Genomic DNA, 144,179 nt, shown 5'->3' with positions numbered 1-144,179 from the left:
CCAAATTTTCATGAATTAATTGTTTTTCGACTACCTAACATACCTAACCTAACCTAACTTTTTCGGCTACCTAACCTAACCTAACCTATAAAGATAGGTTAGGTTAGGTGTATATATATATATATATATATATATATATATATATATATATATATATATATATATATATATATATATATATATATATATGTATATATATATGTATATATATATATATATATATATATATATATATATATATATATATATATATATATATATATATATATATAACTGAAAACTCACACCCCAGAAGTGACTCGAACCCATACTCCCACAACTGGTATGTACAGGGACGCCTTAATCCGCTTGACCATCACGACCGGACATAAGGAAGTGATAGCCGAGGCTATATGAACCACTTCCCCGCCGGCACTCGGATGGTAATCTTGGGCATAGCATTTTATCAAATCACCTCATTCTTTGGGGCACACGTGAGGAACACAAATGCAAACAAGCCTGAATGGTCCCCAGGACTATATACAACTGAAAACTCACACCCCAGAAGTGACTCGAACCCATACTCCCACAACTGGTATGTACAGGGACGCCTTAATCCGCTTGACCATCACGACCGGACATAAGGAAGTGATAGCCGAGGCTATATGAACCACTTCCCCGCCGGCACTCGGATGGTAATCTTGGGCATAGCATTTTATCAAATCACCTCATTCTTTGGGGCACACGTGAGGAACACAAATGCAAACAAGCCTGAATGGTCCCCAGGACTATATACAACTGAAAACTCACACCCCAGAAGTGACTCGAACCCATACTCCCACAACTGGTATGTACAGGGACGCCTTAATCCGCTTGACCATCACGACCGGACATAAGGAAGTGATAGCCGAGGCTATATGAACCACTTCCCCGCCGGCACTCGGATGGTAATCTTGGGCATAGCATTTTATCAAATCACCTCATTCTTTGGGGCACACGTGAGGAACACAAATGCAAACAAGCCTGAATGGTCCCCAGGACTATATACAACTGAAAACTCACACCCCAGAAGTGACTCGAACCCATACTCCCACAACTGGTATGTACAGGGACGCCTTAATCCGCTTGACCATCACGACCGGACATAAGGAAGTGATAGCCGAGGCTATATGAACCACTTCCCCGCCGGCACTCGGATGGTAATCTTGGGCATAGCATTTTATCAAATCACCTCATTCTTTGGGGCACACGTGAGGAACACAAATGCAAACAAGCCTGAATGGTCCCCAGGACTATATACAACTGAAAACTCACACCCCAGAAGTGACTCGAACCCATACTCCCACAACTGGTATGTACAGGGACGCCTTAATCCGCTTGACCATCACGACCGGACATAAGGAAGTGATAGCCGAGGCTATATGAACCACTTCCCCGCCGGCACTCGGATGGTAATCTTGGGCATAGCATTTTATCAAATCACCTCATTCTTTGGGGCACACGTGAGGAACACAAATGCAAACAAGCCTGAATGGTCCCCAGGACTATATACAACTGAAAACTCACACCCCAGAAGTGACTCGAACCCATACTCCCACAACTGGTATGTACAGGGACGCCTTAATCCGCTTGACCATCACGACCGGACATAAGGAAGTGATAGCCGAGGCTATATGAACCACTTCCCCGCCGGCACTCGGATGGTAATCTTGGGCATAGCATTTTATCAAATCACCTCATTCTTTGGGGCACACGTGAGGAACACAAATGCAAACAAGCCTGAATGGTCCCCAGGACTATATACAACTGAAAACTCACACCCCAGAAGTGACTCGAACCCATACTCCCACAACTGGTATGTACAGGGACGCCTTAATCCGCTTGACCATCACGACCGGATATAAGGAAGTGATAGCCGAGGCTATATGAACCACTTCCCCGCCGGCACTCGGATGGTAATCTTGGGCATAGCATTTTATCAAATCACCTCATTCTTTGGGGCACACGTGAGGAACACAAATGCAAACAAGCCTGAATGGTCCCCAGGACTATATACAGGACTATATTTGCATTTGTGTTCCTCACGTGTGCCCCAAAGAATGAGGTGATTTGATAAAATGCTATGCCCAAGATTACCATCCGAGTGCCGGCGGGGAAGTGGTTCATATAGCCTCGGCTATCACTTCCTTATGTCCGGTCGTGATGGTCAAGCGGATTAAGGCGTCCCTGTACATACCAGTTGTGGGAGTATGGGTTCGAGTCACTTCTGGGGTGTGAGTTTTCAGTTGTATATAGTCCTGGGGACCATTCAGGCTTGTTTGCATTTGTCTTCCTCACGTGTGCCCCAAAGAATGAGGTGATTTGATAAAATGCTATGCCCAAGATTACCATCCGAGTGCCGGCGGGGAAGTGGTTCATATAGCCTCGGCTATCACTTCCTTATGTCCGGTCGTGATGGTCAAGCGGATTAAGGCGTCCCTGTACATACCAGTTGTGGGAGTATGGGTTCGAGTCACTTCTGGGGTGTGAGTTTTCAGTTGTATATAGTCCTGGGGACCATTCAGGCTTGTTTGCATTTGTGTTCCTCACGTGTGCCCCAAAGAATGAGGTGATTTGATAAAATGCTATGCCCAAGATTACCATCCGAGTGCCGGCGGGGAAGTGGTTCATATAGCCTCGGCTATCACTTCCTTATGTCCGGTCGTGATGGTCAAGCGGATTAAGGCGTCCCTGTACATACCAGTTGTGGGAGTATGGGTTCGAGTCACTTCTGGGGTGTGAGTTTTCAGTTGTATATAGTCCTGGGGACCATTCAGGCTTGTTTGCATTTGTGTTCCTCACGTGTGCCCCAAAGAATGAGGTGATTTGATAAAATGCTATGCCCAAGATTACCATCCGAGTGCCGGCGGGGAAGTGGTTCATATAGCCTCGGCTATCACTTCCTTATGTCCGGTCGTGATGGTCAAGCGGATTAAGGCGTCCCTGTACATACCAGTTGTGGGAGTATGGGTTCGAGTCACTTCTGGGGTGTGAGTTTTCAGTTGTATATAGTCCTGGGGACCATTCAGGCTTGTTTGCATTTGTGTTCCTCACGTGTGCCCCAAAGAATGAGGTGATTTGATAAAATGCTATGCCCAAGATTACCATCCGAGTGCCGGCGGGGAAGTGGTTCATATAGCCTCGGCTATCACTTCCTTATGTCCGGTCGTGATGGTCAAGCGGATTAAGGCGTCCCTGTACATACCAGTTGTGGGAGTATGGGTTCGAGTCACTTCTGGGGTGTGAGTTTTCAGTTGTATATAGTCCTGGGGACCATTCAGGCTTGTTTGCATTTGTGTTCCTCACGTGTGCCCCAAAGAATGAGGTGATTTGATAAAATGCTATGCCCAAGATTACCATCCGAGTGCCGGCGGGGAAGTGGTTCATATAGCCTCGGCTATCACTTCCTTATGTCCGGTCGTGATGGTCAAGCGGATTAAGGCGTCCCTGTACATACCAGTTGTGGGAGTATGGGTTCGAGTCATTTCTGGGGTGTGAGTTTTCAGTTGTATATAGTCCTGGGGACCATTCAGGCTTGTTTGCATTTGTGTTCCTCACGTGTGCCCCAAAGAATGAGGTGATTTGATAAAATGCTATGCCCAAGATTACCATCCGAGTGCCGGCGGGGAAGTGGTTCATATAGCCTCGGCTATCACTTCCTTATGTCCGGTCGTGATGGTCAAGCGGATTAAGGCGTCCCTGTACATACCAGTTGTGGGAGTATGGGTTCGAGTCACTTCTGGGGTGTGAGTTTTCAGTTGTATATAGTCCTGGGGACCATTCAGGCTTGTTTGCATTTGTGTTCCTCACGTGTGCCCCAAAGAATGAGGTGATTTGATAAAATGCTATGCCCAAGATTACCATCCGAGTGCCGGCGGGGAAGTGGTTCATATAGCCTCGGCTATCACTTCCTTATGTCCGGTCGTGATGGTCAAGCGGATTAAGGCGTCCCTGTACATACCAGTTGTGGGAGTATGGGTTCGAGTCACTTCTGGGGTGTGAGTTTTCAGTTGTATATAGTCCTGGGGACCATTCAGGCTTGTTTGCATTTGTGTTCCTCACGTGTGCCCCAAAGAATGAGGTGATTTGATAAAATGCTATGCCCAAGATTACCATCCGAGTGCCGGCGGGGAAGTGGTTCATATAGCCTCGGCTATCACTTCCTTATGTCCGGTCGTGATGGTCAAGCGGATTAAGGCGTCCCTGTACATACCAGTTGCGGGAGTATGGGTTCGAGTCACTTCTGGGGTGTGAGTTTTCAGTTGTATATAGTCCTGGGGACCATTCAGGCTTGTTTGCATTTGTGTTCCTCACGTGTGCCCCAAAGAATGAGGTGATTTGATAAAATGCTATGCCAAGATTACCATCCGAGTGCCGGCGGGGAAGTGGTTCATATAGCCTCGGCTATCACTTCCTTATGTCCGGTCGTGATGGTCAAGCGGATTAAGGCGTCCCTGTACATACCAGTTGTGGGAGTATGGGTTCGAGTCACTTCTGGGGTGTGAGTTTTCAGTTGTATATAGTCCTGGGGACCATTCAGGCTTGTTTGCATTTGTGTTCCTCACGTGTGCCCCAAAGAATGAGGTGATTTGATAAAATGCTATGCCCAAGATTACCATCCGAGTGCCGGCGGGGAAGTGGTTCATATAGCCTCGGCTATCACTTCCTTATGTCCGGTCGTGATGGTCAAGCGGATTAAGGCGTCCCTGTACATACCAGTTGTGGGAGTATGGGTTCGAGTCACTTCTGGGGTGTGAGTTTTCAGTTGTATATAGTCCTGGGGACCATTCAGGCTTGTTTGCATTTGTGTTCCTCACGAGTGCCCCAAAGAATGAGGTGATTTGATAAAATGCTATGCCCAAGATTACCATCCGAGTGCCGGCGGGGAAGTGGTTCATATAGCCTCGGCTATCACTTCCTTATGTCCGGTCGTGATGGTCAAGCGGATTAAGGCGTCCTTGTACATACCAGTTGTGGGAGTATGGGTTCGAGTCACTTCTGGGGTGTGAGTTTTCAGTTGTATATAGTCCTGGGGACCATTCAGGCTTGTTTGCATATATATATATATATATATATATATAAGGGATAAACATAGGGGCTGCAGAAGGCTTATTGGCCCATACGAGGCATCTCCTATCTAAACACAAAGATTAATCCAGTGTAATTGGCCTGTTATGTTGGACATTGTCTTCTGTGTTGGCATCGATATGTTCTTGTCTTGTCCTTACTCTCATGGTGGGTAGAGTAAATAGTTCCGTGATTTGGGTGTTCATGGTAGGTCGCTCTATTCTTATGTGAATTGCCTCAAGAATTTGTAATCTTCTTGAATCTTGGGTTTTGTCTATTATGCAAGTATTCTTGTTCAACATTTCTCTTGTTAGAGTAATGTCATGGGCTTGTCTCATGTGATTCCTAGGGGCACCAGATTGAAGATGGCATGTCAAACGCCTCGTCAGCTTGGTCGACGTCATACCTATGTACTTACATTGAAGGTTACATCCTTCGTGGGGGCAAGTGTACATGTATACAACGCTTGACTGCTGTAGAGGGTTCTCCGTCGGCTTCGGGCTGTTTTTGATAAGGAGTTCGGAAGTCTTCTTGGTTTTGTAGAATATTATCAGGTTTATGTTTTGGTTAGGAGTAGTGCTTTTTACTCCTTTACGGATTATTTCTTTCATTATTCTTTCCTCTTTTATATGTTCACTGTGCATGGTTGATTTGTAATATAATTTTATTGGGGGTGTTGTGGTTTCTGTTCTAGGTTCTGAATTATACCAACGGTCCAAGTGTCTTCTTATAGCAGCGTTTATTTCCGCGTTGCTATATCCGTTGTTCACCAATACCTGAGTTACTCTTTCAAACTCTCTACTCACGTTGCTCCATTCAGAGCAGTGGGTAAGCACTCGACGAATATAAGTATTGAGAACACTGGCTTTGTATCTTTGGGGGCACTCACTTCTACCGTTCAGGCATAATCCTATGTTGGTGGGCTTGGTATATACGTTGGTGCTTAAAGAGGTTCCTGTTTTTGTTATTAGTATATCCAAGAATGGCAGACTGTTATTTTCACTATTTTCATGTGTAAATCGGAGTACTGACTCTCTCTCTAGGTGTCTTTTTAGGTCAATTAGTTCATCTGAGTCTTTTACTATTACGAATATGTCATCTACATAACGGCAGTATACAGTTGGTTTTTGTCTGCTACTGAAGACCCTATCTTCGATGGTTCCCATATAAAAATTAGCAAATAAAACTCCTAAGGGGGAGCCCATTGCTACTCCGTCTATTTGTAAATACATGTCTCCTTGTGGACTGATGAAAGGGGCTTCCTTTGTACATGCTTCGAGAAGACTTTTCAAGTGTGGCTCAGGTATGTCTAATTTGGGGGTGCTCTCGTCTCTGTATACTCTGTCCAGTATCATTCCTATGGTTGTGTCGACTGGGACGTTGGTAAAAAGGGATTCAACGTCCAGGGAAGCGATGATTCCATCGGGCTGGGTGGATTTGATCAATTCTAGGAAATCTGCTGATGATTGTAGACTAAACTTACTTGGAGTGTATGGAATTAGGAGTTCATTGAGTTTCTTTGCCAGGTGATAAGTTGGGGTTGGTATTTGGCTGATTATAGGGCGTAGTGGGTTACCTGGTTTATGCGTCTTAACATTGCCGTAGGCATATCCTAAGCCATAGTCGCCTTGAAGTTTATTGAAATGCACACTACCTTTCTTTGCGTTGATTGCTGTAATTGTTTTGTTTACTTTCCGCTTAAGGTCTTCTACGGGGTTCCTCGTGATTCGTTGAAATTTGGAGTCGTCACTTAGGATGTCGCTAATTTTGTTCATGTATTCATGGGTAGGAATCAATACATATGCTGCTGTTTTGTCGGCTTTTCTTATTGTTACGTCTTTCAGATTTTTTAGTTGTTTCGCTGCTTCTTTGAGTCGTGGGGTTAAGATTGTAGATGAATATGTTCCTCGTTTTTTCCCTGCTTCTGCAAGTAGTTCAGCTTGAAGTGTGTCAGTGGTGATGACTTTTTTGTTGTCTTCTAGCTTATGGATATCGTCCAGAAGCATTTCGATTTCCAGGCGTTTTTGATGCATCTTTGGTTTAGATATGAATTGACAATTTAGACCAAGATTTAAGAGGTCTCGTTGGTCCTGGGTAAGATCATAAGAAGTCAGGTTAAAGTAGCCATCTTTAGGACGAGGGATTTTTAGCTGTCCACCGTTTAGGGATGTTAACTTACGGAGTGTCTTTGTTTCTACAAGAGTTTTATGTTGTTGTTTCAGGTTAAATAGTTCACTGTTGATGGTTTGCTTGAGTTGGATAGGGATGTCGTACTGGGTCCATTTGTTTAACAGATGCTCCGCCTGCTCTATAAAGGTTTGGAGGGCTTCCTTCTTCTTGTTTAGTTGATGCCGAATGAGCTCTTGCCTATACCTATAGGTAAACTCTGTATTGCGGACTGCTGGGACATGACCCAGCAGTCCGCAATACAGAGTTTACCTATAGGTATAGGCAAGAGCTCATTCGGCATCAACTAAACAAGAAGAAGGAAGCCCTCCAAACCTTTATAGAGCAGGCGGAGCATCTGTTAAACAAATGGACCCAGTACGACATCCCTATCCAACTCAAGCAAACCATCAACAGTGAACTATTTAACCTGAAACAACAACATAAAACTCTTGTAGAAACAAAGACACTCCGTAAGTTAACATCCCTAAACGGTGGACAGCTAAAAATCCCTCGTCCTAAAGATGGCTACTTTAACCTGACTTCTTATGATCTTACCCAGGACCAACGAGACCTCTTAAATCTTGGTCTAAATTGTCAATTCATATCTAAACCAAAGATGCATCAAAAACGCCTGGAAATCGAAATGCTTCTGGACGATATCCATAAGCTAGAAGACAACAAAAAAGTCATCACCACTGACACACTTCAAGCTGAACTACTTGCAGAAGCAGGGAAAAAACGAGGAACATATTCATCTACAATCTTAACCCCACGACTCAAAGAAGCAGCGAAACAACTAAAAAATCTGAAAGACGTAACAATAAGAAAAGCCGACAAAACAGCAGCATATGTATTGATTCCTACCCATGAATACATGAACAAAATTAGCGACATCCTAAGTGACGACTCCAAATTTCAACGAATCACGAGGAACCCCGTAGAAGACCTTAAGCGGAAAGTAAACAAAACAATTACAGCAATCAACGCAAAGAAAGGTAGTGTGCATTTCAATAAACTTCAAGGCGACTATGGCTTAGGATATGCCTACGGCAATGTTAAGACGCATAAACCAGGTAACCCACTACGCCCTATAATCAGCCAAATACCAACCCCAACTTATCACCTGGCAAAGAAACTCAATGAACTCCTAATTCCATACACTCCAAGTAAGTTTAGTCTACAATCATCAGCAGATTTCCTAGAATTGATCAAATCCACCCAGCCCGATGGAATCATCGCTTCCCTGGACGTTGAATCCCTTTTTACCAACGTCCCAGTCGACACAACCATAGGAATGATACTGGACAGAGTATACAGAGACGAGAGCACCCCCAAATTAGACATACCTGAGCCACACTTGAAAAGTCTTCTCGAAGCATGTACAAAGGAAGCCCCTTTCATCAGTCCACAAGGAGACATGTATTTACAAATAGACGGAGTAGCAATGGGCTCCCCCTTAGGAGTTTTATTTGCTAATTTTTATATGGGAACCATCGAAGATAGGGTCTTCAGTAGCAGACAAAAACCAACTGTATACTGCCGTTATGTAGATGACATATTCGTAATAGTAAAAGACTCAGATGAACTAATTGACCTAAAAAGACACCTAGAGAGAGAGTCAGTACTCCGATTTACACATGAAAATAGTGAAAATAACAGTCTGCCATTCTTGGATATACTAATAACAAAAACAGGAACCTCTTTAAGCACCAACGTATATACCAAGCCCACCAACATAGGATTATGCCTGAACGGTAGAAGTGAGTGCCCCCAAAGATACAAAGCCAGTGTTCTCAATACTTATATTCGTCGAGCGCTTACCCACTGCTCTGAATGGAGCAACGTGAGTAGAGAGTTTGAAAGAGTAACTCAGGTATTGGTGAACAACGGATATAGCAACGCGGAAATAAACGCTGCTATAAGAAGACACTTGGACCGTTGGTATAATTCAGAACCTAGAACAGAAACCACAACACCCCCAATAAAATTATATTACAAATCAACCATGCACAGTGAACATATAAAAGAGGAAAGAATAATGAAAGAAATAATCCGTAAAGGAGTAAAAAGCACTACTCCTAACCAAAACATAAACCTGATAATATTCTACAAAACCAAGAAGACTTCCGAACTCCTTATCAAAAACAGCCCGAAGCCGACGGAGAACCCTCTACAGCAGTCAAGCGTTGTATACATGTACACTTGCCCCCACGAAGGATGTAACCTTCAATGTAAGTACATAGGTATGACGTCGACCAAGCTGACGAGGCGTTTGACATGCCATCTTCAATCTGGTGCCCCTAGGAATCACATGAGACAAGCCCATGACATTACTCTAACAAGAGAAATGTTGAACAAGAATACTTGCATAATAGACAAAACCCAAGATTCAAGAAGATTACAAATTCTTGAGGCAATTCACATAAGAATAGAGCGACCTACCATGAACACCCAAATCACGGAACTATTTACTCTACCCACCATGAGAGTAAGGACAAGACAAGAACATATCGATGCCAACACAGAAGACAATGTCCAACATAACAGGCCAATTACACTGGATTAATCTTTGTGTTTAGATAGGAGATGCCTCGTATGGGCCAATAAGCCTTCTGCAGCCCCTATGTTTATCCCTTATATATATATATATATATATATATGCAAACAAGCCTGAATGGTCCCCAGGACTATATACAACTGAAAACTCACACCCCAGAAGTGACTCGAACCCATACTCCCACAACTGGTATGTACAAGGACGCCTTAATCCGCTTGACCATCACGACCGGACATAAGGAAGTGATAGCCGAGGCTATATGAACCACTTCCCCGCCGGCACTCGGATGGTAATCTTGGGCATAGCATTTTATCAAATCACCTCATTCTTTGGGGCACACGTGAGGAACACAAATGCAAACAAGCCTGAATGGTCCCCAGGACTATATACAACTGAAAACTCACACCCCAGAAGTGACTCGAACCCATACTCCCACAACTGGTATGTACAGGGACGCCTTAATCCGCTTGACCATCACGACCGGACATAAGGAAGTGATAGCCGAGGCTATATGAACCACTTCCCCGCCGGCACTCGGATGGTAATCTTGGGCATAGCATTTTATCAAATCACCTCATTCTTTGGGGCACACGTGAGGAACACAAATGCAAACAAGCCTGAATGGTCCCCAGGACTATATACAACTGAAAACTCACACCCCAGAAGTGACTCGAACCCATACTCCCACAACTGGTATGTACAGGGACGCCTTAATCCGCTTGACCATCACGACCGGACATAAGGAAGTGATAGCCGAGGCTATATGAACCACTTCCCCGCCGGCACTCGGATGGTAATCTTGGCATAGCATTTTATCAAATCACCTCATTCTTTGGGGCACACGTGAGGAACACAAATGCAAACAAGCCTGAATGGTCCCCAGGACTATATACAACTGAAAACTCACACCCCAGAAGTGACTCGAACCCATACTCCCACAACTGGTATGTACAGGGACGCCTTAATCCGCTTGACCATCACGACCGGACATAAGGAAGTGATAGCCGAGGCTATATGAACCACTTCCCCGCCGGCACTCGGATGGTAATCTTGGGCATAGCATTTTATCAAATCACCTCATTCTTTGGGGCACACGTGAGGAACACAAATGCAAACAAGCCTGAATGGTCCCCAGGACTATATACAACTGAAAACTCACACCCCAGAAGTGACTCGAACCCATACTCCCACAACTGGTATGTACAGGGACGCCTTAATCCGCTTGACCATCACGACCGGACATAAGGAAGTGATAGCCGAGGCTATATGAACCACTTCCCCGCCGGCACTCGGATGGTAATCTTGGGCATAGCATTTTATCAAATCACCTCATTCTTTGGGGCACACGTGAGGAACACAAATGCAAACAAGCCTGAATGGTCCCCAGGACTATATACAACTGAAAACTCACACCCCAGAAGTGACTCGAACCCATACTCCCACAACTGGTATGTACAGGGACGCCTTAATCCGCTTGACCATCACGACCGGACATAAGGAAGTGATAGCCGAGGCTATATGAACCACTTCCCCGCCGGCACTCGGATGGTAATCTTGGGCATAGCATTTTATCAAATCACCTCATTCTTTGGGGCACACGTGAGGAACACAAATGCAAACAAGCCTGAATGGTCCCCAGGACTATATACAACTGAAAACTCACACCCCAGAAATGACTCGAACCCATACTCCCACAACTGGTATGTACAGGGACGCCTTAATCCGCTTGACCATCACGACCGGACATAAGGAAGTGATAGCCGAGGCTATATGAACCACTTCCCCGCCGGCACTCGGATGGTAATCTTGGGCATAGCATTTTATCAAATCACCTCATTCTTTGGGGCACACGTGAGGAACACAAATGCAAACAAGCCTGAATGGTCCCCAGGACTATATACAACTGAAAACTCACACCCCAGAAGTGACTCGAACCCATACTCCCACAACTGGTATGTACAGGGACGCCTTAATCCGCTTGACCATCACGACCGGACATAAGGAAGTGATAGCCGAGGCTATATGAACCACTTCCCCGCCGGCACTCGGATGGTAATCTTGGGCATAGCATTTTATCAAATCACCTCATTCTTTGGGGCACACGTGAGGAACACAAATGCAAACAAGCCTGAATGGTCCCCAGGACTATATACAACTGAAAACTCACACCCCAGAAGTGACTCGAACCCATACTCCCACAACTGGTATGTACAGGGACGCCTTAATCCGCTTGACCATCACGACCGGACATAAGGAAGTGATAGCCGAGGCTATATGAACCACTTCCCCGCCGGCACTCGGATGGTAATCTTGGGCATAGCATTTTATCAAATCACCTCATTCTTTGGGGCACACGTGAGGAACACAAATGCAAACAAGCCTGAATGGTCCCCAGGACTATATACAACTGAAAACTCACACCCCAGAAGTGACTCGAACCCATACTCCCACAACTGGTATGTACAGGGACGCCTTAATCCGCTTGACCATCACGACCGGACATAAGGAAGTGATAGCCGAGGCTATATGAACCACTTCCCCGCCGGCACTCGGATGGTAATCTTGGGCATAGCATTTTATCAAATCACCTCATTCTTTGGGGCACACGTGAGGAACACAAATGCAAACAAGCCTGAATGGTCCCCAGGACTATATACAACTGAAAACTCACACCCCAGAAGTGACTCGAACCCATACTCCCACAACTGGTATGTACAGGGACGCCTTAATCCGCTTGACCATCACGACCGGACATAAGGAAGTGATAGCCGAGGCTATATGAACCACTTCCCCGCCGGCACTCGGATGGTAATCTTGGGCATAGCATTTTATCAAATCACCTCATTCTTTGGGCACACGTGAGGAACACAAATGCAAACAAGCCTGAATGGTCCCCAGGACTATATACAACTGAAAACTCACACCCCAGAAGTGACTCGAACCCATACTCCCACAACTGGTATGTACAGGGACGCCTTAATCCGCTTGACCATCACGACCGGACATAAGGAAGTGATAGCCGAGGCTATATGAACCACTTCCCCGCTGGCACTCGGATGGTAATCTTGGGCATAGCATTTTATCAAATCACCTCATTCTTTGGGGCACACGTGAGGAACACAAATGCAAACAAGCCTGAATGGTCCCCAGGACTATATACAACTGAAAACTCACACCCCAGAAGTGACTCGAACCCATACTCCCACAACTGGTATGTACAGGGACGCCTTAATCCGCTTGACCATCACGACCGGACATAAGGAAGTGATAGCCGAGGCTATATGAACCACTTCCCCGCCGGCACTCGGATGGTAATCTTGGGCATAGCATTTTATCAAATCACCTCATTCTTTGGGGCACACGTGAGGAAGACAAATGCAAACAAGCCTGAATGGTCCCCAGGACTATATACAACTGAAAACTCACACCCCAGAAGTGACTCGAACCCATACTCCCACAACTGGTATGTACAGGGACGCCTTAATCCGCTTGACCATCACGACCGGACATAAGGAAGTGATAGCCGAGGCTATATGAACCACTTCCCCGCCGGCACTCGGATGGTAATCTTGGGCATAGCATTTTATCAAATCACCTCATTCTTTGGGGCACACGTGAGGAACACAAATGCAAATATAGTCCTGTATATAGTCCTGGGGACCATTCAGGCTTGTTTGCATTTGTGTTCCTCACGTGTGCCCCAAAGAATGAGGTGATTTGATAAAATGCTATGCCCAAGATTACCATCCGAGTGCCGGCGGGGAAGTGGTTCATATAGCCTCGGCTATCACTTCCTTATGTCCGGTCGTGATGGTCAAGCGGATTAAGGCGTCCCTGTACATACCAGTTGTGGGAGTATGGGTTCGAGTCACTTCTGGGGTGTGAGTTTTCAGTTGTATATAGTCCTGGGGACCATTCAGGCTTGTTTGCATTTGTGTTCCTCACGTGTGCCCCAAAGAATGAGGTGATTTGATAAAATGCTATGCCCAAGATTACCATCCGAGTGCCGGCGGGGAAGTGGTTCATATAGCCTCGGCTATCACTTCCTTATGTCCGGTCGTGATGGTCAAGCGGATTAAGGCGTCCCTGTACATACCAGTTGTGGGAGTATGGGTTCGAGTCACTTCTGGGGTGTGAGTTTTCAGTTGTATATAGTCCTGGGGACCATTCAGGCTTGTTTGCATTTGTGTTCCTCACGTGTGCCCCAAAGAATGAGGTGATTTGATAAAATGCTATGCCCAAGATTACCATCCGAGTGCCGGCGGGGAAGTGGTTCATATAGCCTCGGCTATCACTTCCTTATGTCCGGTCGTGATGGTCAAGCGGATTAAGGCGTCCCTGTACATACCAGTTGTGGGAGTATGGGTTCGAGTCACTTCTGGGGTGTGAGTTTTCAGTTGTATATAGTCCTGGGGACCATTCAGGCTTGTTTGCATTTGTGTTCCTCACGTGTGCCCCAAAGAATGAGGTGATTTGATAAAATGCTATGCCCAAGATTACCATCCGAGTGCCGGCGGGGAAGTGGTTCATATAGCCTCGGCTATCACTTCCTTATGTCCGGTCGTGATGGTCAAGCGGATTAAGGCGTCCCTGTACATACCAGTTGTGGGAGTATGGGTTCGAGTCACTTCTGGGGTGTGAGTTTTCAGTTGTATATAGTCCTGGGGACCATTCAGGCTTGTTTGCATTTGTGTTCCTCACGTGTGCCCCAAAGAATGAGGTGATTTGATAAAATGCTATGCCCAAGATTACCATCCGAGTGCCGGCGGGGAAGTGGTTCATATAGCCTCGGCTATCACTTCCTTATGTCCGGTCGTGATGGTCAAGCGGATTAAGGCGTCCCTGTACATACCAGTTGTGGGAGTATGGGTTCGAGTCACTTCTGGGGTGTGAGTTTTCAGTTGTATATAGTCCTGGGGACCATTCAGGCTTGTTTGCATTTGTGTTCCTCACGTGTGCCCCAAAGAATGAGGTGATTTGATAAAATGCTATGCCCAAGATTACCATCCGAGTGCCGGCGGGGAAGTGGTTCATATAGCCTCGGCTATCACTTCCTTATGTCCGGTCGTGATGGTCAAGCGGATTAAGGCGTCCCTGTACATACCAGTTGTGGGAGTATGGGTTCGAGTCACTTCTGGGGTGTGAGTTTTCAGTTGTATATAGTCCTGGGGACCATTCAGGCTTGTTTGCATTTGTGTTCCTCACGTGTGCCCCAAAGAATGAGGTGATTTGATAAAATGCTATGCCCAAGATTACCATCCGAGTGCCGGCGGGGAAGTGGTTCATATAGCCTCGGCTATCACTTCCTTATGTCCGGTCGTGATGGTCAAGCGGATTAAGGCGTCCCTGTACATACCAGTTGTGGGAGTATGGGTTCGAGTCACTTCTGGGGTGTGAGTTTTCAGTTGTATATAGTCCTGGGGACCATTCAGGCTTGTTTGCATTTGTGTTCCTCACGTGTGCCCCAAAGAATGAGGTGATTTGATAAAATGCTATGCCCAAGATTACCATCCGAGTGCCGGCGGGGAAGTGGTTCATATAGCCTCGGCTATCACTTCCTTATGTCCGGTCGTGATGGTCAAGCGGATTAAGGCGTCCCTGTACATACCAGTTGTGGGAGTATGGGTTCGAGTCACTTCTGGGGTGTGAGTTTTCAGTTGTATATAGTCCTGGGGACCATTCAGGCTTGTTTGCATTTGTGTTCCTCACGTGTGCCCCAAAGAATGAGGTGATTTGATAAAATGCTATGCCCAAGATTACCATCCGAGTGCCGGCGGGGAAGTGGTTCATATAGCCTCGGCTATCACTTCCTTATGTCCGGTCGTGATGGTCAAGCGGATTAAGGCGTCCCTGTACATACCAGTTGTGGGAGTATGGGTTCGAGTCACTTCTGGGGTGTGAGTTTTCAGTTGTATATAGTCCTGGGGACCATTCAGGCTTGTTTGCATTTGTGTTCCTCACGTGTGCCCCAAAGAATGAGGTGATTTGATAAAATGCTATGCCCAAGATTACCATCCGAGTGCCGGCGGGGAAGTGGTTCATATAGCCTCGGCTATCACTTCCTTATGTCCGGTCGTGATGGTCAAGCGGATTAAGGCGTCCCTGTACATACCAGTTGTGGGAGTATGGGTTCGAGTCACTTCTGGGGTGTGAGTTTTCAGTTATATATATATATATATATATATATATATATATATATATATATATATATATATATATATATATATATATATATATATATATATATACATATATATATACATATATATATATATATATATATATATATATATATATATATATATATATATATATATATATATATATATATATATATATATATATACACCTAACCTAACCTATCTTTATAGGTTAGGTTAGGTTAGGTAGCCGAAAAAGTTAGGTTAGGTTAGGTATGTTAGGTAGTCGAAAAACAATTAATTCATGAAAATTTGGCTTATTAGGCAAATTGGGCCTTGCATAGTAGGCTTAGAAGTGCGTTCTGGCTACTAGGTACGACATATATATATATATATATATATATATATATATATATATATATATATATATATATATATATATATATATATATATATATATATATATATATATGTCGTACCTAGTAGCCAGAACGCACTTCTCAGCCTACTATGCAAGGCCCGATTTGCCTAATAAGCCAAGTTTTCATGAATTATTATATTTTCTCTATTTTTTTTCTTATGAAATGATAAAGATACCCATTTCATTGTGTATGAGGTCAATTTTTTATTATTGAAGTTAAAATTAACATAGATATATGACCGAACCTAACCAACCCTACCTAACCTAACCTAACCTATCTTTAGAGGTTAGGTTAGGTTAGGTAGCAGAAAAAGTTAGGTTAGGTTAGGTTAGGTAGGTTAGGTAGTCGAAAAAACATTAATTCATGAAAACTTGGCCTATTAGGCAAATTGGGCCTTGCATAGTAGGCTGAGAAGTGCGTTCTGGCTACTAGGTACGACATATATATATATATATATATATATATATATATGTCGTACCTAGTAGCCAGAACTCACTTGTCAGCCTACTATGCAATGCCCGATTTGCCTAATAAGCCAAGTTTTCATGAATTAATTGTTTTTCGACTACCTAACCTACCTAACCTAACCTAACCTAACTTTTTCGGCTACCTAACCTAACCTAACCTATAAAGATAGGTTAGGTTAGGTTAGGTAGGGTTGGTTAGGTTCGGTCATATATCTACGTTAATTTTAACTCCAATAAAAAAAATTGACCTCATACATAATGAAATGGGTAGCTTTATCATTTCATAAGAAAAAAATTTGAGAAAATATAATAATTCAGGAAAACTTGGCTTATTAGGCAAATCGGGCCTTGCATAGTAGGCTGAGAAGTGCGTTCTGGCTACTAGGTACGACATATATATATATATATATATATATATATATATATATATATATATATATATATATATATATATATATATATATATATATGTATATATATATATATATATATATATATATATATATATATATATATATATATATATATATTGTTACGGTGCCCTCTCCTATTTCTTTCGTTTCCCGGCTTAAAGAGTCATATCAGCTCTCCCTACTGATTCTCTGAGGTTCAGGGAGTCTATTGATATATGTGGCGACCAGACTGACTGCCAGTTAAAGGAGAAAGTTACATTATAAGTTGTAAGTAAAGGGAAATTGGCGCCCTGATATAAAATGAAAGAGTATCCCCTACTGCAGATATGACGTTTTGGAAGGGACATTAGCTGATCGCGGATTGGCCGACTTAGGTGGCGGGCGATCAATCAAGGCTTGCCGTGACGTCACCGAGTGCCCCGGGCTTCGCCAACGTCAGAGTTGACCTGACCTTGGAAGCGAGAGGACGCACCTCGGTCAGCTCTCAAGGATTAGAGGCTCTACAAGCCTTTCTTAGTGGATTAGTGCTGGCTATCGCAGCCCATTTGATGTATTGGAGACCCCGCACTTCTGGGAAGCAAAAAGGAACCAAGTTTATTGAGCAAAAGAGTGCCAAACTTGGAAAATATTCGGCGACGACGCTGGGCGGCGACGCTGGACGTTGAGGGCCTGGAAAGGTGTGGTGGGCAAGCCTAGCTGTGACCGGGTCACATCCACTGAGGGTTTTGGAAGGACGACACCGTTCCTAGAACAAGGAGCAACGCCTTGTGGAAGGGGCGAGTGTGGAAAAATAGTGATTAGCCCAGAGCCCATCGATGGACCAGGATTGGGGTAGCTGAATCTCAGGGATTGGAACGGCGGCGACGCGAAGGCTCCACGACATCTGAGGACCTGTGGAACGTTCCTGGATTGTCAAGGATCGACTCAGGATGCGTGGGAACCTCACACCATCGAGGGACAGGCGTCGTGAGCCAGGAATGTAAGGTAGATCATTTTCCCTCCCATTACCCCTTGTGTGAGTAGGTTAGTTAGGCCACAATATTTACTTATGTATGTGGCAATAGGACATTAATACTTTAGTAGTAGAATAGGCTGCAAGGCAGCTTGTGTCCAGGACTGTCAGAGAGGACAGTGTGTATGGATGGCAGGACAGTGAAGGAGAGGCGCCGACGTGGTGAAGAGGCCCTCCTGTGGGAGAGTGTGGGACTCCTGTCTTTCTGCCCAGTTGAAGGAATGTTGGAGGTCGTGGAGGAAGAGGCTGACGATCTCCAGACTTATTATCCTTATTTCCATATTCATGTATTACTTGTGATTGTATGTGTGTTCATGTAATTTGCGTCAGAATATTCACACATTATATCATTGTGTTTAAGTGTGCCTCCATTTATAATTTTTCTCTATGAGCATACACGAAGGTTATCGTAGTACCACCTAGAGAACACTACGTTCTCTATAGAAGTTCTTATTGCCTGGAGAGTGGTAAAGACAGCACGGACCTATATAAAAGTGTACCCTTAGCCATCCGATCAGTATCAGTGCCTGAATGGTGGCAACTAGTAACGTGGTGGCTAGAGAGAGGTAAAGCCACACAGACCTTCCTGGGAGAGTACCCTGGGCCGACAGTCTAGTAGCAGATCTATGGGAGTAGCAATCTTCTGGCTACAAACTATATATAATACACCCACTGAACTGCATTGCTGGGGTGCAGATATAATAACCCAGCTGGCGACCTTGTTAAGAAGATAGAGAAGACAGGCGGGAAAGGAGTTCCTGCAACCTTTTTGTCTGGCAGGCAAGACTCAGGGAGGTTATGGTTATAAGGTAAGCCTGAGTCTTCCTTCACTCCTCCATGGGTCTAGGCCGGAACTGTTAACAGCTGTTTCCCCGTGTTTGACTGAAGGGCTTCCAGGGTGAATCATTGGCACCCCCCTTTTGTGGTGGAAGCAAACACCTGCGGAGGTGGGCATTGTTGGTCGTCTTCTGTGTGACCAAAGGACTCCGGTGAATCCCGGAAGTCGGAGGGGCTGAGTATTCGGTTATTTGAGCCCCTAGCAGCTGAGTGCTAGCTGAGCCCCGGCCCACCCCCTACGTGACTATATATATATATATATATATATATATATATATATATATATATATATATATATATATATATATATATATATATATATATGCGAACAAGCCTGAATGGTCCCCAGGACAATATGCAACTGAAAACTCACACCCCAGACGTGACTCGAACCCATACTCCCAGGAGCAACGCAACTGGTATGTACAAGACGCCTTAATCCACTTGACCATCACGACCGGACAAAATGAGGTGATAGCCGAGGCTATTTGAACCACCCCACCGCCGGCACTCGGATAGTAATCTTGGGCATAGCATTTTACCAAATCACCTCATTCTTTGGGGCACACGTGAGGAACACAAATGCGAATAAGCCTGAATGGTCCCCAGGACAATATGCAACTGAAAACTCACCCCCCAGAAGTGACTCGAACCAATACTCCCAGGAGCAACGCAACTGGTATGTACAAGACGCATTAATCCACTTGACCATCACGACCGGACAAAATTAGGTGATAGCCGAGGCTATTTGAAACACCCCACCGCCGGCACTCGGATAGTAATCTTGGGCATAGCATTTTACCAAATCACCTCATTCTTTGGGGCACACGTGAGGAACACAAATGCGAACAAGCCTGAATGGTCCCCAGGACAATATGCAACTGAAAACTCACACCCCAGAAGTGACTCGAACCCATACTCCCAGGAGCAACGCAACTGGTATGTACAAGACGCCTTAATCCACTTGACCATCACGACCGGACAAAATGAGGTGATAGCCGAGGCTATTTGAACCACCCCACCGCCGGCACTCGGATAGTAATCTTGGGCATAGCATTTTACCAAATCACCTCATTCTTTGGGGCACACGTGAGGAACACAAATGCGAACAAGCCTGAATGGTCCCCAGGACAATATGCAACTGAAAACTCACACCCCAGAAGTGACTCGAACCCATACTCCCAGGAGCAACGCAACTGGTATGTACAAGACGCCTTAATCCACTTGACCATCACGACCGGACAAAATGAGGTGATAGCCGAGGCTATTTGAACCACCCCACCGCCGGTACTCGGTCAAGTGGATGGTCAAGTGGATTAAGGCGTCTTGTACATACCAGTTGCATTGCTCCTGGGAGTATGGGTTCGAGTCACTTCTGGGTTGTGAGTTTTCAGTTGCATATTGTCCTGGGGACCATTCAGGCTTGTTCGCATTTGTGTTCCTCACGTGTGCCCCAAAGAATGAGGTGATTTGGTAAAATGCTATGCCCAAGATTACTATCCGAATGCCGGCGGTGGGGTGGTTCAAATAGCCTCGGCTATCACCTCATTTTGTCCGGTCGTGATGGTCAAGTGGATTAAGGCGTCTTGTACATACCAGTTGCGTTGCTCCTGGGAGTATGGGTTCGAGTCACTTCTGGGGTGTGAGTTTTCAGTTGCATATTGTCCTGGGGACCATTCAGGCTTATTCGCATTTGTGTTCCTCACGTGTGCCCCAAAGAATGAGGTGATTTGGTAAAATGCTATGCCAAAGATTACTATCCGAGTGCCGGCGGTGGGGTGGTTCAAATAGCCTCGGCTATCACCTCATTTTGTCCGCTCGTGATGGTCAAGTGGATTAAGGCGTCTTGTACATACCAGTTGCGTTGCTCCTGGGAGTATGGGTTCGAGTCACTTCTGGGGTGTGAGTTTTCAGTTGCATATTGTCCTGGGGACCATTCAGGCTTGTTCGCATTTGTGTTCCTCACGTGTGCCCCAAAGAATGAGGTGATTTGGTAAAATGCTATGCCCAAGATTACTATCCGAGTGCCGGCGGTGGGGTGGTTCAAATAGCCTCGGCTATCACCTCATTTTGTCCGGTCGTGATGGTCAAGTGGATTAAGGCGTCTTGTACATACCAGTTGCGTTGCTCCTGGGAGTATGGGTTCGAGTCACTTCTGGGGTGTGAGTTTTCAGTTGCATATTGTCCTGGGGACCATTCAGGCTTGTTCGCATTTGTGTTCCTCACGTGTGCCCCAAAGAATGAGGTGATTTGGTAAAATGCTATGCCCAAGATTACTATCCGAGTGCCGGCGGTGGGGTGGTTCAAATAGTCTCGGCTATCACCTCATTTTGTCCGGTCGTGATGGTCAAGTGGATTAAGGCGTCTTGTACATACCAGTTGCGTTGCTCCTGGGAGTATGGGTTCGAGTCACTTCTGGGGTGTGAGTTTTCAGTTATATATATATATATATATATATATATATATATATATATATATATATATATATATATATATATATATATATATATATATATATATATATATATATATATATGTCGTACCTAGTAGCCAGAACGCACTTCTGAGCCTACTATGCAAGGCCCGATTTGCCTAATAAGCCAAGTTTTCCTGAATTAATATATTTTCTCTAATTTTTTTCTTATGAAATGATAAAGCTACCCACTTCATTATGTATGAGGTCAATTTTATTTTATTGTAGTTAAAATTAACGTAGATATATGACCGAACCTAACCAACCCTACCTAACCTAACCTAACCTATCTTTATAGGTTAGGTTAGGTTAGGTAGCCGCAAAAGTTAGGTTAGGTTAGGTTAGGTAGGTTAGGTAGTCAAAAAACAATTAATTCATGAAAACTTGGCTTATTAGGCAAATCGGGCCTTGAATAGTAGGCTGAGAAGTACGTTCTGGCTACTAGGTACGACATATATATATATATATATATATATATATATATATATGTATATATATATATATATATATATATATATATATATATATATATATATATATATATATATATATATATATATATATATATATATATATGTCGTACCTAGTAGCCAGAACGCACTTCTCGGCCTACTATGCAAGGCCCGATTTGCCTAATAGGTTGAGTGATTTTCTTTATTTTCAATAAATTGTTCTCAATTAGTTTATTTGAAATATTATTATTATATTATATTAAGAACATAATTTATTGACTTAATTTTGTTAGTTTAGGTTAGGTTAAGATAGGTTAGGTTAGGTTAGGTAGGGTTGGTTAGGTTCGGTCATATATCTACGTTAGTTTTAACTCAAATTTAAACAAAATTAATTCATACATAATGAAATGGATAGCTTTATCATTTCATAAGAAAAAAACATTGAGAAATATATAAACTAAGGATAACTTGGCTTAGTAGGCAAATCGAGCCTTGCATAGTAGGCCGAGTACGACGTTGTGGCTACTAGGTGCAACATATATATATATATATATATATATATATATATATATATATATATATATATATATATATATATATATATATATATATATATATATATATATATTAGTATATTTTGGTAGCAGTCTTTCCTGTAGACATATTTTATTAAATATGACCGAAAAAGTAAGATTAATAATTCTAACACGAATTTTCTCAATCTTTCGTACATTATGCTTCACTGTTGGAGGTAAATCAAAAATCACTTCTCCAAAATTCATTTTTATTTCTAGTCTGACGCGACACGGGCGCGTTTCGTAAAACTTATTACATTTTCAAAGACTTCACAAATACACAACTGATTAGAACTTGCGTTTCCCTGATTTTATATCTACATTTGAGTGAGGTGGGAAGGGTGATGTGGCATTACATTTGAGTAAGGTGGGAAGGATGATGTGGCATTAGAGGATATTAATAGGGTATTAAAAGTATCAACACAAGACAGAACACGAAACAATGGATATTGAATAGAAGTGTTTGTAGAAAGCCTATTGGTCCATATTTCTTGATGCTTCTATATTGGAGCGGAGTCTTGAGGTGGGTAGAATATAGTTGTGCAATAATTGGCTGTTGATTGCTGGTGTTGACTTCTTGATGTGTAGTGCCTCGCAAACGTCGAGCCGCCTGCTATCGCTGTATCTATCGATGATTTCTGTGTTGTTTACTAGGATTTCTCTGGCGATGGTTTGGTTATGGGAAGAGATTATATGTTCCTTAATGGAGCCCTGTTGTTTATGCATCGTTAAACGCCTAGAAAGAGATGTTGTTGTCTTGCCTATATACTGGGTTTTTTGGAGCTTACAGTCCCCAAGTGGGCATTTGAAGGCATAGACGACGTTAGTCTCTTTTAAAGCGTTCTGTTTCGTGTCTGGAGAGTTTCTCATGAGTAGGCTGGCCGTTTTTCTGGTTTTATAGTAAATCGTCAGTTGTATCCTCTGATTTTTGTCTGTAGGGATAACGTTTCTATTAACAATATCTTTCAGGACCCTTTCCTCTGTTTTATGAGCTGTGGAAAAGAAGTTCCTGTAAAATAGTCTAATAGGGGGTATAGGTGTTGTGTTAGTTGTCTCTTCGGAGGTTGCATGGCTTTTCACTTTCCTTCTTATGATGTCTTCGATGAAACCATTGGAGAAGCCGTTATTGACTAGAACCTGCCTTACCCTACAGAGTTCTTCGTCGACTTGCTTCCATTCTGAGCTGTGGCTGAGAGCACGGTCGACATATGCGTTAACAACACTCCTCTTGTACCTGTCAGGGCAGTCGCTGTTGGCATTTAGGCACATTCCTATGTTTGTTTCCTTTGTGTAGACTGCAGTGTGGAAACCTCCGCCCTTTTCCATGACTGTTACATCTAGAAAAGGCAGCTTCCCATCCTTTTCCGTCTCGTAAGTGAAACGCAGCACGGAACTCTGCTCAAATGCCTCCTTCAGCTCCTGCAGATGTCTGACATCAGGTACCTGTGTAAAAATGTCGTCAACATACCTGCAGTATATGGCCGGTTTCAAGTTCATGTCGACTAAGACTTTTTGCTCGATGGTACCCATGTAGAAGTTTGCAAACAGGACACCTAGGGGAGAACCCATAGCAACCCCATCTACTTGCTTATACATGTGCCCATCCGGGCTCAAGAAGGGTGCCTCTTTAGTACAAGCTTGGAGTAGTTTCCTCAGAATACTTTCTGGCATGTCAAGAGGAGTACAGGCTGGATCACGATACACTCTGTCGGCTATCATTCCGATTGTCTCGTCCACAGGTACGTTGGTAAACAGCGATTCTACGTCCAACGAGGCTCTTATCCCTGTGGCCCGTGCGCCCCGCAGTAAGTCCACAAATTCCTTTGGAGACTTCAGGCTGAAGGCGCAAGGAACATAAGGAGTCAGCAGGCCGTTGAGTCGCTTCGCCAATCTGTACGTGGGTGTGGGTATCTGGCTAATGATTGGCCGAAGTGGGTTTCCAGGCTTGTGCGTCTTGACATTTCCATACGCATATCCAGGTTTATATTCCCCAATGATCTTTGGCAGGTGGAGTCCGGATTTCTTGGCGTTCACAGTTTCGATCAGTTTGTTGACCTTTGCTTTTAATTCGGCTGTAGTGTCCTTCGTTACCCTTTGGAACTTAGTTTGGTCAGAGAGTATGATGTTCATTTTCGCCAGATATTCGTCTTTTTTAAGAATGACATATATTGGCGACTTGTCACCTCTCCTGACAACTATCTCCTTGTTCTCACGAAGGCTTTTAGCTGCCGCTCTAAGCTCGGGGGACAGTATGGTGCTTCTGTAGTTGCCTCGATTCTTTCCTCCTTCTGCAATAAGTTCTGCTTGTAAGGTATCTTTGGTAGTGACCTTCTTTTGTGTCTCGAGGTCGAATATGTCGTCCAACAGAATTTCCAACTCCACTTTCCGGGCCATTTCACTCGGTCTGGACATAACATGACAGTTTATGCCCAGATTTAGGAGAGTGACTTGGTCCTCAGTGAGGTTAATTCCTGCAAGGTTCAGGAAGCCATCTCTTGGTCGTGGAATTGCCATAGGTCCTCCATATAATGTTGTTAGTTTCTTGATAATCCTTGTTTCAGTGCTGAGGTGATGTTGGTCTGTGAGGATGTCGAGGTGTTGTTCAATGCGGGTACGGATACTATGGTCGATGTTGCTATTTCTCCACTCGTTTGTAGCATGAAGTAGTTGCGTTTTTTTGTCTTTGATTTCATTCTCTGCCTTGTATATCTGATCACGAATCAGATCCTGGCGATATTTTATCGTGAAGGCTTGATTCCTTGCTGCTGGGTCGTGCACTTTAACATTAGTATATTTTGGTAGCAGTCTTTCCTGTAGACATATTTTATTAAATATGACCGAAAAAGTAAGATTAATAATTCTAACACGAATTTTCTCAATCTTTCGTACATTATGCTGTACATGTATAAGCAAGTAGATGGGGTTGCTATGGGTTCTCCCCTAGGTGTCCTGTTTGCAAACTTCTACATGGGTACCATCGAGCAAAAAGTCTTAGTCGACATGAACTTGAAACCGGCCATATACTGCAGGTATGTTGACGACATTTTTACACAGGTACCTGATGTCAGACATCTGCAGGAGCTGAAGGAGGCATTTGAGCAGAGTTCCGTGCTGCGTTTCACTTACGAGACGGAAAAGGATGGGAAGCTGCCTTTTCTAGATGTAACAGTCATGGAAAAGGGCGGAGGTTTCCACACTGCAGTCTACACAAAGGAAACAAACATAGGAATGTGCCTAAATGCCAACAGCGACTGCCCTGACAGGTACAAGAGGAGTGTTGTTAACGCATATGTCGACCGTGCTCTCAGCCACAGCTCAGAATGGAAGCAAGTCGACGAAGAACTCTGTAGGGTAAGGCAGGTTCTAGTCAATAACGGCTTCTCCAATGGTTTCATCGAAGACATCATAAGAAGGAAAGTGAAAAGCCATGCAACCTTCGAAGAGACAACTAACACAACACCTATACCCCCTATTAGACTATTTTACAGGAACTTCTTTTCCACAGCTCATAAAACAGAGGAAAGTGTCCTGAAAGATATTGTTAATAGAAACGTTATCCCTACAGACAAAAATCAGAGGATACAACTGACGATTTACTATAAAACCAGAAAAACGGCCAGCCTACTCATGAGAAACTCTCCAGACACGAAACAGAACGCTTTAAAAGAGACTAACGTCGTCTATGCCTTCAAATGCCCACTTGGGGACTGTAAGCTCCAAAAAACCCAGTATATAGGCAAGACAACAACATCTCTTTCTAGGCGTTTAACGATGCATAAACAACAGGGCTCCATTAAGGAACATATAATCTCTTCCCATAACCAAACCATCGCCAGAGAAATCCTAGTAAACAACACAGAAATCATCGATAGATACAGCGATAGCAGGCGGCTCGACGTTTGCGAGGCACTACACATCAAGAAGTCAACACCAGCAATCAACAGCCAATTATTGCACAACTATATTCTACCCACCTCAAGACTCCGCTCCAATATAGAAGCATCAAGAAATATGGACCAATAGGCTTTCTACAAACACTTCTATTCAATATCCATTGTTTCGTGTTCTGTCTTGTGTTGATACTTTTAATACCCTATTAATATCCTCTAATGCCACATCATCCTTCCCACCTTACTCAAATGTAATGCCACATCACCCTTCCCACCTCACTCAAATGTAGATATAAAATCAGGGAAACGCAAGTTCTAATCAGTTGTGTATTTGTGAAGTCTTTGAAAATGTAATAAGTTTTACGAAACGCGCCCGTGTCGCGTCAGACTAGAAATAAAAATGAATTTTGGAGAAGTGATTTTTGATTTACCTCCAACAGTGAAGCATAATGTACGAAAGATTGAGAAAATTCGTGTTAGAATTATTAATCTTACTTTTTCGGTCATATTTAATAAAATATATATATATATATATATATATGTCGTACCTAGTAGCCAGAACGCACTTCTCAGCCTACTATGCAAGGCTCAATTTGCCTAATAAGCCAAGTATTCATGAATTAATTATTTTTCGACTACCTAACCTACCTAACCTAACCTAACCTAACTTTTTCGGCTACCTAACCTAACCTAACCTATAAAGATAGGTTAGGTTAGGTTAGGTAGGGTTGGTTAGGTTCGGTCATATATCTACGTTAATTTTAACTCCAATAAAAAAAAATTACCTAATGCATAATAAAATGGGTAGCTTTACCATTTCATTAGAAAAAAATTAGAGAAAATATATTAATTCAGGAAAACTTGGCTTATTAGGCAAATCGGGCCTTGCATAGTAGGCTGAGAAGCGCGTTCTGGCTACTAGGTACGACATATATATATATATATATATATATATATATATATATATATATATATATATATATATATATATGTCGTACCTAGTAGCCAGAACTCACTTCTCAGCCTACTATTCAAGGCCCGATTTGCCTAATAAGCCAAGTTTTCCTGAATTAATATATTTACTATATTTTTTTTCTCATGAAATGATAAAGCAACCCTTTTCTCTATGTATGAGGTCAATTTTTTTTATTGGAGTTAAAATTAACGTAGATATATGACCGAACCTAACCAACCCTACCTAACCTAACCTAACCTATATTTATCGGTAAGGTTAGGTTAGGTAGCCAAAAAAAGCTAGGTTAGGTTAGGTTAGGTAGGTTAGGTAGACGAAAAAACATTAATTCATGAAAACTTGGCTTATTAGGCAAATCGGGCCTTGAATAGTAGGCTGAGAAGTGCGTTCTGGCTATTAGGTACGACATATATATATATATATATATATATATATATATATATGTCGTACCTAGTTGCCAGAACGCACTTCTTAGCCTACTATTCAAGGCGTGATTTGCCTAATAAGCCAAATTTTCCTGAATTATTATATTTTCTCAATTTTTTTTCTCAGGAAATGATAAAGCTACCCATTTCATTATGTATGAGGTCATTTTTATTTTATTTTAGTTAAAATTAATGTAGATATATGACCGAACCTAACCAACCCTACCTAACCTAACCTAACCTATCTTTATAGGTTAGGTTATGTTAGGTAGCCGAAAAAGTTAGGTTAGGTTAGGTTAGGTAGGTTAGGTAGTCGAAAAGTAAATAATTCATGAAAACCTGGCTTATTAGTCAAATCGGGCCTTGCATAGTAGGCTGAGAAGTGCGTTCTGGCTACTAGGTACGACATATATATATATATACACACACACACAACTTGCCTAAACACGCAAGTGAAGTTTTACAACTTTAGAACACTTTCCCACAAGGAGACTCGAACCCTAGCCAGCACAGAAGCCTTCCAGCCACTGGCATAACAGGTACGCCTTTAACCTACTGTACCACAAGTCAGCCCCTTAAAAGTGGCAGTGGCTGCAAGGCTTCTGTGCTGGCTAGGGTTCGAGTCTCCTTGTGTAGCATCAGGGCTTAATTGAAATAGGAGTTCTCCAAAACTCATTTTCGTACTTTTAAGGTGAAGAAAAGAAGTGATTTACTATAGAGTGTATTACACTTATTTATATAATTTGCACAACGTTTCGAACCTCCATGGTTCATTCTCAAGTGAACAGATCTTACAATACTAGTTGATTTTATACCCGCACTGGGTCAGGTGATAATACAATAAAGGTGAAAACATGGGGGGATACATAAGGGATAAATGTGAGGTGAAACATAGAGGTAACTGCAAAAGGCTTATTGGCCCATACGAGGCAGCTCCTATCCAAACACAAAGATTAATCCAGTGTAATTGGCCTATTATGTTGGACATTGTCTTCTGTGTTGGCATCGTTATGTTCTGGTCTTGTCCTTACTCTCATAGTGGGTAGAGTAAATAGTTCCGTGATTTGGGTGTTCATGGTAGGTTGCTCTATTCTTAAGTGAATTGCCTCAAGAATTTGCAATCTTCTTGCATCTTGGGTTTTGTCTATTATGCAGGTATTCTTGTTCAACATTTCTCTTGTAAGAGTGATGTCATGGGCTTGTCTCATGTGATTCCTAGGGGCACTGGATTGAAGATGGCTTCAATCAATATTGTTCAATGCCGTATTAATTTGTTTGCAGTTCATGCTCTTGTATCGCACATAACTCGCCTATCGGAATAAATTCTCAATACTCCCGTTGTATTTCCGAATAAAATAATAACTTTATTTGATTTCACTGGAACAGCAAATTGTAATGTAATTCTCAGGTTGCCTGAAGTCTCTATAGGAAGGGTATCTCTCAATTCCTCAGGCGTTAGTCTAAATGCCAGTAACGTTCTTCCTTTTATAAATGAATTATATGTCAAGGTATTACAAGCGTTAAAGCCTACTGTATTTTGAGTCTCGTAGTATAGTTTGGAACATTTATTCGGGAACTTGCAAGTTATATTAAATAAGTTTGTCTCATCACGTGTAATATATACATTAGATAAATCGCAGTGATCGAAATAAAGTGGATTAAGTGTATGAGCTCCGGATATTGCTTCCATATCCGTCATCATAATAAATAATTTATCTGGGATAATGCTCGCCCATGGCTGGTCAATACTTAATCTCTGCTGCCCATTACCAAGAATGAACGTCTTGTGGAGTGTCTTATCAAACGTATATGTAACTGGCGTATTTTGTTCAACCAGAGCTCTATTAATAGCCTCCAATCCAGATGCGAATGGCGTTATCCGATCAATCCACATTCTAGCTAGTTTTATGTTAAACTTGTATCCAGATTCAATACTGTTTATAACCCACGGATCACTGTTAAGTTCTAATCTCAAACGAATATCAATTCCATCCAAAAGATATTCGCTCAAAGTTGTAATGTCCAATAGCAGTTTAAAGCAACAATTTACTCCCTCAGTTTTTAACTTTACAAATCTAGATTTAAGGTCTTCTGAGGCATTCTTAAAATAATCTGCATCATATTTTTCAGGAAAAACATCATTATAGAAATACGTTAGTTCTTTAAATCTTTCAGCTTTACATTCAGAAAGCGTTGTCATTAGCTTTACATATGATAAATATGAAAATAGTGAATTAGTTTCCACCACTTGCTCATTTAAATAAACAGTTACAGCTTTAAACATTGTCTGGGACAAACCATTGACTATTGATGCATTTTTAATATCCGCTAAGGGGGTTTCTCCCCGGAATTATGAGAGTTGTTGTAGGGTATTCATAATTTATTATCCTGATACATGTGAAAGGTGCTGCACCTAGGCCAAGTTTCAGCATCTCAGCCTAAATAGAGGAGAAAAAAAAAAAAAAAAAAAAAATTCAACAATGTTCAATTGCTTTCACAGCCCACAATTGTGAACCAAAATCATTTCTACGACACTCGCTATGACCTTACTATATAATAAAGATTTGGTAGTATGATCTTTATCCCAGATGTATTTAGTGCAATAATACAGATTTTTAAAAGTTTCCCAAAAACGTATGCAACAAAATGAAGTGTATCATTATTTATAAAATCAATAAATCTACGTAGATAAGAAAAACTACATGTGTTTTTAGAGGCATAAACTCTACATATAATGTGCAAGTTTCATGTAAATTGAATAATAAATAAAGGCTGTGAAGGCAGATCTAGTTGTAAAAGTTGGAGTTGCGTAGCGCGCGCGACAAGTTACTATACTGGCGGTCACTCGTGACTGCATGATTTACGCATTGCGGCCAGCTCGTATGGAGAGCTCGCATGCATCTAGCTTTCAATGCTTTTCTCTTGTTCGTTTGGTAAGTCATATTGCAGTACAAATAGCAAAAATAGCATGTTCTGGGAGATATTGTGAGAGCGCGTCAGCATGCATCCTCTCTCCAAGAGAGACACACAGTCACTGAAGAGCCCGAGCCAGTACAACCCTCTCTGTCACACGATACTGTTGCCATTGAGTGAGTTTATATTCATTTTATGCATAACATGTTATTTTCAATGCTATTACGAAAAATAAGACATCTACAACGTAAGATACAATACCCCGCGGTGCACTCACGCTGCGAAGACCAGATTCACGAAAGTTGCAGCGGGAAATTTGACTCTAATTACGTTATTTTTCAAGATATCATTAAACGGTTTGGACCACAGTGTTGCCAGAACGTTGTAGTATTTTTCGTAATTTTTCGTAAATATTCCATTTTTCATCGGATTTTCGGGTACCATGGCCCCTAAAGCCGTAATTCCGTCAGGTCCCGTTAATTCAACCATAAGTTCTAGCGTCAAGCTCGAAAGATCAATAAATTGACCCTTAACTCCTGGGATACGGAATTTAATATAAGAATCTTTAAATTTATTGTTAATACTTGAATTCACAGGTAAAATATCTTGTGTCTGTCTTGAAAATATCGTACTTTCAACCATTCTATGCGGATTAACTTTAGGAAAGCCATCGCTTATAGCAGCTGTATAATTTTCTAAAAGAACTTGTAATGCTGCACTAGGAGCATTTACACTCATCATGTCTGCGTCTAGCATACAACTAGTACTGTTTTATGAAAACACGTCTTTATATCTATCCATTTTCTTTATATAGGCAGGTCTTTTCGTTTTTCTTTTCGTTATTCGGCAACCTGCTATCAATTTAGGACCTATACTTTTCAATGTTTCCATACCGCGTTTTCTAATTGAATCTTTCAAAGTACCTTGACATGCATTTATATCCTGCAAAACATTCTGTCCCATTGTCAATGCTGCTGGCATGATAGTTTTTAATAGGAAAGGTGTTGCTCTACGAGCTAGACCAGTTAAGAAACTTAATATTCCACCTCCTCTTAAATGTCTTCTATCAAAAACAGTAATATCGCCCAGTGCTCCACCTCTCTTCCCTCGAGGAGCGATAAATCGCTCTACCTCGTCAACAGACAGCTGTACAAACCCGACCCTCATGTTTAAACGTGCCAGGAGAGAATGATAAACTCCCTCTACTCTTACCATTATATATCAACGGGTCTAATATGTAATACTGCAATCGTACATCCTTCCTTTTCAAAATATACAGGCTCCCCATCTTGATCTGTTAATTTAATACTGATGCCATCAATATTAGTCGTATTTAAAGGTTTATATAATTTCCTGTGTGTTACATTACTTTGAAACGAAACAACATCCAAGATATTTACAATCTGATTACCAAACATGGTGGGCTGCACCTTATCACAATATACACACAAGAAATCTATACGGCCTCCCGGCCTAGGATGATAATAGCATGTATCTTGTACAGTTAACCTGTTATTAGGTAGTTTATTCATAATAAAAATATCATAGGCTTTACCTACTTCAGCTCCAATAACTTTACATATATTTCGACCGAAAGATAAAGAAATTCGAACAACTAATTTTCCATCCTTTGTAATAAATAATTTTAACAACTTCTCACTAAATGCTGCATTAAACTTAATTCGATTAATACTCGAATCATATTTCATATAAACGTCCCCATGGTCTGGGAAATTATAATTAAGTAGGGGTCCTATAAAACTCAATGAACTTTTTGAAAATATAGTTGAAATTTCTCTATTTAAAATAGTCGTTAGCTCTATGCAATTATCACTGGCTAAAATATCTGACTTTAAAGTGAAAGATGTATTCACCGTACTCAAATCAGATAAATTTTTATTAGACACTAGAAGTTGAACTGAAATAAAACTTTCCGGGTCATTCCTCTTAACAGCGAAATAAGATGGAGGCAGGAATATATTCTTCAGGCACACTTCATAAGCTTTATTCGGGTCTAAAGGCAGCTGATTATGTAATCTATTTTCAAAAGCATTGGGAGCATTGTTTTTAAATACATCAGTATCAGAGTTACTCGCTGCATATATAACGTAACTATCCATCCTGTAGACTAATAGTAAATGATAAAAATAAACAGAAACTCACCTTAATATGGTATTCAGGTAGACTCTCCTTTATCTCCAGCCTTGATCTTCCACTTCAAACTCGGAGCAGAAAACACTTGATTTTTCGCATCTACATTTCTAAATAAATTCTTAGGTGTAGAGGTCAAAGAAAAAAACAACTTGGCTATGGGCAATTTATCTTCTGGGAATAACAATTTCGGAGTGCACATCCTGCCTATAACATCATCAACAATATTGATCCCAGTAACTGGTGATGTAATGTTCCCTTCCTCATCCCACTTTACAAGTCCAGTTGTATTAAAATAATTTAACAGGGAGACTGCAAAATCATAATCCTTAAGCTTTAATCTTAAGTCTATCAAGTGTTGTATAACAGGATTTGTTCTCACTGTCGTCGTAGGCTTCTCAACACTTACTGCCGTAGGCTTCTGTTGATCAATAGCTTTTCGTGGTACAAGATAGAATTCTTTCATTATTCCTTATTAAATAGCCTTGAAATAAAATTTATAGCTATGGGAAGTAAAATGCCCAATAAATTACCTCCTCTTTTACTCATTAATATATCTTTCTTGAGTGAAATAGCCTTCTTCTTACAGGCTAATGTATGGAGTAGAGCTCTATATTTAGAAAGTCTCTTTAAAATAGGCTTCCCAACTTCAATTTTATTTTTTAAGAAATTATTAAATATTTCAGATAGGCAAAGTATATGTTCCTTTTTAAGAGTCTTAATTAACTTTTTCCTAGAATTATAACCTAATCTAGCTAATAGTTCAATAAATCCACGATACTTGCTAACTAAGGGCTGCTTCTTCATAGTTTCTTCACGTCATCTGAATTCACCCACTGATCAAATGAACTGTCGTAACCGACGTATCTAACTTTATATAAAGTAGTATTACCAACTTTACGTTTACTTATAATTCTCTCAATTTCAAATGTATCTGACAAGTAGGTGGGAGTCAACTCCTCTCTATAAAATCCGCCTTCTATAAGTCTATTATTTAAGTCCTTTAGATAATATAAAGGCACAGGTTGTTTAGTATCAATTTGAGCAATAGGAAATATTTCCTTAGTGTTCTGTTGATGAAAACCTCTTTTGAACTTTGAAATACGATTAGATATGGCAAGCCGTACTGTATCTCCCACAGACAGATGATTACTGATGCGTGGCTTAGTCTGCTGCTCTCCTTTATACATGAGCTTAAACTGCCTAGTCACATCTTGAGGCAAAGATAAAGCATGTACGTCAATAGGTATTTTCCCCTTTAATCCTCTATGTGGTGTTCTATTATACGTTTTAACCATATCAGGCAAAACATTTATATAGGTTAAGGTGTTATAAGCCGTTAAATATTTATATATCTTAGTTTTCAATGTTCTTATAAATCTCTCTGCAATGCTGGCTTTAGTTTCCTGAGAAAATACACTGTACAGTTCAATGTTTTTGCTGTCTAACAATCGTTTCATATATTTATTATAGAATTCACCGCCCTTATCAGTGTTAAGCTTCCTTACACCTTTTGATGAAGGTAAATCCAGAATAGCTTTCATGGCTTCACTTACACTCTGACCTGATTTAGTGGATAGTGGAACTACGTGTGCATACCTTGAAAATATATCAACACAAACTAATAAATATTTAATATCATTGTTGTGCTTAGCTAACAATGTCATATCAGCCAAGTCACTGGTAAAGAAAGCTTTAGGTCTAGGTGCTAAGATACGTCTTCGTTTAAATTTACGTTTTGTTAATAGATGTAAGGTATATGCATTAGACGTTTTTAAATAGTCTTTCACATCTTTTATAGTTAATTCAGGGATTGTTTTCTTTGCAGCCTTATACAATTTTAAAACGCCACCAAACCCACCTATGGACTTGGGGTCATTGTATATCTTATTAAGAGTTTGTGTAATGTTCACCATTGATACACTATTTCATATGGGGGTTCATTTACAATATTTCCCCTAAATATTATGGATTCAGGTGTTTTAACGCCCAAGTCAACAAGTAAATACCCATACTGTCGAGAAATCACTTTCTTATATATATCTAAAAATTTCTTGGCATCTTGTTTTCCGAATATTTGTCTGCCTAATGTTTCTATCTGGGACAAGTCTCTTGATTTAAGCAGAATAAAATGAGATGCATTTAAACTTATAGATCTAGAAAATTTCCCACTGATAAATATATTTTGGGTTATAAAAATAAAGGAGATGTTCTCATGCCGTCCCTTAGTAAATATATCACTTACTATTTTAGAGTTTGTAGATTCAACATACAAGTCATCATAAACAACTAATATATGAGTTGTGTCCTCTGGATCAGGATCATCTAAAGGGTTTACAATTTCAGAGTAAAAAGATATCTTATGTTTAATGAGTGGATTAGTTCTCAACTCTTTATACCCGCTTCCACAGATAATTATTTTTGCTAAGTTCTGCTGATATTTCTCTATCATTTTAGCACATAAATAGCTCTTCCCACCATTTGAAAAACCAGCAATAATAATTCTTGACGGTTCACTAAATATATTCAACTGGGTTTCAGTAATAACTTTTTTCTGACTTTCCATGATGCTAGGATTCAATAGACTAACTACAAATATATAATGAAAGGAGTATTTAAACGAAATGTACATTTGAGTTTTATTTTAAACATAGCCAATAAATCATAGTCATAACATATCCAATACAGTAATAAAATCATAGAATATACAATATAAAAATATCATAGACATTAAATCATAGTCATAACATAGCCATTTGAACATATCCAATACAGTAAGAAAATCATAGAATATACAATATCAAAAAATATCATAGACATTAAAACATAGTCATTAGAATATAGTTATAGATAATACATAGACAATACAGTAACATAGACTTAGTTGTTGTTAGGGAATAATTGCTGAGCGACTCTATCCCGCTTTTCCCAAAGATTAAAAATGGGGAACAATTGACGTCTTGGTTGGGGATTATCTACAATTACTGGATCCTCTATCTGCACCTCTTCCTCTACCTGTACCTGTACCTCACGCTCTGGAATGTCTGGGTGACCGTAAGCTAATGACTCTGTGGGACTAATGAGGTACCTCTTGTCGTCAAAAGCTGACAAACCGCGCTTAGTTGTTTTACACGTGCATATCTGTCCGTTAACATTACAAATGGACCGGGATACAAAATTAAAAGTTGTATTTGTCTCTAATGTGTTCTGAAAAGATGCATGTGTTATTTTCTTTTGTTGGTGATAAGGAATCCCTTTACATTTACATAAATGTTCTTTATCAAGGGTTAGGAGAGAATAAGTTTTAGGCTTGAGTGCAATTAATTCAGTTATAATTTTCTGCTTTACTTCTGACTTGAGGAATCCTAGTTCACCTTTGCGAGTAGCAGAATACATGGGATGATCTTTGTCGAAATTACTGAAATCCATATAATCGACTAGAGGAGCTTTTGTCATTTCTTGGAAAGCATCTTTACAGGTCAGAGTAAATATGAATGAGTCTGTATCCGTATAAATTAGTCTAGCTCTCTCCCCATAATGGGCTTTAACTACATTATACCAGAACTCGTATAAACGCCTCTTGGCTCTCTGCAAGATCTGATATCCCATGTAAGAAGGAGTGGTGACTTTAAGGATGTCTTTCATTACTGTACAGAGAACCCTATCTGAACCTAAAGAGATAGCTCGTTTATACAAAGGGTTTCTTGCATGAGTTATGAATGAATGTTTTGTCGTTACTATATGGTGAGTATTAGCATATCTAGAGATATTGGTCATTGATTTCCCGTACAGACTATTACTTATGAGTTTAAAGGCTTTTTCTTTAACTTTACAGGTGGTATTGGCTCGTTCTCGAATGTTGGTTGAAATAAAATCTTTTAAATAGGGAGCCTGTTTAAATTCATAGATTGTTTTTACTCGTTCAACTTCTAGCCCTAGTTTTAATAGTAATTGCTGGAAATCAAGGCTCACTAAGTAGTTGTTTTGGGGCAAGTGGGATGCAATTAATTTAGTATTTTTAGGTGGGAGCTTACGTTTTTCATCGTTAAGGGTTTTCTTACTGTACTCTGATAAAAACTCCTCAGTTATATTAGTATGAGACAGTACAAGGGGCAGATCATCAGTATACCTAGCTACCTCGGGAGATACATGTTTTATACCACATAAAATCCAATAGCCTTTGTCTTGATCACAGGGGATATGTTGTAACCCTTGCCCTAATAAGGTATCCCGCTCAATGTCAGATAATTGTCTAATCCCTCCCTGGGGAAGTACCTCAGCCATGCACGCTGCATATAGGCTGTTGAAGTCGAGGTACAAAATGTGAATATCGTCATCAGAGCTAGGGTTAGATGTAGTGTGCTCGTTAACAGCCTGTGTAAATTGTCTTATGGAAGATGTGAACCCCCCTCTAAGATTCCTTCTCAACAAATCATATACATTCTGATCATACACATAATCAAGTACAACTTTTGATTTAAATAAGAACGCGTCCCAAGCGTAACTAGGAAGTGATACATAGAAAACAATATCTAGTTCATAAATTTCATTCAGTGATGTTCGCCAAAGTGTAAATATATCAACTAGCATTCCTACGTCAACTTTTATATATAACATGAGGTAATCCTTGATGTTCGTACAGTTCCCTAAATTAAATACTTTAAGAGCATTGTTATATTCTTCTTCAGACAGTGGAGCGTCATGTAAAACATTGTAAAACTTATCTCGCGACGGGAGCTGAGGTTCGTCTAACACGTCCATGGAAGAAATATAATCATAACATAGGCTTTGTTTATCTTTAATTAACAGAGCTTTAGCCTCATTGGATAAGCCATTTAGTATGTGTTCAGTATACTTGGTGGGTTTCTTACTGGCAACGTGCTCGCTCGCTAAGGTTCCTAATGACCCATTAAGGAGAGCTAGGCTATCTAGGAATTTAAGTTCACCTATGATGACTTGCATAAATTTCAATCCTTCCTTGGTTAGAATTTCTACATCGCGGTGAGGATTTTAGGGCAGTTCTTTAAGTATAATTCCAAGATCATAGGCAGCATTATGGGAAAATGTGGTCAAGTATCTACGAGCATTTTTACTTTGTAAATTGCAACGAGCACAATAAGCACCTAAGTAATTATTTTCCTGAATAGCATGATTATGATGTCTATGTTTATCTTTCTTATTCTTGAAAGTTTGATGACACAATTGACACGTATTTTGTCTTTGAAACATTCTTTCCTGTTCTCTAGACAAGTTCTTAGGGAAGTTGGGGAGCTGAGCATGAATAGCTTTCCATGAGGCTTCTAGGTTTGTAATAAAATGATTAACAGCGTCTGGACCTACGTATGAATACGTTTCTACGACATTGAATTCCCTGTCTAAAATCATGTAGGCATAAGCAATTGCTTTATGCTTACATTCCACCATGCCTCTAGGATTTTGACGGTCTAAACAACATTCAAAATAGTAATAGACGGTGTGAGTCGGGCTATAGGTCCTACCGTAATTTTTAAAAATTATTTTCTCATTAGGATTATAGAACGAAAATACTTGGGATACAGTGCATGACTCTTCGTGAGCCTGAATTTCATCTAAGGGAGCATGCAAAAGGCAAATTTTTCAGAATTTATGAGTGTTAGGAATTCTACCGTGGTTATGGTTAGTATTCTTTACAAATTTATCAAAATCCTTGATCAGACAAAGATGCTTGCCTTCTAATAACCACAAAGGGACTTTATCGGCATACTTTTCCTGGCTTTTCCTAGCTAAACTAAGATAGTATCTGTTACTTTCATGAATTACTGTATAAATATAAATAGAAATTTTGTTAAGCTTCTCTATTTTCTTAAGATTATCAAATGATACGGGGAATCTGATTTCATCTGCCCATACCACGAATCTTCTACACCATCGAAGGTTTTTGTAATGTTTTCTAACGTTATTCATAGTCCTGCCCAATGCTAAGTTTTTATACGCTGCAATGCACTGCAACAAACACTCATCTCCTTCACTTTCAGGATTAAATACTGATTCTTTACCCTTTAATTTTGCAGGATATGGTACATAAGATCCAAGGTGCATAGGGTGGCGAATATATGAAAAATTAATGGCAAAGCCTGACATGGAATGAATTCCTACACTTGAGGATTGGACATTTTTTAACCATTCGTCAATTTTAGCAGTCATTTCATCAACCCATGAATTTACAAGAACTTCCACCTCTTCCTGTGTAACAGTCTGAGTTTCACCCCTAATTGAAAATACTTCGTCTAATATTTCATATTGATCGTCGGCATGATTAAGTTTTTGCAAAATTAGGCTTACGTCCGAGTAAATATGAAATGAGGGAGGGAATTCTTCCTGTATTTGTCTGAACTGATTGTCTATATATTCTATAAAAAATTCCCTATACCTATTTATATAAACGCTGGGGTCAGCGTCTAAATGACCGGGAATGGAGAAAGAATGTCTCGAGAATGATCCTTCGAACTGGCGTATGACTTCTAACACTCGCGGAACAATGTTATCTAAGTTAAGTACCTCTGGGGAATCTGGAGCGTTGACTTCTTCATCTGATATGTCATGAACAGGGAGTTGATTGTCTTCTTCTTCATTTGTGGAAGCCTGAAGGTTGCCGTCTGGTGCGTCTTCTTCTAGCTCCTGGGAAAGCTGGGGTTGACTGCGTACAGGCGTGCTCCACTCAGAGGGTTGGGATGAATCCAGGGGTGATTCTGTAATATAATATTAGCAATGAATAAACATTAAGAGGAAAGCAAATTTGAAAACATTAAGAGCATTTTGAAAACCATAATAGGAAAACAATGTTTGTAACTTTAAGAGGAAAATATCGTCTAAATAAGAGGAATCATTAAGAGGAAAAACAAAAAGTCTAAATAAGAGGAAAAACTGAATTACAGATAGATAATAATATTACTTACGAGCTGGGATGTTGATTCCACCAAGTATGAGATTCTCTTGATCACGAATAGGAACTCCTGTAATGGAAACATTTTTCTGTATGAGTACATATTACTTGTTTATACACTTGTTAAAATAAACAATTATTAACTTTTTAAAATTACGAAAATTATTGTAAAAACGTACGGTTATTTATGATGCGACGGCGTTTGGGTGGAGGTTCAATGACGTTTCTGGCTTCGGTGGGAGGTTCCTGGTTAACGGACCAACGACAGTACGGGCATGAAGTAGAACCATGAACTGAAATAAGAATAATATATATAAATTGACTGTCTGTATGTATGTATGTGTGTTTCAGATATATATTTTCTTTGAAAGTTTATTGAATGTGCGAGAAGAGCGGTACTTACGATTTGCACAATAGAGTTGTCCACAGCTGGTACAGGTTACGTCAAAATGTCCAGGCGGTGTAGACCCGTTGCATCCTATACAGTACAGTCTGCATTCGTGAAGAGCGTTGATGGACATCTCACCTAAGCATGTTAAGCATCTTGTTTGACACACATGCCTGATTTCGTTGTTGAGAGGAGACAGGCACAGGGGACACAGTGACATGATGATATGACTAGGCTAGGGGAACCTTGTGAACAGGATGAAGATTGAATGTTGACTGAAAGTGCAGGCCTCTAAGACTTCTGCCTTAGGCGATCTGAGGGGGCCCCTGAATGAGCGTAATAACAATAGTGTGCCCCTGAGTGAGCGTTTTGGCTGTTTTATTAATAGCGAGAATGATTGGCGAATACTGGGATTAAACTCTTTATTATAAATTGCGTAAACTAAAATTAGATGACTAAGTAAATTATAAATAAATAAATATGTTTTATTAAGGCCTAATGTATATATATATATATATAAATTATTACGGTGGCGAACGCTGACAATGACTGGTAAATGACAGGGTAGGTAATCAGGCGATGATTGCCTCGGGCAGATAGCCTGGGGCAGGTAGCCGGTGCCAGCTTAGATAGTCTCGGAGGCAGTTTCAGTAATAAAGGTTACATTGAGATGCCTCGGTTGATTTGTGTAAAACTGTCTGGTTAATGAAAAAAGGAACAAAAACATTATGATGTCAGAAAAAATAGCTGTAAGGAAAAAGGAACAAAACATTACAATGTAAGGAAATAGGAAGAGAGAATAATAATATGAAAAGGAGATAGAGAGTGGAGGGACGGTCCAGATATTATGGAGAAGATAAGATAAGATTAAGAGGTGACCTGCATGCGGCGTCTGACTGGGGCCGTAAAGTAAGCACAGGTGACGCGAGAGATTGTGAGGTAAGGGGGGGAGGGAGTTTCTAAGTAAGAATCCTACTTAAATGTATAAGGCCTAAATATCGGTTTATTATCAGTAGGAACTCTGAAAATTTCTCCCATAAGAACTCTTAACAAAACTCGTATGACATTATTTTCATCATAAGAACTCTTAACAAACTCGTATGATATTATTTTCATTATAAGAACTTTAACAAACTTCAATAATCTCGGAAATTATTTTTCTCATAAAAATTCCATAATTCCACATCAGTGACTTGAATTTCTCCCATAAGAACTTTAACAAAACTCGTATGACATTATTTTCATCATAAGAACTTTTAACAAACTTCTAAAATCTAGGAAATTATTTTTCTCATAAGAATTCCATAATTCCACATCTGTGACTCCCCAAATTTACCTGAAAAACCTGACACGCTACAGGGGATATTGGAACCTGAAAACCCTGACACGCTACAGGGGATATTGGACCTGAAAACCCTGACATGCTACACCTGATATTGGACCTAAAAAAAAAATCACCTGTGGCGTGTCATCCCAACTACCTATATATGTCGTACCTAGTAGCCAGAACGCACTTCTCAGCCTACTATGCAAGGCCCGATTTGCCTAATAAGCCAAGTTTTCCTGAATTAATTATTTTTCGACTACCTAACCTAACCTAACCTAACTTTTTCGGCTACCTAACCAAACCTAACCTATAATGATAGGTTAGGTAGGGTTGGTTAGGTTCGGTCATGTATGTACGTTAATTTTAACTCCAATTAAAACAAATTGATCTCAAACGTAATGAAATGGGTAGCTTTATCATTTCATAAGAAAAAAATTTGAGAAAATATATTAATTAAAGAAAACTTGGCTTATTAGGCAAATCGGCCCGATTTGCCTAATAAGCCAAGATTTCATGAAGTAATTGTTTTTCGACTACATAACCTACCTAACCTAACCTAACCTAACTTTTTTGGCTACCTAACCTATAAAGATAGGTTAGGTAGGGTTACTTAGGTTCGGTCATATATCTACGTTAATTTTAACTCCAATAAAAAAAAATTGACCATATACATAATGAAATGGGTAGCTTTACCATATCATAAGAAAAAAATTAGAGAAAATATATTCATTCAGGAAAACTTGGCTTATTAGGCAAATCGGGCATTGCATAGCAGGCCGAATACGACGTTCTGGCTACTAGGTACAACATATATATATATATATATATATATATATATATATATATATATATATATATATATATATATATATGTCGTACCTAGTAGCCAGAACTCACTTCTCAGCCTACTATTCAAGGCCCGATTTGCCTAATAAGCCAAGTTTTCCTGAATTAATATATTTACTATAATTTTTTTCTTATGAAATGATAAAGCAACCCTTTTCTCTATGTATGAGGTAAATTTTTATTTATTGGAGTTAAAATTAACGTAGATATATGACCGAACCTAACCAACCCTACCTAACCTAACCTAACCTATATTTATAGGTAAGGTTAGGTTAGGTAGCCAAAAAAAGCTAGGTTAGGTTAGGTTAGGTAGGTTAGGTAGACGAAAAAACATTAATTCATGAAAACTTGGCTTATTAGGCAAATCGGGCCTTGAATAGTAGGCTGAGAAGTGCGTTCTGGCTATTAGGTACGACATATATATATATATATATATATATATATATATATATATATATATATATATATATATATATATATATATATAAATGGAAGTGAGTACCACCTCTAGCTGGAAGAAGGGGACCCATAGCCTCGGAGGAAACCACGCATAACGCATTAGAGGGAATGTTTAGATCCCCTCCAATACAGTTTCTGTGTGCTTTTCTCCTACCACCCCCTTCCTTAAATATTTTTTGTGCTTTATTATGCATTTGATGGTTTATTATTTGATATGCTTTATTATGCATATATATATATATATATATATATATATATATATATATATATATATATATATATATATATATATATCGTACCTAGTAGCCAGAACTCACTTTTCAGCCTACAATGCAAGGCCCGATTTGCCAAATAAGCCAAGTTTTCATGAATTAATATATTTTCTCTAATTTTTTTCTTATGAAATGATAAAGCAACCCATTTCATCATGTAAGAGGTCAATTTTTTTTTATTGGAGTTAAAATTAACGTAGATATATGACCGAACCTAACCAACCCTACCTAACCTAACCTAACCTATCTTTATAGGTTAGGTTCGGTTAGGTAGCCGAAAAAGTTAGGTTAGGTTAGGTTAGGTAGGTTAGGTAGTCGAAAAGCAATTAATTCATGAAAACTTGGCTTATTAGGCAAATCGGGCCTTGCATAGTAGGCTCAGAAGTGAGTTCTGGCTACTAGGTGCTACATATATATATATATATATATATATATATATATATATATATATATATGACAATGTCAGACCACGGAGGAAAAATGAAACAGGAAATTTCCTTAAGTACTTTCGTATATTAAATACATCTTCAGAAGGTCATTTTACAGATCGAGTGATGGGTATAAATAGGCAGGAGAGAGTGGTGAAGTAAGGTGAGGTACAATACTTGGACAACGCAGAAGGCCCATTGGCCCATCAGATGCACCCAATTGGCCCATCCGATGTAGCCCAATGGCCCATCTGATACAGCAGACATAAGAACATAAGAACATAAGAACAAAGGTAACTGCAGAAGGCCTATTGGCCCATACGAGGCAGCTCCTATTCTAAAACCACCCAATCCCACTCATATACTTGTCCAACCCGTGCTTGAAACAATCGAGGGACCCCACCTCCACAATGTTACGCGGCAATTGGTTCCACAAATCAACAACCCTGTTACTGAACCAGTATTTACCCAAGTCTTTCCTAAATCTAAACTTATCCAATTTATACCCATTGTTTCGTGTTCTGTCCTGTGTTGATACTTTTAATACCCTATTAATATCCCCCCGGTTATGTCCATTCATCCACTTGTAAACCTCTATCATGTCACCCCTAACTCTTCGCCTTTCCAGTGAATGCAACTTAAGCTTTGTTAATCTTTCTTCATATGAAAGATTTCTAATTTGGGGAATTAACTTAGTCATCCTACGCTGGACACGTTCAAGTGAATTTATATCCATTCTATAATATGGCGACCAAAACTGAACTGCATAATCTAAATGGGGCCTAACTAGAGCAAGATATAGCTTGAGAACCACACCAGGTGTCTTGTTACTAATGCTGCGATTAATAAATCCAAGTGTCCGATTTGCCTTATTACGAACATTTATGCATTGATCCTTTTGTTTTAAATTATTACTAATCATAACTCCCAGATCCCTTTCGCAATCCGACTTCGCAATCACAACACCATCTAGCTCGTATCTTGTAACTCTATCATCATTACCTAACCTCAGAACTTTACATTTATCAGCATTAAACTGCATCTGCCAATCCTTTGACCATTTCAAAACCCTACCTAGATCAACTTGAAGTGATAGTGAGTCCTCCTCCGAATTAATTTCCCTACCGATTTTCGTATCATCGGCAAATTTGCAAATGTTGCTACTCAAACCTGAATCTAAATCATTTATATATATTACAAACAACAGAGGTCCCAGGACAGAGCCTTGAGGCACTCCACTTACAACATTTTCCCACTCTGACTTGATTCCATTTATACTAACTCTCTGTTTCCTTTGGTATAGCCATGCCCTAATCCAGCTTAATATAGCACCCCCAATACCATGAGACTCTATCTTTTTAATCAGTCTTTCATGTGGCACTGTATCAAAAGCTTTGCTAAAGTCAAGGTATACAACATCGCAATCCTTACCACTATCAACTGCCTCAACAATGCTAGAATAAAAAGATAACAAATTTGTTAAACATGAACGGCCATTTATAAAACCATGTTGCGACTCAATTATTAATTTATGTTTTTCAAGATGAAGACGAATTTTATTTGCTATTATAGATTCGAGTAACTTTCCCACAATAGACGTTAGGCTAATTGGTCGATAGTTAGACGCAAGTGATCTATCTCCTTTCTTAAAAACTGGTATCACATTAGCAACTTTCCAAAACTCTGGCACTCTGCCTGACTCTATTGATTTATTAAATATGGTTGACAGTGGGTCACAAAGCTCGTCTTTGCATTCTTTAAGCACCCTGGCAAACACTTCATCCGGCCCTGGGGATTTGTTTGGTTTGAGTTTTACTATTTGTTTAAGAACATCCTCCCTGGTAACTGTTAAACTCGTCAACCTGTCCTCGTCCCCACCCACATAGACTTGTTCGGCTGAAGGCATATTGTTAAGTTCCTCTTTAGTAAATACAGATACAAAATATTTATTAAAAATACTACTCATCTCTTCATCACTATCTGTTATTTGACCTGTCTCAGTTTTTAATGGACCTATCCTTTCCCTAGTCTTAGTACGATATAACTGAAAAAACCCTTTAGGATTTGTCTTTGCTTGCCCTGCTATGCGAACTTCATAGTTTCTTTTTGCTTTCCTTATCTCTTTTTTAACATTTCTAACCAGTTGTACGAATTCCTGTTCTAAAGTGACCTCCCCATTTTTAATCCTTTTGTACCAAGCTCTCTTTTTACCTATAAGGTTCTTCAAATTCTTTGTTATCCACTTTGGGTCATTAGTATTCGATCTATTCAATTTGTATGGTATACTACGTTCCTGTGCTTTGTTTAGAATATTCTTAAATAAGTTATATATTGAATCCACATCGAAATCCCCATTTAAGTCACCTATCGCTGGGTTCATGTCTCGCTCCAAGACCGGCCCACACCCCATACCCAAGACTTTCCAATCAATTTGACCCAAAAAATTTCTTAGGCTATTAAAATCAGCTTTTCGAAAATCTGGCACTTTAACAGAATTTTCTCCTACTGGTCTATTCCATTCTATGCTAAATCTGATTTCTTTGTGATCACTGCTCCCTAGCTCACTCCCTATTTCGATGTCATTAATTTGCGTTTCCCTGTTAGTTAACACTAAATCTAAAATATTATTTTCCCGTGTTGGTTCCTTAATGTGTTGCGTAAGAAAGCAATCGTCAATTAATTCTAGAAAATCTTCTGCTTCACTATTCCCTGTTTTGTTCAACCAGTTTATTCCGCTAAAATTAAAGTCACCTATGACATAAATACTGTTAGATCTAGATGCTCTAGATATTTCATCCCATAGATGCTTTGCTTCCATTCTGTCTAAATTTGGTGGCCTATATATTACTCCTATTATAATATTATTAGCTTTTTCGTTTAATTCAATCCAAATAGTTTCTGTGTGTGGCTCTGTTTTGATTCCCTCTTTGAGACTACATTTCAAATTGTCCCTAACATATATGGCTACTCCACCTCCTCGTCTAATATATCTATCTGTGTGAAATAGTTTAAATCCATATATTTGATATTCAGCTAATAGTTCTCTATTTTCTACATTCATCCACGTTTCGGTAAGTGCAATAATATCTATTTTTTCTGTGCAGACAAGAGCATTTAATTCGTTAATTTTATTTCTTAGACTTCTACTGTTAGTGTAATATACCCTAAGTGAATTGTTATTTTGCGGACCTTCTCTTTCCCTGGTCGTTTTGCCAATTCCTTTCTCCCACAAACACATACTTTTATTACCTCCTTCCTCCAAATCAATTCCCATACCTCTATCTACTAACAGTTTAAACCCAAACAAACACCTCTAACCACTTCTTCTAACGAGTTCGCAACAGCAACAACCCCAGCTCTCGATAGATGCACCCCATCACGAGCATACATTTCATTTCTTCCATAGAAGTGTTCCCAGTTGTCTATGAAAGATATTGCATTTGATTTGCAATATCTTTCCAGCCGGCAATTGACACCAAGTGCCCTCGATATCCATTCATTTCCCACTCCCTTTCTTGGAAGAATGCCACATATGATCGGGATTCCTCCCTTGCTCCTAACTAACTCTATGGCTGTTTTATACCTCTGAATCAGTTCCTCACTCCTAACTCGACCAACATCATTTCCTCCCACGCTAATGCAAATAATGGGATTGTTCCCATTACCAGCCATAATATCATTCATGTTGTTTATAATATCACCAATGCCAGCTCCGGGATAGCAAACCCTTAACCTGTTCCCCCTATCTCTAGCACAAAACGTTCTATCCAAATACCTTATCTGGGAATCTCCCACAACTAATGTTTGCTTAGGTACTTCCTTTACCCTCTGAGGGGCCTGCGCTTCCTTTCTCTTCGTTGCTTTCCCTTTTGCGCGATCCACAGTCTCTCCACAGCACTCGTCCTCCAAAACGTCAAATGAATTAGAGGTTGCTATGGCGTTTGAAGGCGGCTTTATCAAAGTCTTCTTAAGGCCCCTGTCTTTCACAACTCTCCAAGACGAGGTCCCTTTACTGCTGGTCTCCTCCTTCGTTACTTCTCGTTGTTCTTTCAGCTGACGCACCTCCTCCCGCAGAAAGTCCAACTCTGTCCTCAGGGCTCCCACTAGAGTCACCAGGTCCTTAACTACAACTTCCATATTGCAATGACAATATAACAACACTCAGGAGCTCCGGTTAACACAACCTCTCACTGTGAATTCACCTGACCGACTCAAAATACAAGCATAATGCATAGGTAATTATAACATAAAGAGGTAAATATATACAATAAATTAGTGAGACAAATGTTTTTCAATGATTCTACTTAAATCGCCCTTTAGCTGATCTATTAGAAATGGATCTAAGTTATATAGACCACTGCTAATATTCAAATTACTTTCTTTGGTGATCTGTATCAAAGCGGATTCAATTATGTTTCTGTTATAGGTGCTTTTACAATTTGTTATTGAAGACGCACTCTCCCAATCAATTTGGTGAGATTTTTCTGACAAATGCACAAACAAAGCATTAGATAATTGGCCATGTCTTACAGAGTATTTATGTTGCGATATTCTACATTTTAAATCTTTAGATGTTTGCCCGACATAGAACTTATTACATTCCTTACAAGGTATTTTATAAATGACGCAATTATCACTACGAGGGCTGTTCCTTACTAATAGCTTACCAACAGTGTTTTCGTAGCTAAACATTACATCTATATTAAAAAGTTTCAAGGCCTTGACAATATTCTCAAACCCAGAGAAATATGGTAAACATAACACATTCTTTGGGCGAATCCTTTCACTGCATACATTATTATAATATGTACGACGAGCTTTGTTACGACAAACTTCCAAAAAATTCAGTGGGTAACAAAGCTTAAGACCAATCGAATCAATATTCTTAAATTCTTCATCTAAGAATTCTGGACTCACAACTCGAAGAGCTCTTAAATACATTGAAGAAAAAATTGACTTTTTTACATTGTATTTATGCCCTGAAAAATAATGAACATAAGATAAATTGTTCGTAGGTTTTCTGTAAACACTAAACTTTAATGAAGAGTTTTCCCTATGAATAAGCACATCACATTGATGTGCTTATTCATAGGGAAAACTATGATGTAGCCATTGGGCTACATCGGATGGGCCAATTGGGTGCATCTGATGGGCCAATGGGCCTTCTGCGTTGTCCAAGTATTGTACCTCACCTTACTTCACCACTCTCTCCTGCCTATTTATACCCATCACTCGATCTGTAAAATGACCTTCTGAAGATGTATTTAATATACGAAAGTACTTAAGGAAATTTCCTGTTTCATTTTTCCTCCGTGGTCTGACATTGTCACATTCTTAATCACGTGTTTATTTTCGTGATATACACACACATATATATATATATATATATATATATATATATATATATATATATATATATATATATATATATATATATGTCGTACCTAGTAGCCAGAACGCACTTCTCAGCCTACTATGCAAGGCCCGATTTGCCTAATAAGCCAAGTTTTCCTGAATTAATATATTTTCTCTAATTTTTTTCTTATGAAATGATAAAGCTACCCATTTCATTATGTATAAGGTCAATTTTTTTTATTGGAGTTAAAATTAACGTAGATATATGACCGAACCTAACCAACCCTACCTAACCTAACCTAACCTATCTTTATAGGTTAGGTTAGGTTAGGTAGCAGAAAAAGTTAGGTTAGGTTAGGTTAGGTAGGTTAGGTAGTCGAAAATAAATTAATTCATGAAAACTTGGCTTATTAGGCAAATCGGGCCTTGCATAGTAGGCATAGAAGTGAGTTCTGGCTACTAGGTACGACATATATATATATATATATATATATATATATATATATATATATATATATGTCGTACCTAGTAGCCAGAACTCACTTTTCAGCCTACTATTCAAGGCCCGATTTGCCTAATAAGCCAAGTTTTCCTGAATTAATATATTTACTATAATTTTTTTCTTATGAAATGATAAAGCAACCCTTTTCTCTATGTATGAGGTCAATTTTTTTTTATTGGAGTTAAAATTAACGTAGATATATGACCGAACCTAACCAACCCTACCTAACCTAACCTAACCTATATTTATAGGTAAGGTTAGGTTAGGTAGCCAAAAAAAGCTAGGTTAGGTTAGGTTAGGTAGGTTAGGTAGACGAAAAAACATTAATTCATGAAAACTTGGCTTATTAGGCAAATCGGGCCTTGAATAGTAGGCTGAGAAGTGCGTTCTGGCTATTAGGTACGACATATATATATATATATATATATATATATATATATATATATATATATATATATATATATATATATATATATATATATATATATATATATATATATATATATATATATATATATATATATATATATATATATATATGTCGTACCTAGTAGCCAGAACTCACTTCTCAGCCTACTATGCAAGGCCTGATTTGCCTAATAAGCCTAGTTTTCATGAATTAATGTTTTTTCGACAACCTAACCTACCTAACCTAACCTAACCTAACGTTTTCGGCTACCTAACCTAACCTAACCTATAGAGATAGGTTAGGTTAGGTTAGGTAGGGTTGGTTAGGTTCGGTCATATATCTACGTTAATTTTAACTCCAATAAAAAAAAATTGACCTCATACATGATGAAATGGGTAGCTTTATCATTTCATAAGAAAAAAATTAGAGAAAATATATTAATTCAGTAAAACTTGGCTTATTAGGCAAATCGGGCCTCGCATAGTAGGCTGAGAAGTGAGTTCTGGCTACTAGGTACGACATATATATATATATATATATATATATATATATATATATATATATATATATATATATGTCGTACCTAATAGCCAGAACGCACTTCTCAGCCTACTATGCAAGGCCCGATTTGCCTAATAAGCCAAGTTTTCCTGAATTAATATATTTTTTCTAATTTTTTTCTTATGAAATGATAAAGCTACCCATTTCATTATGTATGAGGTTAATTTTTTTTATTGGAGTTAAAATTAACGTAGATATATGACCGAACCTAACCAACCCTACCTAACCTAACCTAACCTATCTCTATCGGTTAGGTTAGGTTAGGTAGCAGAAAAAGTTAGGTTAGGTTAGGTTAGGTAGGTTAGGTAGTCGAAAAAACATTAATTCAGGAAAACTTGGCTTATTAGGCAAATTGGGACATGCATAGTTGGCTGAGAAGTGCGTTCTGGCTATTAGGTACGACATATATATATATATATATATATATATATATATATATATATATATATATGTCGAACCTAGTAGCCAGAACGCACTTCACAGCCTACTATGCAAGGCCCGATTTGCCTAATAAGCCAAGTTTTCATGAATTATTGTTTTTTTCGACTACCTAACCTACCTAACCTAACCTAACCTAACTTTTTCGGCTACCTAACCTAACCTATAAAGATAGGTTAGGTTAGGTTATATATCTACATTAATTTTACCTCCAATAAAAAAAATTGACCTCATGTATAATGAAATGGGTAGCTTTATCATTTCATAAGAAAAAAATAGAGAAAATATATTAATTCAGGAAAACTTGGCTCATTAGGCAAATCGGGCCTTGCATAGTAGGCCGAGAAGTGCATTCTGGCTACTAGGTACTACATATATATATATATATATATATATATATATATATATATATATATATATATATATATATATATATATATATATATATATATATATATATATATATATATAATATATATATATATATAATATATATATATATATATATATATATATATATATATATATATATATATATATATATATATATATAATATATATATATATATATATATATATATATATATATATAACTGAAAACTCACACCCCAGAAGTGACTCGAACCCATACTCCCAGGTGCAACGCAACTGGTATGTACAAGACGCCTTAATCCACTTGACCATCACGACCGGACATAATGAGGTGATAGCCGAGGCTATTTGAACCACCCCACCGCCGGCACTCGGATAGTAATCTTGGGCATAGCATTTTACCAAATCACCTCATTCTTTGGGGCACACGTGAGGAACACAAATGCGAACAAGCCTGAATGGTCCCCAGGACAATATGCAACTGAAAACTCACACCCCAGAAGTGACTCGAACCCATACTCCCAGGTGCAACGCAACTGGTATGTACAAGACGCCTTAATCCACTTGACCATCACGACCGGACATAATGAGGTGATAGCCGAGGCTATTTGAACCACCCCACCGCCGGCACTCGGATAGTAATCTTGGGCATAGCATTTTACCAAATCACCTCATTCTTTGGGGCACACGTGAGGAACACAAATGCGAACAAGCCTGAATGGTCCCCAGGACAATATGCAACTGAAAACTCACACCCCAGAAGTGACTCGAACCCATACTCCCAGGTGCAACGCAACTGGTATGTACAAGACGCCTTAATCCACTTGACCATCACGACCGGACATAATGAGGTGATAGCCGAGGCTATTTGAACCACCCCACCGCCGGCACTCGGATAGTAATCTTGGGCATAGCATTTTACCAAATCACCTCATTCTTTGGGGCACACGTGAGGAACACAAATGCGAACAAGCCTGAATGGCCCCCAGGACAATATGCAACTGAAAACTCACACCCCAGAAGTGACTCGAACCCATACTCCCAGGTGCAACGCAACTGGTATGTACAAGACGCCTTAATCCACTTGACCATCACGACCGGACATAATGAGGTGATAGCCGAGGCTATTTGAACCACCCCACCGCCGGCACTCGGATAGTAATCTTGGGCATAGCATTTTACCAAATCACCTCATTCTTTGGGGCACACGTGAGGAACACAAATGCGAACAAGCCTGAATGGTCCCCAGGACAATATGCAACTGAAAACTCACACCCCAGAAGTGACTCGAACCCATACTCCCAGGTGCAACGCAACTGGTATGTACAAGACGCCTTAATCCACTTGACCATCACGACCGGACATAATGAGGTGATAGCCGAGGCTATTTGAACCACCCCACCGCCGGCACTCGGATAGTAATCTTGGGCATAGCATTTTACCAAATCTCCTCATTCTTTGGGGCACACGTGAGGAACACAAATGTGAACAAGCCTGAATGGTCCCCAGGACAATATGCAACTGAAAACTCACACCCCAGAAGTGACTCGAACCCATACTCCCAGGTGCAACGCAACTGGTATGTACAAGACGCCTTAATCCACTTGACCATCACGACCGGACATAATGAGGTGATAGCCGAGGCTATTTGAACCACCCCACCGCCGGCACTCGGATAGTAATCTTGGGCATAGCATTTTACCAAATCACCTCATTCTTTGGGGCACACGTGAGGAACACAAATGCGAACAAGCCTGAATGGTCCCCAGGACAATATGCAACTGAAAACTCACACCCCAGAAGTGACTCGAACCCATACTCCCAGGTGCAACGCAACTGGTATGTACAAGATGCCTTAATCCACTTGACCATCACGACCGGACATAATGAGGTGATAGCCGAGGCTATTTGAACCACCCCACCGCCGGCACTCGGATAGTAATCTTGGGCATAGCATTTTACCAAATCACCTCATTCTTTGGGGCACACGTGAGGAACACAAATGCGAACAAGCCTGAATGGTCCCCAGGACAATATGCAACTGAAAACTCACACCCCAGAAGTGACTCGAACCCATACTCCCAGGTGCAACGCAACTGGTATGTACAAGACGCCTTAATCCACTTGACCATCACGACCGGACATAATGGGGTGATAGCCGAGGCAATTTGAACCACCCCACCGCCGGCACTCGGATAGTAATCTTGGGCATAGCATTTTACCAAATCACCTCATTCTTTGGGGCACACGTGAGGAACACAAATGCGAACAAGCCTGAATGGTCCCCAGGACAATATGCAACTGAAAACTCACACCCCAGAAGTGACTCGAACCCATACTCCCAGGTGCAACGCAACTGGTATGTACAAGACGCCTTAATCCACTTGACCATCACGACCGGACATAATGAGGTGATAGCCGAGGCTATTTGAACCACCCCACCGCCGGCACTCGGATAGTAATCTTGGGCATAGCATTTTACCAAATCACCTCATTCTTTGGGGCACACGTGAGGAACACAAATGCGAACAAGCCTGAATGGTCCCCAGGACAATATGCAACTGAAAACTCACACCCCAGAAGTGACTCGAACCCATACTCCCAGGTGCAACGCAACTGGTATGTACAAGACGCCTTAATCCACTTGACCATCACGACCGGACATAATGAGGTGATAGCCGAGGCTATTTGAACCACCCCACCGCCGGCACTCGGATAGTAATCTTGGGCATAGCATTTTACCAAATCACCTCATTCTTTGGGGCACACGTGAGGAACACAAATGCGAACAAGCCTGAATGGTCCCCAGGACAATATGCAACTGAAAACTCACACCCCAGAAGTGACTCGAACCCATACTCCCAGGTGCAACGCAACTGGTATGTACAAGACGCCTTAATCCACTTGACCATCACGACCGGACATAATGAGGTGATAGCCGAGGCAATTTGAACCACCCCACCGCCGGCACTCGGATAGTAATCTTGGGCATAGCATTTTACCAAATCACCTCATTCTTTGGGGCACACGTGAGGAACACAAATGCGAACAAGCCTGAATGGTCCCCAGGACAATATGCAACTGAAAACTCACACCCCAGAAGTGACTCGAACCCATACTCCCAGGTGCAACGCAACTGGTATGTACAAGACGCCTTAATCCACTTGACCATCACGACCGGACATAATGAGGTGATAGCCGAGGCTATTTGAACCACCCCACCGCCGGCACTCGGATAGTAATCTTGGGCATAGCATTTTACCAAATCACCTCATTCTTTGGGGCACACGTGAGGAACACAAATGCGAACAAGCCTGAATGGACCCCAGGACAATATGCAACTGAAAACTCACACCCCAGAAGTGACTCGAACCCATACTCCCAGGTGCAACGCAACTGGTATGTACAAGACGCCTTAATCCACTTGACCATCACGACCGGACATAATGAGGTGATAGCCGAGGCTATTTGAACCACCCCACCGCCGGCACTCGGATAGTAATCTTGGGCATAGCATTTTACCAAATCACCTCATTCTTTGGGGCACACGTGAGGAACACAAATGCGAACAAGCCTGAATGGTCCCCAGGACAATATGCAACTGAAAACTCACACCCCAGAAGTGACTCGAACCCATACTCCCAGGTGCAACGCAACTGGTATGTACAAGACGCCTTAATCCACTTGACCATCACGACCGGACATAATGAGGTGATAGCTATCACCTCATTATGTCCGGTCGTGATGGTCAAGTGGATTAAGGCGTCTTGTACATACCAGTTGCGTTGCACCTGGGAGTATGGGTTCGAGTCACTTCTGGGGTGTGAGTTTTCAGTTGCATATTGTCCTGGGGACCATTCAGGCTTGTTCGCATTTGTGTTCCTCACGTGTGCCCCAAAGAATGAGGTGATTTGGTAAAATGCTATGCCCAAGATTACTATCCGAGTGCCGGCGGTGGGGTGGTTCAAATAGCCTCGGCTATCACCTCATTATGTCCGGTCGTGATGGTCAAGTGGATTAAGGCGTCTTGTACATACCAGTTGCGTTGCACCTGGGAGTATGGGTTCGAGTCACTTCTGGGGTGTGAGTTTTCAGTTGCATATTGTCCTGGGGACCATTCAGGCTTGTTCGCATTTGTGTTCCTCACGTGTGCCCCAAAGAATGAGGTGATTTGGTAAAATGCTATGCCCAAGATTACTATCCGAGTGCCGGCGGTGGGGTGGTTCAAATAGCCTCGGCTATCACCTCATTATGTCCGGTCGTGATGGTCAAGTGGATTAAGGCGTCTTGTACATACCAGTTGCGTTGCACCTGGGAGTATGGGTTCGAGTCACTTCTGGGGTGTGAGTTTTCAGTTGCATATTGTCCTGGGGACCATTCAGGCTTGTTCGCATTTGTGTTCCTCACATGTGCCCCAAAGAATGAGGTGATTTGGTAAAATGCTATGCCCAAGATTACTATCCGAGTGCCGGCGGTGGGGTGGTTCAAATAGCCTCGGCTATCACCTCATTATGTCCGGTCGTGATGGTCAAGTGGATTAAGGCGTCTTGTACATACCAGTTGCGTTGCACCTGGGAGTATGGGTTCGAGTCACTTCTGGGGTGTGAGTTTTCAGTTGCATATTGTCCTGGGGACCATTCAGGCTTGTTCGCATTTGTGTTCCTCACGTGTGCCCCAAAGAATGAGGTGATTTGGTAAAATGCTATGCCCAAGATTACTATCCGAGTGCCGGCGGTGGGGTGGTTCAAATAGCCTCGGCTATCACCTCATTATGTCCGGTCGTGATGGTCAAGTGGATTAAGGCGTCTTGTACATACCAGTTGCGTTGCACCTGGGAGTATGGGTTCGAGTCACTTCTGGGGTGTGAGTTTTCAGTTGCATATTGTCCTGGGGACCATTCAGGCTTGTTCGCATTTGTGTTCCTCACGTGTGCCCCAAAGAATGAGGTGATTTGGTAAAATGCCATGCCCAAGATTACTATCCGAGTGCCGGCGGTGGGGTGGTTCAAATAGCCTCGGCTATCACCTCATTATGTCCGGTCGTGATGGTCAAGTGGATTAAGGCATCTTGTACATACCAGTTGCGTTGCACCTGGGAGTATGGGTTCGAGTCACTTCTGGGGTGTGAGTTTTCAGTTGCATATTGTCCTGGGGACCATTCAGGCTTGTTCGCATTTGTGTTCCTCACGTGTGCCCCAAAGAATGAGGTGATTTGGTAAAATGCTATGCCCAAGATTACTATCCGAGTGCCGGCGGTGGGGTGGTTCAAATAGCCTCGGCTATCACCTCATTATGTCCGGTCGTGATGGTCAAGTGGATTAAGGCGTCTTGTACATACCAGTTGCGTTGCACCTGGGAGTATGGGTTCGAGTCACTTCTGGGGTGTGAGTTTTCAGTTGCATATTGTCCTGGGGACCATTCAGGCTTGTTCGCATTTGTGTTCCTCACGTGTGCCCCAAAGAATGAGGTGATTTGGTAAAATGCTATGCCCAAGATTACTATCCGAGTGCCGGCGGTGGGGTGGTTCAAATAGCCTCGGCTATCACCTCATTATGTCCGGTCGTGATGGTCAAGTGGATTAAGGCGTCTTGTACATACCAGTTGCGTTGCACCTGGGAGTATGGGTTCGAGTCACTTCTGGGGTGTGAGTTTTCAGTTGCATATTGTCCTGGGGACCATTCAGGCTTGTTCGCATTTGTGTTCCTCACGTGTGCCCCAAAGAATGAGGTGATTTGGTAAAATGCTATGCCCAAGATTACTATCCGAGTGCCGGCGGTGGGGTGGTTCAAATAGCCTCGGCTATCACCTCATTATGTCCGGTCGTGATGGTCAAGTGGATTAAGGCGTCTTGTACATACCAGTTGCGTTGCACCTGGGAGTATGGGTTCGAGTCACTTCTGGGGTGTGAGTTTTCAGTTGCATATTGTCCTGGGGACCATTCAGGCTTGTTCGCATTTGTGTTCCTCACGTGTGCCCCAAAGAATGAGGTGATTTGGTAAAATGCTATGCCCAAGATTACTATCCGAGTGCCGGCGGTGGGGTGGTTCAAATAGCCTCGGCTATCACCTCATTATGTCCGGTCGTGATGGTCAAGTGGATTAAGGCGTCTTGTACATACCAGTTGCGTTGCACCTGGGAGTATGGGTTCGAGTCACTTCTGGGGTGTGAGTTTTCAGTTGCATATTGTCCTGGGGACCATTCAGGCTTGTTCGCATTTGTGTTCCTCACGTGTGCCCCAAAGAATGAGGTGATTTGGTAAAATGCTATGCCCAAGATTACTATCCGAGTGCCGGCGGTGGGGTGGTTCAAATAGCCTCGGCTATCACCTCATTATGTCCGGTCGTGATGGTCAAGTGGATTAAGGCGTCTTGTACATACCAGTTGCGTTGCACCTGGGAGTATGGGTTCGAGTCACTTCTGGGATGTGAGTTTTCAGTTGCATATTGTCCTGGGGACCATTCAGGCTTGTTCGCATTTGTGTTCCTCACGTGTGCCCCAAAGAATGAGGTGATTTGGTAAAATGCTATGCCCAAGATTACTATCCGAGTGCCGGCGGTGGGGTGGTTCAAATAGCCTCGGCTATCACCTCATTATGTCCGGTCGTGATGGTCAAGTGGATTAAGGCGTCTTGTACATACCAGTTGCGTTGCACCTGGGAGTATGGGTTCGAGTCACTTCTGGGGTGTGAGTTTTCAGTTGCATATTGTCCTGGGGACCATTCAGGCTTGTTCGCATTTGTGTTCCTCACGTGTGCCCCAAAGAATGAGGTGATTTGGTAAAATGCTATGCCCAAGATTACTATCCGAGTGCCGGCGGTGGGGTGGTTCAAATAGCCTCGGCTATCACCTCATTATGTCCGGTCGTGATGGTCAAGTGGATTAAGGCGTCTTGTACATACCAGTTGCGTTGCACCTGGGAGTATGGGTTCGAGTCACTTCTGGGGTGTGAGTTTTCAGTTGCATATTGTCCTGGGGACCATTCAGGCTTGTTCGCATTTGTGTTCCTCACGTGTGCCCCAAAGAATGAGGTGATTTGGTAAAATGCTATGCCCAAGATTACTATCCGAGTGCCGGCGGTGGGGTGGTTCAAATAGCCTCGGCTATCACCTCATTATGTCCGGTCGTGATGGTCAAGTGGATTAAGGCGTCTTGTACATACCAGTTGCGTTGCACCTGGGAGTATGGGTTCGAGTCACTTCTGGGGTGTGAGTTTTCAGTTGCATATTGTCCTGGGGACCATTCAGGCTTGTTCGCATTTGTGTTCCTCACGTGTGCCCCATAGAATGAGGTGATTTGGTAAAATGCTATGCCCAAGATTACTATCCGAGTGCCGGCAGTGGGGTGGTTCAAATAGCCTCGGCTATCACCTCATTATGTCCGGTCGTGATGGTCAAGTGGATTAAGGCGTCTTGTACATACCAGTTGCGTTGCACCTGGGAGTATGGGTTCGAGTCACTTCTGGGGTGTGAGTTTTCAGTTGCATATTGTCCTGGGGACCATTCAGGCTTGTTCGCATTTGTGTTCCTCACGTGTGCCCCAAAGAATGAGGTGATTTGGTAAAATGCTATGCCCAAGATTACTATCCGAGTGCCGGCGGTGGGGTGGTTCAAATAGCCTCGGCTATCACCTCATTATGTCCGGTCGTGATGGTCAAGTGGATTAAGGCGTCTTGTACATACCAGTTGCGTTGCACCTGGGAGTATGGGTTCGAGTCACTTCTGGGGTGTGAGTTTTCAGTTGCATATTGTCCTGGGGACCATTCAGGCTTGTTCGCATTTGTGTTCCTCACGTGTGCCCCAAAGAATGAGGTGATTTGGTAAAATGCTATGCCCAAGATTACTATCCGAGTGCCGGCGGTGGGGTGGTTCAAATAGCCTCGGCTATCACCTCATTATGTCCGGTCGTGATGGTCAAGTGGATTAAGGCGTCTTGTACATACCAGTTGCGTTGCACCTGGGAGTATGGGTTCGAGTCACTTCTGGGGTGTGAGTTTTCAGTTGCATATTGTCCTGGGGACCATTCAGGCTTGTTCGCATTTGTGTTCCTCACGTGTGCCCCAAAGAATGAGGTGATTTGGTAAAATGCTATGCCCAAGATTACTATCAGAGTGCCGGCGGTGGGGTGGTTCAAATAGCCTCGGCTATCACCTCATTATGTCCGGTCGTGATGGTCAAGTGGATTAAGGCGTCTTGTACATACCAGTTGCGTTGCACCTGGGAGTATGGGTTCGAGTCACTTCTGGGGTGTGAGTTTTCAGTTGCATATTGTCCTGGGGACCATTCAGGCTTGTTCGCATATATATATATATATATATATATATATATATATATATATATATATATATATATATATATATATATATATATATATATATATATATATATATATATATATATATTTCTTTATATATTGTTACGGTGCCCTCTCCTATTTCTTTCGTTTGCCGGCTTAAAGAGTCATATCAGCTCTCCCTACTGATTCTCTGAGGTTCAGGGAGTCTAATGATATATGTGGCGACCAGACCGGCTGCCAGTTAACGGAAGGGAGTTATTTTATAAGTTGTAAATAAAGGAAAATTGGCGCCCTGTTATAAAATGAAACAGTATCCCCTACGGCAGATATGACCTTTTGGAAGGGACACAAGCCGATCGCGGATTGGCCGACGTAGGTCGCGGGCGACAAATCAGGGTCCGCCATGACGTCACCGAGTGCCCCGGGCGGCGCCAACGTCAGAGTGGCTCTGACTTTGGAAGCGACAGGACGCGCTTCGGTCTGCTCTCAATGATTGGAGGCTCTGCAAGCCTTGTTCAGTGGATTGAGCTGGCCCTCGCAGCCCATCATAGTTATTGGAGACCCTGCGCTTCTGGGAAGCAAAAGAGGAACCAAGTTCAGTGAGCAGAGAAGTCCCAAACTTGGAAAATAGTCGGCGACGACGCTGGGCGGCGCCGCTGGTTGGACGTTGAGGTCTGGAAGGTGGGGGGCAGGCCTAGCTGTGACTGGGGTCACATCCACTGAGCATCTTGGAAGGACGACACCGTGCCTAGGACAAGGAGCAACGCCTTGTGGGAGAGGCGAGTGTGGGGAAAAATAGTGATTAGCTCAGCGCCCGTCGATGAACCAGGATTGGGGCAGCTGAATCTCAGGGATTGGAACGGCGACGACGCGAAGGCTTCACGACACCTGAGGACCTGTGGAACGTCCTGGATCGTCAAGGATCGACCCAAGGAAGCGTGGGAACCTCACACCATCGAGGGACAGGCGCCGTGAGCCAGGAATGTAAGGTAGATCATTTTCCCTCCCATTACCCCTTGTATGAGTAGGCTAGTTAGGCCACAATATTTACTTGTGTATGTGGCAGCAAGACTTTATTACTTTAATAGTAGAATAGGCTGCAAGGCAGCTTGTGTCCAGGACTGTCAGAGAGGACAGTGTGATGGATGACAGGACAGTGAAGAAGAGGTGCCGACGTGGTGAAGAGGCCCTCCTGTGAGAGTGTGAGACTCCTGTCTTCCTGCCCAGTTGAAGGAGTGTTGGAGGTCGTGGAAGAAGAGGCTGACGATCTCCAGACTCATTATCCATATTCCATATTCATGTATTAATTGTGATTGTGTGTGTGTGTTCATGTAATTTGCATAAGTAAATCCACACATTTTATTACTGTGTTTGAGTGTGCCTCCATTTATGATATTTCTCTATGAGCATACATTTCTGGCTACAAACAATATATAATACACCCACTGAACTGCATTGCTGGGGTGCAGATATAATAACCCAGCTGGCGACCTTGCTAAGAGGAAGATAGAGAAGACAGGCGGGAAAGGAGTTCCTGCAACCTTTTTTTTGTCTGGCAGGCAAGACTCAGGGAGGTTATGGTTATAGGTAAGCCTGAGTCTTCCTTCACTCTCCCACGGGTCTAGGCCGGAACTGTTAACAGCAGTTTCCCCGTGTTTGACTGAAGGGCTTCCAGGGTGAATCAGTGGCACCCCTTTGTGGTGGAAGCAAAGACCTGCGGAGGTGGGCATTGTTGGTCCTCTCTTGTGTGACCAAGGAGACTCCGGTGAATCCAGGGAGTCGGAGGGGCTGAGTATTTGGGCCTTTGAGCCCCTAGCAGCCGAGTGTTAGCAGAGCCCCGGACCGCCCACCCCCACATGACAAGAGAACTGGCGACCTTGCCAGGATTCGAACCCCAGTAGCCAAGAACTGGGAACTTCGCCAGGAAGCGTGGATCAAGTTACAGTGTGGCCCAAATTTCAAGACAAGTGTTGTCAGGGTACTAATAGTGTGGCCAGTGAATTCGGTGGTACTGTTACTCAACCAGCTAAGGGACTGAAGCGGTGAAATTAGTGCCTACTAACTTGTCTGTGCTGTCGTGTATGCTTGATGATATAGAGATGGAGGAAGACAAAGTAAAGAAATTTATTGACACAAGGGACGAGAGAATTTTGGAAGAGTGTACCAAGGCCCAGCTCCAACAAGTGGCAAACCACTTTGGGATCCGGTTGAGGACGACTAAGGTAGCGGAGCGAAGGATAGAGATCATGGCACAGCTCACAGCTCGAGAGGAAGCGACGGGAGAGGAGCCATCTCAAGAGGAGCCGTCCCGAGGAGAGCCGTCGCAAGGTGAACCGTCCCGACTAGGGCCTCCCCAAGCGCCTACCAGTGTGGAGAGAATTCACAGTGAACATGGGAGCAGTGGAAGGTCCAGCTGTAGTAAGAGGAGCCTACAACTGGAAATAATGAAGATGCAACTGGAAGCCCAGCTGCGACGAGAGGAGAGAGAAGCGCAAATGCAGCGAGAGGAGCGAGAAGCTCGGCTGCAGCGAGAAGGAGAGAGACAACTGCGACTGGAGGAGATAAAGGCAAAGAAAGAAGTCGAATTGCGTCGCGTTGAACGTGGTCTGCCCTCACTACCTGCACGGCGGGATGACCTCAAGGTAAGGGAACGTGACTTACCTACGTTCGAACCACAAGAAGCTGAGGCGTTCTTCGAACACTTTGAACGGATAGCAACTCTGAAGGAGTGGCCGGAAGATGATTGGGCTGCTCTGGTCCAGGGCAGGTTGACTGGTGAGGCATGGGAAGCCTATAACATGCTGGACCTAGAGGAGTGTACTAGTTATGACGCGATTAAGAATGCGGTTCTCCACTCATTCCGGCTGACTCCGGAGATGTACCGGAAGCGGTTCAGAGAGTGTACAAGAGCGTCGAGAAAGACTTACGCCGAGACCGCCAGGGATATGGAACGGAAATTCCTACGATGGTTGAAGGCGGAGGAAGCGGAGTCGGTGGATGATATCAAACGACTGATAGTGATGGAGAAGTTTATGTCAGTGCTCCATCCTGAGTTGCAAGTAAGGTTGAGAGAAGCAGGTATTAAGGACCTGAAGGCTGCAGCGGATCGAGCCGACATGCTGGAGGAGGCACTACATATCAGGGGGGAGGGGCCGCCCAGACACTCGCCTTACCCCAGGTCGGGAGGGAACCTTAGGAGTTCAGGAGGAGCGAGGACGAGTGGGGACTCTCCCATGAGTAGTGTGCCCGATGAAGTGACGCGGTTCAAGAGCTCAAGAGACGCGGGGAGGAAGCCCCAAGCTGTGAGCAGTGGACCTAACTCGGGAGCAAGTGCTGCAGTCCCGGATACGACGACAGGGAGTCCAAGGAGGACCCAGGGGACGTCTGCAAGTGGTACCGCCAGAGTGACTAGCGAGTGGCCGCCCAGGGGAGGTGGCCGATGCTACAACTGTGGTGTGAGAGGACATTATGCCCGCGAGTGTGAGGAGCACCAAAGGAATGTAGGATTAATGTTGGAAGAGGAGAGAGTGTTTGTTCACACCCCATATTATAGTGGACCCAACGTGAATGGTTGGGAAATGAAGTTGGGTGAACATCCCTTCGTTTTCGAGGCCAACGTGAAGTTTGGAAAGTCAGACCCAGTGGAGGTGGCCGTTCTTCGAGATACGGGAGCTGACATAAGTATGGTGACCAGGAGTATTCTCCCCAAGGAGTTTAATGATTCACCTGTGGGAGTGGTGAGGATACGCAGTGTGGGGGAGGAATACAGGTTGCCACTTCACGAAGTACAGCTGATTGCCGACTGCGGAGTCGAGAAAGCTATAGTAGCTGTAGCCCCTAAGTTACCCCTAGAGCATGTACAGATGGTGCTGGGTAATGACCTCGGAGGAGGCAGGATACAACCCGATTGGGCCAGGAGTGCCTATGTTGCAAGCAGCGGTACAACCCTGCCAGGTGAGGTATCGGTCGTTCCAGATGGTGGTGAGGAAGCCGACTTCGCCAGGGAAAACGTCGCCAGAGACGACGACAACGAGGGCGAGAGTGCAGAGAGGTCGTCGGAGGTTGTGGAAAACCCCGCCGGGGACCTCCGACTAAGCCTGATGATGCGTGTGGAGGAGTGGCGAGGAGCAGCTGTACAAACGCCTGGGGCGGTGAAGAGGCTGCAGACCGTACTCCCTCCACACAGAAACGTGAATAAAGTAAGCTCAGTTACAAGTGCCACTGTGAGGAGACAACGCACCTACGGGAGAAGAGGAACCGAGAAGAGAGAAGATTGGCGAAGAGGAGATCATGAGAGGAAACATGGAGTACCTGTAGGACGCAGTGGAAATGCAAGACTATCTCGGAGTGCACGACGCGGTGGAGGCGCTGCATGCACTGAATCTTACAGTGGTAACGAGCTGTGGGAGTACACTCGTAGCCACGGAGAGAGGATTTCTTGTAGGTGTTCAGGGAACACCCATCACACCCGGTACTATGCGAGGGGGAGATACAATGAGGCAAGTGACTGGCAAGGTGGTACGAGCCACGTCACCAACTGGAGGAGTGACACTTCAGGAACGGAGGGAGCAAGAGTATAGATTGCCCTCTTGAGTGCTGCTCTTCCGATATGACTCTTATTTTAAGGGGAGGGGTATGTTACGGTGCCCTCTCCTATTTCTTTCGTTTGCCGGCTTAAAGAGTCATATCAGCTCTCCCTACTGATTCTCTGAGGTTCAGGGAGTCTAATGATATATGTGGCGACCAGACCGGCTGCCAGTTAAGGGAAGGGAGTTATTTTATAAGTTGTAAATAAAGGAAAATTGGCGCCCTGTTATAAAATGAAACAGTATCCCCTATGGCAGATATGACCTTTTGGAAGGGACACAAGCCGATCGCGGATTGGCCGACGTAGGTCGCGGGCGACAAATCAGGGTCCGCCATGACGTCACCGAGTGCCCCGGGCGGCGCCAACGTCAGAGTGGCTCTGACTTTGGAAGCGACAGGACGCGCTTCGGTCTGCTCTCAAGGATTGGAGGCTCTGCAAGCCTTGTTCAGTGGATTGAGCTGGCCCTCGCAGCCCATCATAGTTATTGGAGACCCTGCGCTTCTGGGAAGCAAAAGAGGAACCAAGTTCAGTGAGCAGAGAAGTCCCAAACTTGGAAAATAGTCGGCGACGACGCTGGGCGGCGCCGCTGGTTGGACGTTGAGGTCTGGAAGGTGGGGGGCAGGCCTAGCTGTGACTGGGGTCACATCCACTGAGCATCTTGGAAGGACGACACCGTGCCTAGGACAAGGAGCAACGCCTTGTGGGAGAGGCGAGTGTGGGGAAAAATAGTGATTAGCTCAGCGCCCGTCGATGAACCAGGATTGGGGCAGCTGAATCTCAGGGATTGGAACGGCGACGACGCGAAGGCTTCACGACACCTGAGGACCTGTGGAACGTCCTGGATCGTCAAGGATCGACCCAAGGAAGCGTGGGAACCTCACACCATCGAGGGACAGGCGCCGTGAGCCAGGAATGTAAGGTAGATCATTTTCCCTCCCATTACCCCTTGTATGAGTAGGCTAGTTAGGCCACAATATTTACTTGTGTATGTGGCAGCAAGACTTTATTACTTTAATAGTAGAATAGGCTGCAAGGCAGCTTGTGTCCAGGACTGTCAGAGAGGACAGTGTGATGGATGACAGGACAGTGAAGAAGAGGTGCCGACGTGGTGAAGAGGCCCTCCTGTGAGAGTGTGAGACTCCTGTCTTCCTGCCCAGTTGAAGGAGTGTTGGAGGTCGTGGAAGAAGAGGCTGACGATCTCCAGACTCATTATCCATATTCCATATTCATGTATTAATTGTGATTGTGTGTGTGTGTTCATGTAATTTGCATAAGTAAATCCACACATTTTATTACTGTGTTTGAGTGTGCCTCCATTTATGATATTTCTCTATGAGCATACATTTCTGGCTACAAACAATATATAATACACCCACTGAACTGCATTGCTGGGGTGCAGATATAATAACCCAGCTGGCGACCTTGCTAAGAGGAAGATAGAGAAGACAGGCGGGAAAGGAGTTCCTGCAACCTTTTTTTTGTCTGGCAGGCAAGACTCAGGGAGGTTATGGTTATAGGTAAGCCTGAGTCTTCCTTCACTCTCCCACGGGTCTAGGCCGGAACTGTTAACAGCAGTTTCCCCGTGTTTGACTGAAGGGCTTCCAGGGTGAATCAGTGGCACCCCTTTGTGGTGGAAGCAAAGACCTGCGGAGGTGGGCATTGTTGGTCCTCTCTTGTGTGACCAAGGAGACTCCGGTGAATCCAGGGAGTCGGAGGGGCTGAGTATTTGGGCCTTTGAGCCCCTAGCAGCCGAGTGTTAGCAGAGCCCCGGACCGCCCACCCCCACATGACAAGAGAACTGGCGACCTTGCCAGGATTCGAACCCCAGTAGCCAAGAACTGGGAACTTCGCCAGGAAGCGTGGATCAAGTTACAGTGTGGCCCAAATTTCAAGACAAGTGTTGTCAGGGTACTAATAGTGTGGCCAGTGAATTCGGTGGTACTGTTACTCAACCAGCTAAGGGACTGAAGCGGTGAAATTAGTGCCTACTAACTTGTCTGTGCTGTCGTGTATGCTTGATGATATAGAGATGGAGGAAGACAAAGTAAAGAAATTTATTGACACAAGGGACGAGAGAATTTTGGAAGAGTGTACCAAGGCCCAGCTCCAACAAGTGGCAAACCACTTTGGGATCAGGTTGAGGACGACTAAGGTAGCGGAGCGAAGGATAGAGATCATGGCACAGCTCACAGCTCGAGAGGAAGCGACGGGAGAGGAGCCATCTCAAGAGGAGCCGTCCCGAGGAGAGCCGTCGCAAGGTGAACCGTCCCGACTAGGGCCTCCCCAAGCGCCTACCAGTGTGGAGAGAATTCACAGTGAACATGGGAGCAGTGGAAGGTCCAGCTGTAGTAAGAGGAGCCTACAACTGGAAATAATGAAGATGCAACTGGAAGCCCAGCTGCGACGAGAGGAGAGAGAAGCGCAAATGCAGCGAGAGGAGCGAGAAGCTCGGCTGCAGCGAGAAGGAGAGAGACAACTGCGACTGGAGGAGATAAAGGCAAAGAAAGAAGTCGAATTGCGTCGCGTTGAACGTGGTCTGCCCTCACTACCTGCACGGCGGGATGACCTCAAGGTAAGGGAACGTGACTTACCTACGTTCGAACCACAAGAAGCTGAGGCGTTCTTCGAACACTTTGAACGGATAGCAACTCTGAAGGAGTGGCCGGAAGATGATTGGGCTGCTCTGGTCCAGGGCAGGTTGACTGGTGAGGCCCGGGAAGCCTATAACATGCTGGACCTAGAGGAGTGTACTAGTTATGACGCGATTAAGAATGCGGTTCTCCACTCATTCCGGCTGACTCCGGAGATGTACCGGAAGCGGTTCAGAGAGTGTACAAGAGCGTCGAGAAAGACTTACGCCGAGACCGCCAGGGATATGGAACGGAAATTCCTACGATGGTTGAAGGCGGAGGAAGCGGAGTCGGTGGATGATATCAAACGACTGATAGTGATGGAGAAGTTTATGTCAGTGCTCCATCCTGAGTTGCAAGTAAGGTTGAGAGAAGCAGGTATTAAGGACCTGAAGGCTGCAGCGGATCGAGCCGACATGCTGGAGGAGGCACTACATATCAGGGGGGAGGGGCCGCCCAGACACTCGCCTTACCCCAGGTCGGGAGGGAACCTTAGGAGTTCAGGAGGAGCGAGGACGAGTGGGGACTCTCCCATGAGTAGTGTGCCCGATGAAGTGACGCGGTTCAAGAGCTCAAGAGACGCGGGGAGGAAGCCCCAAGCTGTGAGCAGTGGACCTAACTCGGGAGCAAGTGCTGCAGTCCCGGATACGACGACAGGGAGTCCAAGGAGGACCCAGGGGACGTCTGCAAGTGGTACCGCCAGAGTGACTAGCGAGTGGCCGCCCAGGGGAGGTGGCCGATGCTACAACTGTGGTGTGAGAGGACATTATGCCCGCGAGTGTGAGGAGCACCAAAGGAATGTAGGATTAATGTTGGAAGAGGAGAGAGTGTTTGTTCACACCCCATATTATAGTGGACCCAACGTGAATGGTTGGGAAATGAAGTTGGGTGAACATCCCTTCGTTTTCGAGGCCAACGTGAAGTTTGGAAAGTCAGACCCAGTGGAGGTGGCCGTTCTTCGAGATACGGGAGCTGACATAAGTATGGTGACCAGGAGTATTCTCCCCAAGGAGTTTAATGATTCACCTGTGGGAGTGGTGAGGATACGCAGTGTGGGGGAGGAATACAGGTTGCCACTTCACGAAGTACAGCTGATTGCCGACTGCGGAGTCGAGAAAGCTATAGTAGCTGTAGCCCCTAAGTTACCCCTAGAGCATGTACAGATGGTGCTGGGTAATGACCTCGGAGGAGGCAGGATACAACCCGATTGGGCCAGGAGTGCCTATGTTGCAAGCAGCGGTACAACCCTGCCAGGTGAGGTATCGGTCGTTCCAGATGGTGGTGAGGAAGCCGACTTCGCCAGGGAAAACGTCGCCAGAGACGACGACAACGAGGGCGAGAGTGCAGAGAGGTCGTCGGAGGTTGTGGAAAACCCCGCCGGGGACCTCCGACTAAGCCTGATGATGCGTGTGGAGGAGTGGCGAGGAGCAGCTGTACAAACGCCTGGGGCGGTGAAGAGGCTGCAGACCGTACTCCCTCCACACAGAAACGTGAATAAAGTAAGCTCAGTGGATGAGCGAACGGCAGTGAGGGGCAGAGTGGAGGAGCCACGACGCAGTGCACCCTATGCCGGCCAGATGAATAGTGGTAGGTGCAAGATGAACCACCGTAGTGAGGTGAGCCACAGGGAGGTGGATGAGCCCAACCACGAACCGAAGAAGACGTCTGCAGGGAAGAGAATCTCATGGAGGAGTGAAGATGTTCGTCGGGAACGAAGGAGCGAGTGGTATAGGAAAGGCAATACGAAGAAAGCAGGGAATAGGTACACCCAGGGCAGGCGCCAGCCTAACCAGAGGGGCATTGGGCCATCGCAAAAGCCTAGTGTGGAAGAGAGGAAGCTGCTGGATGGAGTACAGGTTACAAGTGCCACTGTGAGGAGACAACGCACCTACGGGAGAAGAGGAACCGAGAAGAGAGAAGATTGGCGAAGAGGAGATCATGAGAGGAAACATGGAGTACCTGTAGGACGCAGTGGAAATGCAAGACTATCTCGGAGTGCACGACGCGGTGGAGGCGCTGCATGCACTGAATCTTACAGTGGTAACGAGCTGTGGGAGTACACTCGTAGCCACGGAGAGAGGATTTCTTGTAGGTGTTCAGGGAACACCCATCACACCCGGTACTATGCGAGGGGGAGATACAATGAGGCAAGTGACTGGCAAGGTGGTACGAGCCACGTCACCAACTGGAGGAGTGACACTTCAGGAACGGAGGGAGCAAGAGTATAGATTGCCCTCTTGAGTGCTGCTCTTCCGATATGACTCTTATTTTAAGGGGAGGGGTATGTTACGGTGCCCTCTCCTATTTCTTTCGTTTGCCGGCTTAAAGAGTCATATCAGCTCTCCCTACTGATTCTCTGAGGTTCAGGGAGTCTAATGATATATGTGGCGACCAGACCGGCTGCCAGTTAAGGGAAGGGAGTTATTTTATAAGTTGTAAATAAAGGAAAATTGGCGCCCTGTTATAAAATGAAACAGTATCCCCTATGGCAGATATGACCTTTTGGAAGGGACACAAGCCGATCGCGGATTGGCCGACGTAGGTCGCGGGCGACAAATCAGGGTCCGCCATGACGTCACCGAGTGCCCCGGGCGGCGCCAACGTCAGAGTGGCTCTGACTTTGGAAGCGACAGGACGCACTTCGGTCTGCTCTCAAGGATTGGAGGCTCTGCAAGCCTTGTTCAGTGGATTGAGCTGGCCCTCGCAGCCCATCATAGTTATTGGAGACCCTGCGCTTCTGGGAAGCAAAAGAGGAACCAAGTTCAGTGAGCAGAGAAGTCCCAAACTTGGAAAATAGTCGGCGACGACGCTGGGCGGCGCCGCTGGTTGGACGTTGAGGTCTGGAAGGTGGGGGGCAGGCCTAGCTGTGACTGGGGTCACTGCTAGGGGTGACTGGGGTCCACTGAGCATCTTGGAAGGACGACACCGTGCCTAGGACAAGGAGAAACGCCTTGTGGGAGAGGCGAGTGTGGGGAAAAATAGTGATTAGCTCAGCGCCCGTCGATGAACCAGGATTGGGGCAGCTGAATCTCAGGGATTGGAACGGCGACGACGCGAAGGCTTCACGACACCTGAGGACCTGTGGAACGTCCTGGATCGTCAAGGATCGACCCAAGGAAGCGTGGGAACCTCACACCATCGAGGGACAGGCGTCGTGAGCCAGGAATGTAAGATAGATCATTTTCCCTCCCATTACCCCTTGTATGAGTAGGCTAGTTAGGCCACAATATTTACTTGTGTATGTGGCAGCAAGACTTTATTACTTTAATAGTAGAATAGGCTGCAAGGCAGCTTGTGTCCAGGACTGTCAGAGAGGACAGTGTGTATGGATGACAGGACAGTGAAGAAGAGGTGCCGACGTGGTGAAGAGGCCCTCCTGTGAGAGTATGAGACTCCTGTCTTCCTGCCCAGTTGAAGGAGTGTTGGAGGTCGTGGAAGAAGAGGCTGACGATCTCCAGACTCATTATCCATATTCCATATTCATGTATTACTTGTGATTGTGTGTGTGTGTTCATGTAATTTGCATCAGTAAATCCACACATTTTATTACTGTGTTTGAGTGTGCCTCCATTTATGATATTTCTCTATGAGCATACATTTCTGGCTACAAACAATATATAATACACCCACTGAACTGCATTGCTGGGGTGCAGATATAATAACCCAGCTGGCGACCTTGCTAAGAGGAAGATAGAGAAGACAGGCGGGAAAGGAGTTCCTGCAACCTTTTTTTTGTCTGGCAGGCAAGACTCAGGGAGGTTATGGTTATAGGTAAGCCTGAGTCTTCCTTCACTCTCCCACGGGTCTAGGCCGGAACTGTTAACAGCAGTTTCCCCGTGTTTGACTGAAGGGCTTCCAGGGTGAATCAGTGGCACCCCTTTGTGGTGGAAGCAAAGACCTGCGGAGGTGGGCATTGTTGGTCCTCTCTTGTGTGACCAAGGAGACTCCGGTGAATCCAGGGAGTCGGAGGGGCTGAGTATTTGGGCCTTTGAGCCCCTAGCAGCCGAGTGTTAGCAGAGCCCCGGACCGCCCACCCCCACGTGACAATATATATATAAAGAAATATATATATATATATATATATATATATATATATATATATATATATATATATATATATATATATATATAGATATATATACATATTTATATATATATATAGATATATATACATATTTATATATATATATATATATATATATATATATATATATATATATATATATATATATATATATATATATATATATGTCGTACCTAGTAGCCAGAATGCACTTCTCGGCCTACTATACAAGGCCCGATTTGCCTAATAAGCCACGTTTTCCTGAATTAATATATTTTCTCTAATTTTTATCTAATAAAATGATAAAGCTACCCATTTCATTATGTATGAGGTCAATTTTTTTTTATTGGAGTTAAAATTAACGTAGATATATGACCGAACCTAACCAACCCTACCTAACCTAACCTAACCTATCTCTATAGGTTAGGTTAGGTTAGGTAGCCGAAAAAGTTAGGTTAGGTAGTCGAAAAACAATTAATTCATGAAAACTTATTAGGCAAATTGGGCCTTGCATAGTAGGCTGAGAAGTGCGTTCTGGCTACTAGGTACGACATATATATATATATATATATATATATATATATATATATATATATATATATATATATATATATATATATATATATATATATATATATACATATATATATATATATATATATATATATATATATATATATATATATATATATATATATATATATATATATATATACATATATACATATATATATATATATATGTATATATATATATATATGTATATATATATATATATATATATATATGTATATATATATATATATATATATATATATTGTGACGGTAACGCGTTGGTGTTCGGCTGTTTCAAATGCTAGGGGTATGGCCTCGTCACATACAGAAACAAAAAAGAGAAAATCTGGAGCTTCGTCTGTGGTAAGGTAATGGGAAGACACACAAAACACAAGTAAATTTAACAATGAAATTTAAATTACGTTAGAAAAGCAAAACATGAATAAAATGGACATAAAATTTGTATCATAAAATCAATAAATCAAAATAATAAGAATAATCAAATGGCAAAATGAAAAGTTACGTTAAGTCAAGTGAGTAATAACAAGTGAATAATTTACAATGCAAAATATGGATGCAGGAATATTGGCTTTAAGCTGCCACCTCTCTTAATACACGTAAGCCAGAGCTTAGTCTACCAACGAGACGTGTTAACTTGTTGAAAGCACTGGATATTCTGAGGTCTCTAGGTCGTGGTGGCCCCAGACATCAGGTAGTGTGGTGGGTAGGGAGCAGGTGCGACTGACCACCGTCCAATCAGCGATGAGCAGGCGACGGACAGGTAGTTTGGTGGTTCGAGTGGCGGGGGGAGCAGTTGTTCCTGGTGCTGAATACGTTTGCTCTCTGGCAAACCTTGGTGTTGTATTTGTTGGATATTTCTTCCATATTAGTTGTATAGGGATGTATAGCGACGAACTTAGGTGGGAAGAGCAGGCTCAATCTCTCTTGAAGGAGACTATCGTCACAATATATGTATATATATATATATATATATATATATATATATATATATATATATATATATATATATATATATATATATTTTTTAAGATGAATAGGAAAACCAGGGATATACTGAACATCTTGTTTCAGATTCTTTACTTTAAAATGCACAACGTTTAAAATACTTCTCGTATTCATCATCAGATCTAAAAGAAAAAACAGAAATCACAATCAAATAACTGGTAAACAAAGAACTCATACTGAATATAATTGCCTATCAAAGAAAGGAAAATGCTTAAAAAACAAAACACTTAAGCGCACTTAAAGTGATCAATACAAATAAAACTTATTAACTGTCACATATATAAATTAATGTGAGAAATTCTCAGGATTTTGTAAAAGAACTTTCCTCTTTAAATTTTGAGTTCCCAACTATAATGGCCAGATTCGATGTTGAATCACTTTTTACTAATATTCCTTTGTTGGAAACCATTGACATCTGTGTAAATCAATTATTTGCTGACACTAACTTAGTGTCTGGATTTTGTAGTAAAATATTCAGACGGCTGTTAGAAATAGCGGTTAAAGACTCCGTCTTTATGTTTAATAATAAATATTATAAACAAATTGATGGAGTAGCAATGGGGTCTCCTTTAGGCCCTGCACTGGCTAATGCTTTTTTGAGTTTTCATGAAATAATTTGGCTTGATAATTGTCCTTTGGCCTTTAAACCAGTCTTGTACAGGAGATATGTAGATGACACTTTTTTGTTATTTAAGGACCAATGTCATATTGAGAAATTTAGAGAGTATCTTAATGCAAAACATAGTAATATACGTTTTACTGCAAAGTGTGAAGTGGATAATTCATTGTCGTTTCTTGATGTCAAAGTGAATAACCTTAATGGGTTCAACTCTAATGTCTTTAGGAAACCAACTTTTACTGGTTTAGGTTTAAATTTTAATTCTTTTGTTCCTGATATTTTTAAGAAAAATGCAATTAACACTCTACTGAATAGGGCCTTTGTTTTATGTTCAAATTGGAATAACTTTGATAAAGAAATTAATTTTCTTGTGAAATTTTTTTCAAATAATGGTTATCCTTTGCATATGGTTTATACCTTTATAAGGAATTTCTTAAATAAGAAGTTTCACCCATCGTGTAAGATTACTACAGTAGAAAGGGATCTTAAATATATTAAATTACCATTTTATGGCACTATTAGCTTTTTTGTAAGGAGTCGTTTGAGGAGACTGTTGCAGCATTGTTATCCTCAAGTAGACTTTAGATTTATTTTTGTCAACACAAATACCATAGGCTCTTATTTTAAATTTAAAGATAAAGTGCCTACCCTCTTGTGCTCAAATGTCGTATATATGTATAATTGTTCCAGCTGTAATGCTGGATATATCGGGAGTTCCATTCTGAACTTTAAGATTAGGATACTTGAGCACCGGGGATTATCTTTTAGGACTGGATTACCATTGTCTAAACCAGCATTTTCGGAGATTAGAAACCATTGTTATGAGTTTAATCATTCTCTGCTGGAATCTGATTTTAAAATTCTGGACACTTGTATGAATGGCCAGTCAGATTTGAGAGTAATGGAATCCTTATATATAAAGGAGCTGCGGCCTCTGCTAAATAGCAACCTTTCAGCTGTTCAATTGTACACTGTATAGTGCACAGTAGGCCCTGTAATTTGATTTATAGTTCATTCTGGTAGTTTAATTTTATTATAATTTTGTTTAGTTTACCATGTCTTTGCCCTTTCTTACTTATTTCAAGTCTTGACATTGTACATTATTATAATCTTTTTTTAGGATATATAATACATTTCTGGTATTTAATTTTATTTAATATTTGAGTTTTTATAAGATTTTGGTTAGTACTTTATAATTGTCGTTTATTCTGTTTGTATTTTATATACATTTTTTGTAGATTTGTAGTCATTATATGAATATTTGTTATAGTGTTTAGTATCTATTTGTTAGGTATCAAGTTTCACTTCTGATCACTTCACGTAAGTTTAATAGAATGGTTTGTTTTAGTAGTTATAAAATTCATCTTGTAGTTTAATGGACTTTTAAATTAGCTTTTATATATGTGACAGTTTATAAGTTTTATTTGTATTGATCACTTTAAGTGCGCTTAAGTGTTTTGTTTTTTAAGCATTTTCCTTTCTTTGATAAGCAATTATATTCAGTATGAGTTCTTTGTTTACCAGTTATTTGATTGTGATTTCTGTTTTTTCTTTTAGATCTGATGATGAATACGAGAAGTATTCGAAACGTTATGCATTTTAAAGTAAAGAATCTGGAACAAGATGCTCAGTATATCCCTGGTTTTCCTATTCATCTTAAAATTAAGATTCCCGAAGAGAACATCGATCATAAATATATATATATATATATATATATATATATATATGTCGTACCTAGTAGCCAGAACTCACTTCTCAGCCTACTATTCAAGGCCCGATTTGCCTAATAAGCCAAGTTTTCCTGAATTAATATATTTACTATAATTGTTTTCTTATGAAATAATAAAGCTACCCTTTTCACTATGTATGAGGTCAATTTTTTTTTATTGGAGTTAAAATTAACGTAGATATATGACCGAACCTAACCAACCCTACCTAACCTAACCTAACCTATCTTTATAGGTTACGTTTGGTTAGGTAGCCAAAAAAGTTAGGTTAGGTTAGGTTAGGTAGGTTAGGTAGTCGAAAAACAATTAATTCATGAAAACTTGGCTTATTAGGCAAATCGGGCCTTGCATAGTAGGCTGAGAAGTGCGTTCTGGCTACTAGGTACGACATATATATATATATATATATATATATATATATATATATATATATATATATATATATATAGGGCTTACTATGAGATGTGAGTAGGGCTTACCATGAGCTGTAGGAAGAGCTTACCATGAGCTGTGAGTAGGGCTTACCATGAGATGTGAGTGGACTTTCCATGAGCTGTAGATAGGGCTTAGTATGAGCTGTGAGTAGGATTTAACATGAGCTGTAGGAAGGGCTTACCATGAACTGTGGGTAGGAAAAGTTGTCAATCTTCTAACAGGAGTTAGAAGCCGTTTGTTCTTGTACTCATTTGTGGAACTAAAATGTATGTGTACGTGAACAAAAATCCCAATCTAGTCGGTAATTCATCATGGGTAATAAAATTTGTGAGTTGGAGAGTGTATAGCACTCTGTTGTATCAAGGAGATTAGTGGCCCTTCGCAAGCTGGAACTCTTCCTTTTGCAGTAAATTAACTTCAGCCTACCACTTGCATTATATAGGCGTGATTTTGATAAATCTTAATATCTAATATATTAATGTACGAGTCATATGTCAAGTTAATCATGTCAAGTATTTTCATTCGGCAGTATAATTGTTGTTCTTATACTTCTGTATCAACCTTTCTTGGCAAATATGATACGAAGCTTTTTACTGTTTATTAATTTGATTTAAGTTCTCCAAATAGTGTTCTGCTTAGCTTAGCTTGAAATCATTTAGATAGACGCTGGTTCTGAAGTAACTTTAAAGTAATCATGAGCGGTCTGATACACTACCTGATGGGCCTGATCACACAACATGATGGGCCTGATCACACAATCTGATGGGTCTGATCACACAACCTGATCATTATTAATATATAGCTCATTGTAGCCTTGTCCAACACCCCCCCCCCCTTCCGGTAACCACCCCACTTCAGCTACCATCAGCATTTATCTCGTTCTTTCTCATAGCAAAACTTTTCTATTTAAGAATCGAGATCTGATTAAAAGTTTGAGGGGAAATTTCCGATAATTACAGATGTGATTTTAATTTTTTTATTTTTTTAGGAAGAAATTAGTTTTCTATCATACTTTCCCGGTTATTTTCTTGTGGTATCTTCTGTACCCTATTTCTTCTCTTTTTTCCCGCTTCTTTTTCTGAGTTATCTTCACTACAATTGCGGTTTACTCCTCTCTTCCGATTCTATTTTTCAATATTAATCTCTTGATTTATACAGCTTTCATTTTTTCCCTTGCTGTCATTATTATCAATTATTTTTTTTTAATTTTGTCGGGGGACAGGCGGTCTTTGTATATATACATGCTAGGCTTATATCCTGGATTCCCATAGGTCGAACTACTGAGCCTCCTTAGCATACAACCATAAAGCAAGCTTACTAACTCCTGGGTACTTATTTACATCTTGATGAACAGATGCATTAGGTGGTAGGAAACATGCCTAATCATTTCTGTACCGCCCAGGATTCGAACACGTTATCCCCTATTGTTATTCACGAACGACCCCAACTGTACTACCGGGACCCTGGCTTGTTATGTTATTGTGAACTCTTAATAAGTAATAGTCACATGTGGTCGTGTCAAGCATGAGAATCACGTTTGTGAACTTAGTTAATTACAGTCCATGGGCCAGATTCACGAAGCAGTTATGCAAGCACTTACGAATCCGTACATCTTTTCTCAATCTTTTTCGGCTTTGTTTACAATTATTAAACAGGTAGTGAGCTCCCAAGCACCAGAGGCTATTTATAACAATAACAAGAGTTGATTGGTAAGTTTTCATGCTTGTAAACTGTTTAATATATGTAACCAAAGACGTCAAAGATTGAGGAAAGATGTACACGTTCGTAAGTACTTGCGTAACTGCTTCATGAATCTGGCCCCTGGGATACATATCTTCGGGATCGAAGAATTTACGTGAACATTAACTTTGTTTCTCACTATATGTCCAAAAACTTGAGGTAAATCTATGGACAGGAATGCTAAGTTAGTGATGAATAATGCATTCTAGAAACTAATGTGGAAGTTGTCGAGTGTTATTCAGCCCTTATCAACAAGGTAACCTGCTATGTAAACAAACTTGTTTCCTCGTGCATTTGCTTGCTGCATTTTTCACAGGACTTGTGAGGCCAAATGCTAAAATTTTGACTCTATAGTAAATTTCCACAAATCCATTGAAATGAAGCTGTTACATATCATAGTTTTCTTGTCCAGTCTAATGGTATGACAATACATTTGGTTCCTCTGTGAGATAACCGTCAGTAAGGTGTTATCTTGAGAAGCAACCACAGCACCGTCCCCATGATAAAATAGTTTTAACGAATTCATTGACGTGATTTACTCATCTCTGTGTGTCCTGAAAACATTTAGTGTACAATCTGACCTGGGTATATATAGGTAGGCACTAGCCTCTGAGAATAGCTTGAGGATGCCATCGAAATGGATATCCCACAGGAATGGCCCAGTCACTCTTCCCTGGGGTACATTCCCTTTCCAGACCGTCCTCCTTAGGTTTTAGCACGTCAAGAATCTGATGTACTAAAGTCCCTTATCATAACTTACCAGAAGACCCATAACAGAAAAGGGACAGTGTGTCAATTTCGGGAGTCGCTTCTATTTTCACGTACGATAATTTTTGTCTTTTGGTAGATTATATGTCAAAATGTGACGTTCTATTAGGAGAACGGGTTGCGATTCTATGGTATGTTCGAAGGAGGAATCATGGTTTACAATAACCTAGAAGATTCGGTTGAATTGAGCAGTTTTTAAAGAGTAAATCTTAAGAGGTGAAGAAGATTCCCATCATCTCCAAGTGTTAAGGTGTGCATGCAACCCGTCCTCTTAAAATTACGACGTCTTTCGCTTGTATACGCGCTATGGTCAAAAATGGAGGTAATTTTAAATTAAATCGGCTCACGAAAATGATGTACTGTCCCTTTTTCTGTTTTGAGTCCTCAGCTTACTCGTTTAGGTTAGGAGAGAGAAACTTTAAATTAACGGTTTTCATGACGTTTTGAAACCTTTGGAGAACTTCCTGCCGTCCTAACCTACCAGAAGACCCTTGCTGTTTAATAAAAAATATCCAAAATTATTTTCAATTATTTTTAATTTTTAAATTACGTTCATTTTCGGTCATACGGGCAAACGGCCAAATTCAGACATAATTTGTAAGAGTAGAAGTTTATACCAACTGTTCCACCAAACTTGAAGGTAAGGAGTTGTATGTCATCGCCAAAGAAGAAACTTTTGTTCCATTTTGAATATTATGCTTATTGAGTAATATCTAACAAAGCGCTTCTCTAGTGTTTCAACAAAAATGCTCTAGTCTTTCAACAAAAATGATGTCAAAGATTTTTCAACGATGATAATAGGAATAACAACAATAATTAATACTATTAATATAATTATAATTATTTTCTCATTATTTTGTATATACTAATTACGCTAGTATTTGATTTTTGATAGTATTGTTTCAATAAATATTATTAGTAAGATAAATATAGTTCTTATTACAATTCGTAAAATAATATTAGTATTATTATTTTTTCTGCAGTTCATTGCTTCACCAAATCCATTATATGTATTATACGCTAAAACTCACTGGACTCATTGTACGTTCATAACGCGTCCTACCACTTTAAAGAATTTGAAAATTCCATTAAGAGATAAACGGGTGTTGACGATCCACAATCTGCACAATATGTATTTATATAGAGTGCCGTTGTTATTCTGTGGTATTGTTGAGGAGCACTTGGGAACTTGGCAACTGTAAATCACAATCTCTAGATCATAACAAAAAATAAAACTACTATGGCCAATAAATGAATTTACATTGAAGCAAGGATAATGATAATGTTAGCATTAAATTAACGGAATTAGTATGCAATTTTTTTATGAATATATGTATCATGTTGACCAAACCGCATACTGAAAAGTGAAGTGACGACGACGTTTCGGTCCGTCCTGGACCATTCTCAAGTTGATTGTGAGATTCACAATCGACATGAGAATGGCCCAGGACGGACCGAAACGTCGTCGTCACTTCAGTTTCTAGTGTTTGGTTTGGTCAACATATTTCAGCCACGTTATTGTGATTCCACGTCTGTATATGTATCATATCACAAAGGAATATTGACGTTCAGTAAATATCAAATTATAACTATTCTGTGATAACAAGCGGCAGAAAACACTGCTGGCAGAATAAAATAAAAACCGATATCAAACAAAAGAAGATTTATGATGTTAAAAACAATAATAATGACTATATTAAAAATATAAATTATTGAATATTTATTGTTATTGGCATTAATATTATTATTATTATTAACGATTCCTGAAACATTAGAAGATTGTAAATCTTCTAAACGAACAGAATGTTAGGAGCACCCATCGACTATAGTGCATAAGATCCAATAATCTTTACAATTTCCAACTTGCTCTTCTAGCCAGCACAAGTGGCATTGATCAACAAGCCTGGCCACTCACCTGGAAGGAGGTCAGGGCTGCTGCTGTCGAGAATAAGAAAAAACATGATATCAGATAAAAAATGATGCCTTGCTATCATTAGAAAAATCTTTTAAAACATAATGGTTCATTAAATACAAATAGCCCTACATGAAAACAACTTTTTCAACAAATAAAGAAGAGTATATATATATATATATATATATATATATATATATATATATATATATATATATATATATATATATATATATATATATATATATATATATATATATATATATATATGCAATTGACGATCACAAAACACTAATCATTTTATGCGGAAAATCCACAGAGAAATATGAAATGAGGTGAACGTTTCGGCTTGTCAAAGCCTTTGTCAACACCAGACTCAGTCTGGTGTTAACAAAGGCTTTGACAAGCCGAAACGTTCACCTCATTTCATATTTCTCTGTGGATTTTCCGCATATATATATATATATATATATATATATATATATATATATATATATATATATATATATATATATATATATATATATATATATATATATATATATATATATATATATATATATATATATATATATATATATATTTATATATATATATATATATTTATATATATATATATATATTTATATATATATATATATATATATATATATATATATATATCTATATATATATATATATATATATATATATATATATATATTATTAAATATGACCGAAAAAGTAAGATTAATAATTCTAACACAAATTTTCTCAATCTTTCGTACATTACGCTTCACTGTTGGAGGTAAATCAAAAATCACTTCTCCAAAATTCATTTTTATTTTTAGTCTTTTTGGAGAAGTGATTTTTGATTTACCTCCAACAGTGAAGCGTAATGTACGAAAGATTGAGAAAATTCGTGTTAGAATTATTAATCTTACTTTTTCGGTCATATTTAATAATATATGTCTACAGGAAAGACTGCTACCAAAATATACTAATATATATATATATATATATATATATATATATATATATATATATATATATATATATATATATATATATAGGGAGGGAGGGAAGTAGGGTTAACGAGAAAGGTGAGGGAAGAACAGGAGTGAGCGAGAGGAATGGAAAAGAGAGAATAAAAAAAATGAACAATAGGGGGAGAGAATGGGCTGCAAGGAGGGAAACACAATTGGATGGATGTAAGAAGGAGGAGAAATGGATAGATGTAAGGAGGGAGGTAAAAAAAATGGGAGGGATGTAGGGAGGGAAGGAAAGGAAATGGGAGAGAGAGAGAGAGAGAAAGAGAGAGAGACAAAGACAGAGAGAGAGAGACAAAGCCAGAGAGAGAATTGGAAAAGAGAAAATATTTGATAAACTGCTGCTAATAAATATTTCTAATGAGTTTAATTAGTTAAACAATCAGGAGGAATTCATGTTCGATCATAATGTAAATATAATATTTTGTGATCAAATTTATTAAATTTTTGGCAACACAAAAGTGCAGAATATTTTCGATATAAGATTGATAATCACGTGTTAATAAAATGACAAACTTTAATTATATTATGCATATTTGCTTAATTAAATCATGCAACAAATATCGTTGATGAGATTAAATATAAATATGTTTATTTCAATATTTTCATAAAATGTAAAATTCAATGTATTTTTGCTTGTAGATCCTACTATTTATTATTGAATTGTTACTTCTTTTATGCACTGAAATAATATAATAGAAATCTTCGTGGATTGCGGTCTGTAAGAAGGAGGTGAGGATGCAGTAGGTGTTGCCCCTCTGGATGGCCACGCAGACGCTGTACAGGAAACCTGAAAATCCCTGACTTTATATTCGTTTTGGTGAGCTCAGAACACGTTCTGTATGGGCTATGGGTCTTTAATCCTTAGAGAATCCCTTACAATCTAATAATATACAAGGCATCTCTTCTATATATATGAGGCAAGGTTGCCTCCTTTACCAGTGCTGTGTAAGATGTAGATAAGAGTAAAGATAGATACACAAGCATAATATCTTATACCAATTGCTTACTGTTCTTCAGGGTATGTAATATAATCCTTCCTGGGTGACTACTGAGTCTCTCAAAATTAAGAGGCACCAGAAATCGATGTTCTCTCTGCTGCGAACCCAGTCTACACTACTGATTCTTCCGTTCGTTACTACTGATGCTGTGAATACTACTGATGACGCCTCAAAACTTGTGTCTTAGTCACTAACTCTTAGAACTTCAATAGTTCAATTCATAAAAACTAGTATAGGTCAGTTCCTATGATTTAAAATGTGTATTAGGAAGCAGAGCAGTCATTTCTTGTCAGCATCTGCTGAGAAGATTTTTCTGGAGAACTTGTGAGACACACGAACGTATATTTAAGGATCCATATTTGAACGTAAGTTGTGCGTCTTCGTTCTTTCGGGAGGGATGAGTGCACTAACGAATGTGTGTTTTAGAGTTAGCAATTTTTAAGCTTACTGGCCGGAAGCTTAACTCTATTAACTGTCGTAATCAGTTGTTATCTGCAAACATTTGTTTTCCCTTTACTAGCCTAATTATTCCATTTTATTGTCAAATGGCTTCACTTTATTTGAAAGTGAGCGTCTTAGACACACTTGACACTTCAGCTGGCATACTTTTCCTGCCATATTGAGCTGTTAGTTCATCTTTATTAATACTCCTTTTAATAGCTTCGTTCATTTCTCGTTATTATCATTATCGTTTGTCGTGATACTTCTCAGATCTATACCGTTTGCTCAAACTGTGCTTCAAATTATTTACCTTAACTGTTCAGTTACTCTATTGATCACTTAGATAAATCGTGATGAAGGTCTTCACTAAGTCTGTTGCTTCTGCTGATCTTACCACAATTTCTTCCTTTCAAGAATTGTTAAAGGTGTATTCTCCAAAGCTCGAAATCAGAACTTTACATTGTGTGGATTTCTTGCGAAAATTCAGTAATCCACAATTTCTGGATTTTCTATTTTACCTATTCTATGATTAAAAATGTTTATCCCATATTTATATATCTCTAATATTTTTTTTTTATTTCCAATTTATTTACTTCTAATATTTTTATCTCAAATTTTTATCTCTATTGATTTACCTCCAACACCATCCTTGATCTGTCGTTCGTCAGCATTTTTTCGTGGAACTATACTATTTATTGTCCTAACTAGCAGGTTTCTTTTGATAAATCCCAAATAAAGTTTTTTTTCCTGTACGTGTTTACGTATCTTTATGATCGATCATTGCTATCACTTCTATATGATTTCTTCCATATGCTTGACGGCCAACATTTTATCTTATATATTGTTGATTGTCTTTAATTTTAGTGTCTGTCCTGTAACTATCTCTATATCTCTTTCTTTATCTGCCTTATCTTCTTGTTATTATTGTTATTTTGTTTATCTCGCGTTTTTTTCGTTCTGTACACGATGTAACCCTTCCTGTTATCTTGTGTCTTCCTGTCCTTCTGTTCTGTCCGTATCTCAAGGATTCGTCTCTCTCCTGGCTTGTCCTTACTCTTCAATGCCTACTGCAGCCTAGTCATCTCGCTCCAGGCTTTTCTCATCCATTGCCTCAAGGCTTAATTTCGCTCGATTTCCTCTCCCTTCCACGTCTTCCTACTTTGGAATGTGTTTCAGTGCTCCTAAAGAGTTTAAGATTTCCAGAAGATTTACACAAAACGTTTTACCAAAAAGCTGAGAAAGTTCCTTTGGAGTCCGTGGTGGGTGAGCTTAAGGTACTACCCGTGGATGTTGTTAGCTGTTTGGCAGCTTTCCTGAAGTCACTTCATGGCCAGATTACACACTCTCACTCACTTTAATGTTGTGATTTATTTTTGTGTCTAGTATTTGGGATTTAATAAATGTATTGTGCAGTTGTATTGCTGTATTATGTAGACATGTTTTATTCATGTCGTCCGGTCGTTTTATTAGGTCTTGACATATCGGTTCAAAATGGGATAGTGTTAATAAAAAATAAGGAATCATATTATTGACGTGTTATATCCATCGGCTCGAAAGATAAGGTGGGTTTCTTGAGCTAGAGGTTTATGTTTAGGGTAAAACTATTATTTTTTTAGAGTAAAATACGAGAGAACGGTCAGCTTTTACTGCCTGTATCATTACTCTCTCATGTCTCTTGTCTCATGGCTTCCCTCTCATTGTTTCTTGAGAAGTTTGATTGTACGTGTCACTATAATGAGACTCTCGTTCCTGACGTTCCAATCAGATTTTTCTCAAACATGCTATTCCTAAGGGGTAATTAATAATGTATTCCGCCTGTGAAGTCTGTGTTCCTTTCCAGTAGTACGTAGCCGAACATAGAAAAAACTTTTAGTCTCACCACTTTACAGTTGATTGTTTGCAGCATTTCTGCTTTCAGTGTTCTCTGATTGATTTTGATTGTTGTCGCCAAGGCGGCTAGTTCATTGTGCACCCCATACCCATCCTGTGAGCGGTAGCTCTAAAAGCATTACAGAGGACACAAAGGTCTTTATCAGACCTCAACTTAGATTATTCCAAGAACAATTTCATCTATCCTTCACACCTTATAGTTACAATGTCAGCTAGTTACAGAGAAAGTGCTATTTCTGGAGCTATATATTTACAGTAAGTCATTATACATTAATGGTAGGTCTTATCACTAATACATAATAGTTTGACCAATGGAGATATTACAGTGTCATAGGGTAGCTTCTGTTTATTAATAGTCTTCACAATACACTACTTGTTTCTGAATCTCAAATGTCGTTTATCTACTGGAAGCGAAATATGGATAGAGTGCAAGGATATCAGGTAATTTATCCATGGTAATAAGATAGGTTGCCATGTCATACAGAGTGAGCTTAGATTTATCTCTAAATGGCTCAATTTTACTACAATCAAAGATATAGTGTTCGAGTGTGTGTCCCTGTTTTTGTCCACACACTTTACACTTTACTTCATCTAGATCCCTATCCAACCCGAACTACAAGATATACTTGTAGCCAAGTCTTATACGAGCTGCGACAACATCTGTTAGTCTACTTACTTTGTTACTTGCCCCATACACATGTTTTACTTCACACATTTCATTGTGATGAACAATGAACTTGCTAGTTCCAGTTTGCACGGTTCAACTTTTTTCAAATCCATCCAGGAGTTCTCGTCCAATGACACTTTTAAGGGACCTATTTAATAGCTCAAGAATCCGTTCAATACTGTCTTTATTTACTGCAGCCGCCTTAGCAAGGGTATATATATATATATATATATATATATATATATATATATATATATATATATATATATATATATATATATATATTATTAAATATGACCGAAAAAGTAAGATTAATAATTCTAACACGAATTTTCTCAATCTTTCGTACATTACGCTTCACTGTTGGAGGTAAATCAAAAATCACTTCTCCAAAATTCATTTTTATTTCTAGTCTGACGCGACACGGGCGCGTTTCGTAAAACTTATTACATTTTCAAAGACTTCACAAATACACAACTGATTAGAACTTACGTATCTCTGATTTTATATCTACATTTGAGTGAGGTGGGAGGGGTGATGTGGCATTAACACAAGACAGAACAAGAGGGGATATTAATAGGGTATTAAAAGTATCAACACAAGACATAACAGAAACAATGGGTATTGAATAGAAGTGTTTGTAGAAAGCCTATTGGTCCATATTTCTTGATGCTTCTATATTGGAGCGGAGTCTTGAGGTGGGTAGAATATAGTTGTGCAATAATTGGCTGTTGATTGCTGGTGTTGACTTCTTGATGTGTAGTGCCTCGCAAACGTCAAGCCGCCTGCTATCGCTGTATCTATCGATGATTTCTGTGTTGTTTACTAGGATTTCTCTGGCGATGGTTTGGTTATGGGAAGAGATTATATGTTCCTTAATGGAGCCCTGTTGCTTATGCATCGTTAAACGCCTAGAAAGAGATGTTGTTGTCTTGCCTATATACTGGGTTTTTTGGAGCTTACAGTCCCCAAGTGGGCATTTGAAGGCATAGACGACGTTAGTCTCTTTTAAAGCGTTCTGTTTTGTGTCTGGAGAGTTTCTCATGAGTAGGCTGGCCGTTTTTCTGGTTTTATAGTAAATCGTCAGTTGTATCCTCTGATTTTTGTCTGTAGGGATAACGTTTCTATTAACAATATCTTTCAGGACCCTTTCCTCCGTTTTATGAGCTGTGGAAAAGAAGTTCCTGTAAAATAGTCTAATAGGGGGTATAGGTGTTGTGTTAGTTGTCTCTTCAGAGGTTGCATGGCTTTTCACTTTCCTTCTTATGATGTCTTCGATGAAACCATTGGAGAAGCCGTTATTGACTAGGACCTGCCTTACCCTACAGAGTTCTTCATCGACTTGCTTCCATTCTGAGCTGTGGCTGAGAGCACGGTCGACGTATGCGTTAACAACACTCCTCTTGTACCTGTCAGGGCAGTCGCTGTTGGCATTTAGGCACATTCCTATGTTTGTTTCCTTAGTGTAGACTGCAGTGTGGAAACCTCCGCCCTTTTCCATGACTGTTACATCTAGAAAAGGCAGCTTCCCATCCTTTTCCGTCTCGTAAGTGAAACGCAGCACGGAACTCTGCTCAAATGCCTCCTTCAGCTCCTGCAGATGTCTGACATCAGGTACCTGTGTAAAAATGTCGTCAACATACCTGCAGTATATGGCCGGTTTCAAGTTCATGTCGACTAAGACTTTTTGCTCGATGGTACCCATGTAGAAGTTTGCAAACAGGACACCTAGGGGAGAACCCATGGCGACCCCATCTACTTGCTTATACATGTGCCCATCCGGGCTCAAGAAGGGTGCCTCTTTAGTACAAGCTTGGAGTAGTTTCCTCAGAATACTTTCTGGCATGTCAAGAGGAGTACAGGCTAGATCACGATACACTCTGTCGGCTATCATTCCGATTGTCTCGTCCACAGGTACGTTGGTAAACAGCGATTCTACGTCCAACGAGGCTCTTATCCCTGTGGCCCGTGTGCCCCGCAGTAAGTCCACAAATTCCTTTGGAGACTTCAGGCTGAAGGCGCAAGGAACATAAGGAGTCAGCAGGCCGTTGAGTCGCTTCGCCAGTCTGTACGTGGGTGTGGGTATCTGGCTAATGATTGGCCGAAGTGGGTTTCCAGGCTTGTGCGTCTTGACATTTCCATACGCATATCCAGGTTTATATTCCCCAATGATCTTTGGCAGGTGGAGTCCGGATTTCTTGGCGTTCACAGTTTCGATCAGTTTGTTGACCTTTGCTTTTAATTCGGCTGTAGTGTCCTTCGTTACCCTTTGGAACTTAGTTTGGTCAGAGAGTATGATGTTCATTTTCGCCAGATATTCGTCTTTTTTAAGAATGACATATATTGGCGACTTGTCACCTCTCCTGACAACTATCTCCTAGTTCTCACGAAGGCTTTTAGCTGCCGCTTTAAGCTCGGGGGACAGTATGGTGCTTCTGTAGTTGCCTCGATTCTTTCCTCCTTCTGCAATAAGTTCTGCTTGTAAGGTATCTTTGGTAGTGACCTTCTTTTGTGTCTCGAGGTCGAATATGTCGTCCAACAGAATTTCCAACTCTACTTTCCGGGCCATTTCACTCGGTCTGGACATAACATGACAGTTTATGCCCAGATTTAGGAGAGTGACTTGGTCCTCAGTGAGGTTAATTCCTGCAAGGTTCAGGAAGCCATCTCTTGGTCGTGGAATTGCCATAGGTCCTCCATGTAATGTTGTTAGTTTCTTGATAATCCTTGTTTCAGTGCTGAGGTGATGTTGGTCTGTGAGGATGTCGAGGTGTTGTTCAATGCGGGTACGGATACTATGGTCGATGTTGCTATTTCTCCACTCGTTTGTAGCATGAAGTAGTTGCGTTTTGTTGTCTTTGATTTCATTCTCTGCCTTGTATATCTGATCACGAATCAGATCCTGGCGATATTTTATCGTGAAGGCTTGATTCCTTGCTGCTGGGTCGTGCACTTTAATATTAGTATATTTTGGTAGCAGTCTTTCCTGTAGACATATATTATTAAATATGACCGAAAAAGTAAGATTAATAATTCTAACACGAATTTTCTCAATCTTTCGTACATTACGCTTCACTGTTGGAGGTAAATCAAAATATGGAGGACCTATGGCAATTCCACGACCAAGAGATGGCTTCCTGAACCTTGCAGGAATTAACCTCACTGAGGACCAAGACACTCTCCTAAATCTGGGCATAAACTGTCATGTTATGTCCAGACCGAGTGAAATGGCCCGGAAAGTAGAGTTGGAAATTCTGTTGGACGACATATTCGACCTCGAGACACAAAAGAAGGTCACTACCAAAGATACCTTACAAGCAGAACTTATTGCAGAAGGAGGAAAGAATCGAGGCAACTACAGAAGCACCATACTGTCCCCCGAGCTTAAAGCGGCAGCTAAAAGCCTTCGTGAGAACAAGGAGATAGTTGTCAGGAGAGGTGACAAGTCGCCAATATATGTCATTCTTAAAAAAGACGAATATCTGGCGAAAATGAACATCATACTCTCTGACCAAACTAAGTTCCAAAGGGTAACGAAGGACACTACAGCCGAATTAAAAGCAAAGGTCAACAAACTGATCGAAACTGTGAACGCCAAGAAATCCGGACTCCACCTGCCAAAGATCATTGGGGAATATAAACCTGGATATGCGTATGGAAATGTCAAGACGCACAAGCCTGGAAACCCACTTCGGCCAATCATTAGCCAGATACCCACACCCACGTACAGACTGGCGAAGCGACTCAACGGCCTGCTGACTCCTTATGTTCCTTGCGCCTTCAGCCTGAAGTCTCCAAAGGAATTTGTGGACTTACTGCGGGGCACACGGGCCACAGGGATAAGAGCCTCGTTGGACGTAGAATCGCTGTTTACCAACGTACCTGTGGACGAGACAATCGGAATGATAGCCGACAGAGTGTATCGTGATCTAGCCTGTACTCCTCTTGACATGCCAGAAAGTATTCTGAGGAAACTACTCCAAGCTTGTACTAAAGAGGCACCCTTCTTGAGCCCGGATGGGCACATGTATAAGCAAGTAGATGGGGTCGCCATGGGTTCTCCCCTAGGTGTCCTGTTTGCAAACTTCTACATGGGTACCATCGAGCAAAAAGTCTTAGTCGACATGAACTTGAAACCGGCCATATACTGCAGGTATGTTGACGACATTTTTACACAGGTACCTGATGTCAGACATCTGCAGGAGCTGAAGGAGGCATTTGAGCAGAGTTCCGTGCTGCGTTTCACTTACGAGACGGAAAAGGATGGGAAGCTGCCTTTTCTAGATGTAACAGTCATGGAAAAGGGCGGAGGTTTCCACACTGCAGTCTACACTAAGGAAACAAACATAGGAATGTGCCTAAATGCCAACAGCGACTGCCCTGACAGGTACAAGAGGAGTGTTGTTAACGCATACGTCGACCGTGCTCTCAGCCACAGCTCAGAATGGAAGCAAGTCGACGAAGAACTCTGTAGGGTAAGGCAGGTCCTAGTCAATAACGGCTTCTCCAATGGTTTCATCAAAGACATCATAAGAAGGAAAGTGAAAAGCCATGCAACCTCTGAAGAGACAACTAACACAACACCTATACCCCCTATTAGACTATTTTACAGGAACATCTTTTCCACAGCTCATAAAACGGAGGAAAGGGTCCTGAAAGATATTGTTAATAGAAACGTTATCCCTACAGACAAAAATCAGAGGATACAACTGACGATTTACTATAAAACCAGAAAAACGGCCAGCCTACTCATGAGAAACTCTCCAGACACAAAACAGAACGCTTTAAAAGAGACTAATGTCGTCTATGCCTTCAAATGCCCACTTGGGGACTGTAAGCTCCAAAAAACCCAGTATATAGGCAAGACAACAACATCTCTTTCTAGGCGTTTAACGATGCATAAGCAACAGGGCTCCATTAAGGAACATATAATCTCTTCCCATAACCAAACCATCGCCAGAGAAATCCTAGTAAACAACACAGAAATCATCGATAGATACAGCGATAGCAGGCGGCTTGACGTTTGCGAGGCACTACACATCAAGAAGTCAACACCAGCAATCAACAGCCAATTATTGCACAACTATATTCTACCCACCTCAAGACTCCGCTCCAATATAGAAGCATCAAGAAATATGGACCAATAGGCTTTCTACAAACACTTCTATTCAATACCCATTGTTTCTGTTCTGTCTTGTGTTGATACTTTTAATACCCTATTAATATCCCCTCTTGTTCTGTCTTGTGTTAATGCCACATCACCCCTCCCACCTCACTCAAATGTAGATATAAAATCAGAGATACGTAAGTTCTAATCAGTTGTGTATTTGTGAAGTCTTTGAAAATGTAATAAGTTTTACGAAACGCGCCCGTGTCGCGTCAGACTAGAAATAAAAATGAATTTTGGAGAAGTGATTTTTGATTTACCTCCAACAGTGAAGCGTAATGTACGAAAGATTGAGAAAATTCGTGTTAGAATTATTAATTTTACTTTTTCGGTCATATTTAATAATATATGTCTACAGGAAAGACTGCTACCAATATATATATATATATATATATATATATATATATATATATATATATATATATATATATATATATATATATATATATATATGTCGTACCTAGTAGCCAGAACGCACTTCTCAGCCTACTATGCAAGGCCCGATTTGCCTAATAAGCCACGTTTTCATGAATTAATTGTTTTTCGACTACCTAACCTACCTAACCTAACTTTTTCGGCTACCTAACCTAACCTAACCTATAAAGATAGGTTAGGTTAGGTTAGGTAGGGTTGGTTAGGTTCGGTCATATATCTACGTAAATTTTAACTAAAATAAAAAAAAATTGACCTCATACATAATGAAATGGGTAGCTTTATCATTTCATAAGAAAAAAATTAGAGAAAATATATTATTTCAGGAAAACTTGGCTTATTAGGCAAATCGAGCCTTGCATAGTAGGCTGAGAAGTGCGTTCTGGCTACTAAGTACGACATATATATATATATATATATATATATATATATATATATATATATATATATATATATGTCGTACCTAGTAGCCAGAACGCACTTTTCAGCCTACTATGCAAGGCCCGATTTGCCTAATAAGCCAAGTTTTCATGAATTAATTGTTTTTCGACTACCTAACCTACCTAACCTAACCACACCTAACTTTTTCGGCTACCTAACCTAACCAAACCTATAGAGATAGGTTAGGTTAGGTTAGGTAGGGTTGGTTAGGTTCGGTCATATATCTACGTTAATTTTAACTTCAATAAAAAAAAATTGACCACATACATAATGAAATGGGTAGCTTTATCATTTCATAAAAAAAAAAATTGAGAAAATATATTAATTCTGGAAAACTTTGCTTAATAGGCAAATCTGGCCTTGCATAGTAGGCTGAGAAGTGCGTTCTGGCTACTAGGTACGACATATATATATATATATATATATATATATATATATATATATATATATATATATATGTCGTACCTAGTAGCCAGAACGCCCTTCTCAGCCTACTATGCAAGACCTGATTTGCCTAATAAGCCAAGTTTTCCCATTTTTTTCTTATGAAATGATAAAGCTACCCATTTCATTATGTATGAGGTCAATTTTATTTTATTGGAGTTAAAATTAACGTAGATATATGACCGAACCTAACCAACCCTACCTAACCTAACCTAACCTCTCTTTATAGGTTAGGTTAGGTTAGGTAGCCGAAAACGTTAGGTTAGGTTAGGTTAGGTAGTCGAAAAACCATTAATTCATGAAAACTTGGCTTATTAGGCAAATCGGGCCTTGCATAGTAGGCTGAGAAGTGCGTTCTGGCTACTAGGTACGACATACATTATATATATATATATATATATATATATATATATATATATATATATATATATATATATATATATATATATATATATATATATAAAATAATATATATATATGTGTGTGTGTAATGTGTGTGTGTGTAATGTGTGTGTGTGTGTGTGTACTCACCGAGTTGTGCTTGCAGGTGTTGAGCTCCAGCTCTTTGGTCCCCACCTCTCAACTGCCAACCGGTGTATAGATTCCTGACCCTACTTGGCTCTATCATATCTACATTTGAAACTGTGTATGGAGTCTGCCTCAACCACATCACTGCCTAATGCATTCCATTTAACTACTCGGACACTAAAAAAGTTTTTTCTGTTATCTTTATGGTTCATCTGGGTACTCAGTTTCCACCTGTACGTTTGCTCCCTGTGTTAAATAAATTATCTTAATCTACCCTATCGAGTCTTCTGAGAATCTTGAATGTGGTGATCATGTCTCCTCTAACTCTTCTTTCGTCAAGTAATGTGAGATTTAATTCCCGTAGTCTCTCCTCGTAGCTCATATTTTTTTCAGTTCTGGGACTAGTTTGGGACATATCTCTGAATCCTCTCTAACTTTGTCTTGTGTTTAACTGGGTATGGACTCCAGGCTGGAGCTGCATACTCCAGGATTGGTCTGACAAACATGTTGTATACAAGGTCCTGAATGATTCCTTACACAATTTTCTAAGTACGTTCTTATTTTGGCCAATTATGCATATGCCGCTTAAGACATCCTCATGATGCGGGCTGCAGGGAATAGGTCTGTCGTGATATCAACCGCCGAGTCTTTTTCTCTCTCTGATTCTTGAAGAGGTTCATCTCCCAAAAGGTACCTTGTATGTGGCCTCCCTGTCCCTACACCAATTTTTATTGCATTTGCTCGGGTTAAACTCTAACAGCCTTTTATATGACCATTCTTTCAGTTTTTCCAGGTCATCTTGAAGCCTCATGATGTCCTCCTCCGTCGTAATTCTTCTCATTATTTTGGCATCGACAGCCAACCCGTTCTCTTAAAATCACGTCGCTTTTCGTTCGTTCGCCCGTATGGCCCAAAATGGAAGTAATTTGAAATGAAATCGCCTCACGAAAGAGACGTACTGTACCGTTTTCTGTTTTGGGTCCACCAGCTTGCTCGGTTAGGTTAGGAGAGGAAACTTTCAATTAACGGTTTTCATGATGTTTTGAAACTTTTGGAGAACTTCCTGCACTTCTAACCTACCAGAGGACCCGTAACTTGTTGTTTTGAAAAAACATAATAATTTTTTTTTCAATAATTGTTCATTTTCAAATTACGTCCATTTTCGCCCATACAGGTAAAAGGCCAAATTCAGACGTAATTTATAAGAGCACAGGTTGATATACATTGAAAGGAATGAGTCTATTCCGTCTGGAAGATCATTCACAATGCAGAAGAAATAGGATATGACCGAGTACAGACCCCTGTGAGATTCAACTGCTGACTTCACGCCATTCTAAGGTCTCACCTCTCACCGTAACTCTCTGCTTACTATTACTTAGGCACTCCCTTATCCACTGGAGCACCCTACCAGTTACTCCAACCATTTTCTCTAACTTATGCACCAGCCTCCTGTGGGGTACTGTATCAAAGACTTTCCGACAGTCCAAGAAAATGCAGTTTTGCCACCCTTCTCTTCCTTGATTAACCTTTGTCTCCTGATATATTAAGCCAGTGAGGCAAGATTTACCCTTCCTAAACCCATGTTGATGGGTTGTCACAAAGTCCCTTCTCTCCAGATGTGTTATTAGGTTTTTTCTCACGATCTTCTCCATCACCTTGCATGGTATACAAGTTAAAGACACTTGCCTGTAGTTCGGTGCCTGTTGTCTGTAACCCTTTTTATATATTGGGACTACATTAGCCGTCTTCCATATTGTGAGTATGTATGTGTTCATTTGTGTGTGTGAGAGTATTTGTGTGTGCATGTGTTTTTTTTACTATTTGTATTTACTATTAGTGTCTACAGAATCGAGCTATTAACTCTCGGACGTCGCCTTTCTAACTAATCTATTTTTCCTCCATGAAGTCTACTATATAATTTTTTTTAATGCACGCGCACACACACATCCCTAGGATGCAGCTGTCGATCTCCCAGGTACCTACTTACTACTAGGTGAACATCAGGGAGAAATAAGCTCTGCCCATCTGTTTCTGTTTCGGCTCGGAATCGAACCCAGGCCCTTAAGACTACGACCCCCAAGCGTTGTCCTCTCGGCTGCGAGGCCCCCCGCCCCCAGTGTCTGTGTATGTGTGTGTGTTGTGTATGCTTGGCTAAAACCATAAAGGAATTAGATAGTAAGCCTCAATATTCAGAGAGAATATTAATTAAAAATGCCATTATATTTTATATTAAGCTAAATTCCATAAGGAATTAAGAAAAGCCTAGGTCCAAAGCTTTTATAAAATTACTGGTCACTTCTGTTTATTTTTAATATGCTCAAAGTCATAAAGAGGTTAATGGAAATATTTATTAAAATTCCCGTAAGCTTAACAGACCAGTGATCAACTTTTTTCGTAATTTATCACAATAAATTATTAAATTAAATTAAATTAAATTAAATTAAACACACAGAGGTTGATGGTGGTAATACTGTTATAAAACACAGAGGTTGATGGTGGTGACGCTGTTATAACACACAGAGGTTGGTGGTGGTGACGCTGTAAAACACAGAAGTTGGTGGTGGTGACGCTGTTATAACACAGGGGTTGGTGGTGTTGACGCTGTTATAATACAGAGGTTGGTGATGGTGACGCTGTTATAACTCATAGAGGTTGGTTGTGGTGACGCTGTTATAACACAGAGGTTGGGGGTGGTAACTCTGCTATGACACACAGAGGTTGGTGGTGGTGACGCAGTTATAACACCCAGAGGTTGGTGGTGGTGACGCAGTTATAAAACACAGGTGTTGGTAGAGTTGACGCTGTTATAACATACAAATGTTGGTGATAGTGGCTCCGTTATATCACAGAGGTTGGTGGTGGTGGTGACGCTGTTATAACACACAGAGGTTGTTGGTGGTGACGCTGTTATAACACACAGAGGTTGGTGGTGGTGACGCTGTTATAACACACAGAGTTTGGAGTTGGTGACGCTGTTATAACACACATAGGTTGGTGGTGGTGACGCTCTTATAACACACAGAGGTTGGTGGTGGTCACACTGTTATATGACACAGAGGTTGGTGGTGGTGACGCTGTTATAACACAGAGGTTGGTGGTGGTGACGCAGTTATATTACACAGAGGTTGGTGGAGTTGACGCTGTTATAACATACAAAGGTTGGTGATGGTAATACTATTATAACACACAGAGGTTGATAGTGGTAATACTGTTATAACACACAGAGGTTGATGGTGATGACGCTGTTATAACACACGGAGGTTGGTGGTGGTGACGCTGTAAAACACAGAAGTTGGTGGTGGTGACGCTGTTATAACACAGGGGTTGGTGGTGTTGACGCTGTTATAATACAGAGGGTGGTGATGGTGACGCTGTTATAACACATAGAGGTTGGTGGTGGTGACGCTGTTATAACACAGAGGTTGGGGGTGGTAACTCTGCTATGACACACAGAGGTTGGTGGTAGTGACGCTGTTATAACACAGAGGTTGGTGGTGGTGATGCAGTTATATTACACAGGGGTTGGTGGAGTTGACGCTGTTATAACATACAAAGGTTGGTGATGGTAATACTATTATGACACACAGAGGTTGATGGTGGTAATACTGTTATAAAACACAGAGGTTGATGGTGGTGACGCTGTAATAACACACAGAGGTTTGTGGTGGTGACGCTGTAAAACACAGAAGTTGGTGGTGGTGACGCTGTTATAACACAGGGGTTGGTGGTGTTGACGCTGTTATAATACAGAGGTTGGTGATAGTGACGCTGTTATAACACATAGAGGTTGGTGGTGGTGACGCTGTTATAACACAGAGGTTGGGGGTGGTAACTCTGCTATGACACACAGAGGTTGGTGGTGGTGACGCTGTTATAACACCCAGAGGTTGGTGGTGGTGACGCTGTTATAACACCCAGAGGTTCGTGGTGGTGACGCAGTTATAAAACACAGGTGTTGGTAGAGTTGACGCTGTTATAACATACAAAGGTTGGTGATAGTGGCGCCGTTATATCACAGAGGTTGGTGGTGGTGACGCTGTTATAACACACAGAGTTTGGAGTTGGTGACGCTGTTATAACACACATAGGTTGGTGGTGGTGACGCTCTTATAACACACAGAGGTTGGTGGTGGTCACACTGTTATATGACACAGAGGTTGGTGGTGGTGACGCTGTTATAACACAGAGGTTGGTGGTGGTGACGCAGTTATATTACACAAGGGTTGGTGGAGTTGAAGCTGTTATAACATACAAAGGTTGGTGATGGTAATACTATTATAACACACAGAGGTTGATAGTGGTAATACTGTCATAACACACATAGGTTGATGGTGGTGACGCTGTTATAACACACGGAGGTTGTTGGTGGTGACGCTGTAAAACACAGAAGTTGGTGGTGGTGACGCTGTTATAACACAGGGGTTGGTGGTGTTGACGCTGTTATAATACAGAGGTTGGTGATGGTGATGCTGTTATAACACATAGAGGTTGGTGGTGCTGACGCTGTTATAACACACAAAGGTTGGTGTTGGTGACGCTGTTATAACACGCAGAGGTTGGTGTTTGTGACGCTGTTATAACACACAGGGGTTGGTGTTTGTGACGCTGTTATAACACACAGAGGTTGGTGGTGGTGACGCTGTTATAACACAGGGGTTGGTGGTGTTGACGCTGTTATAATACAGAGGTTGGTGATGGTGACGCTGTTATAACACATAGAGGTTGGTGGTGGTGACGATGTTATAACACAGAGGTTGGGGGTGGTAACTCTGCTATGACACACAGAGGTTGGTGGTAAGAACGCTGTTATAACACACAGAGGTTGGTTGTGGTGACGCTGTTATAACACAGTGGTTGATGGTGGTGACGCTGTTCTAACACACAGGGGTTGGTGGTTGTGACGCTGTTATACCACACAGAGGTTGGTGGTGGTGACGCTGTTATAACACACAAAGGTTGGTGTTGGTGACGCTGTTATAACACAGAGGTTGGTGGTGGTGACCCTGTTATAACACAGAGAGGTTGGTTGTGGTGACGCTGTTATAACACACAGAGGTTGGTTGTTGTGACGCTGATATAACACACAGAGGTTGGTGGTGGTCACACTTTTATATGACACAGAGGTTGGTGGTGGTGACGCTGTTATGTTACACAGGGGTTGGTGGACTTGACGCTGTTATAATATACAAAGGTTGGTGATGGTAATACTGTTATAACACACAGAGGTTGATGGTGGTAATACTGTTATAACACACAGAGGTTGATGGTGGTGACGCTGTTATAACACAGGGGTTGGTGGTGTTGACGCTGTTATAATACAGAGGTTGGTGATGGTGACGCTGTTATAACTCATAGAGGTTGGTTGTGGTGACGCTGTTATAACACAGAGGTTGGAGGTGGTAACTCTGCTATGACACACAGAGATTGGTGGTGGTGACACTGTTATAACACCCAGAGGTTGGTGGTGGTGACGCAGTTATAAAACACAGGTGTTGGTAGAGTTGACGCTGTTATATCATACAAATGTTGGTGATAGTGGCGCCGTTATATCACAGAGGTTGGTGGTGGTGACGCTGTTATAACACACAGAGGTTGTTGGTGGTAACGCTGTTATAACACACAGAGGTTGGTGGTGGTGACGCTGTTATAACACACAGAATTTGGAGTTGGTGACGCTGTTATAACACACATAGGTTGGTGGTGGTGACGCTCTTATAACACACAGAGGTTGGTGGTGGTCACACTGTTATATGACACAGAGGTTGGTGGTGGTGACGCTGTTATAACACAGAGGTTGGTGGTGGTGACGCAGTTATATTACACAGGGGTTGGTGGAGTTGACGCTGTTATAACATACAAAGGTTGGTGATGGTAATACTATTATAACACACAGAGGTTGATAGTGGTAATACTGTTATAACACACAGAGGTTGATGGTGGTGACGCTGTTATAACACACGGAGGTTGGTGGTGGTGACGCTGTAAAACACAGAAGTTGGTGGTGGTGACGCTGTTATAACACAGGGGTTGGTGGTGTTGACGCTGTTATAATACAGAGGTTGGTGATAGTGACGCTGTTATAACACATAGAGGTTGGTGGTGGTGACGCTGTTATAACACAGAGGTTGGGGGTGGTAACTGCTATGACACACAGAGGTTGGTGGTGGTGACGCTGTTATAACACCCAGAGGTTGGTGGTGGTGACGCTGTTATAACACCCAGAGGTTCGTGGTGGTGACGCAGTTATAAAACACAGGTGTTGGTAGAGTTGACGCTGTTATAACATACAAAGGTTGGTGATAGTGGCGCCGTTATATCACAGAGGTTGGTGGTGGTGACGCTGTTATAACACACAGAGTTTGGATTTGGTGACGCTGTTATAACACACATAGGTTGGTGGTGGTGACGCTCTTATAACACAGAGGTTGGTGGTGGTGACGCAGTTATATTACACAAGGGTTGGTGGAGTTGACGCTGATATAACATACAAAGGTTGGTGATGGTAATACTATTATAACACACAGAGGTTGATAGTGGTAATACTGTCATAACACACATAGGTTGATGGTGGTGACGCTGTTATAACACACGGAGGTTGTTGGTGGTGACGCTGTAAAACACAGAAGTTGGTGGTGTTGACGCTGTTATAATACAGAGGTTGGTGTTGGTGACGCTGTTATAACACATAATGGTTGGTGGTGCTGACGCTGTTATAACACACAAAGGTTGGTGTTGGTGACGCTGTTATAACACGCAGAGGTTGGTGTTTGTGACGCTGTTATAACACACAGGGGTTGGTGTTTGTGACGCTGTTATAACACACAGAGGTTGGTGGTGGTGACGCTGTTATAACACACAAAGGTTAGTGTTGGTGACGCTGTTATAACACGCAGAGGTTGGTGTTTGTGACGCTGTTATAACACACGGAGGTTGGTGGTGGTGACGCTGTAAAACACAGAAGTTGGTGGTGGTGACGCTGTTATAACACAGGGGTTGGTGGTGTTGACGCTGTTATAATACAGAGGTTGGTGATGGTGACGCTGTTATAACACATAGAGGTTGGTGGTGGTGACGATGTTATAACACAGAGGTTGGGGGTGGTAACTCTGCTATGACACACAGAGGTTGGTGGTAAGAACGCTGCTATAACACACAGAGGTTGGTTGTGGTGACGCTGTTATAACACAGTGGTTGATGGTGGTGACGCTGTTCTAACACACAGGGGTTGGTGGTTGTGACGCTGTTATACCACACAGAGGTTGGTGGTGGTGACGCTGTTATAACACACAAAGGTTGGTGTTGGTGACGCTGTTATAACACAGAGGTTGGTGGTGGTGACCCTGTTATAACACAGAGAGGTTGGTTGTGGTGACGCTGTTATAACACACAGAGGTTGGTTGTTGTGACGCTGATATAACACACAGAGGTTGGTGGTGGTCACACTTTTATATGACACAGAGGTTGGTGGTGGTGACGCTGTTATGTTACACAGGGGTTGGTGGAGTTGACGCTGTTATAACATACAAAGGTTGGTGACGGTAATACTGTTATAACACACAAAGGTTGATGGTGGTAATACTGTTATAACACACAGAGGTTGATGGTGGTGACGCTGTTATAACACACGGAGGTTGGTGGTGGTGACGCTGTAAAACACAGAAGTTGGTGGTGGTGACGCTGTTATAACACAGGGGTTGGTGGTGTTGACGCTGTTATAATACAGAGGTTGGTGATGGTGACGCTGTTATAACTCATAGAGGTTGGTTGTGGTGACGCTGTTATAACACAGAGGTTGGGGGTGGTAACTCTGCTATGACACACAGAGATTGGTGGTGGTGACACTGTTATAACACCCAGAGGTTGGTGGTGGTGACGCAGTTATAAAACACAGGTGTTGGTAGAGTTGACGCTGTTATAACATACAAATGTTGGTGATAGTTGCGCCGTTATATCACAGAGGTTGGTGGTGGTGACGCTGTTATAACACACAGAGGTTGTTGGTGGTGACGCTGTTATAACACACAGAGGTTGGTGGTGGTGACGCTGTTATAACACACAGAATTTGGAGTTGGTGACGCTGTTATAACACACATAGGTTGGTGGTGGTGACGCTCTTATAACACACAGAGGTTGGTGGTGGTCACACTGTTATATGACACAGAGGTTGGTGGTGGTGACGCTGTTATAACACAGAGGTTGGTGGTGGTGACGCAGTTATATTACACAGGGGTTGGTGGAGTTGACGCTGTTATAACATACAAAGGTTGGTGATGGTAATACTATTACAACACACAGAGGTTGATAGTGGTAATACTGTTATAACACACAGAGGTTGATGGTGGTGACGCTGTTATAACACACGGAGGTTGGTGGTGGTGACGCTGTAAAACACAGAAGTTGGTGGTGGTGACGCTGTTATAACACAGGGGTTGGTGGTGTTGACGCTGTTATAATACAGAGGTTGGTGATGGTGACGCTGTTATAAAACATAGAGGTTGGTGGTGGTGACGCTGTTATAACACAGAGGTTGGGGGTGGTAACTCTGCTATGACACACAGAGGTTGGTGGTAGTGACGCTGTTATAACACAGAGGTTGGTGGTGGTGATGCAGTTATATTACACAGGGGTTGGTGGAGTTGACGCTGTTATAACATACAAAGGTTGGTGATGGTAATACTATTATAACACACAGAGGTTGATGGTGGTAATACTGTTATAAAACACAGAGGTTGATGGTGGTGACGCTGTTATAACACACAGAGGTTTGTGGTGGTGACGCTGTAAAACACAGAAGTTGGTGGTGGTGACGCTGTTATAACACAGGGGTTGGTGGTGTTGACGCTGTTATAATACAGAGGTTGGTGATAGTGACGCTGTTATAACACATAGAGGTTGGTGGTGGTGACGCTGTTATAACACAGAAGTTGGGGGTGGTAACTCTGCTATGACACACAGAGGTTGGTGGTGGTGACGCTGTTATAACACCCAGAGGTTGGTGGTGGTGACGCTGTTATAACACCCAGAGGTTCGTGGTGGTGACGCAGTTATAAAACACAGGTGTTGGTAGAGTTGATGCTGTTATAACATACAAAGGTTGGTGATAGTGGCGCCGTTATATCACAGAGGTTGGTGGTGGTGACGCTGTTATAACACACAGAGTTTGGAGTTGGTGACGCTGTTATAACACACATAGGTTGGTGGTGGTGACGCTCTTATAACACACAGAGGTTGGTGGTGGTCACACTGTTATATGACACAGAGGTTGGTGGTGGTGACGCTGTTATAACACAGAGGTTGGTGGTGGTGACGCAGTTATATTACACAAGGGTTGGTGGAGTTGACGCTGTTATAACATACAAAGGTTGGTGATGGTAATACTATTATAACACACAGAGGTTGATAGTGGTATTACTGTCATAACACACATAGGTTGATGGTGGTGACGCTGTTATAACACACGGAGGTTGTTGGTGGTGACGCTGTAAAACACAGAAGTTGGTGGTGGTGACGCTGTTATAACACAGGGGTTGGTGGTGTTGACGCTGTTATAATACAGAGGTTGGTGATGGTGACGCTGTTATAACACATAGAGGTTGGTGGTGCTGACGCTGTTATAACACACAAAGGTTGGTGTTGGTGACGCTGTTATAACACGCAGAGGTTGGTGTTTGTGACGCTGTTATAACACACAGGGGTTGGTGTTTGTGACGCTGTTATAACACACAGAGGTTGGTGGTGGTGACGCTGTTATAACACACAAAGGTTAGTGTTGGTGACGCTGTTATAACACGCAGAGGTTGGTGTTTGTGACGCTGTTATAACACATGGAGGTTGGTGGTGGTGACGCTGTAAAACACAGAAGTTGGTGGTGGTGACGCTGTTATAACACAGGGGTTGGTGGTGTTGACGCTGTTATAATACAGACGTTGGTGATGGTGACGCTGTTATAACACATAGAGGTTGGTGGTGGTGACGATGTTATAACACAGAGGTTGGGGGTGGTAACTCTGCTATGACACACAGAGGTTGGTGGTAAGAACGCTGTTATAACACAGTGGTTGATGGTGGTGACGCTGTTCTAACACACAGGGGTTAGTGGTTGTGACGCTGTTATAACACACAGAGGTTGGTGGTGGTGACGCTGTTATAACACACAAAGGTTGGTGTTGGTGACGCTGTTATAACACAGAGGTTGGTGGTGGTGACCCTGTTATAACACAGAGAGGTTGGTTGTGGTGACGCTGTTATAACACACAGAGGTTGGTTGTTGTGACGCTGATATAACACACAGAGGTTGGTGGTGGTCACACTTTTATATGACACAGAGGTTGGTGGTGGTGACGCTGTTATGTTACACAGGGGTTGGTGGAGTTGACGCTGTTATAACATACAAAGGTTGGTGATGGTAATACTGTTATAACACACAGAGGTTGATGGTGGTAATACTGTTATAACACACAGAGGTTGATGGTAATGACGCTGTTATAACACACGGAGGTTGGTGGTGGTGACGCTGTAAAACACAGAAGTTGGTGGTGGTGACGCTGTTATAACACAGGGGTTGGTGGTGTTGACGCTGTTATAATACAGAGGTTGGTGATGGTGACGCTGTTATAACTCATAGAGGTTGGTTGTGGTGACGCTGTTATAACACAGAGGTTGGGGGTGGTAACTCTGCTATGACACACAGAGATTGGTGGTGGTGACACTGTTATAACACCCAGAGGTTGGTGGTGGTGACGCAGTTATAAAACACAGGTGTTGGTAGAATTGACGCTGTTATAACATACAAATGTTGGTGATAGTGGCGCCGTTATATCACAGAGGTTGGTGGTGGTGACGATGTTATAACACAGAGGTTGCTGGTGGTGACGCTGTTATAACACAAAGAGGTTGCTGGTGGTGACGCTGTTATAACACAGAGGTTGCTGGTAATGACGCTGTTATAACACACTGAGGTTGGTTGTTGTGACGCTGTTATAACACACAGAGGTTGGTTGTTGTGACGCTGTTATAACACAGAGGTTGCTGGTGGTGACGCTGTTATAACACAAAGAGGTTGCTGGTGGTGACGCTGTTATAACACAGAGGTTGCTGGTAATGACGCTGTTATAACACACTGAGGTTGGTTGTTGTGACGCTGTTATAACACACAGAGGTTGGTTGTTGTGACGCTGTTATAACACAGGGGTTGGTAGTGGTGACGCTGTTCTAACACACAGGGGTTGGTGGTTGTGACGCTGTTATAACACACAGAGGTTGGTGGTGTTGACGCTGTTATAACACACAAAGGTTGGTGTTGGTGACGCTGCTATAACACACAGAGGTTGGTGGTGGTGACGCTGTTATAATACAGCGGTTGGTGGTGGTGACGCTGTTATAACACAGAGAGGTTGGTTGTGGTGACGCTGTTATAGCACACAGAGGTTGACTGTTGTGACGCTGATATAACACACAGAGGTTGGTGGTGGTCAAACTTTTATATGACACAGAGGTTGGTGGTGGTGACGCAGTTATATTACACAGGGGTTGGTGGAGTTGACGCTGTTATAACATACAAAGGTTGGTGGTGGTGACGCAGTTATATTACACAGGGGTTGGTGGAGTTGACGCTGTTATAACATACAAAGGTTGGTGATGGTAATACTGTTATAACACACAGAGGTTGATGGTGGTAATACTGTTATAACACACAGAGGTTGAGGGTGGTGACGCTGTTATAACACACAGAGGTTGGTAGTGGTGACGCTGTAAAACTCAGAAGTTGGTGGTGGTGACGCTGTTATAACACAGGGGTTGGTGGTGGTGAAGCTGTTATAACACAAAGAGGTTGCTGGTGGTGACGCTGTTATAACACCCAGAGGTTGGTGGTGGCGACGTTGTTATACCACAGAGGTTGGTGGTGATGACGCTGTTATAACACAGAGAGGTTGGTTGTGGTGACGCTGATATAACACACAGTGGTTGGTTGTTGTGACGCTGTTATAACACACAGAGGTTACTGGTGGTCACACTTTTATATGACACAGAGGTTGGTGGTGGTGACGCTGTTATAACACACAGAGGTTGGTTTGTGACGCTGTTATAACACACAGTGGTTGGTGGTGGTGGTGACGCTGTTATAACACACAAGGGGTAGTGGTGGTGACGCTGTTATAACACACAATGGCTGATTGTGGTGACGCTGTTATAACACACAGAGGTTGGTGTTGGTGACGCTGTTAAACCACACAGGGGTTGGTGGTGGTGACGCTGTTGTAAATACTGGGGGTTGGTGGTGGTGACGCTGTTATAACACACAGAGGTTGGTGGTGGTGACGCTGTTATAACACACAGAGGTTGGTTGTGGTGATGCTGTTATAACACACAGAGTTTCGTGTTGGTTACGCTGTTATAACACACAGGAGTTAGTGGTGGTGACGCTGTTATAACACACACAGGTTGGTGGTGGTGACTGATATAAACACAGGGGGTTGCTGGTGGTGACGCTCTTATAACACAGAGGTTGCTGGTGGTGACGCTGTTATAACACAAAGAGGTTGGTGTTGGTGACGCTGTTCTAACACACTGAGGATGGTGGAGATGACGCTGTTATAACACACAGAGGATGGTTGTTGTGACGCTGATATAACACACAGAGGTTGGTGGTGGTCACACTTTTATATGACACAAAGGTTGGTGGTGGTGACGCTGTTATAACACACCGAGGTTGGTTTGTGACGCTGTTATAACACACAGTGGTTGGTGGTGGTGGTGACGCTGTTATAACACACAAGGGGTAGTGGTGGTGACGCTGTTATAACACACAATGGATGATGGTGGTGACGCTGTTATAACACAGAGGTTGGTGTTGGTGACGCTGTTAAACCACACAGAGGTTGGTGGTGGTGACGCTGTTATAAATACTGGGGGTTGGTGGTGGTGACGCTGTTATAACACACAGAGGTTGGTGGTGGTGACTGATAAAAACAAAAGGGGTTGGTGGTGGTGACGCTGTTATAACACAGAGGTTGCTGGTGGTGACGTTGTTATAACACAAAGAGGTTGGTGTTGGTGACGCTGTTATAACACACAGAGGATGGTGGAGATGACCCTGTTATAACACACAGAGGTTGGTTGTTGTGACGCTGTTATAACACACAGAGGTTGGTGGTGGTGACGCTGTTATAACACAGGTGTTGGTGGTGGTGACGCTGTTAAACCACACAGAGGTTGGTGGTGGTAACGCTGTTATAAATACTGGGGGTTGGTGGTGGTGACGCTGTTATAACACACAGAGGTTGGTGGTGGTGACTGTTATAAACAAAAGGGGTTGGTGGTGGTGACGCTGTTATAACACAGAGGTTGCTGGTGGTGACGTTGTTATAACAAAAAGAGGTTGGTGTTGGTGACGCTGTTATAACACACAGAGGATGGCGGAGATGACGCTGTTATAACACACAGAGGTTGATGGTGGTGACGCTTTGATAACACACAGAGGTTGGTGTTAGTGACGCTGTTATAAAACATAGAGGTTGGTGGTGGTGACGCTGCTATAACACACACAGGTTGGTGTTGGTGACGCTGATATAACACACAGAGGTTAGTGGTGGTGATGCTGTTATAACACAGTGGCTGCTGGTGGTGACGATGTTATAACACACAGAGGTTGGTGGTTGTGACGCTGTTATAAAAGATAGAGGTTGGTGGTGGTGACGCTGTTATAACACACAGAGGTTGGTGTTGGTGACGCTGTTATAACACACAGAGGTTGGTGGTGATGACGCTGTTATAACACACAGAGGTTGGTGTTGGTGACGCTGTTATAACACACAGAGGTTGGTGGTGGTGACGCTGTTATAACACACAGGGGTTGGTGGTGGTTACGCCGTTATAAGACACAAAGGTTGGTGGTGGTGACGCTGTTATAACACACAGAGGTTGGTGGTGGTGACGCTCTTATTACACACAGAGGTTTGTGGTGGTCACACTGTTATATGACACAGAGGTTGGTGGTGGTGACGCTGTTATAACACAGAGGTTAGTGGTGGTTACGCAGTTATATTACACCGGGGGTGGTGGAGTTGACGCTGTTAAAACATACAAAGGTTGGTGATGGTAATACTATTATAACACACAGAGGTTGATGGTGGTAATACTGTTATAACACACAGAGGTTGATGGTGGTGACGCTGTTATAACACACGGAGGTTGGTGGTGGTGACGCTGTAAAACACAGAAGTTGGTGGTGGTGACGCTGTTATAACACAGGGGTTGGTGGTGTTGACGCTGTTATAATACAGAGGTTGGTGATGGTGACGCTGTTATAACACATAGAGGTTGGTGGTGCTGACGCTGTTATAACACAGAGGTTGGGGGTGGTAACTCTGCTATGACACACAGAGGTTGGTAGTGGTGACGCTGTTATAACACCCAGAGGTTGGTGGTGGTGACGCTGTCATAACATACAAAGGTTGGAGATAGTGGCGCCGTTTTATCACAGAGGTTGGTGGTGGTGACGCTTTTATAACACAGTGGTTGGTGGTGGTGACGCTGTTATAACACACAGAGGTTGGTTTGTGACGCTGTTATAACACACAGTGGTTGGTGGTGGTGGTGACGCTGTTATAACACACAAGGGGTAGTGGTGGTGACGCTGTTATAACACACAATGGATGATGGTGGTGACGCTGTTTTAACACACAGAGGTTGGTGTTGGTGACGCTGTTAACCCACACAGGGGTTGGTGGTGGTGACGCTGTTATAAATACTGGGGGTTGGTGGTGGTGACGCTGTTATAACACACAGAGGTTGGTGGTGGTGACGCTGTTATAACACACAGAGGTTGGTGGTGGTGACGCTGTTATGACGCACAGAGTTTGGTGTTGGTTACGCTGTTATAACACACAAGGGTTAGTGGTGGTGACGCTGTTATAACACACACAGGTTGGTGATGGTGACTGTTATAAACACAGGAGGTTGGGGATGGTAACTCTGCTATGACACACAGAGGTTGGTGGTGGTGACGCTGTTATAACACCCAGAGGTTGGTAGTGGTGACGCTGTTATAACACCCAGAGGTTGGTGGTGGTGACGCAGTTATAATTCACAGGTGTTGGTGGAGTTGACGCTGTTATAACATACAAAGGTTGGAGATAGTGGCGCCGTTATATCACAGAGGTTGGTGGTGGTGACGCTTTTATAACACAGTGGTTGGTGGTGGTGACGCCTTTATAACACACAGGGGTTGGTCGTTGTGACGCTGTTATAAAACACAGAGGTTGGTGGTGGTGACGATGTTATAACACAGAGGTTGCTGGTGGTGACGCTGTTATAACACAAAGAGGTTGCTGGTGGTGACGCTGTTATAACACAGAGGTTGCTGGTAATGACGCTGTTATAACACAGGGGTTGGTAGTGGTGACGCTGTTCTAACACACAGGGGTTGGTGGTTGTGACGCTGTTATAACACACAGAGGTTGGTGGTGTTGACGCTGTTATAACACACAAAGGTTGGTGTTGGTGACGCTGCTATAACACACAGAGGTTGGTGGTGGTGACGCTGTTATAATACAGCGGTTGGTGGTGGTGACGCTGTTATAACACAGAGAGGTTGGTTGTGGTGACGCTGTTATAGCACACAGAGGTTGACTGTTGTGACGCTGATATAACACACAGAGGTTGGTGGTGGTCAAACTTTTATATGACACAGAGGTTGGTGGTGGTGACGCAGTTATATTACACAGGGGTTGGTGGAGTTGACGCTGTTATAACATACAAAGGTTGGTGGTGGTGACGCAGTTATATTACACAGGGGTTGGTGGAGTTGACGCTGTTATAACATACAAAGGTTGGTGATGGTAATACTGTTATAACACACAGAGGTTGATGGTGGTAATACTGTTATAACACACACAGAGGTTGAGGGTGGTGACGCTGTTATAACACACAGAGGTTGGTAGTGGTGACGCTGTAAAACTCAGAAGTTGGTGGTGGTGACGCTGTTATAACACAGGGGTTGGTGGTGTTGACGCTGTTATAATACAGAGGTTGGTGATGGTGACGCTGTTATAACACATAGAGGTTGGTGGTGGTGACGCTGTTATAACACAGAGGTTGGGGGTGGTAACTCTGCTATGACACACAGAGTTTGGTGGTGGTGACGCTGTTATAACACACAGAGGTTAGTGGTGGTCACACTGTTATATGACACAGAGGATGGTGGTGGTGACGCTGTTATAACACAGAGGTTTGTGGTGGTGACGGTGTTATAACACACAGAGTTTGGTGTTGGTTACGCTGTTATAACACACAGATGTTGGTGGTGGGGACTGTTATAAACACAGGGGGTTGGTGGTGGTGAAGCTGTTATAACACAGAGGTTGCTGGTGGTGAAGCTGTTATAACACAAAGAGGTTGCTGGTGGTGACGCTGTTATAACACCCAGAGGTTGGTGGTGGCGACGCTGTTATACCACAGAGGTTGGTGGTGGTGACGCTGTTATAACACAGAGAGGTTGGTTGTGGTGACGCTGATATAACACACAGTGATTGGTTGTTGTGACGCTGTTATAACACACAGAGGTTACTGGTGGTCACACTTTTATATGACACAGAGGTTGGTGGTGGTGACGCTGTTATAACACACAGAGGTTGGTTTGTGACGCTGTTATAACACACAGTGGTTGGTGGTGGTGGTGACGCTGTTATAACACACAAGGGGTAGTGGTGGTGACGCTGTTATAACACACAATGGCTGATGGTGGTGACGCTGTTATAACACACAGAGGTTGGTGTTGGTGACGCTGTTAAACCACACAGGGGTTGGTGGTGGTGACGCTGTTGTAAATACTGGGGGTTGGTGGTGGTGACGCTGTTATAACACACAGAGGTTGGTGGTGGTGACGCTGTTATAACACACAGAGGTTGGTTGTGGTGATGCTGTTATAACACACAGAGTTTCGTGTTGGTTACGCTGTTATAACACACAGGAGTTAGTGGTGGTGACGCTGTTATAACACACACAGGTTGGTGGTGGTGACTGATATAAACACAGGGGGTTGGTGGTGGTGACGCTCTTATAACACAGAGGTTGCTGGTGGTGACGCTGTTATAACACAAAGAGGTTGGTGTTGGTGACGCTGTTATAACACACTGAGGATGGTGGAGATGACGCTGTTATAACACACAGAGGATGGTTGTTGTGACGCTGATATAACACACAGAGGTTGGTGGTGGTCACACTTTTATATGACACAAAGGTTGGTGGTGGTGACGCTGTTATAACACACCGAGGTTGGTTTGTGACGCTGTTATAACACACAGTGGTTGGTGGTGGTGGTGACGCTGTTATAACACACAAGGGGTAGTGGTGGTGACGCTGTTATAACACACAATGGATGATGGTGGTGACGCTGTTATAACACAGAGGTTGGTGTTGGTGACGCTGTTAAACCACACAGAGGTTGGTGGTGGTGACGCTGTTATAAATACTGGGGGTTGGTGGTGGTGACGCTGTTATAACACACAGAGGTTGGTGGTGGTGACTGATAAAAACAAAAGGGGTTGGTGGTGGTGACGCTGTTATAACACAGAGGTTGCTGGTGGTGACGTTGTTATAACACAAAGAGGTTGGTGTGGTGACGCTGTTATAACACACAGAGGATGGTGGAGATGACCCTGTTATAACACACAGAGGTTGGTTGTTGTGACGCTGTTATAACACACAGAGGTTGGTGGTGGTGACGCTGTTATAACACAGGTGTTGGTGGTGGTGACGCTGTTAAACCACAGAGGATGCTGGTGGTGACGTTGTTATAACAAAAAGAGGTTGGTGTTGGTGACGCTGTTATAACACACAGAGGATGGTGGAGATGACGCTGTTATAACACACAGAGGTTGATGGTGGTGACTCTTTGATAACACACAGAGGTTGGTGTTAGTGACGCTGTTATAAAACATAGAGGTTGGTGGTGGTGACGCTGCTATAACACACACAGGTTGGTGTTGGTGACGCTGTTATAACACACAGAGGTTAGTGGTGGTGATGCTGTTATAACACAGTGGCTGCTGGTGGTGACGATGTTATAACACACAGAGGTTGGTGGTTGTGACGCTGTTATAAAAGATAGAGGTTGGTGGTGGTGACGCTGTTATAACACACAGAGGTTGGTGTTGGTGACGCTGTTATAACACACAGAGGTTGGTGGTGATGACGCTGTTATAACACACAGAGGTTGGTGTTGGTGACGCTGTTATAACACACAGAGGTTGGTGGTGGTGACGCTGTTATAACACACAGGGGTTGGTGGTGGTTACGCCGTTATAAGACACAAAGGTTGGTGGTGGTGACGCTGTTATAACACACAGAGGTTGGTGGTGGTGACGCTCTTATTACACACAGAGGTTTGTGGTGGTCACACTGTTATATGACACAGAGGTTGGTGGTGGTGACGCTGTTATAACACAGAGGTTAGTGGTGGTTACGCAGTTATATTACACCGGGGGTGGTGGAGTTGACGCTGTTAAAACATACAAAGGTTGGTGATGGTAATACTATTATAACACACAGAGGTTGATGGTGGTAATACTGTTATAACACACAGAGGTTGATGGTGGTGACGCTGTTATAACACACGGAGGTTGGTGGTGGTGACGCTGTAAAACACAGAAGTTGGTGGTGGTGACGCTGTTATAACACACACAGGTTGGTTGTGGTGACTCTGTTATAACACACAGATCTTCGTATTGGTTACGCTGTTATAACACACAGGGGTTAGTGGTGGTGACGCTGTTATAACACACACAGGTTGGTGGTGGTGACTGTTATAAACACAGGGGGTTGGTGGTGGTGACGCTTTTATAACACAGAGGTTGCTGGTGGTGACGCTGTTATAACACAAAGAGGTTGGTGTTGGTGACGCTGTTATAACACACAGAGGATGGTGGAGATGACGCTGTTATAACACACAGAGGTTGGTTGTTGTGTCGCTGTTATAACACACAGAGGTTGGTTGTGGTGACGCTGTTATAACACAGTGGTTGGTGGTAGTGACGCTGTTCTAACACACAGGGGTTGGTGGTTGTGACGCTGTTATAACACACAGAGGTTGGTGGTGGTGACGCTGTTATAACACACAAAGGTTGGTGTTGGTGACGCTGTTATAACACGCAGAGGTTGGTGTTTGTGACGCTGTTATAACACACAGGGGTTGGTGTTTGTGACGCTGTTATAACACATAGTGGTTGGTGGTGGTAACGCTGTTATAACACACAGGGGTTGGTGGTGGTGACGCTGTTATAACACACAAAGGATGATGGTGGTGACGCTGTTATAACACACAGAGGTTGGTGGTGGTGACGCTGTTATAACACACAGAGGTTGGTGGTGGTGACGCTGTTATAACACACAGAGGTTGGTGGTGGTGACGCTGTTATAACACACAGAGTTTGGAGTTGGTGACGCTGTTATAACACACATAGGTTGGTGGTGGTGACGCTCTTATTACACACAGAGGTTGGTGGTGGTCACACTGTTATATGATACAGAGGTTGGTGGTGGTGACGCTGTTATAACACAGAGGTTGGTGGTGGTTACGCAGTTATATTACACAGTGGTTGGTGGAGTTGACGCTGTTATAACATACAAAGGTTGGTGATGGTAATACTATTATAACACACAGAGGTTGATGGTGGTAAAACTGTTATAACACACAGAGGTTGATGGTGGTGACGCTGTTATAACACACGGAGGTTGGTGGTGGTGACACTGTAAAACACAGAAGTTGGTGGTTGAAACGCTGTTATAACACAGGGGTTGGTGGTGTTGACGCTGAAAAAATACAGAGGTTGGTGATGGTGACGCTGTTATAACACATAGAGGTTGGTGGTGTGACGCTGTTATAACACAGAGGTTGGGGGTGGTAACTCTGCTATGACACACAGAGGTTGGTGGTGGTGACGCTGTTATAACACCCAGAGGTTGGTGGTGGTGACGCTGTTATAACACCCAGAGGTTGGTGGTGGAGACGCAGTTATAACACACAGGTGTTGGTGGAGTTGACGCTGTTATAACATACAAAGGTTGGTGATAGTGGCGCCGTTATATCACAGAGGTTGGTGGTGGTGACGCTTTTATAACACAGTGGTTGGTGGTGGTGACGCTGTTATAACACACAGGGGTTGGTGGTTGTGACGCTGTTTTAAAACACAGAGGTTGGTGGTGGTGACGCTGTTATAACACACAGAGATTGGTGTTGGTGACGCTGCTATAACACGCAGGGGTTGGTGTTGGTGACGCTGGTATATCACACAGTGGTTGGTGTTTGTGACGCTGTTATAACACACAGTGGTCGGTGGTGGTGACGCTGTTATAACACACAGGGGTTGGTGGTGGTAACGCTTTTATAACACACAAAGGATGATTGTGGTGACGCTGTTATAACACACAGAGGTTGCTGGTGGTGACGCTGTTATAACACACAGAGGTTGGTGGTGGTGACGCTGTTATAACACACAGAGTTTGGTGTTGGTGACGCTGTTATAACACACATAGGTTGGTGGTAGTGACGCTCTTATAACACATAGAGGTTGGTGGTGGTCACACTGTTATATGACACAGAGGTTGGTGGTGGTGACGCAGTTATATTACACAGGGGTTGGTGGAATTGACGCTGTTATAACATACAAAGATTGGTGATGGTAATACTGTTATAACACACAGAGGGTGATGGTGGTAATACTGTTATAACACACAGAGGTTGATGGTGGTGACGCTGTTATAACACACAGAGGTTGGTGGTGGTGACGCTGTAAAACACAGAAGTTGGTGGTGATGACGCTGTTATAACACAGGGGTTGGTGGTGTTGACGCTGTTATAATACAGAGGTTGGTGATGGTGACGCTGCTATAACACATAGAGGTTGGTGGTGGTGACGCTGTTATAACACAGAGGTTGGGGGTGGTAACTCTGCTATGACACACAGAGGTTGGTGGTGGTGACGCTGTTATAACACACAGAGGTTGGTGGTGGTCACACTGTTATATGACACAGAGGTTGGTGGTGGTGACGCTGTTATTAAACAGAGGTTGGTGGTGGTGACGGTGTTATAACACACAGAGTTTGGTGTTGGTTACGCTGTTATAACACACAGAGGTTGGTGGTGGTGACTGTTATAAACACAGGGGGTTGGTGGTGGTGACGCTGTTATAACACAGAGGTTGCTGGTGGTGACGCTGTTATAACACAAAGAGGTTGCTGGAGGTGACGCTGTTATAACACCCAGAGGTTGGTGGTGGTGACGCTGTTATAACACGGAGGTTGGTGGTGGTGACGCTGTTTTAACACAGAGTGGTTGGTTGTGGTGACGCTGTTATAACACACAGACGTTGGTTGTTGTGACGCTGATATAACACACAGAGGTTGGTGGTGGTCACACTTTTATATGACACAGAGGTTGGTGGTGGTGACGCTGTTATAACACACAGAGGTTGGTTTGTGACGCTGTTATAACACACAGTGGTTGGAGGTGGTGGTGACGCTGTTATAACACACAAGGGGTAGTGGTGGTGACGCTGTTATAACACACAATGGATGATGGTGGTGACGCAGTTATAACACAGAGGTTGGTGTTGGTGACGCTGATAAACCACACAGAGGTTGGTGCTGGTGACGCTGTTATAAATACTGGGGGTTGGTGGTGGTGACGCTGTTATAACACACAGAGGTTGGTGGTGGTGACGCTGATATAACACACAGAGGTTGGTGTTGGTGACGCTGTTATAATACAGAGGTTGGTGATGGTGACGCTGCTATAACACATAGAGGTTGGTGGTAGTGACGCTGTTATAACACAGAGGTTGGTGGTGGTGATGCAGTTATATTACACAGGGGTTGGTGGAGTTGACGCTGTTATAACATACAAAGGTTGGTGATGGTAATACTATTATGACACACAGAGGTTGATGGTGGTAATACTGTTATAAAACACAGAGGTTGATGGTGGTGACGCTGTAATAACACACAGAGGTTTGTGGTGGTGACGCTGTAAAACACAGAAGTTGGTGGTGGTGACGCTGTTATAACACAGGGGTTGGTGGTGTTGACGCTGTTATAATACAGAGGTTGGTGATAGTGACGCTGTTATAACACATAGAGGTTGGTGGTGGTGACGCTGTTATAACACAGAGGTTGGGGGTGGTAACTCTGCTATGACACACAGAGGTTGGTGGTGGTGACGCTGTTATAACACCCAGAGGTTGGTGGTGGTGACGCTGTTATAACACCCAGAGGTTCGTGGTGGTGACGCAGTTATAAAACACAGGTGTTGGTAGAGTTGACGCTGTTATAACATACAAAGGTTGGTGATAGTGGCGCCGTTATATCACAGAGGTTGGTGGTGGTGACGCTGTTATAACTCACAGAGTTTGGAGTTGGTGACGCTGTTATAACACACATAGGTTGGTGGTGGTGACGCTCTTATAACACACAGAGGTTGGTGGTGGTCACACTGTTATATGACACAGAGGTTGGTGGTGGTGACGCTGTTATAACACAGAGGTTGGTGGTGGTGACGCAGTTATATTACACAAGGGTTGGTGGAGTTGACGCTGTTATAACATACAAAGGTTGGTGATGGTAATACTATTATAACACACAGAGGTTGATAGTGGTAATACTGTCATAACACACATAGGTTGATGGTGGTGACGCTGTTATAACACACGGAGGTTGTTGGTGGTGACGCTGTAAATCACAGAAGTTGGTGGTGGTGACGCTGTTATAACACAGGGGTTAGTGGTGTTGACGCTGTTATAATACAGAGGTTGGTGATGGTGATGCTGTTATAACACATAGAGGTTGGTGGTGCTGACGCTGTTATAACACACAAAGGTTGGTGTTGGTGACGCTGTTATAACACGCAGAGGTTGGTGTTTGTGACGCTGTTATAACACACAGGGGTTGGTGTTTGTGACGCTGTTATAACACACAGAGGTTGGTGGTGGTGACGCTGTTATAACACAGGGGTTGGTGGTGTTGACGCTGTTATAATACAGAGGTTGGTGATGGTGACGCTGTTATAACACATAGAGGTTGGTGGTGGTGACGATGTTATAACACAGAGGTTGGGGGTGGTAACTCTGCTATGACACACAGTGGTTGGTGGTAAGAACGCTGTTATAACACACAGAGGTTGGTTGTGGTGACGCTGTTATAACACAGTGGTTGATGGTGGTGACGCTGTTCTAACACACAGGGGTTGGTGGTTGTGACGCTGTTATACCACACAGAGGTTGGTGGTGGTGACGCTGTTATAACACACAAAGGTTGGTGTTGGTGACGCTGTTATAACACAGAGGTTGGTGGTGGTGACCCTGTTATAACACAGAGAGGTTGGTTGTGGTGACGCTGTTATAACACACAGAGGTTGGTTGTTGTGACGCTGATATAACACACAGAGGTTGGTGGTGGTCACACTTTTATATGACACAGAGGTTGGTGGTGGTGACGCTGTTATGTTACACAGGGGTTGGTGGAGTTGACGCTGTTATAATATACAAAGGTTGGTGATGGTAATACTGTTATAACACACAGAGGTTGATGGTGGTAATACTGTTATAACACACAGAGGTTGATGGTGGTGACGCTGTTATAACACAGGGGTTGGTGGTGTTGACGCTGTTATAATACAGAGGTTGGTGATGGTGACGCTGTTATAACTCATAGAGGTTGGTTGTGGTGACGCTGTTATAACACAGAGGTTGGAGGTGGTAACTCTGCTATGACACACAGAGATTGGTGGTGGTGACACTGTTATAACACCCAGAGGTTGGTGGTGGTGACGCAGTTATAAAACACAGGTGTTGGTAGAGTTGACGCTGTTATAACATACAAATGTTGGTGATAGTGGCGCCGTTATATCACAGAGGTTGGTGGTGGTGACGCTGTTATAACACACAGAGGTTGTTGGTGGTAACGCTGTTATAACACACAGAGGTTGGTGGTGGTGACGCTGTTATAACACACAGAATTTGGAGTTGGTGACGCTGTTATATTACACATAGGTTGGTGGTGGTGACGCTCTTATAACACACAGAGGTTGGTGGTGGTCACACTGTTATATGACACAGAGGTTGGTGGTGGTGACGCTGTTATAACACAGAGGTTGGTGGTGGTGACGCAGTTATACTACACAGGGGTTGGTGGAGTTGACGCTGTTATAACATACAAAGGTTGGTGATGGTAATACTATTATAACACACAGAGGTTGATAGTGGTAATACTGTTATAACACACAGAGGTTGATGGTGGTGACGCTGTTATAACACACGGAGGTTGGTGGTGGTGACGCTGTAAAACTCAGAAGTTGGTGGTGGTGACGCTGTTATAACACAGGGGTTGGTGGTGTTGACGCTGTTATAATACAGAGGTTGGTGATAGTGACGCTGTTATAACACATAGAGGTTGGTGGTGGTGACGCTGTTATAACACAGAGGTTGGGGGTGGTAACTGCTATGACACACAGAGGTTGGTGGTGGTGACGCTGTTATAACACCCAGAGGTTGGTGGTGGTGACGCTGTTATAACACCCAGAGGTTCGTGGTGGTGACGCAGTTATAAAACACAGGTGTTGGTAGAGTTGACGCTGTTATAACATACAAAGGTTGGTGATAGTGGCGCCGTTATATCACAGAGGTTGGTGGTGGTGACGCTGTTATAACACACAGAGTTTGGATTTGGTGACGCTGTTATAACACACGTAGGTTGGTGGTGGTGACGCTCTTATAACACAGAGGTTGGTGGTGGTGACGCAGTTATATTACACAAGGGTTGGTGGAGTTGACGCTGATATAACATACAAAGGTTGGTGATGGTAATACTATTATAACACACAGAGGTTGATAGTGGTAATACTGTCATAACACACATAGGTTGATGGTGGTGACGCTGTTATAACACACGGAGGTTGTTGGTGGTGACGCTGTAAAACACAGAAGTTGGTGGTGGTGACGCTGTTATAACACAGGGGTTGGTGGTGTTGACGCTGTTATAATACAGAGGTTGGTGTTGGTGACGCTGTTATAACACATAGAGGTTGGTGGTGCTGACGCTGTTATAACACACAAAGGTTGGTGTTGGTGACGCTGTTATAACACGCAGAGGTTGGTGTTTGTGACGCTGTTATAACACACAGGGGTTGGTGTTTGTGACGCTGTTATAACACACAGAGGTTGGTGGTGGTGACGCTGTTATAACACACAAAGGTTAGTGTTGGTGACGCTGTTATAACACGCAGAGGTTGGTGTTTGTGACGCTGTTATAACACACGGAGGTTGGTGGTGGTGACGCTGTAAAACACAGAAGTTGGTGGTGGTGACGCTGTTATAACACAGGGGTTGGTGGTGTTGACGCTGTTATAATACAGAGGTTGGTGATGGTGACGCTGTTATAACACATAGAGGTTGGTGGTGGTGACGATGTTATAACACAGAGGTTGGGGGTGGTAACTCTGCTATGACACACAGAGGTTGGTGGTAAGAACGCTGTTATAACACACAGAGGTTGGTTGTGGTGACGCTGTTATAACACAGTGGTTGATGGTGGTGACGCTGTTCTAACACACAGGGGTTGGTGGTTGTGACGCTGTTATACCACACAGAGGTTGGTGGTGGTGACGCTGTTATAACACACAAAGGTTGGTGTTGGTGACGCTGTTATAACACAGAGGTTGGTGGTGGTGACCCTGTTATAACACAGAGAGGTTGGTTGTGGTGACGCTGTTATAACACACAGAGGTTGGTTGTTGTGACGCTGATATAACACACAGAGGTTGGTGGTGTCACACTTTTATATGACACAGAGGTTGGTGGTGGTGACGCTGTTATGTTACACAGGGGTTGGTGGAGTTGACGCTGTTATAACATACAAAGGTTGGTGACGGTAATACTGTTATAACACACAAAGGTTGATGGTGGTAATACTGTTATAACACACAGAGGTTGATGGTGGTGACGCTGTTATAACACACGGAGGTTGGTGGTGGTGACGCTGTAAAACACAGAAGTTGGTGGTGGTGACGCTGTTATAACACAGGGGTTGGTGGTGTTGACGCTGTTATAATACAGAGGTTGGTGATGGTGACGCTGTTATAACTCATAGAGGTTGGTTGTGGTGACGCTGTTATAACACAGAGGTTGGGGGTGGTAACTCTGCTATGACACACAGAGATTGGTGGCGGTGACACTGTTATAACACCCAGAGGTTGGTGGTGGTGACGCAGTTATAAAACACAGGTGTTGGTAGAGTTGACGCTGTTATAACATACAAATGTTGGTGATAGTTGCGCCGTTATATCACAGAGGTTGGTGGTGGTGACGCTGTTATAACACACAGAGGTTGTTGGTGGTGACGCTGTTATAACACACAGAGGTTGGTGGTGGTGACGCTGTTATAACACACAGAATTTGGAGTTGGTGACGCTGTTATAACACACATAGGTTGGTGGTGGTGACGCTCTTATAACACACAGAGGTTGGTGGTGGTCACACTGTTATATGACACAGAGGTTGGTGGTGGTGACGCTGTTATAACACAGAGGTTGGTGGTGGTGACGCAGTTATATTACACAGGGGTTGGTGGAGTTGACGCTGTTATAACATACAAAGGTTGGTGATGGTAATACTATTATAACACACAGAGGTTGATAGTGGTAATACTGTTATAACACACAGAGGTTGATGGTGGTGACGCTGTTATAACACACGGAGGTTGGTGGTGGTGACGCTGTAAAACACAGAAGTTGGTGGTGGTGACGCTGTTATAACACAGGGGTTGGTGGTGTTGACGCTGTTATAATACAGAGGTTGGTGATGGTGACGCTGTTATAAAACATAGAGGTTGGTGGTGGTGACGCTGTTATAACACAGAGGTTGGGGGTGGTAACTCTGCTATGACACACAGAGGTTGGTGGTAGTGACGCTGTTATAACACAGAGGTTGGTGGTGGTGATGCAGTTATATTACACAGGGGTTGGTGGAGTTGACGCTGTTATAACATACAAAGGTTGGTGATGGTAATACTATTATAACACACAGAGGTTGATGGTGGTAATACTGTTATAAAACACAGAGGTTGATGGTGGTGACGCTGTTATAACACACAGAGGTTTGTGGTGGTGACGCTGTAAAACACAGAAGTTGGTGGTGGTGACGCTGTTATAACACAGGGGTTGGTGGTGTTGACGCTGTTATAATACAGAGGTTGGTGATAGTGACGCTGTTATAACACATAGAGGTTGGTGGTGGTGACGCTGTTATAACACAGAAGTTGGGGGTGGTAACTCTGCTATGACACACAGAGGTTGGTGGTGGTGACGCTGTTATAACACCCAGAGGTTGGTGGTGGTGACGCTGTTATAACACCCAGAGGTTCGTGGTGGTGACGCAGTTATAAAACACAGGTGTTGGTAGAGTTGATGCTGTTATAACATACAAAGGTTGGTGATAGTGGCGCCGTTATATCACAGAGGTTGGTGGTGGTGACGCTGTTATAACACACAGAGTTTGGAGTTGGTGACGCTGTTATAACACACATAGGTTGGTGGTGGTGACGCTCTTATAACACACAGAGGTTGGTGGTGGTCTCACTGTTATATGACACAGAGGTTGGTGGTGGTGACGCTGTTATAACACAGAGGTTGGTGGTGGTGACGCAGTTATATTACACAAGGGTTGGTGGAGTTGACGCTGTTATAACATACAAAGGTTGGTGATGGTAATACTATTATAACACACAGAGGTTGATAGTGGTAATACTGTCATAACACACATAGGTTGATGGTGGTGACGCTGTTATAACACACGGAGGTTACTGGTGGTCACACTTTTATATGACACAGAGGTTGGTGGTGGTGACGCTGTTATAACACACAGAGGTTGGTTTGTGACGCTGTTATAACACACAGTGGTTGGTGGTGGTGGTGACGCTGTTATAACACACAAGGGGTAGTGGTGGTGACGCTGTTATAACACACAATGGCTGATGGTGGTGACGCTGTTATAACACACAGAGGTTGGTGTTGGTGACGCTGTTAAACCACACAGGGGTTGGTGGTGGTGACGCTGTTGTAAATACTGGGGGTTGGTGGTGGTGACGCTGTTATAACACACAGAGGTTGGTGGTGGTGACGCTGTTATAACACACAGAGGTTGGTTGTGGTGATGCTGTTATAACACACAGAGTTTCGTGTTGGTTACGCTGTTATAACACACAGGAGTTAGTGGTGGTGACGCTGTTATAACACACACAGGTTGGTGGTGGTGACTGATATAAACACAGGGGGTTGGTGGTGGTGACGCTCTTATAACACAGAGGTTGCTGGTGGTGACGCTGTTATAACACAAAGAGGTTGGTGTTGGTGACGCTGTTATAACACACTGAGGATGGTGGAGATGACGCTGTTATAACACACAGAGGATGGTTGTTGTGACGCTGATATAACACACAGAGGTTGGTGGTGGTCACACTTTTATATGACACAAAGGTTGGTGGTGGTGACGCTGTTATAACACACCGAGGTTGGTTTGTGACGCTGTTATAACACACAGTGGTTGGTGGTGGTGGTGACGCTGTTATAACACACAAGGGGTAGTGGTGGTGACGCTGTTATAACACACAATGGATGATGGTGGTGACGCTGTTATAACACAGAGGTTGGTGTTGGTGACGCTGTTAAACCACACAGAGGTTGGTGGTGGTGACGCTGTTATAAATACTGGGGGTTGGTGGTGGTGACGCTGTTATAACACACAGAGGTTGGTGGTGGTGACTGATAAAAACAAAAGGGGTTGGTGGTGGTGACGCTGTTATAACACAGAGGTTGCTGGTGGTGACGTTGTTATAACACAAAGAGGTTGGTGTTGGTGACGCTGTTATAACACACAGAGGATGGTGGAGATGACCCTGTTATAACACACAGAGGTTGGTTGTTGTGACGCTGTTATAACACACAGAGGTTGGTGGTGGTGACGCTGTTATAACACAGGTGTTGGTGGTGGTGACGCTGTTAAACCACACAGAGGTTGGTGGTGGTGACGCTGTTATAAATACTGGGGGTTGGTGGTGGTGACGCTGTTATAACACACAGAGGTTGGTGGTGGTGACTGTTATAAACAAAAGGGGTTGGTGGTGGTGACGCTGTTATAACACAGAGGATGCTGGTGGTGACGTTGTTATAACAAAAAGAGGTTGGTGTTGGTGACGCTGTTATAACACACAGAGGATGGTGGAGATGACGCTGTTATAACACACAGAGGTTGATGGTGGTGACTCTTTGATAACACACAGAGGTTGGTGTTAGTGACGCTGTTATAAAACATAGAGGTTGGTGGTGGTGACGCTGCTATAACACACACAGGTTGGTGTTGGTGACGCTGTTATAACACACAGAGGTTAGTGGTGGTGATGCTGTTATAACACAGTGGCTGCTGGTGGTGACGATGTTATAACACACAGAGGTTGGTGGTTGTGACGCTGTTATAAAAGATAGAGGTTGGTGGTGGTGACGCTGTTATAACACACAGAGGTTGGTGTTGGTGACGCTGTTATAACACACAGAGGTTGGTGGTGATGACGCTGTTATAACACACAGAGGTTGGTGTTGGTGACGCTGTTATAACACACAGAGGTTGGTGGTGGTGACGCTGTTATAACACACAGGGGTTGGTGGTGGTTACGCCGTTATAAGACACAAAGGTTGGTGGTGGTGACGCTGTTATAACACACAGAGGTTGGTGGTGGTGACGCTCTTATTACACACAGAGGTTTGTGGTGGTCACACTGTTATATGACACAGAGGTTGGTGGTGGTGACGCTGTTATAACACAGAGGTTAGTGGTGGTTACGCAGTTATATTACACCGGGGGTGGTGGAGTTGACGCTGTTAAAACATACAAAGGTTGGTGATGGTAATACTATTATAACACACAGAGGTTGATGGTGGTAATACTGTTATAACACACAGAGGTTGATGGTGGTGACGCTGTTATAACACACGGAGGTTGGTGGTGGTGACGCTGTAAAACACAGAAGTTGGTGGTGGTGACGCTGTTATAACACACACAGGTTGGTTGTGGTGACTCTGTTATAACACACAGATCTTCGTATTGGTTACGCTGTTATAACACACAGGGGTTAGTGGTGGTGACGCTGTTATAACACAAACAGGTTGGTGGTGGTGACTGTTATAAACACAGGGGGTTGGTGGTGGTGACGCTTTTATAACACAGAGGTTGCTGGTGGTGACGCTGTTATAACACAAAGAGGTTGGTGTTGGTGACGCTGTTATAACACACAGAGGATGGTGGAGATGACGCTGTTATAACACACAGAGGTTGGTTGTTGTGTCGCTGTTATAACACACAGAGGTTGGTTGTGGTGACGCTGTTATAACACAGTGGTTGGTGGTAGTGACGCTGTTCTAACACACAGGGGTTGGTGGTTGTGACGCTGTTATAACACACAGAGGTTGGTGGTGGTGACGCTGTTATAACACACAAAGGTTGGTGTTGGTGACGCTGTTATAACACGCAGAGGTTGGTGTTTGTGACGCTGTTATAACACACAGGGGTTGGTGTTTGTGACGCTGTTATAACACATAGTGGTTGGTGGTGGTAACGCTGTTATAACACACAGGGGTTGGTGGTGGTGACGCTGTTATAACACACAAAGGATGATGGTGGTGACGCTGTTATAACACACAGAGGTTGGTGGTGGTGACGCTGTTATAACACACAGAGGTTGGTGGTGGTGACGCTGTTATAACACACAGAGGTTGGTGGTGGTGACGCTGTTATAACACACAGAGTTTGGAGTTGGTGACGCTGTTATAACACACATAGGTTGGTGGTGGTGACGCTCTTATTACACACAGAGGTTGGTGGTGGTCACACTGTTATATGATACAGAGGTTGGTGGTGGTGACGCTGTTATAACACAGAGGTTGGTGGTGGTTACGCAGTTATATTACACAGTGGTTGGTGGAGTTGACGCTGTTATAACATACAAAGGTTGGTGATGGTAATACTATTATAACACACAGAGGTTGATGGTGGTAAAACTGTTATAACACACAGAGGTTGATGGTGGTGACGCTGTTATAACACACGGAGGTTGGTGGTGGTGACACTGTAAAACACAGAAGTTGGTGGTTGAAACGCTGTTATAACACAGGGGTTGGTGGTGTTGACGCTGAAAAAATACAGAGGTTGGTGATGGTGACGCTGTTATAACACATAGAGGTTGGTGGTGTGACGCTGTTATAACACAGAGGTTGGGGGTGGTAACTCTGCTATGACACACAGAGGTTGGTGGTGGTGACGCTGTTATAACACCCAGAGGATGGTGGTGGTGACGCTGTTATAACACCCAGAGGTTGGTGGTGGAGACGCAGTTATAACACACAGGTGTTGGTGGAGTTGACGCTGTTATAACATACAAAGGTTGGTGATAGTGGCGCCGTTATATCACAGAGGTTGGTGGTGGTGACGCTTTTATAACACAGTGGTTGGTGGTGGTGACGCTGTTATAACACACAGGGGTTGGTGGTTGTGACGCTGTTATAAAACACAGAGGTTGGTGGTGGTGACGCTGTTATAACACACAGAGATTGGTGTTGGTGACGCTGTTATAACACGCAGGGGTTGGTGTTGGTGACGCTGGTATATCACACAGTGGTTGGTGTTTGTGACGCTGTTATAACACACAGTGGTCGGTGGTGGTGACGCTGTTATAACACACAGGGGTTGGTGGTGGTAACGCTTTTATAACACACAAAGGATGATTGTGGTGACGCTGTTATAACACACAGAGGTTGCTGGTGGTGACGCTGTTATAACACACAGAGGTTGGTGGTGGTGACGCTGTTATAACACACAGAGTTTGGTGTTGGTGACGCTGTTATAACACACATAGGTTGGTGGTAGTGACGCTCTTATAACACATAGAGGTTGGTGGTGGTCACACTGTTATATGACACAGAGGTTGGTGGTGGTGACGCAGTTATATTACACAGGGGTTGGTGGAATTGACGCTGTTATAACATACAAAGATTGGTGATGGTAATACTGTTATAACACACAGAGGGTGATGGTGGTAATACTGTTATAACACACAGAGGTTGATGGTGGTGACGCTGTTATAACACACAGAGGTTGGTGGTGGTGACGCTGTAAAACACAGAAGTTGGAGGTGATGACGCTGTTATAACACAGGGGTTGGTGGTGTTGACGCTGTTATAATACAGAGGTTGGTGATGGTGACGCTGCTATAACACATAGAGGTTGGTGGTGGTTACGCTGTTATAACACAGAGGTTGGGGGTGGTAACTCTGCTATGACACACAGAGGTTGGTGGTGGTGACGCTGTTATAACACACAGAGGTTGGTGGTGGTCACACTGTTATATGACACAGAGGTTGGTGGTGGTGACGCTGTTATTAAACAGAGGTTGGTGGTGGTGACGGTGTTATAACACACAGAGTTTGGTGTTGGTTACGCTGTTATAACACACAGAGGTTGGTGGTGGTGACTGTTATAAACACAGGGGGTTGGTGGTGGTGACGCTGTTATAACACAGAGGTTGCTGGTGGTGACGCTGTTATAACACAAAGAGGTTGCTGGAGGTGACGCTGTTATAACACCCAGAGGTTGGTGGTGGTGACGCTGTTATAACACGGAGGTTGGTGGTGGTGACGCTGTTTTAACACAGAGTGGTTGGTTGTGGTGACGCTGTTATAACACACAGACGTTGGTTGTTGTGACGCTGATATAACACACAGAGGTTGGTGGTGGTCACACTTTTATATGACACAGAGGTTGGTGGTGGTGACGCTGTTATAACACACAGAGGTTGGTTTGTGACGCTGTTATAACACACAGTGGTTGGAGGTGGTGGTGACGCTGTTATAACACACAAGGGGTAGTGGTGGTGACGCTGTTATAACACACAATGGATGATGGTGGTGACGCAGTTATAACACAGAGGTTGGTGTTGGTGACGCTGATAAACCACACAGAGGTTGGTGCTGGTGACGCTGTTATAAATACTGGGGGTTGGTGGTGGTGACGCTGTTATAACACACAGAGGTTGGTGGTGGTGACGCTGATATAACACACAGAGGTTGGTGTTGGTGACGCTGTTATAATACAGAGGTTGGTGATGGTGACGCTGCTATAACACATAGAGGTTGGTGGTAGTGACGCTGTTATAACACACAGAGGTTGGTGGTGGTGATGCAGTTATATTACACAGGGGTTGGTGGAGTTGACGCTGTTATAACATACAAAGGTTGGTGATGGTAATACTATTATGACACACAGAGGTTGATGGTGGTAATACTGTTATAAAACACAGAGGTTGATGGTGGTGACGCTGTAATAACACACAGAGGTTTGTGGTGGTGACGCTGTAAAACACAGAAGTTGGTGGTGGTGACGCTGTTATAACACAGGGGTTGGTGGTGTTGACGCTGTTATAATACAGAGGTTGGTGATAGTGACGCTGTTATAACACATAGAGGTTGGTGGTGGTGACGCTGTTATAACACAGAGGTTGGGGGTGGTAACTCTGCTATGACACACAGAGGTTGGTGGTGGTGACGCTGTTATAACACCCAGAGGTTGGTGGTGGTGACGCTGTTATAACACCCAGAGGTTCGTGGTGGTGACGCAGTTATAAAACACAGGTGTTGGTAGAGTTGACGCTGTTATAACATACAAAGGTTGGTGATAGTGGCGCCGTTATATCACAGAGGTTGGTGGTGGTGACGCTGTTATAACTCACAGAGTTTGGAGTTGGTGACGCTGTTATAACACACTTAGGTTGGTGGTGGTGACGCTCTTATAACACACAGAGGTTGGTGGTGGTCACACTGTTATATGACACAGAGGTTGGTGGTGGTGACGCTGTTATAACACAGAGGTTGGTGGTGGTGACGCAGTTATATTACACAAGGGTTGGTGGAGTTGACGCTGTTATAACATACAAAGGTTGGTGATGGTAATACTATTATAACACACAGAGGTTGATAGTGGTAATACTGTCATAACACACATAGGTTGATGGTGGTGACGCTGTTATAACACACGGAGGTTGTTGGTGGTGACGCTGTAAAACACAGAAGTTGGTGGTGGTGACGCTGTTATAACACAGGGGTTGGTGGTGTTGACGCTGTTATAATACAGAGGTTGGTGATGGTGATGCTGTTATAACACATAGAGGTTGGTGGTGCTGACGCTGTTATAACACACAAAGGTTGGTGTTGGTGACGCTGTTATAACACGCAGAGGTTGGTGTTTGTGACGCTGTTATAACACACAGGGGTTGGTGTTTGTGACGCTGTTATAACACACAGAGGTTGGTGGTGGTGACGCTGTTATAACACAGGGGTTGGTGGTGTTGACGCTGTTATAATACAGAGGTTGGTGATGGTGACGCTGTTATAACACATAGAGGTTGGTGGTGGTGACGATGTTATAACACAGAGGTTGGGGGTGGTAACTCTGCTATGACACACAGAGGTTGGTGGTAAGAACGCTGTTATAACACACAGAGGTTGGTTGTGGTGACGCTGTTATAACACAGTGGTTGATGGTGGTGACGCTGTTCTAACACACAGGGGTTGGTGGTTGTGACGCTGTTATACCACACAGAGGTTGGTGGTGGTGACGCTGTTATAACACACAAAGGTTGGTGTTGGTGACGCTGTTATAACACAGAGGTTGGTGGTGGTGACCCTGTTATAACACAGAGAGGTTGGTTGTGGTGACGCTGTTATAACACACAGAGGTTGGTTGTTGTGACGCTGATATAACACACAGAGGTTGGTGGTGGTCACACTTTTATATGACACAGAGGTTGGTGGTGGTGACGCTGTTATGTTACACAGGGGTTGGTGGAGTTGACGCTGTTATAATATACAAAGGTTGGTGATGGTAATACTGTTATAACACACAGAGGTTGATGGTGGTAATACTGTTATAACACACAGAGGTTGATGGTGGTGACGCTGTTATAACACAGGGGTTGGTGGTGTTGACGCTGTTATAATACAGAGGTTGGTGATGGTGACGCTGTTATAACTCATAGAGGTTGGTTGTGGTGACGCTGTTATAACACAGAGGTTGGAGGTGGTAACTCTGCTATGACACACAGAGATTGGTGGTGGTGACACTGTTATAACACCCAGAGGTTGGTGGTGGTGACGCAGTTATAAAACACAGGTGTTGGTAGAGTTGACGCTGTTATAACATACAAATGTTGGTGATAGTGGCGCCGTTATATCACAGAGGTTGGTGGTGGTGACGCTGTTATAACACACAGAGGTTGTTGGTGGTAACGCTGTTATAACACACAGAGGTTGGTGGTGGTGACGCTGTTATAACACACAGAATTTGGAGTTGGTGACGCTGTTATATTACACATAGGTTGGTGGTGGTGACGCTCTTATAACACACAGAGGTTGGTGGTGGTCACACTGTTATATGACACAGAGGTTGGTGGTGGTGACGCTGTTATAACACAGAGGTTGGTGGTGGTGACGCAGTTATATTACACAGGGGTTGGTGGAGTTGACGCTGTTATAACATACAAAGGTTGGTGATGGTAATACTATTATAACACACAGAGGTTGATAGTGGTAATACTGTTATAACACACAGAGGTTGATGGTGGTGACGCTGTTATAACACACGGAGGTTGGTGGTGGTGACGCTGTAAAACTCAGAAGTTGGTGGTGGTGACGCTGTTATAACACAGGGGTTGGTGGTGTTGACGCTGTTATAATACAGAGGTTGGTGATAGTGACGCTGTTATAACACATAGAGGTTGGTGGTGGTGACGCTGTTATAACACAGAGGTTGGGGGTGGTAACTGCTATGACACACAGAGGTTGGTGGTGGTGACGCTGTTATAACACCCAGAGGTTGGTGGTGGTGACGCTGTTATAACACCCAGAGGTTCGTGGTGGTGACGCAGTTATAAAACACAGGAGTTGGTAGAGTTGACGCTGTTATAACATACAAAGGTTGGTGATAGTGGCGCCGTTATATCACAGAGGTTGGTGGTGGTGACGCTGTTATAACACACAGAGTTTGGATTTGGTGACGCTGTTATAACACACATAGGTTGGTGGTGGTGACGCTCTTATAACACAGAGGTTGGTGGTGGTGACGCAGTTATATTACACAAGGGTTGGTGGAGTTGACGCTGATATAACATACAAAGGTTGGTGATGGTAATACTATTATAACACACAGAGGTTGATAGTGGTAATACTGTCATAACACACATAGGTTGATGGTGGTGACGCTGTTATAACACACGGAGGTTGTTGGTGGTGACGCTGTAAAACACAGAAGTTGGTGGTGGTGACGCTGTTATAACACAGGGGTTGGTGGTGTTGACGCTGTTATAATACAGAGGTTGGTGTTGGTGACGCTGTTATAACACATAGAGGTTGGTGGTGCTGACGCTGTTATAACACACAAAGGTTGGTGTTGGTGACGCTGTTATAACACGCAGAGGTTGGTGTTTGTGACGCTGTTATAACACACAGGGGTTGGTGTTTGTGACGCTGTTATAACACACAGAGGTTGGTGGTGGTGACGCTGTTATAACACACAAAGGTTAGTGTTGGTGACGCTGTTATAACACGCAGAGGTTGGTGTTTGTGACGCTGTTATAACACACGGAGGTTGGTGGTGGTGACGCTGTAAAACACAGAAGTTGGTGGTGGTGACGCTGTTATAACACAGGGGTTGGTGGTGTTGACGCTGTTATAATACAGAGGTTGGTGATGGTGACGCTGTTATAACACATAGAGGTTGGTGGTGGTGACGATGTTATAACACAGAGGTTGGGGGTGGTAACTCTGCTATGACACACAGAGGTTGGTGGTAAGAACGCTGTTATAACACACAGAGGTTGGTTGTGGTGACGCTGTTATAACACAGTGGTTGATGGTGGTGACGCTGTTCTAACACACAGGGGTTGGTGGTTGTGACGCTGTTATACCACACAGAGGTTGGTGGTGGTGACGCTGTTATAACACACAAAGGTTGGTGTTGGTGACGCTGTTATAACACAGAGGTTGGTGGTGGTGACCCTGTTATAACACAGAGAGGTTGGTTGTGGTGACGCTGTTATAACACACAGAGGTTGGTTGTTGTGACGCTGATATAACACACAGAGGTTGGTGGTGGTCACACTTTTATATGACACAGAGGTTGGTGGTGGTGACGCTGTTATGTTACACAGGGGTTGGTGGAGTTGACGCTGTTATAACATACAAAGGTTGGTGACGGTAATACTGTTATAACACACAAAGGTTGATGGTGGTAATACTGTTATAACACACAGAGGTTGATGGTGGTGACGCTGTTATAACACACGGAGGTTGGTGGTGGTGACGCTGTAAAACACAGAAGTTGGTGGTGGTGACGCTGTTATAACACAGGGGTTGGTGGTGTTGACGCTGTTATAATACAGAGGTTGGTGATGGTGACGCTGTTATAACTCATAGAGGTTGGTTGTGGTGACGCTGTTATAACACAGAGGTTGGGGGTGGTAACTCTGCTATGACACACAGAGATTGGTGGCGGTGACACTGTTATAACACCCAGAGGTTGGTGGTGGTGACGCAGTTATAAAACACAGGTGTTGGTAGAGTTGACTCTGTTATAACATACAAATGTTGGTGATAGTTGCGCCGTTATATCACAGAGGTTGGTGGTGGTGACGCTGTTATAACACACAGAGGTTGTTGGTGGTGACGCTGTTATAACACACAGAGGTTGGTGGTGGTGACGCTGTTATAACACACAGAATTTGGAGTTGGTGACGCTGTTATAACACACATAGGTTGGTGGTGGTGACGCTCTTATAACACACAGAGGTTGGTGGTGGTCACACTGTTATATGACACAGAGGTTGGTGGTGGTGACGCTGTTATAACACAGAGGTTGGTGGTGGTGACGCAGTTATATTACACAGGGGTTGGTGGAGTTGACGCTGTTATAACATACAAAGGTTGGTGATGGTAATACTATTATAACACACAGAGGTTGATAGTGGTAATACTGTTATAACACACAGAGGTTGATGGTGGTGACGCTGTTATAACACACGGAGGTTGGTGGTGGTGACGCTGTAAAACACAGAAGTTGGTGGTGGTGACGCTGTTATAACACAGGGGTTGGTGGTGTTGACGCTGTTATAATACAGAGGTTGGTGATGGTGACGCTGTTATAAAACATAGAGGTTGGTGGTGGTGACGCTGTTATAACACAGAGGTTGGGGGTGGTAACTCTGCTATGACACACAGAGGTTGGTGGTAGTGACGCTGTTATAACACAGAGGTTGGTGGTGGTGATGCAGTTATATTACACAGGGGTTGGTGGAGTTGACGCTGTTATAACATACAAAGGTTGGTGATGGTAATACTATTATAACACACAGAGGTTGATGGTGGTAATACTGTTATAAAACACAGAGGTTGATGGTGGTGACGCTGTTATAACACACAGAGGTTTGTGGTGGTGACGCTGTAAAACACAGAAGTTGGTGGTGGTGACGCTGTTATAACACAGGGGTTGGTGGTGTTGACGCTGTTATAATACAGAGGTTGGTGATAGTGACGCTGTTATAACACATAGAGGTTGGTGGTGGTGACGCTGTTATAACACAGAAGTTGGGGGTGGTAACTCTGCTATGACACACAGAGGTTGGTGGTGGTGACGCTGTTATAACACCCAGAGGTTGGTGGTGGTGACGCTGTTATAACACCCAGAGGTTCGTGGTGGTGACGCAGTTATAAAACACAGGTGTTGGTAGAGTTGATGCTGTTATAACATACAAAGGTTGGTGATAGTGGCGCCGTTATATCACAGAGGTTGGTGGTGGTGACGCTGTTATAACACACAGAGTTTGGAGTTGGTGACGCTGTTATAACACACATAGGTTGGTGGTGGTGACGCTCTTATAACACACAGAGGTTGGTGGTGGTCTCACTGTTATATGACACAGAGGTTGGTGGTGGTGACGCTGTTATAACACAGAGGTTGGTGGTGGTGACGCAGTTATATTACACAAGGGTTGGTGGAGTTGACGCTGTTATAACATACAAAGGTTGGTGATGGTAATACTATTATAACACACAGAGGTTGATAGTGGTAATACTGTCATAACACACATAGGTTGATGGTGGTGACGCTGTTATAACACACGGAGGTTGTTGGTGGTGACGCTGTAAAACACAGAAGTTGGTGGTGGTGACGCTGTTATAACACAGGGGTTGGTGGTGTTGACGCTGTTATAATACAGAGGTTGGTGATGGTGACGCTGTTATAACACATAGAGGTTGGTGGTGCTGACGCTGTTATAACACACAAAGGTTGGTGTTGGTGACGCTGTTATAACACGCAGAGGTTGGTGTTTGTGACGCTGTTATAACACACAGGGGTTGGTGTTTGTGACGCTGTTATAACACACAGAGGTTGGTGGTGGTGACGCTGTTATAACACACAAAGGTTAGTGTTGGTGACGCTGTTATAACACGCAGAGGTTGGTGTTTGTGACGCTGTTATAACACATGGAGGTTGGTGGTGGTGACGCTGTAAAACACAGAAGTTGGTGGTGGTGACGCTGTTATAACACAGGGGTTGGTGGTGTTGACGCTGTTATAATACAGAGGTTGGTGATGGTGACGCTGTTATAACACATAGAGGTTGGTGGTGGTGACGATGTTATAACACAGAGGTTGGGGGTGGTAACTCTGCTATGACACACAGAGGTTGGTGGTAAGAACGCTGTTATAACACACAGAGGTTGGTTGTGGTGACGCTGTTATAACACAGTGGTTGATGGTGGTGACGCTGTTCTAACACACAGGGGTTAGTGGTTGTGACGCTGTTATAACACACAGAGGTTGGTGGTGGTGACGCTGTTATAACACACAAAGGTTGGTGTTGGTGACGCTGTTATAACACAGAGGTTGGTGGTGGTGACCCTGTTATAACACAGAGAGGTTGGTTGTGGTGACGCTGTTATAACACACAGAGGTTGGTTGTTGTGACGCTGATATAACACACAGAGGTTGGTGGTGGTCACACTTTTATATGACACAGAGGTTGGTGGTGGTGACGCTGTTATGTTACACAGGGGTTGGTGGAGTTGACGCTGTTATAACATACAAAGGTTGGTGATGGTAATACTGTTATAACACACAGAGGTTGATGGTGGTAATACTGTTATAACACACAGAGGTTGATGGTAATGACGCTGTTATAACACACGGAGGTTGGTGGTGGTGACGCTGTAAAACACAGAAGTTGGTGGTGGTGACGCTGTTATAACACAGGGGTTGGTGGTGTTGACGCTGTTATAATACAGAGGTTGGTGATGGTGACGCTGTTATAACTCATAGAGGTTGGTTGTGGTGACGCTGTTATAACACAGAGGTTGGGGGTGGTAACTCTGCTATGACACACAGAGATTGGTGGTGGTGACACTGTTATAACACCCAGAGGTTGGTGGTGGTGACGCAGTTATAAAACACAGGTGTTGGTAGAATTGACACTGTTATAACATACAAATGTTGGTGATCGTGGCGCCGTTATATCACAGAGGTTGGTGGTGGTGACGATGTTATAACACAGAGGTTGCTGGTGGTGACGCTGTTATAACACAAAGAGGTTGCTGGTGGTGACGCTGTTATAACACAGAGGTTGCTGGTAATGACGCTGTTATAACACACTGAGGTTGGTTGTTGTGACGCTGTTATAACACACAGAGGTTGGTTGTTGTGACGCTGTTATAACACAGAGGTTGCTGGTGGTGACGCTGTTATAACACAAAGAGGTTGCTGGTGGTGACGCTGTTATAACACAGAGGTTGCTGGTAATGACGCTGTTATAACACACTGAGGTTGGTTGTTGTGACGCTGTTATAACACACAGAGGTTGGTTGTTGTGACGCTGTTATAACACAGGGGTTGGTAGTGGTGACGCTGTTCTAACACACAGGGGTTGGTGGTTGTGACGCTGTTATAACACACAGAGGTTGGTGGTGTTGACGCGGTTATAACACACAAAGGTTGGTGTTGGTGATGCTGCTATAACACACAGAGGTTGGTGGTGGTGACGCTGTTATAATACAGCGGTTGGTGGTGGTGACGCTGTTATAACACAGAGAGGTTGGTTGTGGTGACGCTGTTATAGCACACAGAGGTTGACTGTTGTGACGCTGATATAACACACAGAGTTTGGTGGTGGTCAAACTTTTATATGACACAGAGGTTGGTGGTGGTGACGCAGTTATATTACACAGGGGTTGGTGGAGTTGACGCTGTTATAACATACAAAGGTTGGTGGTAGTGACGCAGTTATATTACACAGGGGTTGGTGGAGTTGACGCTGTTATAACATACAAAGGTTGGTGATGGTAATACTGTTATAACACACAGAGGTTGATGGTGGTAATACTGTTATAACACACAGAGGTTGAGGGTGGTGACGCTGTTATAACACACAGAGGTTGGTAGCGGTGACGCTGTAAAACTCAGAAGTTGGTGGTGGTGACGCTGTTATAACACAGGGGTTGGTGGTGTTGACGCTGTTATAATACAGAGGTTGGTGATGGTGACGCTGTTATAACACATAGAGGTTGGTGGTGGTGACGCTGTTATAACACAGAGGTTGGGGGTGGTAACTCTGCTATGACACACAGAGTTTGGTGGTGGTGACGCTGTTATAACACACAGAGGTTAGTGGTGGTCACACTGTTATATGACACAGAGGATGGTGGTGGTGACGCTGTTATAACACAGAGGTTTGTGGTGGTGACGGTGTTATAACACACAGAGTTTGGTGTTGGTTACGCTGTTATAACACACAGAGGTTGGTGGTGGTGACTGTTATAAACACAGGGGGTTGGTGGTGGTGAAGCTGTTATAACACAGAGGTTGCTGGTGGTGAAGCTGTTATAACACAAAGAGGTTGCTGGTGGTGACGCTGTTATAACACCCAGAGGTTGGTGGTGGCGACGTTGTTATACCACAGAGGTTGGTGGTGGTGACGCTGTTATAACACAGAGAGGTTGGTTGTGGTGACGCTGACATAACACACAGTGGTTGGTTGTTGTGACGCTGTTATAACACACAGAGGTTACTGGTGGTCACACTTTTATATGACACAGAGGTTGGTGGTGGTGACGCTGTTATAACACACAGAGGTTGGTTTGTGACGCTGTTATAACACACAGTGGTTGGTGGTGGTGGTGACGCTGTTATAACACACAAGGGGTAGTGGTGGTGACGCTGTTATAACACACAATGGCTGATTGTGGTGACGCTGTTATAACACACAGAGGTTGGTGTTGGTGACGCTGTTAAACCACACAGGGGTTGGTGGTGGTGACGCTGTTGTAAATACTGGGGGTTGGTGGTGGTGACGCTGTTATAACACACAGAGGTTGGTGGTGGTGACGCTGTTATAACACACAGAGGTTGGTTGTGGTGATGCTGTTATAACACACAGAGTTTCGTGTTGGTTACGCTGTTATAACACACAGGAGTTAGTGGTGGTGACGCTGTTATAACACACACAGGTTGGTGGTGGTGACTGATATAAACACAGGGGGTTGCTGGTGGTGACGCTCTTATAACACAGAGGTTGCTGGTGGTGACGCTGTTATAACACAAAGAGGTTGGTGTTGGTGACGCTGTTATAACACACTGAGGATGGTGGAAATGACGCTGTTATAACACACAGAGGATGGTTGTTGTGACGCTGATATAACACACAGAGGTTGGTGGTGGTCACACTTTTATATGACACAAAGGTTGGTGGTGGTGACGCTGTTATAACACACCGAGGTTGGTTTGTGACGCTGTTATAACACACAGTGGTTGGTGGTGGTGACGCTGTTAAACCACACAGAGGTTGGTGGTGGTGACGCTGTTATAAATACTGGGGGTTGGTGGTGGTGACGCTGTTATAACACACAATGGATGATGGTGGTGACGCTGTTATAACACAGAGGTTGGTGTTGGTGACGCTGTTAAACCACACAGAGGTTGGTGGTGGTGACGCTGTTATAAATACTGGGGGTTGGTGGTGGTGACGCTGTTATAACACACAGAGGTTGGTGGTGGTGACTGATAAAAACAAAAGGGGTTGGTGGTGGTGACGCTGTTATAACACAGAGGTTGCTGGTGGTGACGTTGTTATAACACAAAGAGGTTGGTGTTGGTGACGCTGTTATAACACACAGAGGATGGTGGAGATGACCCTGTTATAACACACAGAGGTTGGTTGTTGTGAAGCTGTTATAACACACAGAGGTTGGTGGTGGTGACGCTGTTATAACACAGGTGTTGGTGGTGGTGACGCTGTTAAACCACACAGAGGTTGGTGGTGGTGACGCTGTTATAAATACTGGGGGTTGGTGGTGGTGACGCTGTTATAACACACAGAGGTTGGTGGTGGTGACTGTTATAAACAAAAGGGGTTGGTGGTGGTGACGCTGTTATAACACAGAGGTTGCTGGTGGTGACGTTGTTATAACAAAAAGAGGTTGGTGTTGGTGACGCTGTTATAACACACAGAGGATGGTGGAGATGACGCTGTTATAACACACAGAGGTTGATGGTGGTGACGCTTTGATAACACACAGAGGTTGGTGTTAGTGACGCTGTTATAAAACATAGAGGTTGGTGGTGGTGACGCTGCTATAACACACACAGGTTGGTGTTGGTGACGCTGATATAACACACAGAGGTTAGTGGTGGTGATGCTGTTATAACACAGTGGCTGCTGGTGGTGACGATGTTATAACACACAGAGGTTGGTGGTTGTGACGCTGTTATAAAAGATAGAGGTTGGTGGTGGTGACGCTGTTATAACACACAGAGGTTGGTGTTGGTGACGCTGTTATAACACACAGAGGTTGGTGGTGATGACGCTGTTATAACACACAGAGGTTGGTGTTGGTGACGCTGTTATAACACACAGAGGTTGGTGGTGGTGACGCTGTTATAACACACAGGGGTTGGTGGTGGTTACGCCGTTATAAGACACAAAGGTTGGTGGTGGTGACGCTGTTATAACACACAGAGGTTGGTGGTGGTGACGCTCTTATTACACACAGAGGTTTGTGGTGGTCACACTGTTATATGACACAGAGGTTGGTGGTGGTGACGCTGTTATAACACAGAGGTTAGTGGTGGTTACGCAGTTATATTACACCGGGGGTGGTGGAGTTGACGCTGTTAAAACATACAAAGGTTGGTGATGGTAATACTATTATAACACACAGAGGTTGATGGTGGTAATACTGTTATAACACACAGAGGTTGATGGTGGTGACGCTGTTATAACACACGGAGGTTGGTGGTGGTGACGCTGTAAAACACAGAAGTTGGTGGTGGTGACGCTGTTATAACACAGGGGTTGGTGGTGTTGACGCTGTTATAATACAGAGGTTGGTGATGGTGACGCTGTTATAACACCCAGAGGTTGGTAGTGGTGACGCTGTTATAACACCCAGAGGTTGGTGGTGGTGACGCAGTTATAATTCACAGGTGTTGGTGGAGTTGACGCTGTTATAACATACAAAGGTTGGAGATAGTGGCGCCGTTATATCACAGAGGTTGGTGGTGGTGACGCTTTTATAACACAGTGGTTGGTGGTGGTGACGCCGTTATAACACACAGGGGTTGGTGGTTGTGACGCTGTTATAAAACACAGAGGTTGGTGGTGGTGACGATGTTATAACACAGAGGTTGCTGGTGGTGACGCTGTTATAACACAAAGAGGTTGCTGGTGGTGACGCTGTTATAACACAGAGGTTGCTGGTAATGACGCTGTTATAACACACTGAGGTTGGTTGTTGTGACGCTGTTATAACACACAGAGGTTGGTTGTTGTGACGCTGTTATAACACAGGGGTTGGTAGTGGTGACGCTGTTCTAACACACAGGGGTTGGTGGTTGTGACGCTGTTATAACACACAGAGGTTGGTGGTGTTGACGCTGTTATAACACACAAAGGTTGGTGTTGGTGACGCTGCTATAACACACAGAGGTTGGTGGTGGTGACGCTGTTATAATACAGCGGTTGGTGGTGGTGACGCTGTTATAACACAGAGAGGTTGGTTGTGGTGACGCTGTTATAGCACACAGAGGTTGACTGTTGTGACGCTGATATAACACACAGAGGATGGTGGTGGTCAAACTTTTATATGACACAGAGGTTGGTGGTGGTGACGCAGTTATATTACACAGGGGTTGGTGGAGTTGACGCTGTTATAACATACAAAGGTTGGTGGTGGTGACGCAGTTATATTACACAGGGGTTGGTGGAGTTGACGCTGTTATAACATACAAAGGTTGGTGATGGTAATACTGTTATAACACACAGAGGTTGATGGTGGTAATACTGTTATAACACACAGAGGTTGAGGGTGGTGACGCTGTTATAACACACAGAGGTTGGTAGTGGTGACGCTGTAAAACTCAGAAGTTGGTGGTGGTGACGCTGTTATAACACAGGGGTTGGTGGTATTGACGCTGTTATAATACAGAGGTTGGTGATGGTGACGCTGTTATAACACATAGAGGTTGGTGGTGGTGACGCTGTTATAACACAGAGGTTGGGGGTGGTAACTCTGCTATGACACACAGAGTTTGGTGGTGGTGACGCTGTTATAACACACAGAGGTTAGTGGTGGTCACACTGTTATATGACACAGAGGATGGTGGTGGTGACGCTGTTATAACACAGAGGTTTGTGGTGGTGACGGTGTTATAACACACAGAGTTTGGTGTTGGTTACGCTGTTATAACACACAGAGGTTGGTGGTGGGGACTGTTATAAACACAGGGGGTTGGTGGTGGTGAAGCTGTTATAACACAGAGGTTGCTGGTGGTGAAGCTGTTATAACACAAAGAGGTTGCTGGTGGTGACGCTGTTATAACACCCAGAGGTTGGTGGTGGCGACGCTGTTATACCACAGAGGTTGGTGGTGGTGACGCTGTTATAACACAGAGAGGTTGGTTGTGGTGACGCTGATATAACACACAGTGATTGGTTGTTGTGACGCTGTTATAACACACAGAGGTTACTGGTGGTCACACTTTTATATGACACAGAGGTTGGTGGTGGTGACGCTGTTATAACACACAGAGGTTGGTTTGTGACGCTGTTATAACACACAGTGGTTGGTGGTGGTGGTGACGCTGTTATAACACACAAGGGGTAGTGGTGGTGACGCTGTTATAACACACAATGGCTGATGGTGGTGACGCTGTTATAACACACAGAGGTTGGTGTTGGTGACGCTGTTAAACCACACAGGGGTTGGTGGTGGTGACGCTGTTGTAAATACTGGGGGTTGGTGGTGGTGACGCTGTTATAACACACAGAGGTTGGTGGTGGTGACGCTGTTATAACACACAGAGGTTGGTTGTGGTGATGCTGTTATAACACACAGAGTTTCGTGTTGGTTACGCTGTTATAACACACAGGAGTTAGTGGTGGTGACGCTGTTATAACACACACAGGTTGGTGGTGGTGACTGATATAAACACAGGGGGTTGGTGGTGGTGACGCTCTTATAACACAGAGGTTGCTGGTGGTGACGCTGTTATAACACAAAGAGGTTGGTGTTGGTGACGCTGTTATAACACACTGAGGATGGTGGAGATGACGCTGTTATAACACACAGAGGATGGTTGTTGTGACGCTGATATAACACACAGAGGTTGTTGGTGGTCACACTTTTATATGACACAAAGGTTGGTGGTGGTGACGCTGTTATAACACACCGAGGTTGGTTTGTGACGCTGTTATAACACACAGTGGTTGGTGGTGGTGGTGACGCTGTTATAACACACAAGGGGTAGTGGTGGTGACGCTGTTATAACACACAATGGATGATGGTGGTGACGCTGTTATAACACAGAGGTTGGTGTTGGTGACGCTGTTATACCACACAGAGGTTGGTGGTGGTGACGCTGTTATAAATACTGGGGGTTGGTGGTGGTGACGCTGTTATAACACACAGAGGTTGGTGGTGGTGACTGATAAAAACAAAAGGGGTTGGTGGTGGTGACGCTGTTATAACACAGAGGTTGCTGGTGGTGACGTTGTTATAACACAAAGAGGTTGGTGTTGGTGACGCTGTTATAACACACAGAGGATGGTGGAGATGACCCTGTTATAACACACAGAGGTTGGTTGTTGTGACGCTGTTATAACACACAGAGGTTGGTGGTGGTGACGCTGTTATAACACAGGTGTTGGTGGTGGTGACGCTGTTAAACCACACAGAGGTTGGTGGTGGTGACGCTGTTATAAATACTGGGGGTTGGTGGTGGTGACGCTGTTATAACACACAGAGGTTGGTGGTGGTGACTGTTATAAACAAAAGGGGTTGGTGGTGGTGACGCTGTTATAACACAGAGGTTGCTGGTGGTGACGTTGTTATAACAAAAAGAGGTTGGTGTTGGTGACGCTGTTATAACACACAGAGGATGGTGGAGATGACGCTGTTATAACACACAGAGGTTGATGGTGGTGACTCTTTGATAACACACAGAGGTTGGTGTTAGTGACGCTGTTATAAAACATAGAGGTTGGTGGTGGTGACGCTGCTATAACACACACAGGTTGGTGTTGGTGACGCTGTTATAACACACAGAGGTTAGTGGTGGTGATGCTGTTATAACACAGTGGCTGCTGGTGGTGACGATGTTATAACACACAGAGGTTGGTGGTTGTGACGCTGTTATAAAAGATAGAGGTTGGTGGTGGTGACGCTGTTATAACACACAGAGGTTGGTGTTGGTGACGCTGTTATAACACACAGAGGTTGGTGGTGATGACGCTGTTATAACACACAGAGGTTGGTGTTGGTGACGCTGTTATAACACACAGAGGTTGGTGGTGGTGACGCTGTTATAACACACAGGGGTTGGTGGTGGTTACGCCGTTATAAGACACAAAGGTTGGTGGTGGTGACGCTGTTATAACACACAGAGGTTGGTGGTGGTGACGCTCTTATTACACACAGAGGTTTGTGGTGGTCACACTGTTATATGACACAGAGGTTGGTGGTGGTGACGCTGTTATAACACAGAGGTTAGTGGTGGTTACGCAGTTAAATTACACCGGGGGTGGTGGAGTTGACGCTGTTAAAACATACAAAGGTTGATGATGGTAATACTATTATAACACACAGAGGTTGATGGTGGTAATACTGTTATAACACACAGAGGTTGATGGTGGTGACGCTGTTATAACACACGGAGGTTGGTGGTGGTGACGCTGTAAAACACAGAAGTTGGTGGTGGTGACGCTGTTATAACACACACAGGTTGGTTGTGGTGACTCTGTTATAACACACAGATCTTCGTATTGGTTACGCTGTTATAACACACAGGGGTTAGTGGTGGTGACGCTGTTATAACACACACAGGTTGGTGGTGGTGACTGTTATAAACACAGGGGGTTGGTGGTGGTGACGCTTTTATAACACAGAGGTTGCTGGTGGTGACGCTGTTATAACACAAAGAGGTTGGTGTTGGTGACGCTGTTATAACACACAGAGGATGGTGGAGATGACGCTGTTATAACACACAGAGGTTGGTTGTTGTGTCGCTGTTATAACACACAGAGGTTGGTTGTGGTGACGCTGTTATAACACAGTGGTTGGTAGTAGTGACGCTGTTCTAACACACAGGGGTTGGTGGTTGTGACGCTGTTATAACACACAGAGGTTGGTGGTGGTGACGCTGTTATAACACACAAAGGTTGGTGTTGGTGACGCTGTTATAACACGCAGAGGTTGGTGTTTGTGACGCTGTTATAACACACAGGGGTTGGTGTTTGTGACGCTGTTATAACACATAGTGGTTGGTGGTGGTAACGCTGTTATAACACACAGGGGTTGGTGGTGGTGACGCTGTTATAACACACAAAGGATGATGGTGGTGACGCTGTTATAACACACAGAGGTTGGTGGTGGTGACGCTGTTATAACACACAGAGGTTGGTGGTGGTGACGCTGTTATAACACACAGAGGTTGGTGGTGGTGACGCTGTTATAACACACAGAGTTTGGAGTTGGTGACGCTGTTATAACACACATAGGTTGGTGGTGGTGACGCTCTTATTACACACAGAGGTTGGTGGTGGTCACACTGTTATATGATACAGAGGTTGGTGGTGGTGACGCTGTTATAACACAGAGGTTGGTGGTGGTTACGCAGTTATATTACACAGTGGTTGGTGGAGTTGACGCTGTTATAACATACAAAGGTTGGTGATGGTAATACTATTATAACACACAGAGGTTGATGGTGGTAAAACTGTTATAACACACAGAGGTTGATGGTGGTGACGCTGTTATAACACACGGAGGTTGGTGGTGGTGACACTGTAAAACACAGAAGTTGGTGGTTGAAACGCTGTTATAACACAGGGGTTGGTGGTGTTGACGCTGAAAAAATACAGAGGTTGGTGATGGTGACGCTGTTATAACACATAGAGGTTGGTGGTGTGACGCTGTTATAACACAGAGGTTGGGGGTGGTAACTCTGCTATGACACACAGAGGTTGGTGGTGGTGACGCTGTTATAACACCCAGAGGTTGGTGGTGGTGACGCTGTTATAACACCCAGAGGTTGGTGGTGGTGACGCAGTTATAACACACAGGTGTTGGTGGAGTTGACGCTGTTATAACATACAAAGGTTGGTGATAGTGGCGCCGTTATATCACAGAGGTTGGTGGTGGTGACGCTTTTATAACACAGTGGTTGGTGGTGGTGACGCTGTTATAACACACAGGGGTTGGTGGTTGTGACGCTGTTATAAAACACAGAGGTTGGTGGTGGTGACGCTGTTATAACACACAGAGATTGGTGTTGGTGACGCTGTTATAACACGCAGGGGTTGGTGTTGGTGACGCTGGTATATCACACAGTGGTTGGTGTTTGTGACGCTGTTATAACACACAGTGGTCGGTGGTGGTGACGCTGTTATAACACACAGGGGTTGGTGGTGGTAACGCTTTTATAACACACAAAGGATGATTGTGGTGACGCTGTTATAACACACAGAGGTTGCTGGTGGTGACGCTGTTATAACACACAGAGGTTGGTGGTGGTGACGCTGTTATAACACACAGTTTGGTGTTGGTGACGCTGTTATAACACACATAGGTTGGTGGTAGTGACGCTCTTATAACACATAGAGGTTGGTGGTGGTCACACTGTTATATGACACAGAGGTTGGTGGTGGTGACGCAGTTATATTACACAGGGGTTGGTGGAGTTGACGCTGTTATAACATACAAAGATTGGTGATGGTAATACTGTTATAACACACAGAGGATGATGGTGGTAATACTGTTATAACACACAGAGGTTGATGGTGGTGACGCTGTTATAACACACAGAGGTTGGTGGTGGTGACGCTGTAAAACACAGAAGTTGGTGGTGATGACGCTGTTATAACACAGGGGTTGGTGGTGTTGACGCTGTTATAATACAGAGGTTGGTGATGGTGACGCTGCTATAACACATAGAGGTTGGTGGTGGTGACGCTGTTATAACACAGAGGTTGGGGGTGGTAACTCTGCTATGACACACAGAGGTTGGTGGTGGTGACGCTGTTATAACACACAGAGGTTGGTGGTGGTCACACTGTTATATGACACAGAAGTTGGTGGTGGTGACGCTGTTATTAAACAGAGGTTGGTGGTGGTGACGGTGTTATAACACACAGAGTTTGGTGTTGGTTACGCTGTTATAACACACAGAGGTTGGTGGTGGTGACTGTTATAAACACAGGGGGTTGGTGGTGGTGACGCTGTTATAACACAGAGGTTGCTGGTGGTGACGCTGTTATAACACAAAGAGGTTGCTGGAGGTGACGCTGTTATAACACCCAGAGGTTGGTGGTGGTGACGCTGTTATAACACGGAGGTTGGTGGTGGTGACGCTGTTTTAACACAGAGTGGTTGGTTGTGGTGACGCTGTTATAACACACAGACGTTGGTTGTTGTGACGCTGATATAACACACAGAGGTTGGTGGTGGTCACACTTTTATATGACACAGAGGTTGGTGGTGGTGACGCTGTTATAACACACAGAGGTTGGTTTGTGACGCTGTTATAACACACAGTGGTTGGAGGTGGTGGTGACGCTGTTATAACACACAAGGGGTAGTGGTGGTGACGCTGTTATAACACACAATGGATGATGGTGGTGACGCAGTTATAACACAGAGGTTGGTGTTGGTGACGCTGATAAACCACACAGAGGTTGGTGCTGGTGACGCTGTTATAAATACTGGGGGTTGGTGGTGGTGACGCTGTTATAACACACAGAGGTTGGTGGTGGTGACGCTGATATAACACACAGAGGTTGGTGTTGGTGACGCTGTTATAACACACAGAGTTTGGTGTTGGTTACGCTGTTATAACACATATAGGTTGGTGGTGGTGACGCTGTTATAACACACAGAGGTTGGTGGTGGTGACGCTGTCATAACACAAAGAGGTTGGTGGTGGTGACATTGTTATAACACACAGGGGTTAGTGGTGGTGACGCTGTTATAACACACACAGGTTGGTGGTGGTGACTGTTATAAACAAAAGGGGTTGGTGGTGGTGACGCTGTTATAACACAGAGGTTGCTGGTGGTGACGTTGTTATAATACAAAGAGGTTGGTGTTGGTGACGCTGTTATAACACACAGAGGATGGTGGAGATGACACTGTTATAACACACAGAGGTTGGTTGTTGTGACGCTGTTATAACACACAGAGGTTGGTGGTGGTGACGCTGCTATAACACACACTGGTTGGTGTTGGTGACGCTGTTATAACACACAGAGGTTGGTGGTGGTGATGCTGTTATAAGACAGTGGCTGCTGGTGGTGACGCTGTTATAACACACAGAGGTTGATGGTTGTGACGCTATTATAAAACATAGAGGTTGGTGGTGGTGACGCTGTTATAACACACAGAGGTTGGTGTTGGTGACGCTGTTATAACACACAGAGGTTGGTGTTGGTGACGCTGTTAAACAACACAGAGGTTGGTGGTGATGACTCAGGTATAAGCGCTGGGGGTTGGTGGTGGTGACGCTGTTATAACACACAGTGGTTGGAGGTGGTGGTGACGCTGTTATAACACACAAGGGGTAGTGGTGGTGACGCTGTTATAACACACAATGGATGATGGTGGTGACGCTGGAGGCTGTTATAACACACAGAGGTTCGTGGTGGTGACGCTGTTATAACACACAGAGGTTGGTGGTGGTGACGCTGTTATAACACACAGAGTTTGGTGTTGGTGACGCTGTTATAACACACATAGGTTGGTGGTGGTGACGCTGTTATAACACAAAGGTTGCTGGTGGTGACGCTGTTATAACACAAAGAGGTTAGTGTTGGTGACGCTGTTATAACACACAGTGGTTGGTGGTGGTGACGCTGTAATTACAACAAGGGGTTGGT

This window comes from Procambarus clarkii, chromosome 8 (assembly GCF_040958095.1).
Source record: "Procambarus clarkii isolate CNS0578487 chromosome 8, FALCON_Pclarkii_2.0, whole genome shotgun sequence".
In the NCBI taxonomy this organism is placed as follows: domain Eukaryota; kingdom Metazoa; phylum Arthropoda; class Malacostraca; order Decapoda; family Cambaridae; genus Procambarus; species Procambarus clarkii.
The sequence above is the reverse complement of the archived record's forward strand: the minus strand, read 5'-3'. Positions refer to the sequence as shown.